Source organism: Garra rufa, chromosome 1 (genome assembly GCF_049309525.1).
Source record: "Garra rufa chromosome 1, GarRuf1.0, whole genome shotgun sequence".
NCBI classification, from domain to species: Eukaryota; Metazoa; Chordata; class Actinopteri; order Cypriniformes; family Cyprinidae; genus Garra; species Garra rufa.
In genome coordinates this window covers 42,038,255-42,162,812 of record NC_133361.1, presented here as the reverse complement: position 1 = coordinate 42,162,812, position 124,558 = coordinate 42,038,255, and the positions used below count along the sequence as shown (strand labels likewise).

General features: G+C 37.7%; 1 protein-coding gene across 1 annotated transcript; it reads left to right on the top strand.

Moving 5' to 3' along the window:
• The first annotated feature begins 5,015 nt into the window (after positions 1-5,015).
• cacng2a (calcium channel, voltage-dependent, gamma subunit 2a) lies at positions 5,016-111,460 on the top strand. The gene is made up of 4 exons (XM_073832442.1): positions 5,016-6,600; positions 72,447-72,530; positions 101,460-101,600; positions 109,395-111,460. Exons 1-4 carry the CDS (start codon positions 6,375-6,377, stop codon positions 109,937-109,939), a joined length of 996 nt encoding a protein of 331 aa, XP_073688543.1. The 5' UTR covers positions 5,016-6,374; the 3' UTR covers positions 109,940-111,460.
• The last annotated feature ends 13,098 nt before the right edge of the window (positions 111,461-124,558 follow it).

The window sequence follows — 124,558 nt, the reverse complement described above, 5'->3', positions numbered from 1 at the left end:
CATTTGTCAGGTCCCCATGAGGAAACAGGCTTATAAATCATGCACAATGAGTTTTTTTCATGAAGTAAAAGTGTGCACAATCTCCTGTGAGGGCTAGGTTTAGGTGTAGGGTAGGGTTAGGGAGATAGAAAATACGGTTTGTACAGTATAAAAACCATTACGCCTATGGAATGTCCCCATAAAACATGTAAACCCAACATGTGTGTGTGTGTGTGTGTGTGTGTGTGTGTACCTGGTATTCATCACGTTGTGGGGACCAAATGTCCCCACAAGGATAGGAATACCAGTAGATTTTGACCTTGTGGGGACATTTGTCAGGTCCCCATGAGGAAACAGGCTTATAAATCATGCACAATGAGTTTTTTTCATGAAGTAAAAGTGTGCACAATCTCCTGTGAGGGCTAGGTTTAGGTGTAGGGTAGGTGTAGGGCAATAGAAAATACGGTTTGTACAGTATAAAAACCATTACGCCTATGGAATGTCCCCATAAAACATGTAAACCCAACATGTGTGTGTGTGTGTGTGTGTGTGTGTGTGTGTGTGTGTGTGTACCTTGTTTTTGTGACATATCAGGACACAAATTGGTGTAATAACATGGGTATGACATAGGTATTACAAGGAGAGGGTGACTTATGAGGACATTGCCCATGTCCCCACTTTTCAAAAGGCTTATAAATCATACAGAATACGTTTTTTTGAGAATGTAAAGATATGCACAGTCTCCTGTGAGGGCTAGGTTTAGGTGTAGGGAAGGTGTAGGCTGATAGCAAATATCGTTTGTACAGTATAAAAACCATTACGCCTATGGAATGTCCCCATAAAACATGTAAACCCAACATGTGTGTGTGTGTGTGTGTGTGTGTGTGTGTGTGTGTGTGTGTGTGTGTGTGTGTGTGTGTGTGTGTGTGTGTGTGTGTGTGTGTGTGTGTGTGTGTGAATGGTGTTTAGTTTCTGAATGAATCCATGTTTTGAACAAATCTTGTGAACCAATTTGATTCAAAAGCCCATTAGACAATCCGCTGTTTTAACAAATCGAATGAATGACTCATAAAGACATTAACCTCCACCTGCTGGCAGATTTAGTTTCTTATTTAGAATATAATTTTATTATAAATAATAATATTCAAAAATAAAAACCTAAAAGAGATAGTTCACCCCCAAAAATTTTTATTCTGTTGTCATTTACTCACCCTCATGTCTTTTCAAACCTTTCTTTTGTGGAACATAAAAGAAGGTAGTTTGAAGACTGTTGGTAACAAAGCTGTTTTGGTTACTAATGACTTTCATTGTATGAACAAAAAATACTGAGATGTTTCTCAAATTATCTTCTTTTATGTTCCATAGTTTACCGTAGGCTGTTGCAGCCTAAATGATTATGTGTAATGAATTTTATGCTGAATCAAATAAAATATTTGTTTCTAAAGCTACTATTTGCAATGTCCACTTGCTACTTTCTCATTTAACACAATAATAGCTTTAAATAATCTTTTGTGGGTATTTTCACAGCCAGATTAGATTAATTAATCGAAATATCATGTAATTAATTACAAATTTTAGCCCTAATATTTATTGATTACTTACAAATTGTAATATGTTACTGCTTTTATATTCACTTTAACTTTTAAAAAAACATTAGTTATTTGTAATTTTTCAGTTATTCATTAAATATCATGTGGTGCGCCTGTCTGGTCATAACTTGAAACAATAATTTAATAATTTGAAAACATCTTTGAAATTACCCTAAATTTATTCAGACTTATTTTCTGCACTATTTGGTATGATTTCCAATCTTGTATAATCTTGTATACAATTGCAAAGCATTTGTATTTATATTTCCATCATAATATACAAACAAACTTTGTCCAATGATTTCCATTTTATGAAATATCATGTGGTGCGACCATCAAGAAACTACCATTTTGGGACTTTTATGTTGAAATCTGTTTAAATATATGCCAAGGACCCATGAAAGCATCAAGCAGATTTGTAACTCTCTTTCAAATTTGGAAAAATATAACCTTTTTAATTGGCTGGTATGTAGTTACCACATTTGAATATCATGTGGTATGACCTCAAAAAAAAAAAAAAAAAAAAAAAAATCAATGAACATTTTTGTTTTGAACATTTAAGTTCCATACCCCCGGTTTCACAGACAAGGCTTAAGCCTAGTTCTAGACTAAAATGTAAGTCTGGGTTGTTTCAACTTAAATAAAATTGCACTGTTTGATCTTAAAATATATCAGTGCCTTTGTTTTGTCTTAAGATGCACACCAGTAATGTTTTTTTGCAAGCATGTTTATAAAAATTACTTAATTGTCCTAATTGAACTATGGCCTAATCCTGGTTTAGCCTAAGCCCTGTCTGTGAAACCGGGCCATAGTGACATTTTGTGGGAAGCAAGCTTGTTTTGTTCAGGTGGCCAATTCTGTGCTTGTAAATTTTGACTAAATTGGTGCGACCAAATATCATGTGGTGCGACCACTGAATAGTGTTTTCTATTACAGATATATGTCCCAGATTGGCAGTTTTCGTGCTTTTATATTCAATTGACGGCATTCATGTGAGGCTGCTCTCAGCAGGTTCATGAGCACTGAACAGCCGCTAACACCGACGCAAATTTTCATATAGATGTTATCTATAGACCTTTTTCCTGAGTAAACGATGCGCGCCGCCATTACAAATTCTAAGGTCAGATTAAATGCTTTTCTGTTCCGGTCTCCATAGGAACCCATTCAAATAGCGTCCATCTGTTTTTAATGTAGCTAACATCCTCAGCTTCGTGTCATCTACACACTCAAAGTGAGGCAGTGACAAATGACGGTCATTGCGACATTGCCAAGTGATGGCGCTATGGAGCCATGTGTTTTTTAAAAACATTTTAATAGGTTTAACATTAGTTTATTAGCTCGAAATATACGATAATTTGACTAGAAACAATGCAGACCGGAAATGCAAAGCATTCTTTCAGTTAAAGGAACACTCCACTTTTTTTGGAAATGGGCTCATTTTCCAACTCCCCCTGAGTTAATAAATTGAGTTTTACCGTTTTGAAATCCATTCAGCCGTTCTCCTGTTCTGGCGATATCACTTTCATAGATCATTGAATCCTATTAGACCAGTAGCATCGCGTTCAAAAATGACTAACGAGTTTTGATATTTGTTGTATTTAAAACTTGACTCTTCTGTTTTTATATCGTGTACTAAGACCGGTGGAAATGCAAAGCTGCGAGTTTCTAGGCTGATAAGATTAGGAACTACACTCCCATTCTGGCGTAATAGTCAAGGAAGTTTTCTGCCGTAATATGGCCAAAGCAGGTGGAGTATTATCAGAAATGAGTTCCCAGCTAGTTTAGCATTTGCACATGTGCTGCGTGGTATTACTGCTCCTGCTTCAGCCTTATGGTGCTTTTCCACTACACAGTACCAGCTCGCCTCGGCTCGACTCGACTCGGCTCTGTTTGGTTTTCCACTGTGTAAAAGTTGTACCTGTACCGGCTTCCAGGTACTTTTTTTCGTACCACCTCCGGCGAGGTTCCAAACGAGCTGAGGCGAGCTGAGGCGATACTAAATGTGACTTGAAAACACAGCAGACTGCTGATTGGTCAGAGAGAATCGTCACTATTCACTGCGTCATCATTGCACGCGCCAGCAATAGTATCCAGAATAACCCCACCATTTTTAAAAAGTTTGGCCAGAGATTGCGTGACATATCCAATCCATTACATATTATGACAACTCAGAAGAATACGCCGTGGTCAAACGAGGAGGTGCAGACAGCGGGTGTGTGTCGCGTAGAAGATTACGTCACGGCAGTTTCCTGCAGCGTCGCTATATGACAAACCAGGTACTATTGTAGAGGTACAGGTACAACTTTTACACAGTGGAAAACCAAACAGAGCCGAGTCGAGTCGAGCCGAGGCGAGCTGGTACTGTGTAGTGGAAAAGCGCCATTATTTTCCTAAAGTTCCTAATCTTATCAGCCTAGAAAATTGAAGCTTTGCATTTCCACCGGTCTTAGTACACAATATAACTACAGAAGAGTCAAGTTTTAAATAGGACAAATATCGAAACTCGTTGGTCATTTTTGAACGTGATGCTATTGGTCTAATAGGATTCAATGATCTATGCTAAGCTATGCTAAAAGTGATATCGCCAGAACAGGAGAACGGCTGAATGGATTTCAAAACGGTAAAACTCAACTTATTAACTCGGGGGGAGTTGGAGAACGAGCCTATTTCCAAAAAAAGTGGAGTGTTCCTTTAAGAGTCGGACTTAATTCCGTGTTTAGGAAAAACGTCTATATGAATTAATATGAATATAAATATGTTAACAAACTGCATATTTGAAATATAAACAAGAACATTCCATCCTGAAAACCTATACACTCCGTGACCCAAAAACAGTGTTTTTTTTTTAATTATAGTGCTCTTATTAGCCAGTCAGATTCGAGAACCAGAAAGAATTGGTTTATCAAAGGCTGCAATATGCTAAAGGAGTGTGCTGACGCTTGACTGAAGTGGTAACCATAGCAACAGTACGCTTATCCAGCGCTTTTCGTCAAGATTAGTAACAGTATCACACAAAATAGTCCTATCATTATTCATATTTTTAATATGAATTTTATTTTAAAATAATTAATTAACAAAATAACAAAAATGTGTTTTAAAACGTCTTTATGATAGTTGACCATATTAGCGGTATCTTATAATGTAACGTAGGCTATTATAATGAAAAGAACTTGATTTGTCAAAAAGCTTGATTACATAATCCACATAACATTTAGTCTGAAACAACCCAGCACCCTTAGTCGGCATGTAAGTATCGATTCAAATCGACGATATTCGTCCGAAACCGTAAGTAAATATCCGTATGTTTCGCTCGGTTCAAATGAGAGTTTTAACTGCACCCATTTCTGTCGCCGCACATCCCTTCTCTGTTGTATAATTTTCTCTCTCGCTCTCGCTCTCGCTCTCTCTTTCTCTCTCTCCCTCCCTCTTTCTGAGCCACAGCACGCCTGCCTACATCCCTCACCCAAATCTTCACTAGCACACAAGCAAAGGGGACCGAAGCAGACCCGTATCCTCGTTTCCCAGCACACCACGTTCCTCATTCTCAGGTCTTTTTGTCTTTTACATGGCGCAAGGGCTCTGCAAGCGGGACGGTTCTGGGTGCGAGAAAGCCAACGCGGATTTGGATAAGCGAGCATCAGTGGCGGGTGTAGAATACAGCAGTTCCGGCGCCTCCGCCTTCTCGGTCTCCTCTAGCCGGCTCTATGACGAGTAATGGTCGGCTCGTTCTGCTGGATGCTCCCTGCTCTAACCGGATCTTCGACGGCACCATATTCAACAGCAGATTGCCATTTTCGGAAGAGACCTTCAAAGAGCTAGGAGATACATATGGAAACTGGGGATCAGAATTTTAGGAAAAAGGATATATAGTAGTGCTTTATTTTATTATTCCATTTTTGCTCATTTATGTTTCGAATTTTCTCATTCCATCGTTGACTTGATTTGTCAAATTGATGCGAGAGCGGCAGCAGCAGATTTAGATTCACCTGGACATTCTTTTCGTTGGTTTTGAACTGGACTATCCTGGCCATCCATCCATCTATCCTATATTTTTTCTGCTCCTGCACTTCAATAGAGCTTTCCCTGTCCTTTCTGTTTCTCTCTCTCTCTCTGCGTCTTTCCCCCTTGATTAGAATAGACTAGGATTTGCTTAGCCATATTAAGAGAGGACCGTGTTTGTTAAGCAGCTACGTAGGTCAACAGTTGTTGTAACACATCGAATTGTTTAGATATATTAGCCTTCCATTACTCTGTCAACGCCAGTCTCAATTCCACAATCTTCCTAAACCAGTATTTATCCTCAATTGCTAACACATCAAAATCTACGCGCCTAAATTGTCATAATTAAAAGCGAGAATTGTTCAACATTGGCTTAATTGCAGTGGCGTTTGAATGACATGCTCAGGCCATTATTAAAGGCCTCGGCAATTAATTATTATCTTTGATTAGTGGCTTTGCGGCGTGAATGTTCGTGCAAGTTTAAGCTGTAGCACTAGCTGCTGCATATCTTACCTCGTTTAGAAAAAAAGACAAGGACAAACGATTTAGGACGGCAAAATTGCTCTTTGTTGGAACAGTGCGGAAAGCGTACCGTTCCACTCCAAAAACAAGCGAAATAGCCAGAAAGGCTCACCTATTTCTTCCTTAATCGGTTCTCACCCAAACGCAACCATAAGGTTCCTACCGCATCCTCCCCCTTCCCCCTCCTTTCGCTCAAATATATCCCATTTTTTTAATTTGGTTTGGTCCCGTAAATTTTCAAATATTTATTTCCTATACATCAAAAGGAAAGGGGGTCCCCCTTTCATGGAATGCGGAAACATGGGTGTGTTTGACCGCGGAGTTCAGATGTTATTGACCACGGTGGGCGCGTTCGCTGCCTTCAGTCTCATGACCATCGCGGTGGGCACGGACTACTGGCTGTACTCGCGCGGCGTGTGTAAGATCAAGAGCAACAACGAGAACGAGACCAGCAAGAAGAACGAAGAGGTGATGACCCATTCGGGACTGTGGAGGACATGTTGCTTGGAAGGTAAGACAACTCTCTCATTCTCTCTTTTATCCACCCGATGACGTTCAGTGGTCACCCATTTGCATTAGAGGGTCCATCTCAGCATGTGCACACGTGTTCCCGTCGGTTGTTAGGGAAACGCATCTTAGGCCTGCTGCTCTCACGGTGGTTCAGCGGCGCTGCATTCAGAACCACGGACAGCGACAGCGGCGCACAATACTAAAGCTGATGCGTAAAGATCTTAAACAGGGTCTACTTTCCCAGATTATCCAAACACAATGCTATCTCTTTTAGCTAAATGTGTTGTTAATTGGTTTCTTGTTGGTCTAAGATGGCTATGCTCTAGCTCACACTCTTAAAAAGGGTGTTTTTGCAGTGATGCAATAGAACAGTGGTTCTCAACTCTGGCCTGCAAGATCTATTTTAGCTCCAACCTTGATCAAACTCACATGCCTGTAACTTTCTAGTGATCCTACAGACCTTGATTACCTTGTTCGGGTGTGTTTGATTAGGGTTGGAGATGAAATCAACAGGAAAATGGATCTTGGGGCCAGCGTTGAGAACCCCTGCCGTAGAAGAACCATTTTTGGTTCCCAAAAGAACCATCAGAGAACAGTTCCTAAAAGAACCATTTTGAAGAACATTTTAAAAATCTAAAGAACCTTTTCTGCATTTAAAAGGTTCCATGGATGTTTAAGGTTCTTCATAGAACCATTGATGCCAATAATGAACCTTTATTTTTAAGAGTGCATGACCAGCTTGGACCAGCAAATGACCATCTTAGGCCAGCTAGAAACCATCTACCACAGCTACCATCTTAAAAGATTATTTTTGGGTTCAACTAAAAATAAAAAATTATGTCATCATTTGCTCACCCTCATGTCATTCCAAATTACTTTCTTTCATCTGAGGAACACAAATTATATCTGGGGATAAAATCACTAAATCACTGTATGGATAAAAATCTTATTTTGTGTTTCACAGAAGAAAGTGAGTCAGACAGGTTTAAAAAGGACATTTAAAAAAAAAACATTCTTTTTTTTCATTCCACAAACAGGAAAAAGGTTCTTAAGATTTTTAAGAACTGTACACTGAAAGGTTTTTAGAGGAACCGAATGTGACCCTGGACCACAAAACCAGTCATAAGGGTCAAATTTTTAAAATTGGGATTTATACATTATCTGAAAGCTGAATAAATACACTTTCCATTGATGTATGGTTTGTTAAGATGGGACAATATTTGGTGCAAAAAAAATCTAAATATTAAAAAAAAAAAAAAAAAAGCTGTCCAAATGAAGGTTCTCGCAATGTATATTACTAATCAAACATTTTGATATATTTACAGTAGAAATGTCTACTAGGTACTAAATGTCTTAATGGAACATGATCTTTACTTAATATCTTAATGATTTTGGATAATTTTGATTTTTTCCGATAATTTTGACCCATACAATGTATATTTGGCTATTACTACAAATATACCTGTGCTACTTAAGATTGGTTTTGTGGTCCAGGGCCACAAAAATACTTCCTCTACAGCACTGCTGTGAAACCACCCTTTTGAAACCTTTATTTTTAAGAATGGATAAGTAAATGATGACGCAAGTTACATTTTGGGGTTAACTATATCCCTTTAAGAAGGATTTTCCCACAGGGGAAAGTTATGGATGTAAAAGCAGATAAATGCATGTGTGCACTACTGGGACTTCCACTGGGTAACACCTGGGTAAAAAAATCGCTACTCGCATGCACCGTGTTCAGAATGGCTCTGTGTAAGTCAGGTCAACATACACAGACTGTTGATTTCCTGTCATGCTTCAGTGGCTGCACTGACTGCTGACTTTGGCCTAGCAATGTCACCTTGTGAGGTCACAGAGCATAACAAATCCTCATCCTCACCAAGGCTAGGAAGAGGCCTGGGTCTCTGAGGTACACGGCCATATGCTATCTGTACAAATCCTTTGGTGCATCTAAAGCACGGGAAGATCTATAGAGGAAAATCTATGTAGCATTATATACAGCCAAATGTGTTAGATTACAAGGCATACTGACAGACTGGATGTTGATCTTAATCATCATTATGACAGCATGAGTTCTCACAGCCATATGTTGATTAAGGCAAGACGAGTGACTTTGACCACATCTTTGAGCTTGTCCCTAACAGCTGCTCTTTCATTTTATCCTTAAGGTTTGTCTGTCAAATGACCCGAAAGACTCAAGGCTTACAACCTTGATGTGTAGGAATCTCTAGGATTAAAAGGGGCTTCATGAAATGACTCTGATGAACATTTCCATGTAAAATATTTCCTAATAGCCTCTAATGCAGTGCCTCTGTGTGTCACTGGCACCACAAAATTCCACATGGTAGTCAGTCAGTTGTAATTTATGATTCATTTTAGCTCTCAGTTACACAGATATTGCAGACCGAGGTCAAATTCTTTGGAATAGCAATACGGTTTGATTCAGTTCAGCTCATAAACTGATACTCTAGCAGAATTGAAATTTGCCTTTCTGTGTGTCACAAAATAAATCCTACCCTCTTAAACAGGCAAAGTGATCACTAAACAACACACTTAAATAGCAGAACATACACTTAAATTGTTGATTACAGTCAGCTCATTTGCAAAATTAGGTGTGGGTCTATGATAGGTCTTAATTAGAAGAGGATTGTGCTGCTTGAATGTGAAGCATCTCTGTTTCTTCTGTTCTCAGTTCAGGCTCACACAGATCTCACGCTCAGACTATGACAAAAGCAATTAGCTGCAACAGTAAATAACACTTATCCCTCAACCTACACGGTTGTATCCATCAACCAGGTGCCGCCTCTCAGAGCTCGTCTTGCACTGCCATCTCATAGACTGTGTGTAGGCAGGCCGGGATGTAAATCTCAGTGGTCAGTGCAGAAGATGATTTGCTGGGGAGGAATAGATTTACAGCATGCAGGTGGGCAAGAGTGTTAGTGTAATCTGTCCCTGGAGTGCTCCAAACTGATGAGAGAGGGGAAACACCCTCACCGGACTGTCCTCAGCAATATTAGCAATGCTTCAGATATTTAACATCACATCTACTCTCACACCCACCCACGTATGAAGTACACTATATACCAATCCAGAGAATCACACCTACAAAAAGACTTGCATATCTTGGCTCAGTCAGATGCATTATAACTTACTGAGCAACAGAAAAGAACCAATGTATATTACATTATTATTAGTAATATGCATTGCTAAGAACTTCATTGGGACAACTTTAAAGGCGATTTTCTCAATATTTTGATTTTTTGCACCCTCAGATTTCAGGTTTTCAAATAGGTGTATGTCAGCCATATATCATACTATCTTAACAAAGCATACATCAATGGAAAGCTTATTTATTCAGCTTTTAGATTTCAATTGCCCCCTATGACTGGTTGTGTGGTCTAGGGTCAAATATGTGATAAGTGCCCCTATTATGGCATTTCGAATATTGCCGTTCATGCAGTGTGTAATGTATATGAGTGCTCAAAAACATTTCTTATTATTATCACTGTTGAAAACAGCTGTTCTTCTTCAAATTTTTGTGGAATACAGTTTTTCAGGATACATTAATGAATATAAAGTTCAAAAGAACAGCATTTATTTGAAATTAATGGTAATATTTTAGAATAGGGAACACATATTTTTTCCTGAACAAACGTCTTATTTGCTGATTATCAATAGTTAGTAAATTAGTTGTTAAGTTTAGGTATGGGGTAGGATTAAGGGATCTAAAATATGTGACCCTGGACAACAAAACCAGTCTTAAGTAGCACAGGTATATTTGTAGCAATCAACAAAATACACTGTATGGGTCAAAATTATAAATTTTTCTTTTATGCAAAAAATCATTAGGATATTAACTAAACATCATGTTCCATGAAGATATTTAGTAAATTTCATAGAGTAAATATATCAAAGCTTAATTTTTAATTAGTAATATGAATTGCTAAGAACTTTATTTGGCCAACTTTAAAGGTGATTTTCTCAGTATTTAGATTTTTTTGCACCCTCAGATTCCAGATTTTCAAATAGTTGTATCTCAGCCAAATATTGTTCTATCCTAACAAACCATACATACATCAATGGATGGTTATTTATTTAGCTTTCAGGTGATATATAAATCTCAATTTCAGAAAATTGACCCAGTGCAGAATAAGGGATTAATATGTGCTTTATAAGTACCAATACACAGCTAACATGCTAGTAATATGCATGGTAATAAATAACTAGTTAATAGTGAGAATTAGTCCTTAAAATAAAGTGTTACCAATTTTTTGTAGCATTGGTAATGTCACATTTTATAAATTTAATACATCATTGCTTAATAAAAGTAATACTAACTAAATATAACCAATTCCAAACTTCTGAACATTAAAATGTAAAATTCTTAAAATAACGTCAGTGTCAATAATGCTTTGAGCAAAGCTGCAAAAATAATTTATAGAGAGCCTTGTTTATAGAGAATCTTTAAGCTATTCTTGTAGCTGGCTCATGGCTAATGGCTCATTCACTCTTTATTCTTAGATATATTAGAGTTGCTTTTAGTATTTGCATTTAATTCTAATGTCAGCAGGTCTATTTTGTTCTTAATGAACTTATAATGTTTAAAAAAGTATGTTTGAACACCTTAGAGGCACACTTAAAAACATATGGATGCCATTAGATAAAAAACCAAGAGGCATATATTAAAATAAATAGCACAAGCACAAGAAAAACAGGAAGTTTCTGTTTGTTTTAAATGATAAGATAATGGACACAGACACAAATAAGGACACAATGCACACCTCTTAGAAAACAATCTGTAGAGAAATGGATGATGTAATGTCAGAAAATTACTAGTACATTTTCGGTTACGTTTACTGACATTTCCTTCAAGCCTAAAACAAACTATGCACTGGGTATTTTAAATCACAGGTAAAACACCTGTGAAATTGACTGGAAAATCATACATTACCATGAAACCAGCTGATTAAAAGTCACATTTATGGTAAGAAATGTAAAGTTACTTCGGCAATAAAGTTTGTTTGCGGATGCCACTTAATTCGACTTGTTATCTAATACAATTCATACACTTTTAAACTAGGCTTAAACGTCCAAATACTTTTAATGGCCACTGCACATTTTCAGCTTATAACTTTTTTATTTCCATCCTCAATCACAAAGCAAAGAGTGTCAAACCAGATAATTAGGCCCGAGTTTTTAAAAATAAATTTCGACACAAAAGCAAAGCACAATGCACTTGCAGTTATCGCACCTCTCAGTGAAAGATGACAGCTTGTTAAGGTCTTATTCTGGACACCCACGGAGCCATTATAGTGCCACTGCAGATTACAATGTGTCCCTATAGTGAGTGGAAGCAAATATGAATCAGCATGACATTGCATGTACACATGAACAAACTCTGCCATGATAGAACACAAGCTAGAATATAAGGTGGGCCACCATTACCGTAGTGACTCAGACCCAAGTGTACTTCAGCAGAACTACAGGTAATCTGCGTTATTAATCTTCATTACGCTAACAATGGATGTGAGGGTACAGCACAGCGAGAGCGCAGCAACAGCGCAGCAAAGTACAGTGACAAAAGAGGCACAGTTATATTCCTCGCATACCCAACACTTATCATTTCGAATCTCTGCGACAGCAACTTTCCCAAGAAGACAGATCATTCTCCCGAATGCTTTGAGTCGCTGTGAATATTTTCCGGGCCAAGGGGGGCTGCTGCTAATGAATGGACTTCCTGCGCAAGTTTTCCATTCGCATGCGGCCAAAGCGTGTGTTTGAAGAGATAACCAGCGCCATCTCAGCAGGAGGGGTGAAAAATACTCTTGCATTTTTCTCACCTCTCACTAGTTCATGCTCACAAATCTGCTCTTTGTAAACAGCCGTGTGTGAGGTCTCATGTCCGGTGTTCATCCAGGTTGACTGAACCAATGCGGCCACGTTGTTCTAGTATTTGTAAATCATATCTTGTGATCAAAATGCTCATGTGTGAGACTTTTAGGCTTAGAAAATGTCATATTTTTCTATGTTGGATATAGACTGACAAGCCGTGGGTCTTAGTCGTACCCTCCGCTGCTGTAGAGACGGATTACGCTCATAAACTGATCAGATAAGGATTACTAGCCTGGCATGGATCTGCCCAGCTAATGACCCAGGTTCAGAGTGGAATTACGCAGTATTACAACACTACTGCATGCTTCAGTTTGCTCACACAGGCTACTTGCCCCCAAAACAATCAGCCAGCTGTACACTTACCAAAGGAAAAACCCAACCATTTTTTTCTTTGGCATGCCCACCCTCTGTAACACTTCAATACTATGATCCACTTATCCTATAAACACCAGTGATGTGATGAACAGTAAGGGGAAAAAAACTGGAAGCCAGCATTTCCATTGCCAAACATCCTCTCAGGTTAACTTATAGGAGAAGAGCTGTTCATTCAATGCCTTTTCTCATCAGATGATCACTGCAGTTTTGAGGTGTCATATTTCTAGCTATATATATATTCAGCTATGACATTAAAGGGCCAAAGTGAGTATATGGTGACATTTGATAAAATGATAAATGTTATTATTGGAAGTTTACAGAAGTTAATTAGGTAGTTAAATAGCAAGGATTCATTGAATTTTTGAACAAAGTGATGGTAAATACATTTCATTGCTATAAAAATTGAAGGATCATGTGGCACTAAAGACTGCACATTCAGCTTTGCAGGAATGAATTACAGTTTAAAATATTAAAATAGACAATGACAAATTAATACATAATATAATGTATTCGTGTATGTTTAATCAAATAAATAGTGAACACTTTTTCAAAAACTTTAAAAAGAGGCAAAGTGTAAATAGCATATTTTGTTAGTGATCGTGCAAATAGCAATAGATTCTATTTACACTATATAAAAATAGTGTTTTCTGCTATTTATACTATTCCAAATAGTGAGAAATATCCTACCTGATCTCCTGATGAAAACGTACCTCTGGGAACTTTTTCGCAAGACGTGAAATACATACCAATAAGTACATATCACTGCAGTTTCCAACAGAAATGAACACTAGAGGCGGTAAAACAGTGAGCACTTGTAATCGTTTTTATACACAGTTATTATTATAGCTCCATACATTTCGCTTTCCGGAGATAACAAGCTTGCTCGGTAGCTCAGCCGACACGGAATTGGGCTTAGGATATTGAAACCTTGGGTACAAATCCTGTGAAAACATGACTCACAATGAAAGAGCTGAAAGATGAGAGATTAAAAAATAAGCTAAAACGGCATGCTTGCGATTGCGTTTTTACATCACATTCACTTTTGTTCATACTATCGGGTAGTGCAGATGGTACGTTATTTTAAAACAGAATTAGAGTTATAGCGACAAAACCAACATCACATAAAATGTACCATATGTGCATTCATCAGTTCCGGGGAAAAATACCAAACACTCTTAACGTCACCCAGTGGACAATTCACATCGAATGTGGCACGAAACATGCATGCTGGTACGTATTTCGCATTTTGCGAAAATGTTTCCACAGGTACGTTTTCGTCATGATATCAGGTTGTAATTATCTGCACCTCAGTATTATGATACTTTATAAAACATTATGCAATAATAATGTATTTATAGTGTAAATTATCTTTTTTATTAAAATTATTAAGTGATGCCGCCTTTTTGGGACACTAAAGCCCTCCCTACACATACTTTATTTTTTAACTTTAGATTATTTTCTTAATTCTTATATAAATGCCTTTCTGATGTGATATGAGATGTGAAAAGCGAGAAGAATGAGTTTGGCAAAAGGCGGATTCGAACTCGGGTCGATTGTGTCAAAAAGACTGCGCGACTTGCTTTACCAGCTACACCACTGGAGCTGTTTTTTGCTAGCCATCTTATCTTATGTTGACTAGCCCAACCACACCTCTGCCAACAAGGCGGATTTGCACTGTGTGTAAATAGCATCCTGATCTCATGACGAAAACGTACTTGGGGAACTTTATTGTAAGATGCGCAATACGTACCGCCATGTATGTTTCGTGATATATTCGATGTGAAATGTCCACTGAGTGGTGCTGAAAGAGGTTTTTTTTTTCCCCGGGAACAGATGTGTACATATAGTACGTTTTATGTGACGTTGGTTTTGTACGTGCCACCGCAGTTCTGACTTGAAATTGAATTAAGTGGTGCTATAACTCTAATGCTCCATGATGTTTTAAAATAATGTACCATCTGCACTACACCTAAACCTACTCAATAGTACATAAAAAAGCAAATGTGATGTAAAGACACAATCACAAACATGCCGTTTTGGCTTGTTTTTTTTTTGTTTTGTTTTTTTCAACTCTTTCCTCGTGAGTCATGTTTTTCACCGGATTTGTACCCAACGATTCCGCATCCTAAGTCCAATACCGTGTCAGTTTAGCTACCAAACAAGCTTGTTACATCCGGAAAGTGAAATATATGAAGCTGTAATCATAACTGTGTACGAAAACGATTACAAGTGCTTGCTCTTTTACCACCTCTAGTGTTCATTTCTGTTGGAAACTGCAGTAATATGTACTTATCAGCAGGTATTTCGTGTCATGCGAAAAAGTATGTATTCGTAAATAGACACTCCATTTAAAAATATCTTACTGACTTTTTAAATGGTAGTGTATCTTTTAAAAGGGTAGTTCCAAATTGTGAAAACATTTTATGTCCACATTATTCTAAAATTGTATGCTTTTCCAAAAAATGCACCATAAAAGCATCATAAAAGTTTCCAAATTATATGTGCACTACATTCCAAGTCTTTTGAAGCCAAATGAACAGGTTTACATTTGCATTTATCCGTTTAGCAGTTAGAAAAGTGTGGCTTGAACATTCTGCTATAAACAATCTTTTTTGAGTTCCACAGAAAAAAAGAAAGCAATATAGGTGACATAAGGGTGAGTAAATGATGACAGAACTTTCATTTTTTGGATGCACTGTCCATTTAAACAATGACAGAAGCCATTTGTTTTGAAGAATAATGATCTTATTTAGAGCTAATGTACTGGCAAGCCGGTTCTCATTTTGAACTTCTCAAATGCAGGACACGCAGTCGCAACAGCGGATCGTTTTTTTTTTTTTTTTTTTTTGCGACATCTAGACAACCTCTGCCAGAATCAGAGGACAAAATTCTCCTCTGCCGCTCAGACAGGAGGGAACATAATGAGGGTCTCAGGGGCATTATTAATATTGGATTGGGAGACGGCCCGGGTGGAATACCACTTGAATCATCCTCATTCTGATTCAGCTCTGAAAGCAGGTTGAATGTGACGGCAGTGATCAGAGTGCAACAGAACAGTCTGTTCCACATCTCATTTCTCACCGTTTCTCTTCTCTATTGCTTGCTTTCTCTCTCCTGCTTTTGCTTCTTTCTACCTGAACACTGGCAGGTGTGTGTGTAGGAGTACTCATGCTATTCTGGAACTCCTGTCTCCCCCACACAATTGACCCTCTACTGGGGATGCACATCTGCAAGAGCGAAATCCCTTTTAAGAGCTGTTCTGCATTCTCCTTCTATAACGGAAGGCTAAATGATCATAGAGCCCCTGTAATAAACTATACATGGTGTGGGGAAATTAGAAAGGATCATAAACGTAACTGTTTGACAGTCTTGTCACGGGTAGGAGGAGCAGAGTGGTGATATTCATCATTCCTCCAATCATCTTCTCCAGAGCTGCTGGCTGCCTTCATCTGGGGATTGTGAGGGATTGAATGACACAGGCTTGCTGGTTGCTTTTGGTCTTGGTGCGCTGTGTGATTTTCTGCACTTTGACCCAGGAAACAGATCAATAGAGGACACTCACAGGATTTGTGTGTGAGAACGGCCTCTATAGTATAACATCACCGATTATAGCTGATGAATGAATGCAACAGTACAGATAAGCAGAGGCAAATTACGTTAACATTTCAGCGTATAACACTTAGAGCTACAAACCATATAGTCACATCCCTTTCTGTCTTCTGTGGAACACAAAACAAGATGTTTAGCAGAGTTTTGAGACTGTTGTTTTCCATTCATTGAAAGTCAGAGAGTCAAAGAACATTATAAAATGTTCCATTTGACTTGTGCACCAAGTCTTTTAAAACCATATAGCCATTTTGTAAGTAAGAGTAAACTATACTAAAATGTCATATACTAGCATTTAAAAGTTTGTGGTCAGTAAAATTTGTAACATTTTTTTAAAGAAGTCATTTACGCTCACCAAAGCTGCATTTTTAATAAAAAAATTGGTAAAACCAGTAATATTTTGAAATACAATTTAAACGGTTTTCTATTTTCTATAAATGTAATTAATTCCTGTGATGGTAAAACTGAATTTTCAGCAGCCATTCAGCAGTCTTTGGTGTCACATGATCCTTCAGAAATCATTTTAATATGCTGATTTACTGCTCAAGAAACATTTCCAAAGTTTCCATCCAAAGTTGAGAATTTAATTTTTGTGCAAAACTGGAATACTACATACAACATTTGTGAATAAGCACTGTTTCCATCCATCAAGTCAAAGAGAACAAACTTGTAATTTCCTGATAAACTGTCAATAAATTTCATAAAAAAAGTAGGAGAAGCCATATAATAATTTTCATATCTAATAATTTACTTGCTCATTGGGAACACAGTTGTGAAAGAGAGTTCTGGGAGGCAATTATACAGAAATACTTTGACGACAGACTACCATCTGAGATTTCAGAATGACCATAACTACATTTCAGATGTTGTGCAACAAGATCGGTCCGCTGGTTAGTCAGTTATGACATCGCATTAACGTCCCATGAGTTTTTCGTTTTTCCATTACTTGTTTCTTACGCGATACTTCAAAATGAGTATAAAAACAGGGTGATAGAAACACAGCTATTGTTGAAAACAGATGTGCTGCTTATTTTGTGAAAACTGTGATGTGCTACACTTCTTTTTAGGATTTAATGAATAGAAAGTTCATCATTTATTTGAAATAGAACTTTGTAACAATTTAAAAGTCTTTACTGTTACTGTTAATCAATTAAATGCATCCTTGATTAATATAATTATTAAAGGAGTAGTTCACTTCCAGAACAAAAATGTACAGATAACGTACACACTTGCTTGTCATCTAACATGTTTGTGTCTTTCTTTCTTCAGTCATAAAGAAATTGTTTTTTGAGGAAAACATTTCAGGATTTCTCTCCATATAATAGACTTCACCACTATCGTGCCCCTGAGTATGAACTTCCAAAATGTAGTTTAAATGCAGCTTCAAGTGGCTCTAAACAATGCCAGCCAAGGACGAAGGGTCTTATCTAGCGCAATTGATCAGTTATTTTCTAAAAAAAATGACAATTTATATACTTTTTAACCTCAAACACTAGTCTTGTCTAGCTCTGCGTCAACTCTGTGTATTCCAATTCATGACAGTTAGGGTATGTCAAAAAAACTCCCATCTCATTTTCTCCTACAACTTTGAAATCGGCCCACATCGCTGTTTTACCATTTTTGTAAAGGGCGTTTGACCTCCTTTGCATGTTCACTTTGTAAACACTGGGTCTGTACTTCTGCAGCAATGTAGGGTGATTTTGAAGCTGGAGGAGAAATGAGATGGGAGTTTTTCCACATACCCTAACTGTCTTGAACCGGAATACACAGAATAAAATCTCACTGACCCTAAACTTCTGAATGGTAGTCAGTATTTAATCTACTTATAGTACTATTTTAATGCATTTAAATATACAGTCGTGACCAAAAGTTTTGAGAATTACATAAATATTGGAAATTGGAAAAGTTGCTGCTTAAGTTTTTATCATATCAATTTGCATATACTCCAGAATGTTATGAAGAGTGATCAGATGAATTGCATAGTCCTTCTTTGCCATGAAAATTAAAGTAATCCCGAAAAAAATCTTTCCACTGCATTGTTAAGAAGGCTTCAGGGCGTCCAAGAAAGTCCAGCAAGCGCCAGGATCATCTCCTAAAGAGGATTCAGCTGCGGGATCAGAGTGCCACCAGTGCAGAGCTTGCTCAGGAATGGCAGCAGGCAGGTGTGAGCGCATCTGCACCCACAGTGAGGCCAAGACTTTTGGAAGATGGCCTGGTGTCCAGAAGGGCAGCAAAGAAGCCACTTCTCTCCAAAAAAAACTTCAGGGACAGATTGATCTTCCGCAAAAAGTATGGCGAATGGACTACTGAGGACTGGGGCAAAGTCATATTCTCCGATGAAGCCTCTTTCTGATTGTTTGGGGCATCTGGAAAAAGGCTTGTCCGGTGAAGAAAAGGTGAGCGCTACCATCAGTCCTGTGTCATGCCAACAGTAAAGCATCCTGAGACCATTCATGTGTGGGGTTGCTTCTCATCCAAGGGAGTGGGCTCACTCACAATTTTGCCCAAAAACACAGCCATGAATAAAGAATGGTACCAAAACACCCTCCAACAGCAACTTCTTCCAACAACCCAACAACAGTTTGGTGAAGAACAATGCATTTTCCAGCACGATGGAGCACCGTGCCATAAGGCAAAAGTGATAACTAAGTGGCTCGGGGACCAAAACGTTGAAATTTTGGGTCCATGGCCTGGAAACTCCCCAGATCTTAAAACTTGTGGTCAATCCTCAAGAGGCGGGTGGACAAACAAAAAGCCACTAATTCTGACAAACTCCAAGAAGTGATTATGAAAGAATGGGTTGCTATCAGTCAGGATTTGGCCCAGAAGTTGATTGAGAGCATGCCCAGTTGAATTGCAGAGGTCCTGAAAAAGAAGGGCCAACACTGCAAATACTGACTCTTTGCATAACTGTCATGTAATTGTCGATAAAAGCCTTTGAAACGTATGAAGTGCTTGTAATTATATTTCAGTACATCACAGAAACAACTGAAACAAAGATCTAAAAGCAGTTTAGCAGCAAACTTTGTGAAAACTGATATTTTTGTCATTCTCAAAACTTTTGGCCACGACTGTACAGTATTCAAATATGGTGCATCAAAACACTTTTAAAATTAGACTTTGAGGTTTGAGACCAAAGGTGGACAAGAAGATATTTCTGTCTGTTCTTCACTGATCCCAACACTTCAGAAGACCTAGAATATAAATAATATAGATTACTTCAATGGGACTCTTTGTAATTGTTTAAGATTAAGAGACTTTGGTCTCCATTTACTAATTGTATGGAACAGAACATCGTGAACTTCCTGCCTAACATCTTACATGATGAAAAAAGAAACATCAAAAATGTACTTGGAACGGCATGAGGATGAGTAAATGATGGTAGGATTTCATTTTGGAGTGAACTATTCCTTCAAGAGAGACTCTGTCTACAGCACATAGTTCATTTAAAATAAAGAGTAGATTTGTTTGAAATGTTTGGTAAAGATGCAAAAGGAATTTGACTATACCGCAGCTCATTTCATTGCACCGATTACCACAAAGCTCTTTTTTTGCCTTGCAGAACTCAACATGCACATCTACACAAAGAGGTCTGTGGTAATTCAGAAATTTACTCTGTACTTGCGCATGCAGTCCCAAAATCTTTGTGATACTATTATACTAAGCAAGAGCAATTATATAGAATTGATCTCATTTCCACTGTTGTAGACTGTGCAGTCGACATTAGGACATTTCTGTGATAATGTTAAAAGGCGATCATTCATTTATTCCCCCCACACCCCCTTCTCGGATGGCCATTTTGCCGATTTAAAGCAGTGAGAGGAAATCCCGCCATAAATGCTGATTAACTCTATATCTGCTCCATTCATTTTAAGTCAAAGCGTTTTGCTGTTTTTTCCCCGATAGCGGCGGTGGAATCTGCAGCCCTCTCAGGTGTGATGAATTGGTGGTGTCCTTGGCACAGTTCATTTGCAATCCATTACAGCGCATTAGCTTTGTGTCAGAGAGGAACCCAAACACCATGCATCACTAAAGTGAGGGGATGCGATCAGATACCCCAACTTACACCCACATACCATCGACTTGCAAAGCGCATCTGAATTTCAGTTGGTCATTTATAATGTATGTTGAAATTAGGCCAAAACTGTTGAAAGGAATTGTGAAATATATAGAAAACTGAACAAAACCTTTTATAGCATTTATAGCTTAGGAAACTCACATATGCTTCATCCAAGTATCACCTTTGTGTTTGTCCTTAGGAAGTGACTGATATAATTTTTGACATACAGATAAAAGTATATATAGTATAATACGATATATAGTGTAAAGAGAGAGTATATATACAAATATATACACCACCATTCAAACATTTAGGGTCTGTAAGATTATTATTTTTTTAATATTCTTTAATGCTCACCAAGGCTGCCTTTATTTAATCAAAAATACAGTACTAAACCACAGTAAAAACAGTAATTTAACATTTGCTTTTAAATTTGTTTTCTTTATATTACATTTTCAGCAGCCATTACTTCAGTCTTCAGTGTCACACGATCCTTCGGAAATCATTCTAACATGCTGATTCATTTCTATATATGTATATATAGTGCTCAGCAGATGCTGCTATACATATACATATTATATGTGTGTGTATATATAGCATCTGCTGAGCACTAGTTTTCTCAGATTTTGTCTTGTTCATCCATCCTTCCATCCATTCATAAATATATTAAAAAAAAAAAAAATCCGCATATATACTGCTATTGCATTGAACTTATTGCTTTTTTTTCTATTTTATATATATGACCCTGGACCACAAATCATCAAGTAGCATGGGCATATTTGTAGCATTAGCCAAAAATACATTGTATGTGTCAAAATTATCGCCCAAAATTATTAGAAGTAAAGATCATGTTCCATGAAGATATTTTGTAAATTTCCTACTGTAAATATATCAAAACGTGTTTTTTTATTAGTAATATGCATTGCTAAGAACTTCATTTGGACGGTTTTAAAGGCAATTTTCTCAGTATTTAGATTTTTTTGCACCCTCAGATTCCAGATTTTCAAATAGCTGTATCTCGGCCAAATATTGTCCTATCCTAACAAACCATACATCAGTGAACATTTTGAAAAATTGACCCTTATGGGTTTTGTGATCCAGGGTCACATTTAGCATATTTTGTCTTTTGTCTTTGGGGCTGCTTTAAATTGATCAAAAATGATGATAAAGACATTTACAATATTCCAAAATATTTCTATTTCAGATAAATGCTGTTCTTCTGACCTTTCTATTCATTAAAAAAAAAACTGAAAAAATTCTACTCAGCTATTTTCAACATAATATTTAATAAACGGTTTTTGAGCAGCAAATCAGAATATTATCAGAATGATTTCTGAAAGGATCATGTGACTGGAGTAATGATGTTAAAAATTCAGCTTTGAAATCACAGGAATAAATGACATGTTCAAAAAAATTAACAAAAACTTTTGACTGCTAGTGTATATGTTTGCATGTGACAATCTCAGCATAGCATGTGACATTGAAATCTGTTTTGACACTCTAAAAGAGACACATGTGAGATTACTTGAGCCTTTTACTCAAGAGAGCAATTTAAGAAGCAGAAGACTCCATTTGCTCTCCATTTTCTCTTATTGCTGTTGAATCTCATTGCTGTCAATTGAGGAATTAATGAGCTCTTTTTTTCTATCCTATGGGTGATTCTCACCTTGGAGAAGATCATATCTTAGCACACGCTGCTTAGTGTTCGCTTCAGTCCTGATGTATTACAGGCCTCAAGTGTAATGTTTCATATAGGACAACACTCAGACAGTCCATTAAGATGTCCCTAAACATTACCGTGTGTAATGTCATGTTCATTTATTTATGATCTTATTTCGTGCCATGGGTACTCACATAATGAGCATATGTCTTCTCATTGCTTTGTGGAGGATAGACTGAGATGTTTCCACCTCTGCAGACCCACGGTTAGCACCTAGCTGGAGAGGTGCTGACAGTCACGCTCCTCGGTCCAGGCAGGAGCATACGGCCAAATCCGCCCCCTCTGCGGCTGTGTGCCTGGGGGGAGGGAGAGCCGGAGGACGGTGTATGCACAAGGAGAACTGTGGAAGAGAAGCAATAATGAAAGTGATTTTTAAAGTCACAAAAGTTGCACAGTAAGTTCTTTAGCCTCAATGAGATGACAAAGTGAGTTCCTTCCCACAAAAAAAGGAAAAATCCCAAAAGACAACATTAGCTCAATCTGTATTTTAGTTTATTAGGTACAGAGCAGCAGGGCTCATTAAGTACATTTTATTAGTTGGCTTTCATGATATGTGCATTGAGCTACACGCTGCATTTCCATGTCCCTCCTGAATCGGAAACCACATGACCATTTTAACTGCAGTTAGTTAAATTATGCGCTTGTTTAGCATGAATTACCGAAACTACAAGATGCACACTATAGTATCAGGTTTCATATAAATATATAGTCATCTTACTCCTATTTCCTTTCCTTCTCTAAGTGGGAGATCAGGTATAACAGGCCACATTGTGTCTGTATTGATTCCAGCTCTGCTAGGGACTTTCAAGACTATTGATGGGAAGTAAATTGTGCCCTGTGTCTCATTCTGATGGTACGAGTATCTCCTCCTCCTCGTTTTTTGAGTGTGTGTGTGTCCCACATTGTCTTTTTCTCTCGGGTAATAGCACCCAATTCAGTGCTGAAAATTCGCACCCAATTTTAGTAGCAATTCTCAAAGCCATTGAATGGTGGTCTACATCCAAAGGGGCCAAGCAGTGCTGTGGTTGAGCAGAGCTGCTCAGATGGCTGTGTTTACATCAGGCACCAGTGCTGGCAAAGCCTCCAGTCGCAGCAAATGGTGCTGTTGGCTAAACATACTGCTGTCAGGAGACTGCCACTGTCAACTTCATCTGGGAGAATTCAACAAGACTGGCTAGCTCAGGGAAGCCAAACTCTTGCGGTGCACTGTATATTTCGATGTTCTGCCTAAAAATCAAGCTTATACCTTTAGACTGAAGGTTTTCAGAAAAATATCCAAGTGCAGTTTGACCATACAAAACTCACCGCCATAATGAAGGGATTTAATGTTTTGGTTATTGATGGTTATTGAGTGTTTTTGCCTGTTTCCATGTGGTTGCTAATTTCTTATGGATAGGATTTTTTTTACTAGTTGTGATTGCTATGGTAGTTTGAGTAGCTTGAACACACGGCTGTAGCCAGCTATGAGGTCACCGAGGTCCGGACGTCGGACATTTTTTTATATTCAAAAATGAAATGTCAAGCTCTCTGAATGATTATTTAGCCGTTTAAACCACCTCATATCATATGAGTGTTTGCAATTCATGTTGCTGCGCGAAGCTAGCGCAGTGAACAGGGCTTGAGAGCGCGGGTGCAGCCTCCGTTTGTTGCCAGATCCACCTATTATACGTGTTTTTTTTCCCAATTTAGTGTGACACTTTGGGACGTTTATAAAGTGGAACGCTGAACGTGTTAGTAATATATTAATCTTATTTACAAAACACAAGCTTTGAACATATTTCGGATATCTTTTTCTTTCTTTTTGTAATTGCTTGTTTTTCGTAGCAATATCTGGCAACATTGTACATTCATAAAAAAAGCTTATAGACAATCTGTAACTTAATTGCTGACAGGAAGATACCACAATCGGTAAGACAAATGCAGTGATCATCATTAATATCTGAAAGAAATGTATAACACTATCAAAAACAATAGCATAATACAAATCTGTTTGTTACAGATGAAATGGGCTACTACGCCAAATAACGTTAACGTTACAGGCCAGCAGGAAGACGTCTCATGTCCTTTAGTTAACCGTAAGTCATCAAAAAACATTAATTAAAGCAGTGTTTCTCAACTGGTGGTTCGCTAAAACGTTTTGAGTGGGTCGCAGAGTGTGCAGTCAAAGAAACAACAAACGTAATTCTGTTTTTTTCTGACACTAGACTATTATTTTAAAAGACGTGCGTGAAAGCGGTTACCTCTTCTATCAGTACCTAAGAAAAACGCTTTTTCCTCATTCAGTATCTACGGTCAAATGAGATGTTGTCAAGTTTTATGTGAGTGTCATTATTCTAACGTTATTTTTATAACTTATAAAATAAAAAATCCCTCAACTAAAAAAAAAAAAACTTTCTAGTCCTGTCAGTCATACTGTGCTTGTTACGCGCACTCTTCAATTACACACGCAAATTTACCATGCTAACAGACCTTATTAGTGCATTTGTGGGTGTTATTATAGCACAATTCTTAACACCTTACTTCGGACCTCACTAATTTTCAAACCCTGGTTACGGCCTTGTTTGAACATGTCGCTTTTGTAGTATGTAGGTGTTCTGAGTGACTTTAGTGTTTATGTGGTTGCTACTATTTTCTACCTGACCTTATAACAAAGATACAAAATACGTACCAATAAGTACATATCACTGCAGTTTCCAACAGAAATGAACACTAGAGGCGGTAAAACGGCAAGCACTTGTAATCGTTTTCGTACAAAGTTAAGATTACAGCTCCAAATATTTAGCTTTCCAGGTATTACAAGCTTGCTCAGTAGCTCAGCCGGCACAGAATTGGACTTTGGATGTGGAATCCTTGGGTACGAATCTCATGAAAAACATGACTCACAATGAAAGAGCTGAAAGATGAGAGATCAAAAAACAAGCTAAAACGGCATGCTTGCGATTGCGTTTTTACATCACATTCACTTTTGTTCAAACTATCGTGTAGGTTTAGGTGTAGTGCAGATGGTACGTTATTTTAAAACTGCGATGACGTACAAAACCAACGTTGCATAAAATGCACCATATGTACGTTCATCTGTTCTGGGGGGAAAAAACGAACACTCTTTTAGCTCCACTTAGTAGACATTTCACATCGAATATGTCACGAAATGTACATGGCAGTACGTATTTCGTGTCTTGCGAAAATGTTCTCACAGCTATGTTTTCGTAATGAGATCAGGTTGGAAATTTTAGTGTTTATTGGATGTTTTTTGTCTGTTTTTATGTAGGTTCCAAGGTGTTCTAAGTGATTTTACTGTATTTCTGTATTGTTGCTAAATCTTTTTGGCCATTTTAGCAGGTTTTAATGAGTTTTCTAAAGTGTTCTCAGTGTTTTTGCATGTTTCTGTAGTGCTCTTAAAGGGATAGTTCACCCAAAAATGAAATTTACCCCATGATTTACTCAGCCTTAGGCCATCCTAGGTGTATATGCCTTTTTTCAGACGAATACAGTTATATTATATACAGTTGTATTAAAGGTGCCATAGAATGGAAAACTGAATTTACCTTGGCATAGTTAAATAATAACAGTTCAGTCCATGGACATGACATACCATGAGTCTCAAACACCATCGTTTCCTCCTTCTTAGATAAATCTAGTATTTGCAAAAGACCACCGAAAAATAGGTAAATTCCAACATAACACCGACTGTTACGAAACAGTCGGTGTTAGAGCCGAGATCGTTAATAGTTACGCCTCCAACATTTGCATCGCCCAATCATCACTAACGTCAGCACATCGTTTAAATAAGGCAAGCCACTGAAGGGACACGGTTAGCTTAATGCTAGCGCTAGCCTGTTACATTGCAATACATAGGATTTCACTTACCACATAAACAGAGAGACGACTGCGCTGATGATGGTGAATGATGGAGAAATAACTGCCTGATGATGGCGAATGATTTACAGATCCCGAGTATCACTGACGAGCAGCTCAACTTGTGTGGTAAGTATTGTGTCTCTGCATTGTAACTTTACACAGAGCACATGCATCACAGTAATCAGACTAAACTGTCCGCGATTCAAAACGGCAGATTCAACAAACCGCATATTAAAAGCGGCTAGAGCTCCTAATTAAATATATATTTTCATCCATGTGCGAGCTATTGAGCTCTGTGAAACAGCCAATCAGAGCAGAGCTCATTAATATTCATGAAGCTTCCAAATAAGGCAAAAACAGAGCCTTTTATTCTAGGGGCAAATCCTAGGGTTGTAAATGGACCTCTAAAACCATTTCTGGAGATTTTTTTGCCCTTTCCTATGCCATATACCTTCTATGTAGATATCAGAGAACAATTTAAAATATTCTCTCAATGCATTCTATGGCACCTTTAAAAAATGTCCTGGCTCTTCTAAGCTTTATAATGGCAGTGAGGCCTTCTGAAGTGAATTGATGCATACTTCTAAGAAAAATATCCATATTTATCCATATTTAAAACTTTCTAAACTGTAAACTCTACTTCCAATAAACAGTTGTACACATGTTCACGAGAAAGTGGCATTTCAGCAGAGAGAGAAAAAACAAAACACCGGTCAGGAATGAATTAGAAGTACAAAATGAGGATTTGTAAAGAACAATGATGGAGGATTTCGATATAAGCCAAGAGTAGACTGGCTTTCCTTTGCTGTAAACAAAACTTGGTTCTCGCGAGACTAGCATATTCTCTCCGGACCTACACTACACCTACATTCAAGGTCACCCGCTGGAACGCCACTATCTCGTGAATGCACATATGCCAGTTAGCGGAAGCTAGAGATTATGATTATAAAGTTTTAAATATTGATATTTTTTGTACACAATTCACTTCAGAAGGCCTTTTTTAACCCTCTGGAGCGGTGTGGAAAATGTTTTATGAGGGATGGATGCACTTCATTGGATATCAAAATCTCAACACCCATTCACTGCCATTATAAAGCTTGCAAGAGTCAGGACATTTTTTAATAAAACTCTGATTGTATTTGTCAAAAAGAAGAAAGTCGTATACACCTACGATGGCTTGAGAAAATAAGGTCTTTTTTATATATTTTTCGTACAGTTGTTAAAAACCTTTACTTGATAAATGTATTTGTTTACTCATTTATATCTTGTTCATACTTGGTAATTAAGACATAATATATTTAAATTAAAGATACATACTCAAAAAAAGCCTTAATATCTTACACAGCATTGCTTCTCTGGTCAATTAATTCTGAGATATATTTAAGTATTTTAACTGTAAAATAAGAAAAACACATTCATTAACAATAGGACTTAATTGGATAGTAAAAAGTGAGCAAAATGGAGCCTTTTTTATATTTTATAAAAGTTTATATTTTATATATGTGTATGTGTGTGTATGAAAGAGTGCATTGTAAGTCATTATAAAACTATAAGTCTGACAACATGTAATCAGGAAATATAAAGGGTGAATTGATATGAAGAACACTGATTTGAAGTCACTCTAAAAGTAGAAGCTGTTCTGAGTTTATAGCAAGAAATGATGTGCACCTGGTATCATAATTTTGCAAGCATCAAATAATTCATGTTTAAAAAAGCATTCAGTATGTACCAGGACACAAACGTTAACAGTTCACAAAACAGCTGACGAGAAGCTTCACTTCTGAAGATAACCTCAGGAACAGGTTGCACGAGATGTCAAAAGAGACTGCTGCTATCATCTCTTTGTGCTGATGTGCCCATAGATAAGTATGCGGTTTGGGTCATGGAGGATGGTGATGATGAACTTCCTGTCAGCTGTGTCATTCGTGCCCTCTACTCCCGTTTTCGTCTACCCATCTCAGATCTCTGTAATTTTTCTGAACTTGGAATAGGCCATTGTGTGTGTGCCTGTGTGTTTTTCTTAGACTAATAAGGAACTATATAAATTTTTAATGAAGAGCAGCATGGATTCTCTTAACTCTCTCAGATCGCTTTCCAGGACAAGGAGTCTCTAATCTTCACATTGCCTGTGTGTATGTTTATGCATGTGTGAATGCATTCACATGCTTAAATTTGAAGTGTGCCATAATACCAAGCGGCAACCTCCCGCTCTCTCTATTGAAATCAACACGGAAGTGTCTTAAACTGCTATTCATCGACTGGCCGCTAGAGACTGGCTGCAAAAGGGAGTCAGTCCCATTGACTCCCCATGTTAAAATGCCCAACTTTACAGTAGAAAAAAAACATGCTTACAGCCTGGTTGAAAAAGTGGTTTTAGACTATATAGCTAATTTCGCCCTTCATATCAACTGTGTGGGGGGTGAATTTTTTTATAACTCATCGTTTAAGTTATATTAAGCCGTAAAGTTCTGCATAATTAAGGGCGTGGCCTCTTGAGTGACAGGGGGATTGCCGCTGCTGTCACCACTGGCGCGATAAGTAGGCGTGGTTTCAGCACCCAGCTCCACCCATGTCCCGCCTCTTTGCCCATTTTCGATTATCCGGGAGTGACGCGCGATGACGCTATTCCAAGATGGCGACGGCGAATCCCGCCCACTATAGGCTTCAAAATCGCTCTTCAGAAACCTACAGATGACGTCTATGCATAATACTTTCTCCTATCCCTGTTCAATGTGCAGAGTCAGCTATAAGTAAGCCATTTGTATACTGATTTCCTGAAAAGTATCAACACACTGGCTCAGATGTATAGAGCACAATAGGGTATTTTTCTCCATATAGGCTTCAAAAACTTCAATAAGAAGCAAACACCACAACAACTTATGCAAAGTTTAGATGTATTTGAAATTGTAAATAAAATACAAAATTTACTGAGCACATCGCAAGAACTGACCATCCCATTGCCATTTTATTCTTGTAATGGTAAGAGTTTTCATGAATTTTCATTGTAACATCCTTGTGAAATCATTCTTATATGCTGATTTGGTGCTCAAAAAAACATTTCTTATTATTATTAACGTTGAAAACAGTTGTGATGCTTAACAATTTTATGTAAACTGTTATGCTATCATTATTTTCATGATTTTTTATTAATTAAATTTTTTTAATAATTTAATAAAGTTCAAAAGAACTGTGTTTATTTAAATTAAGAATCTTTTGCTACATTATAAATGTCTTTATTGTAACTTTTGATCAATTTAATGCATCCTTGCTGAGTAAAAGTATTAATTTAAAAAGTAAAAGTTAATGACTAAAACTTTTTTTTAACAGTAATGTATATTTGTACAATATATATTTTTTAAAAGTTTATAGCCACTTAAATACAGCATTTGCAATATGGAGATTGGTTTATTTCTGTTGCTCTGATTGGTGTATCTATAGTTAGTGTAGCACTTCCTCTCACAACTTGGTAATATAAACAAAGCTGAACCCAAACTAACTTGTTGCTTCTACTCTTGCTTAGTGATGGCACTCATAGCATCGTCTAGAATGATTTATATTTATTAATTTTCTCTATAGTGCTTTAGTGACACACCATTTAATGATTCGGTTTTGGTTGGCTAAAATGACAGTTTACTAGCCTATGTGGGCCTTAAACATTTACACTTGGAGTTGGAGAGAACATTTACAATATTTTGAAAATTTGATTTATTTTAGAATAATTAAGTCTGAACTTCCAGTACTAATTAAAGGGTTAGTTCACCCAAAAACAGTGTTGCCAAGTCCTCTGTTTTCCCGTGGAATTTGGCCACTTAAACACAGTCGCCGCGGGTTGTTTTTCATGTCCATGGGTTGAAGCGACACCATTAACGTGACATTTAGTCACTGGAATGCGAATTTTACCCAGGGGAACCCTGCCAAAAAAAAAGTGCATTTTATCAGGGGACCCCCCTCGAAACACGACTAGACTCTTTTTGGACTTGTTTTGAGTAGCAATTGAGCAGGTTTTGTTGTGAAAACTTGGCAACCCTGCCCAAAAACAAAAGTTCTGTCATTAATTACACAAATTAAGGTAACTTTGTGACCCTGCATAGTCAGCAACACAACTGACATGTTCAAGGCCCAGAAAGGTAGTGAGGACATTGATAAAACAGTCCATGTGACATCAGCGTTTCAACCGTAATTTTATTAAGCGTAAAGACCATAATGAAAAGAAAAATAATGACTTTGTTCAACAATATCTGTAGAAATTATCTACATCAGAACACCCACATGCCACACACATGCGTTGTGGTACTGTTGTAAATGCGCAGGGAGCACTAACACTATAGAGAAGACATTTTTGAAAGTCATTATTTTTGTGTGTTTGTATACAGTCAAGCCCAAAATTATTCATACCCCTGGCAAATTCTGACTTAAAGTTACTTTTATTCAACCAGCAAGTTTTTTTTTTTTTTTTTGACCGGAAATGACACAGGCTTCTCCCAAAAGATAATAAGATGATGTACAAGAGGCATCATTGTGGAAAAAAATATTTCTCAGCTTTTATTTACATTTGAACAAAAAGTGGCATGTGCAAAATTATTCATATCCGTTGCAAACTGTCACAGTCTATGGGAAAATCCAAAGTTCTATACCATTCCAAATAGTCCAAGCTGTTCTAAAGCATCCTAATTACCCTGATTCATTGGGGTTTTTCAACTAAACAGGTGAAAAACAGGAGCTCTCTGCTGTTGGTTTGTGGACAGTCATGGCTAAGACAAAGGAGCTCACTGAGGACCTGCGGCTGCGCATTGTGGCTGCTCACAAGTCAGGAAAGGGCTATAAGACCATATCTAAATGTTTTGTAGTTCCAGTGGCTACAGTGCAAAGTATTAAAAAATAGAAGACGTTCCTCACTGTGAAAAATCTCAGAGGACGTGGTCGGAAGTGACACCTGTGCTGGCCAGAGTAATTAATGACAGAATTTTGATTTTTGGGTCAACATCTAACTCGACCATACTGGTTTATTAAAACAATTGAAGTTTCTGAAAAACCTGTTTGGAAACAGTCATTATTATTTCTTCAGTGGTGCAGAATCTAGCAAAGGCTTCTGTCAATCTGTGCTGGGAGAGGAATAGGAAATCAAAGGCAGAAGTAACAGGGGTCCAGGGACACTGACCTCTGACTGTCCACAGTGCTTCTACATGCACTGCATCCCTGCTCAGTCCTGCATGAGCCTAATTAAAGCAATTAATCAGCTGAATTACGCTGAGATCACACACCGCTCCACTAGCCGTTCCCTCAGGGCCTCTAGAGTGACCAGAGCTAGCGTGGAAGCTAAAGCTAAGTGAACCACTGCTTCAGTGACATCAGGGTTTTTTGGGTTTAAAGTAATGAAGTGTTTTAAGTGAATTTTTACAAATAGAAATGCCAAGCAGTGTGGTGAAGTGCAAAGCATTAAGCTTTGAGTGACAGGCAGCCATCTTGGATTCATTTCTTTCTCTATTTCGCTCTCATATTTGCTATTCTCTCGCATACCCACAGCCGTACACATGAACACAGACACGCAACATGCTCTGAGGGTCACAGTAGCAGTGCTGGCACAACACATTCCCATCTCAATACTCGGTTTGTGTGCGCGTGTCTCTGCGTGACTTAGACATTGTGTCTCTGTGTTTGGAGGGGACCAATGGCAGATGCACTACGTCAAGCTGCTTTGTGTCACTATCAGGAAGTGATCAGATGAGAGGACAGCGTCACGAGTCACAGGCTCATAGCAACAGCAAGAAAAGGGACAGAGAGATGAGGAGTAGGAGGAGGAGGAGGGAGGAAAAGAGGGAGAGAGGGAGAAAGGGAGTGAGGAAGATAGTGTGAGAATGAATTAACACCTTTAACGGCAGCAGCCTATTAAGGCTGCAGAAAAGCAGACAGGCACGACGAAAGAGAGAGGGAGATTGAGACACAGCCTAATGAAGCAAGAAACATGCATATTGATAGTAGTGAAGAAAATTCAACGTGTTGAAATGCAGCATACGTAAGGCAGATGTGGAGTGGCTTTTTGCAATGCAAATCTATGCATGCAATGCAACAAAGAAATGGCTGAATAATCAGAGTTGTTGTTGTGTCATGTCTTTGCTGCAAAATCAGTACTTTTTTTCTTTAAAAACATTAAATTATTATACGTGACCCTGGACCACAAAACTAGTCATAAGTAGCACGGGTATATTTGCAATAGCCAACAATACATTGTATGTCAAAATGATCAATTTTTCTTTTATGCCAAAAATCACTAGGATATTAAGTAAAGATCATGTTCCATGAAGATATTTTGTACATTTCCTACTGTAAATATATCAAAACTTCATTTTTGATTTGTAATATGCATTCCTAAGAACTTGATTTGGACAATATTTTGATTCCAGATCAAAATATTCCAGATTTTTAGCTTAATTAATAAGAAGATAAATCTTAATTTTAACAAATTGACCCTTATGACTGGTTTTGTGGTCCAAGGTCACATATATTAAGATATTAAATTCTTATAAAAATAGTTCAATATTGTAATAATTTTAATAATTATAGAACAAGATAATTTTTTAATTTTTTAAGTTAAAACATTAAGGTAATGCTTTACAACAAGGTTAAATAATGTTAACAATGAGTAATACATTTGTTACAGTATTTATTAATCTGTTAACTTTGGTTCATAACATTTGACTCAGGTATGTTAAATATTATTAACAGATACAACTTTTTATTTTAATAAAGTATTAGTAAATGTCAATTAACATTAATGAAAATTAATAAATACTTTAGCAGTATTATGCGTTATATTATATGTTAACAAATGAAACCTTATTAAAATCATTGCAGTTTATGATGGTGAAAAAATATAAAATCATAATAATTGTAATATTAAAATTACTATCACAATTATTACATAAACATGACATTAAACTATTAAAAATATATACAGTTATTAGATTAAAATAGAAAAAAAACTGAGAATATATCATAATTAAAATGTAAACCACCTTAGCAAATAGTATTTTTTCGTATTTAGCATAAATCTAGCCAACTGTAGTGAGAATTATTGTTACCATTTATTAAAAAAACTATTTGCCAATTATTTTTGCAGAGTTAGTGTAGAAGATTGTATGCAATCAAAGAAATTCCATTTGCCAAAGAAGGAAAACACAGTGTGTAAATGAAATATATGTCTGGATAAAAGGAAGTAGGAGAAAGTGGATGTAGGAGAGAAAGTGAGGCAGAGGGGAGGTGGTTTGACGCATCCAGACTGCAACCATTGGCTTTTTTCTTCATTAGGGATCAGAGGAAAGAAAAAACTGCAGCGAAGCAATGCACTGAATCCTGGATGCATTCATCTCTTTCTGTCCTTCTATTCGTTCTTCACATCCATCCATGCACATCCATCTACTGTCATGACTAACGTTTACATTTCTTTGTCTCTGTCTTGTTCTTTCAGCCCCCTCTTTCTCTTTACACACTGCTTAAAGGGATAGTTCATCAAAAAATGAAAATTGTGTCATCATTTACCCACCCCCACGTCATTCCAAACTTGTATCTCTATTGCTCTATTTGAAATCTTACTGAGCTGCCTAAACAGGCCTGTAAGATAGCTTGTTTAGACCCATTTCTAAGGCAGAATCTAACGTGCGATACACATCTTTCATTTATAAACTTGTTTCTTTCAATACTAAAAAGTGTCAAACATTTTAAAGTCTAGCAACATGCTAACACCAAACTATACTGAAATCAGTTGCTATTTCTGTGGCGCGTGAGTCTGTGCCTATGTAGAGTGTTCTAAATATGTCACTTATGAGGTTCTGTGACGATTAAGGGGACATTTACACAGAACGTGGTTTGCATTTAAAAACATGATACGTGGGGCAAATGCAAAAATGCCTTGTTTTTTAAAAGTTGAAGTTCTTTTAATTTGAGAACCCTGTTTTTCAGAACGCTGTGTCCTTTGTGAGACCCTAGATATGTTTCCATCACGTTTTTGAAGTATCGCCCTTAATTCTCAAAAATGTTTTTACACTTGCTTGAGATGTTTTTTTGACTTGTGTGAAGAGTTAATGTGAATAATAAGAGATGGAAACGTGTTTGCATAATAAATTCTAACAAATTCCATCCGCAACAAAAAAAACTTTGTGCGATGGGATGGCATAACTGGACGAACCAGCGGACTGATCTTGTTGCACAGCATTTGAATTTTTATGGTCATTCTTTAAGCCCAAGCAAAATCTGCCATCAATGTGTTTGTATATAATAGCCTCCCAGAACTGACTTCCCAAACAGCAGATATCCATCTCCAAAAGAGGTGTTTGTGTTTCGTCTGCTCACTCTGAGGTGCAAGTAATTTATTATATGTGACCCTGGGCGAGAAAACCAGTCATAAGAGGCATGGGTATATTTGTAGCAATAGCCAAAACTGCATTGTATGGGTCAAAATGATTGATTTTTCTTTTACGCCAAAAATCATGAGGATATTAAGTAAAGGAAAGGAGGTGAAGTGAGGCCAAGTATGGTGACCCATACTAGGAATTTGTGCTCTGCATTTAACCCATCCAAGTGCACACACACAGTAGTGAACACACACACACACCGTGAACACACACCCGGAGCAGTGGGCAGCCATTGCTGCGGCGCCCGGGGAGCAGTTGCCTTGCTCAAGGGACTCAACTCAGTCGTGGTATTGAGGGTGGAGAGAGTGCTGGTTATTCACTCCCCCCACCTACAATCCCTGCCGGACCTGAGACTCAAACCTGCAACCTTTGTTTACAAGTCCGACTCTAACCATTAGGCCACGGCTGCCCCGTGAAGGTAAAGGTCACGTTCCGTGAATATATTTTGTAAATATCATACCATTAATACATCAAAACTTAATTTTTGATTAGTAATATGCATTGCTTAGAACTTCATTTGGACAACTTTAAAGGCGATTTTCTCAAAATTTTGATTTTTTTTTGCACCCTTAGATTCCAGATTTTGAAATAGTTGTATCTCAGGCCAAATATTGTCCTATCTTAATAAACCATATATCAGTGGAAAGCTTATTTATTCAGCTTTCAGATCATGCATATATCTCAATTTACAAAAAAAAAAAAAAATGTCTCTAGGTTACGTACGTAACCTCGGTTCCCTGAGATAGGGAACAAGACACTGCGTCCTCTAGAGGGCGCAGTGAGAGTTCCCTCGAAAGGGAACCCTTATGACTGGTTTTGGGGTCCAAGGTCACATATATGAAAATTAATGGGTTCTCCTACTTTTATTAGTGATATTTACTGCCAGTTTATCAGGAAGTAACGCTTATGTTCTCTTTGACTTTGTTGGATGTAAACAAGTGGAAACTTATTCACAAGTGTTTTATTTGATATTCTAGTTTTGCACATAAATTTGCAGCTTTGGATGGAAACCCAGCTACTGCAACAGTTATGAGAACAACGGTCAAATATGTCCATCTCGCACATGTCTGCATACTGTAGAAAAACAATAGAAGCAGTGTAGTGGAATGCAAAAACTTGTTTTATGTGAACGTCCTGTTAGAACTGAACTGCCTGTGGATAGGGATCAGGGACAGTCATAGTGATGACTTATATTTTACATTTTACTGCAGTAAATAACTTATTTTGTTTTCCTAAGAAATACAAAAGAAAAAGATATGGGTTTGGATTGACATAAAGCTGATAGAATTGTCATTTTGAGGTGAACTTTAACTTCACCGTCCACACTGTCTCCTCATACCTGTACATCTCACACACAGTCTGTCTTTTAACTTGTCCGTCATTCTCGAGTCGCTCTGTGTTCCTCTGCTTCTTTCACATACATGCACACAGACTCTGTGTGCCCCCTTGGTCGCTCTCTCTGCTCAGGAAGAGAAATCAATAGCAACAAATTAATCATTCTGCCTAAGGCAATCCAGTAGAAAGGGGGAGGGTTGGAGAGGTGTGCATGTGTATGTGTGTGTGTTGCTGAGGAAGAATTGGCGGTAGTACATGTTCTGACATTTGATTTAAGCTCTCCTTATGGCTAAACCAACATTATTTCATATTGGGGGTGGAACTGATACTGTTACCCTAACAGTGATTTTGCTTGTTGTGGTGTTTTGTTATTGAGCTCATTTTTCTTGGTCTGTTCAGATCATGTCAGTCAGCGTTATTTACAAATGCAGGAACCTGTAGGAAAGGAGATCAGGATACTTTTGCGTTTTGACGTGAAATTTTACACCTTCATGTCCCTGCCGGATTAAAAAAAAACATTAAACCAGCCTAAGTTTGTTTGCTTATCTCCCAGTTTGTCTGATCTGCTAGTTTTTAGAGGGTTTTTTTCTAACCAGGTTAGGAGATTAGTTTAAGCACACAGTCAAAACCAAAAAAATAGTCATAAGATGACATGGATTCTTACTATTTTAGTTTTCATCAGAAATCATCACAAACATCATGCATGCTTTACTATTCGTGTAGTGAACAAAACCACATCTCCGCCATTCATACATACAGAGACAAGCAGAACATGCAGGATTCTTTTTTAAACCGTCTTTTTGTGTTTTAATATTCACAAACACTTGTCCATATTTGCATTCTGCGCTATAGAGTAAGTGAGTTTTTATGAATGGACTCCGCGATCTTGTAGAACTGGCTTTCATTATTGTTATTTAAAAAATTACTAGCAAATTTAATGAGAAATCACAAAGTAACTGCAAATAAAACACTGAATAAACAATGACATTTTTTAATAAGAATAACTGAAATAGAATTTTCTCATGAAATGTACTCCATTTTTTACAGTGTAGAAATATGCACCCTTAAGGTACTATAATGAACATTTTAGTCATAAATAAGACCAGCTTAAAGCAACTAAGACCAATAAACCATCCTAGGCTTGTTGTTGGTTTTCAGAAGGGATGTCATACGAGAAAAAAAAAAGAGTATTATATAAGTATATAGCAGGTAAGGTTTGCACGACTGATATTTTTTACTAGTCATCCATAAACGAGGCTGACTAAGAGGTGGCTCAATATTTACCTTATGTAAATGACTCATCATATGCCATGCAACATCAGTGGCCTTTGCTGTTTCTGGCAAGTCTGTTAATGGAGAGTGTGTGAGTGGAGCGAATGAGATGAGAAACGGAAACACTCATATCTTCACTGCCAGATTCATTCTGCTTTCACTGTCATAAACAGAGTAAAAAGTCATATCCCACTTATAGTTTCTGTCAGCCTGTGGGCATCGCTTGATTAGTTTCAGAGCAGTTTGCAAGAATTTTGGCTTGTATGTGTATGTGAACGCTTTAACTTCTGTCCGCAGCCCACACAGTGCAGGGCGTGCTTTGTGAACTCAAAGCATCCCGGGTTCACTTTATTTACACTTCTGTGTTACTACAAACATAACAATAATATAATATAATATAAAAAGTAATTATAAGTACAATTATTATTAGCATCATCATCAATGGGTTCACACAGGAATGAAGAGGTTATGAGTTCTGTAAACTATTAATAATAGAATAGTAGCAGTAGCATGTATAATTACAAAGTTCTGTCATGAAACTCTAGATGGCGCAGTCTGATAGGTCTAACTCACTCGGACATAATGATGTCACTATCACATGGCACAGCTGATTGGTTCTCTCCTGTATCGGTAGCCAATCAGCTCACTGATCAGCATTCAAATATATGACTAGTGCTTGCTGTAGCAGTTTCAGCATGCTTCAGACCTCCACCTTCCCCAGCTCCACCTGTATAGATCTCTTACAGGGTGATTTCATATGGGTCATTTCATATTTCATGTATGTTATATGTGCAGCAGCAGTATTTCTTACATGCTCACAGCAACATGTTGTGGATGTATTGGCAGTAGCAAGTCTTGGTACTTGCTCTGCCGCAGCAGCAGTGTAGCAGATCTATTCCACCAAGATCAAATACATTAAAATTGTCATCTATTACCATGCCAATCCCTCTGAGAGTTGTCACAACGGAACTTTGTATCATCTCATTTTTGATCCCTGTGTGAACCCATCAGCTATATTTTTTTCTTGGAATACTAGATACATTAAAAATATTATTGATTTTCATGTATATATTATTTATGATATTACTAAATGAATGACATCATACTACACTCATATCTTTGAGTAGACACTGTAAGAGGCTGTTCACACAGAGTGCGTTTTTCCATTCCAATGCAGTACTTTTCCATTTTTTTTCTATGTAAATGCGCTAGACTGTTGCGCTCCTGTCTCAAGTATTTCTGCACAACTTTTACACGCAGCACCGCTTATCATTGTCAGTTTCACAACAGTGGACCAATCAGAGGACCCTGGAGGTGGGGCAACTATTGCAAGCTTTTGTTTACTCTAGCAAGTTAACACGGCAGCTGTTTGGGGGGTGGTTTTTGACGACAACATTGTGAAGGAGGCATTCTGCGCTGTGCTTTTTTGAAAACCCATTCCTGAGCGTTATGTTGCATTTTAGATCCAAAGCTTTGTTCTGTATGAACGGCCCCTAAAAAAGTTTGTAATTTTAACAACAAAACGAATACTGAGGTGAAAAACTGTTAATTGGTTAACAGTAAGATGTAATATATCTAATGGGATATTTCATTTCACGACATTTTACAGTAAAATGTGGTTAATAAATAATCTCATAATTTACAATGAAAAATCAAACTGACAATTTGATAGTTTTGCATTGAAATAAATCAGTCAATGATTGATTGATTATTGTTATTGTACATGTACATTCTGGGTTTTTATGTTATGTTATCTTAAACTGTTAGATGTTTATTGCATTATTTTAAGGTTGTTTGTTATCATGATGACATTACATGGAAAGCTTGACGTGTCTTTATCTTCACCACCTGTGTTTTAGAGAAGGTTGTCACCTAATAAAATATACTTTTTTTACTGTAAATTTAAAGTGAATGAAAATTATGTCATTAATTACTCACCCTCATGTCGTTCCAAACCCTTAAGACTTTTGTTCATCTTCAGAACCAAAATTAAGATATTTTTGATGAAGTTCGAGAGCTTTCTGATCCTGCATAGACAGCAACACAACTGACACCTTCAAGGCCCAGAAAGGTAGTAAGGATGTCATTATAATAGTCAATGGGACATCAGTGGTTCAACCGTAATGTTATAAAGCTATGAGAATACTTTTTATGCCCAAACCAGGTTCTACATCAGAACGCGATTGGGGCTAGAATATCGCTATTTTATGAAAAGATTTTGCATCACTTCTCGCCATACCTGTATCCCTTCTAGCCACAATGCCAGCTCCTGCGTCAGCATGCATCATGTTACTCTCATGAAATTACGTTAAAGACTGACCTGGAAGAGAAGTTGTTGGTAAATAAAGACATTGTTTCCTTTGCACACAAAATGTATACTCGTAGCTTAATAACATTACGGTTGAACCACTGATGACACATGGACACATCTTAATTTGTGTTCTGAAGATGAATGAAGCTCTTATGGGTTTGGAACGACATGAGGGTGAGTAATTAATGACAGAATTTTCATTTTTGGGGGAACTATCCCTTAAAGCCTGTAAACCTGTAAAGCTTAAAATGCTGCTACTGTATTTTTTTCAGTGAAGTTCTAGTAACCACAGCTGTTGTTTTTTTCACCATAAATTTCAGATTTTTTTTTTACAGTGACCACTATATATATATATATTGAGATGTATAATACTATAATCAGTGTCTGCTTTATAAGAGGAGGAATCTTCATGTGTGTCGCCGCTTCACTGGCAGTGGTCCGGTCCTTGTACATGTTCATTTATAGGATATGATGTAATTGAGCTTTTGAATTGATTGGAACTTACTAGCACATTTGTATCAGTAACAGCCTGAACTCCACGCCCATATCAGTGAGTGAATTACTACTTCAAAAGAAAAAAAAAAAAAAAAAAAGTACAGTGACTTTTGTGAATTGTGTGTATTTGAAGTGAATGTACACATACATAATTAATACACAAGCTCACACTAATGCATATGTTTTACAGGAGCCACTCTAATGACATACACAGTCATGCGATTCGAAAGGTTTCAGCAATTGCGTGTGACACACAGTTAAACTTTAAAAGCGCTGCGGTGTAAAAGTGAAAGACTGCAAATGAGCTATTCCACCTGAGAGACAGAAAAAATTACGCAGGAGGCATAAGAGCAGATGTTATTGATCCACCCCCTCAACCCAGCACCTGGTTAGCAGCGAAGCCGCCCCGCAGCCCACACGCACCACAGGCCACTGAAAGCAGTACCTGCAGCCAGCGCACAGATTCAGGGATGTTTACACACATGCACACAGGAGGTCAAGCAATGCACTCGCACATGTAACATCACACGGCTCTGACAGAGTGAAGGAAGGAGAGAAAAAATGCCCTTGGATGTTGAGAGAGTAAAAAGTTAATCTGGTTCATAATGTGATCTGTGATCTTGTGGTTTGCATATGTGCACAGATGTATCTCAGTACACTCTGATAATAGAAGTCTTTATATTGCTGAGCTAGTCTTTTGATTTCACCAACATGTGTATTGGTGATGACTGTCTTGTGTGAGTATTAACATGTCAACATCAAAATAGCAATGCACTGATATCAAAATTCTGCCAATAATAATAGCTGATATTGCAATTACATACTGCATTACCATTCAAAAGTGTGGGGTCGGGGTCTAATGTTTTGAAACATCTCTTGTGCTTGCCAAGTCTGGTTTTATTTAAACAAAAATACCGTAAAAACAGTAATATTAACAGTCAAGTATTACAATTTAAAATAAGAAATTTAAAGCATTAAAAATCTTAATGATCCCAAACTTTTGAATGGCAGTGTATATATTATACTATGTTAAATTAATGTACTTTTTAATGTATAATAAAAAATAGAAAATCCATCATTCAAATGTGTTGCTTTTTTATCAGCTGCACCTCTTCATATCATGAAAAGTGAAAATGAAAAGAGTTTACGGTTTCATCATGTCATTATGCTGTACTAAATCAAGGGCTCCTGATCTCACTCTCCTTTTTGTTATACTCTCTCCCTTCTTTCTCTTTCACACTCGCATGACGTCTTTCTTTGCCCTCTTTCCCTCTTCTCCTCTTTTTCTCTGGGTGGCTGCTTTTACAGTAATCTTTATAATCTAGGGACACAGCAACATCGATTGCCTTTGATTTGTGATCTTTTATGGACACTAATAAAGGCGGTCCAGCATATACCTGCTGCTATTAAAGGAGGCTGGAGATCTAGCTGATTTACATATGAGTAGAGTCCTCTATGTGATCCAAGGCTGGCTGTTTTAAATGCCGATTTATGGGACTCAGTAGGTGTCTGCGCTAACAGTGCACATTTTAACGATGATAGCTCAAGCTATTCCTCACCAAGATGGTGTATATCAATATTTGCGAGGGCCGCAACAGTTCCCAATGCTTCCAGCGCTGTACAGGAACGCATTCAGAGGCTGATGTTACTGAATGGTGCATTCGCTACTCAATCGGTCCTCCACTGCATGACAATCAGTGTTATTGTACTGAGATAGATAGATAGATAGATGTAAGCTTATATGGCATGTGTATTTGTAATATTAGAGTAGAGGAGCAGGTTTGATGGGCTGTGTCTCAGTGGTAGAGGAATGGCCGCTGTGAGCTAAATCAAATTAGCACCTGGTCGGTGAGGGTTCTTGGCTGGCCAGTGGCTGTGTTAATGAGAGCAGCCTAGCCTCAGTCACTCGGTGTGTTTTACAAAGCATGCGCCGCAGTGAGCCTGCACACACTCGTACACACGCTGTGCAACGGAAGTGTGAACACACCCCCTATCAACCATGTGTTTTCAGAGCTAAGAGTGTGTGTGTTTTCTCTTTGACCACCTCACATCTGCATGACAGAAAGGTAATATTACACATGTTTCTGTAGAATAAGAATAGATTGGGTTATGTGTCCTCAATAATATATTAATATTAATAATCCTCAAACATTCTGATAAGAGTTTGTGTTAAAGTGTGAAGTGTTAAACTTCAAATTAAGCCATACTGCTTAACATAGATTTTTTGTTTTGTAGATTTTATACCATTTAAGATGTAGATATATACAAACCCAGCTACTGGCTTGTTTTGACCCAGAAGGTTGGGTTGAATGTTTAATGCAACCTTCTGGGTAGTTAACTATTGCTTAAAAATCACTATATTTCTTGCTTAAAATAAACCCCAAATAGGTTGGAATTTAACATTTATTTATATGTTTAATAAATGTGACCCTGGACCACAAAACCAGTCATAAGGTTAAATTTTACAAAACTGAGATGTAAACATCACATGAAAGTTCAATAAATAAGCTTTCTATTGATATATGGTTTGATATGATAGGACAGTATTTGGCCGAGATACATCTATTTAAAATTCTGGAATCTGAGGGTTCAAAAAAATCAAAATACTGAGAAAATCACCTTTAAAGTTCTCCAAATTAAGTTCTTAACAATGCATATTACTAATCAAAAATTACATTTTGATATATTTATAGTAGGAATTTTACAAAAAATCTTCGTGGAACATGATCTTTACTTAATTTCCTAATGATTTTTGGCATAAAAGAAAAATCAATCATTTTGACCCATACCATGTATTTTTGGCTATTGCTACAAATATACCCCAGCGACTGGTTTTGTGGTCCAGGGTCACAAATAAACATCTGTGACCCTGGATCACAAAACTATTGGATTAGTTTACTTTCAGAACAAAAATTTACAGATAATGTACTCACCCCCTTGTCATCCAAGATGTCCATGTCTTTCTTTCTTCAGTCGTAAAGAAATTATGTTTTTTGAGGAAAACATTTCAGGATTTCTCTTCATATAAAGGATATGTATGGTGCCCCCTAAGTTTGAAGCTCCAAAATGCAGTTTAACAGCTTTAAATGGCTCAGCCGAGGAAGAAGGGACTTATCTAGCGAAATGATCAGATATTTTCGAAACAAAGTGACAATTATATACTTTTTTGCCTCAAATGCTTGTCTCGTCTCTGCGTTGTGCATGCGTAGTCTGTGTGATCCGGGTCAATACAGTTAGGGTATGTTGAAAAACTCCCATCTCGTTTTCTTCCCAGACTTCAAAATCGTCCTACATCGCTGCAGAAGTACCGACCCAGTGTTTACAAAGTGAACATACAAAGACGATCAAACGGCCTTTACAAAAAAAAAGCAAACAACGTTGTAGGACGATTTTGATGTTGAAGAAGATAACGAGATGGAGTTTTTCGACATACCCTAACTGTATTGACCCAGATCACACAGACTACGCATGCGCATCGCAGAGACGAGACAACACAAGCATTTGAGGTTAAAAAGTATATAAATTGTCAATTTGTTTCGAAAATAACCGATCGTTTCGCTAGATAAGTCCCTTCTTCCTCGGCTGGGATCATTTAAAGCCCTTTGAGTCTGTATTTAAACTGCATTTTGGACATTCAGACTTGGGGGCACCATACATATACACCATACATGGAGAGACATCCTGAAATGTTTTCCTCAAAAAACATAATTTCTTTACGACTGAAGAAAGAAAGACATGAACATCTTGGATGACAAGGGGGTGAATACATTATCTGTAAATTTTTGTTCTGGAAGTGAACTAATCCTTTATGTAGCATGGGTATATTTTTAGCAACAGCCAAAAATACATTGTATGGGTCAAAATGATAGATTTTTCTTTTATGCCAAAACTCAGGATATTAGGTAAAGATTTTTGATTAGTAATATGCATTGCTAAGAACTTCATTTGGACAACTGATGTGTTATCTAAAATTGTGATTTTGGACTACTGTGATTGTCTCAGAATTTTGTATTGTTTTGCATCCTCATATTCCAGATTTTCGAATAGTTGTATCTCAGCCAAATATCATCCTATCCTAACAAACCACACATCAATAGAAAGCTTATTTATTCATGTATAAATCTCAAAATATTTACCCTTATGGTTGGTTTTGTGGTCCAGAGTCACATTTGTTAATAAGTTGAATAAATAATGAAATAATAAACATTTTTTAATAGCTTATTAATAAATTTTCATTTTTTGATTATTGCTGATGCATATAGTAATCAGAGTAAATCACACATATCTTATTATTAATTTGCAATTTATTTTGGGTTCTTTTTAAGCCAGTCATTTAGTAATTTTTAAAATTAATCCAACCGCTGGGTTATAACACCCCAGTCACTGGGTTTGACTTTATTTCACCCAGTGCTAGGTTGTCATACTGAATTCCAGTTGGTCTTTTTAAAGTATAGAAGCTTGTTTTCATATCAAATTAATGAATGAATGAGTAAATAAATAGGTAATTGCAACTTATCTCACAATTCTGACTTTTTCTGGCAATTATGAGTTAATATCTCATAGTTAGAAATGTTTTACCTTGCAAAAAGGTGAGATATAAAGTCAGAGAAAAAAAATCTGAATTTTGAGATAAAAAGGCAATTACCCTCAATTACCCTTTTTAATTTATTCCATGGTGAGGTTAAAATCAGAATTCCAAATAAATAAATAAGTGCAGGGTAAGAATTAATTGCGATAATTACATCCAAAATAAAAGTTTTTGTACATATGTGTGAGTACTGTGTATGATTACACACACATGCATGTATAAATTTAAGGAAAATATTTTATGTTTATATATTAAATATAAATATATATATTAATATATATAGTAAATATTATTAATATAAATATATACATGTAAATATTTTCAAAATATATACTGTATGTGTGTCTTTATATATATATTAATCACGATTAATCCTTGCCAGCACTAAAATAAATAAATAAATAAACAAATGAAAATGTAATTGCAACTTTATATCCTTATATCTTGCCATTCTTAATTCTAAGAGTAATTCTCAGAAGTGCATGAAAAAAAAATAAGAATCGTAAGATAAAGTCTCAATTATCGTTCCCTTCCGGGAACTCGAGCCGCGTCTAGAAACGCTATGGGGAAACGCCATTGGCGGGCCGCACTCTGAATCATGTCTACAACCAATGAAATGACGGGAGTGACGTCACAGGCGCGGTGACGTCATCGACCAGGAAGTATAAAGCACGTGCGTTCGACGCCCGCGGCAGCTTTTGTCATTCAGCGAGAGCGCTCTGTGTCTGTGTCTGTCTCGGTCATACTGCTGTTTTTTCGTGCCAGTTTGCACGGCTTTTATTTGAGTAGTATGACCTTTAAAATGCAACCATGGGGGAAAGAAGTGTTACCAAACTAGGCGGTACAAGCAGCCACATAGATAGAGTAAGAACACACAGTCTATGTGTGGTCTGCTTGAGTGTAGAGCACGCAAAGTCAGCCCTCGAAAAGGCTGACTGTCCACAGTGTGAGCGTAAATAGCTCCACTGCGGGTGCTCCACGGAAGGCTCTCTTTGAGGAGGGAGCTTTCGCCAGCGTTTCCCGCGGGTCTGGCCCCGCTGCCGCGATGCGGAGCGCTTGCTGCACTCGCTGGGATCGCGGCTCGATCCATTAGAGGGACGGCAGACGGGTGTTGAAAAATACCCCATCTTCTCTCCTATCTCGTGGATCGGTAAACCTTATACTGGATAGGAAGTTCGCAATGCGGTTACTTCCCTCCAGGAAAGGTTTTCAACGCTTTCCATATCTTCCTCTGAGGAGGTCGATGTGAAGTGTGTTGTCAAAGTGTTTAACCGCCCCCCCTGATCGCCTCAGTATGATGAGCTGGTGGTTGTGCTGACTAATGCATTAAAAGCTATATAAGCAATATGAGCCGCAGAAAAGCAGACGTTATGCTTCCTGCGGACTAAGTCAGCACTTCCAAACGGAGCTTTCCTTCCTTTTCAACTAAGAAGCTAGATGATACTGCGGGTTGGACAGACGCTATCTGCTATCTGTCGCCCAGTCTAGCATCATCCTTGAAGGCTCCGTCTTTGCTTTTTAAGCCGCCTAATAAAAATTTCAGGCTTGATCAGCAAATATACACGTCTGGAGTTCTTGACGGGGAAAATAACCCCAGCCGTGTACCAGCTCCGCATCATAGAGGCTCATAATAGGAGCATTGCAGCCCGTTTCCCTCCGGTGACACCTAGAGGGCGGGATTAGCAACACTCCTGACCGGGGGCTTCCTTGACTGAGCACGGTCCGAGGATCGCGCTTCGGTCTAAAAAGCCCTTGGACCTAACGGCCCGACTTTAATAAGAATAATATATTTACATAGGGCCGATGAGGGCAGCCCCTCTCGGGGAGATTTGTGGTGCACCATAGAAAAACACGGTGACCACATCTTCTCGGGCCCTCAGGAGTTATGTCGGTGAACCCCGTCAGTATTATAGGGTGCGGCAATCTCCCGCGAACATCATTCTCTAGCTGTTCCGCCCGGAAACGTAGCGGCCCTAGGGAGTTCGCAACCCCCACGGGGGTCTTCATAGAGGCTAGTTCAGGATTATCCTGCCAGCACGCTGTTACAGGTCCCTGAACTAGTCCCTCAAATAAACCCAGAGGCCAGTCTCGAGAGACTGGTTCCCTTAGTAGATTTTCTGGCAGCGTGGAAACTACTGCCGAATGTCTCCACATGGGTCCTGCAGACTGTAGAGAAGGGTTACTGCATTCAGTTCGGCGCCAAGCCTCCACCTTCCAACGGGGTATTCCTAACTCTAGTAAACCCCGAGCAGGGTCTGGTAATCGAACAAGAAGTAGAAACTCTGTTAAGGAAGGAGGCCATCGAGGTGGTCCCTCCTCAAGACAGAGAATCCGGGGTCTACAGCCGGTACTTCATAGTTCCCAAGAAGGATGGAGGGCTCCGGCCCATTTTAGATCTCAGGCAATTGAACCGCTCAGTAAAGAAACTGAAGTTCAAAATGCTCACTATCAAGCAAATAGTGTCACAAATCAGGTCCGAGGACTGGTTTGTCACGATAGATCTAAAAGACGCATACTTTCACGTCTTCATCCTTCCTCAACACAGGAAGTTCCTCAGGTCCGCTTTCAGGGGCGAAGCTTACCAATACAGGGTACTTCCTTTCGGCCTAGCTCTCTCTCCCCGTACTTTCACAAAGTGTGTGGATGCTGCTCTGGCTCCTCTGCGACTCCAGGGCATCCGCATACTCAACTACATAGACGACTGGCTCATCCTAGCCAGCTCAGAGCAGTTAGCGGGTTCAACACCGAGGTGTCGTTCTCGCTCACATGAAAGAATTAGGGTTGAGACTCAACGCCAAGAAAAGTGTACTTTCTCCATTACAGAGGACCACTTACTTAGGCGTGGTGTGGGATTTGACCACGATGCAGGCACGAATGTCTCCTGCTCGGACCGAGTCGATCCTCACTGCAGCGAATGCGGTCAAGCTAGGCCAGTCACTCACTGTCAAACAGTTCCAAGTACTGTTAGGTCTTATGGCAGTCGCATCCATCGTGATTCCTTTTGGACTGCTGCACATGAGACCACTACAGTGGTAGCTCAAAACCAGGGGGTTCCCCCCGAGGGGAGACCCGCTCCGCAAGATCAAGGTCACGCGGCGCTGCCTACGTACCTTGGCTATGTGGAAGAAACCCTGGTTCCTCTCTCAGGGTCCAGTTCTGGGAGCTCCTTGTCGCCGCGTCACGCTAGCGACGGACGCATCCCTCACTGGTTGGGGAGCGGTCATGAGTGGCCGCTCAGCCACTGAGAGCAGTCCAGTATCTCTGGACGTGGGAGCAGACGTCCTGCTGAGGCAGGGGCCGAGGCCCGGGGAATAGATGCTTCACCCAGAAGGTACAAGAAGCAGATCTGGAGAGTGTTTGTCCAGGTTCAGTGGACCTCTTTGCGACTCAAAAGATATCGCAATGTCCCCTTTGGTACTCTCTAATGCCCCCAGTTCCTACAGGACTGGACGCTATGGTACAGATGTGGCCGAGGCCTCGTCTGTACGCCCTTTCCCCGATCGCTCTGCTCCCGGGAGTTCTGGAACAAGTGTGACCCCGAGGGGGCACACCTCATAGAGGCCGGTCTCTCAATCAAGGTTGTCGAGACCATCCCTCACTCCAGAGCTCCCCATATGAGGAAACCCTATGACCTTAAAGGAAGTGGTCGACTGCACGGTGTAACCCACACCAGTTTGACCCAGTTTACTGCCCGTTCGGTACAGTACTGGAGTCTCTGCAGTCTCACCGTCCGCAGGACTAACCCACTCCACCTGATGCAAAGCCGGTTAGTGGGCAAAACCCCCTGGTCACACGTTTCCTCCACGGTCGGGAGATCTAGGCTTCATCAGGAAGTATGAAGCATGGAGAATTCTAAGCATACAGACTCAGAAGATGGGACCTCTGGCGACTCGATAGATATCGCAAGGTTCTCTCTGGTTCTCCTTAGTGCCTCCAGGTCCGCCCGGACTGGACGCCATAGCACAGACGTGGCCGAGGCTGCGTCCAAAAGCATTCTCCCGATCGCTGTGCACCCTGGAGCCCTGGAAAGAGCATGCCGGCATCGATTCGGCTAGTCCGACCATGGTCTCGAACCTCCCCTCTCAGGCTGGGGGCGCGGTTCGCTACCCCCACATGGAGAGGTGGAAAGTTATGGCCCCTAGGGGGGCGCAACTCATAGACTCGGGTCTCTCAACCGAGGTTGTTGAGACCCTGCTCCTATCCAGAGCTCCCTCTATGAGGAAACCTTAAGTGGAACTTGTTTGCTCCATGGTGTCACGAACACCATCCAGACCAAGTTACTGCCACAGTACTAGAGTCCCCGCAAACTTACCTGTCCACAAAACCAGCTCACTCCACCCTGAGGGTGTTCGTGGCGGCTTATTGGCCTACCACGCCCCTCGTGGTGGCGTGTCGATATGGTTTCCTTGGTGGTGCACTCAGGTTGAGACCCCGAGGGGTCTCAAGCCTCTATTACCTCCATCCTTGGAGTGCGACCCATGGGAAGTATATTTGTCCAGTGTGAGCACTGGACACATGCGGCCACAAAAGAAAGCATGTGGCACGATCAGAGCTATCAGTAGATGGAGCACGGATGCCATTCCTACTACTTCCAAGCCCTCTGGTCTCCCAGCTCCATGGGGAGCCAAGACTTACTCCTACTGAGGCTGTCTGCCTCGAGAAAGCTCTGACGGCAGGTGTCCCCATTCAGGACATCTGCAACGCTGCGGGTTGGTCCTCGCCCCTGACGTTTGTCAGGTTATATGGAATTGACCTTGAAACCGCTCCAGGCTCCTTCGTCCTCTCGGTGTAGCAAAAAGCCACTAAGCCCAAAAGAAATCAGCCATCTCCCTAGCCAGGAGGAGACTTCTCAAGGCGCATTCTTTTAGTTAAAAGAAGAGAAGTTGTTACTCGCCACACCCTCCTCGTGTGCCTGAGGGCCGAGGAGTGGTTCCGGATCCTCGTGAGCCCGAGGGCCGAGGGTCACACTACTCTGCTAGTCCCCCCTGTGCTGGCCAATCCCAGACAAGGGACTGCTATTCCCCGTGGGCCTGAGGGCCGGGGACCATGTCACCTTTTGTCCGTAGAAAACTAGACAAAGGTTCTTTCTCTCAAGCCCTGGTAGGTCCACCAGGCAGAGATTTTTCAGTCCCTCTTGCTCTGGCGTATCCCCAGACAAAGGACTAAGACTCCTCGAGTGCCTGAGGGCCGAGGAGTACCTCTCACTACGGTTTATGACTCAGCAAGGCTAAGATAATTATAGTTCGGTCCCTCTTGTTCTGGCCCTCTCCAGACAACGGACTAAGACTCCTCGCGTGCCCGAGGGCCGAGGAGTGCTCCTTGCACTAACTACGTAAGCCAAGTAGAAGGTCTGCTCTTATCCTCGTGTGCTCGAGAGCCGAGGATCATACTACCCTCTTGTCCGCGGAATGCTAGACAATGGTCCATTCCCTCGCGTTCTGGCAAGTTTACCAGACCGAGTGTAATTCGGTCCCTCTGGTTTCTGGCTTTCTCCAGACCACGGATTAAGACTCCTTGTCTGCCTTCAATAAGGCCGAGGAGTGCCTCATGCTCTGGCTGGCTACCAGGCAGAGGCCCATACTGTCCTCCCCGTGTGCCCGAGGGCCGGGGATTGCAGTGCCCTGTTGTCCGCATAAGGCTAGACAAAGGCTTATCTTCTCGTGTCCTGGCGGAGCACCAGGCCGAGCCTTGAGTCCCTCTTGCTCTGGCAGAACCCCAGACAAAGGACTACCCTCTCCTCGTGAGCCCGAGGGCCGAGGAGTACCTCTCGCTCTGGCTGGCGACCAGACAGAGGCGGACCACCTGGCTGAGGTCCACTTCTCCCTCTGCACTTATCAATGTCAAGCAAAGGTTGAGAACCCTATCCTCGTGAGCCTGAGGGCCGAGGATCTTGTCACCCTCTTGTCCGTAGAATACTAGACAATGGTTTATCTTCCTCGTGTTCTGGCAAAACCACCAGACCGAGTGTAGTTCGGTCCCTCTGGTTTCTGGCTTTTTCCAGACCAAGGACTAAGACTCCTCGTCTGCCTAAGGGCCGAGGAGTGCCTCCTGCACTGGCTGGCTACCAGACAGGGGCCCATACTGTCCTCCCCGTGTGCCCGAGGGCCGGGGATTGCAGTGCCCTGTTGTCCGCACTACGCTAGACAAAGGCTTATTTTCTCGCGACCTGGCGGAGCACCAGGCCGAGCTCTTAAGTCCCTCTTGCTCTGGCAGTACTCCAGGCAACGGACTACCCTCTCCTCGTGAGCCCGAGGGCCGAGGAGCACCTCTCATTCTGGCTGGCGACCAGACAGAGGTGGACCACCTGGCTGAGGTCCATTTCTCCCTCTGCACCTATCAATGTGAAGCGAAGGTTGAGAACTTCATCCTCGTGAGCCTGAGGGCCGAGGATCCTATCACCCTCCTGTCCGTAGAACATTAGACAAGGGTTTATCTTCCCCGCGTTCTGGCAAGACTACCAGACCGGGCGTAAATTCGGTCCCTCTGGTTCTGGCTCTTCCCAGACCAAGGATTAAGACTCCTCGTCTGCCTAAGGGCCGAGGAGTGCCTCCTACACTGGCTGGCTACCAGGCGGAGGCCCATATTGCCCCCCCGTGTGCCTGAGGGCCGGGGTGCTGCAGTGTCCTCTTGTCCGCGTAAGGCTAGACAAAGGCTCATTCTCTCGTGTCCTGGCGGAGCACCAGGCCGAGCTCTTGAGTCCCTCTTGTTCTGGCGGAACCCCAGACAATGGACTACCTTCTCCTCGAGTGCCTGAGGGCCGAGGAGTACCTTGAGGTCGAGTACTCTGTCCTCGTGGGTCCAAGGACCGAGGACCCCTTTCCTACCACTTAGACAGTGGCTATTTCAGTCCCTCCTGTTCTGGCTACTCCCAGACAAAGGACTAAGACTCTGCGTGGGCCTGAGGGCCGCGGAGTACCTCTCGCTCTGGCTGGCGACCAGAGAAGCAGAGGCAGAACCCCGTGTGCCTGCGGGCCGGGGAGCACTCTCGAGGTCGAGTGCATTGTCCTCTTAGTGCGAGGACTACCTTACACCGTCTGTCCGCGGAATGCTAGACAGTGGTCATTTCGGTCCCTCTTGTTCTGGTTATTTCCCAGACAAAGGACTAAGACTCTGCGTGTGCCTGAGGGCCGCCGAGTACCTCTCGCTCTGGCTGGCGACCAGACAGAGGAAGACTACCTATCCTCGTGTGCCCGAGGGCCGAGGACCACAGGGCCTTCTTGTCCGCGGAATGCTAGACAAGGGCTCCTTTCTTTCCACCTTGTTTTTCCAGACACAGCGCAAGGTGTGGAAATTATGGGGGCGTTGGTAGTCTCGTTCCCCATAGCGTTTCTAGACGCGGCTCGAGTTCCCGGAAGGGAACGTCTCGGGTTACGTATGTAACCTTAGTTCCCTGAGGGAACGAGACGCCGCGTCTCGGACCATAATTCCCGCACCCTGCGGCGCTCGCTTCATTCCTTAAGAGCTGCCGCGGGCGTCGAACGCACGTGCTTTATACTTCCTGGTCGATGACGTCACCGCGCCTGTGACGTCACTCCCGTCATTTCATTGGTTGTAGACATGATTCAGAGTGCGGCCCGCCAATGGCGTTTCCCCATAGCGTTTCTAGACGCGGCGTCTCGTTCCCTCAGGGAACTAAGGTTACATACGTAACCCGAGACGTTTTTCTTTATTTACTCTTTTTAACCCGAGGCTTCCATATTAAAGGGATGCACTCAAAAAAGAAAATCTCATAAAGAAAACTCATAATTTAGTCAGCCTCACATCAACTATGTGTCATTCTTATGTAAAGACAGACAAACATAGATATTTTGAAAAAAAATTATAATAAATTTGGTTTTTATTTGGTCTTCTTTTGTTTCTCAAAAGAAAGTAAGTCCTACAGGTTTGGAATATGAGAGCCAGTAAATGATGCAGAAACAGATCCTAAAACAAACTACCTGAAACTATGGTATTTTTTTAAAACTCAGATTTTCATATATCTGTGTCATTGATCAAAGTGCAGATTTAAAGTTTGGTAAATGAAGGCCTACAGTCCTCGTCACATCGGTCTTTAACACAGTCAAAAATTCAAATATGTGATAAATCAGGACTTGCAAAGTGTGCTACAAAAATCATTTTCTTAATCAGCATCGGAAGCAAAGCTGCATGAGATATTTGCATGCATTTGCATAAATCTAACAAAATTAGTGTGGTTTAATCTTAAAACAAGAAAAAAAAAGCCTTCAGAGAAAGAAAAATAAACTTAGCTCAAGATTTAGTTTCAAGCGTGTATTTTGTTTTAAGGAGGTAAACAGACAGATAAAGAAAAGATTGTTTTTCTAGTGTGTATGTGGGATTAAACACCTTTCAGGTGACATGAACACAGTGTGCCGCAGCCTGATATAGATACTGAGAGAAGGAGAAAGAGAAGAGAGAGGCGAGAAAAGAACAGCACATGCAGATCTTTGACCAGCTGTTTTTAGAACGCCCTCCAGTCCCCACTGGCTGTACGCCCCATTCCTCTCCTCTCCTTTCCTCTCCATCCTCCTTTTCCTCTCTTTCCATGTGCTCATTCATATATTTGAATCCCATCACCCCTCACCTGGTTTTACTGTGCACTCTCTTTCCCATAGTCTGGTGAAGAACCACGCAAATACTCCATGCCTGCTGGCCTCTTTCCTCGTGCAAAAGTTTCTTCCTTGATGGCGCATCTTGACCTTTTCTTCTGTCTCATTCACATGTGGGTCTTGTGGCCCTTTGTTTAATGAATCTGTCCGTATCATTCATTCAGAGTTCTGCTTTGTTCTCTGCGCTTTTCTTGAAGGTGAAAAATGAATTGAGGATGACCCAAAAAAAAGTTTGCCTGGAAACTAGGATAAGAACAACTGTTGTCCTACTAGCGACACCATGTGCGGTAAATAGACAGGGTGACATCTGAAGTGTAAGCTCTTCACGGTTCCCTCTTCCCTCGTGTATATATATATATATATATATATATATATATATATATATATGTTCATGAGTAACAGGAAGGAATAAGCTGGCTTAAGAGTGACTGACCAGTGACACAGTTCACACTCCTATTTTTAAGGGCCACAAGTGACCGTCCTGGTTCTTTTGGTACCCTACATCAGATAAAAGAACTGTTTATATTTCACATGCAAGCAGACCCAGATTTAAATTCCAGCTTAAATATTATTTATATACCTAATATGATACAAAAATAAACATTTATATTACTGTTTTTATAATAATATATGTGACCCTGGACCACAAAACCAGTCTTAAGTCGCTGGGGTATATTTGTAGCAATAGCCAATAATGCATAGTATGGGTCAAAATGATTGATTTTTCTTTTATGCCAAAAATCATTAGGAAATTAAGTAAAGATCATGTTCCATGAAGATTTTTTGAAAAATTCCTACTATAAATATATCAAAATGTAATTTTTTATTAGTAATATGCATTGTTCAGAACTTAATTTGGACAACTTTAAAGGTGATTTTCTCAGTATTTAGATTTTTTGCACCCTCAGATTCCAGATTTTCAAATAGATGTATCTCAGTCAAATATTGTCCTATCCTAACAAACCATTCAATAGAAAGCTTATTTATTGAGCTTTCATATGATGTGCATATATATATATATTTTTTTTTTTTCAATATATTTACAATAATATTATAATGGAATACTAAATTATTTATGTTATACATAATATATTATTATTATTATCATTATCATTATTATTATTAAAACAACTTTAACTAACTACCAAATGATATAGTCCATTTGTTGTTGTTATTAATTTATTTAATTAAAATATTATATACATTTAATTAAATATAGCTATGATAATACAAATATTATAATGTAATACTCAATTATTTAAAATATATAAATGTATTATGTAACTTAATAACAACAACAACAAATAGACTACATAATTTGGCAATTAGTTTAATTTATATTTCATTACACACACACACACACACACACACATATATATATATATATATATATATATATATATATATAATTTCAATGATACAAATATTATAAAGTTATACTATGTATAATGTGTATGTAGTATATATTATTTATTTAAAATAAACATATATTTAATGAAAAACTTCATATATTTGGGCACATTTGGACACACTGACTTCAGTTGAATCTGCCCTTGACACTGATTCTCAACTTTCATTTGTGAGATCTTTTTTGCTTTAACCTTGCTCTAAAATCTCTACTTTTCCCACTTTGTCTTTTGCTATCTCTCATCCAATCTAGTATACTCTTCCCCTAAACATTTTTTCCATCTCTCCTTCTCTTGCCACCATTGCTTTTCCTCGTCCTCTCTTACTTTACTCGAGCATCCTGTCAGCTCTGATGACCTGGTTCTCGGTAACCGGTCTGGAGTCTTAGATTAGCTCTCCAGTGGAGGGAAAGAGTGAAGGATCATCTCTATGGCTTTGATGTGAATTTTAGCTGGGTCAGATACTCTTGACTGCAGTCCCAGAGTAGCCCGTTTTGTATTTGCTGCACAGCGGTACCAAAGGCATAACATTTTAGGAATTTATAAGCTTTGGTTCAGATAGAACATCAGCAATTCACACACTTCACACGCTGTCACCGACGTGAGGGGCAGGTGGAGACGCGAGAGAGGGGCGGGTGGGGTTAGAAACGTAGGAGAGAGAAAGCTGATGTAAGTGACATAACCGAAAAGGAAAGAGGTCATATGAGAAAGGGAAGGAAAAGAGCTTAAAATCAAGTTTGGCAGAGAAAGGAGGTCTGCCAGGGGAAGGGGGGATGGGTAGACGGAGAAAGAGGTGATACGTCTGTGTGTGTGTAGAGATAGAGAGAACACCGTGGTGATGGAGTGATAGAAAAATGACTGTGGGGTGCAGGCCTCTTTTAGCTGAGCATCAAAGCTAATGCCCAGGGATCTCTGATCCTCAAAAAGTCAACACAGATACTGACAGGATGTGTGTGTGGTGTGTGTGTTTGTATGCTTGTGTTAGCACTGCAAATCACTGTCTAAACCTTCTGAAGACGCATTTGTTTCGGAACTTAAAGGCTAACAGTTCAGGAGGAGCACGTAAGGAGCATTTAATCCAAAAGGGTTGGAAATTGCAGCCCATTTCTTCAGATCTACCAACTTTCCACGCTTACTCTTCCTGTTCTCTCTATAGTTAAATCTAGGAAGGAATTTATGAAAAACAAGCCAAACCGAACCTGTTTATAATTAATATATGAATAATATAGTAGCCCATGTAAATAAACAAAGCTTAAAAAATATTTAACATTAAAATGTTATGTGTCCTGACCTATATGTAATATAACTGTTGTACACTCTAAGAAACTGAGATGAAATATGGACACACCCAGCGACTGGGTTGTTTTATTTAACTCAACTATATGGCTGGCTTAAAATGAACCCAAAATAGGTTGGAAATCAAAAATCAGACACATACACTCTTAAAAATAAAGGTGCTTCACGATGCCATAGAAGAACCTTTTCTGTCTAAATGGTTCCATAAAGAACCTTTAACATCTTAAGAACCTTTTTCTGTTTCACAAAAGGTTCTTTGTGCGAAAGAAGGTTCTTCAAATTATAAAAAGGTAAGAAAGAGATGGCTCTTTAAAGGGGCTATATGCAACTTTTTCCCCAAAATAAACGTAACAATAGCCTTTTTATTTGACCATTTATGACTCAAACATCTCCTGATGAGCATACTGACACATTGTCAGCTCACAGTGGGTGCACCTATAAGCCTGTATCCTATTTTTCCTATTTTCTGTCGGGTCGGATTTTTCGCACGCTGTCTGCGGATGTGACGTCAAGCGCGTTCACGTTAAACGTTTCAGATCACTCTGCCACCACCGCGAGTCAGCAATTAGCCTATTATTGCAAACAAACTTAGTTTCTCAAACAATATATGTATTTGTCTGTTCTTACCTCCGTAAACATAATGTTGACTTCTTTGCAGCGGATGACTTGTGAAGTGTGTACGTACGAGCGCGCGCTGCGAGAGCGAGCAGAAAGGAAGAGCAGTTCCGTTTTTTGGCCACAGGTATCAGTCGCGAGTTTAAATTTCAGAAAATTGCATATAGCCCCTTTAACAAACCTTTGACTGAATGGTTCTTCTATGGCATCGCTTGAAGAACCCTAAAGCACCTTTATTTTTAAGAGTGTAATTACTAGAGATGTCAGCAATAATCAAAAGGTGAATGTTTATTAATAAGCCACTTAAAAATGTTTATTATTTATTTATTCAACTTATTAATAAATGTTAATTTATTGAACATATTAATAAATGTTCATTTCCAACCTTTTTGGGTTCATTTCAAGCAAGAAATATAGTGATTTTTAAGCAATAGCTGAGTTATATAGCAACTACCCAGAAGGCTGGGTTAAAGAGTAAACTCAACCGCTGGGTCAAAACAACCCATTCGCTGATTTTTGTCCATATTTCACCCAGTGCTGTGCTGTTTTTAGCCCAGCATTTTTAAGAGTGTACATTTGTCCTACCTCTGAAAACTTTACCAGAGAATAACTAAAAAGACTCATTCAAACACATTTTTATAGTTAAGGTGCACAACAAAATGAAAAGGGCAAATGACAAGTTTAACACCCTTTTACCAAGAACAGTGAAAAGATGGCCAAATATGTCTATTTGCATGCATAAATGAACAATATAGGAATACAACATGTCCTGTTTGAATGGTCTAATGTTGACAAATTAGATTGCAAACTGAATCGCTGTGATAGACATGTTCAATGATATGCAAATAAAACAAACGCTAAAGACACTTTTTGTGATGTATAGTCAACACTTTCATAATAATACAATTTAGGTGCATTCTCAGCTAATATTGATATAGAATTATTAAATCGACAGCACTAATAATTACATAAATTGTATTCATAAAAAAACTAACCTGTGTATACCACTAAACTAATGCTTCACACATGACATATATCAAAAACTGCATGCAAGATAATATGGGTAATAAACCTGATGAAAATAACAGGTCATACCTATTTAAGGTAGTTAAATTGATCAAACAGCTGAAGCTGTGTTCTGCAACCTGTTTAACTAAAGAATTAGTTTGAAAAAATCCTGGTAATTTACTCATCCCCATGTCATTCATTATGTCTTCCTTTCTTCAGTCGAAAAGAAATCAGGGATTTTTCTCCATATAGTGGACTTCAATGGGGATCAACAGGTTGAAGGTCCAAACTATAGTTTCAATGCAGTTTCAAAGGGCTCTACACGATCCCAGCCGAGGAATAAGGGTCTTATATAGTCATTTATTCATTTAGGATGAAAAACTCTCCTTCATTTCCTCAAAAATCTTACTTTCTTTTCAGCTAAAGAAAAAAAGACATGAACATCTTGGATTACATGAAGGTGACTATTCCTTTACCTAACTCTCTACAATCTTTGTCAAGGCATAACCAGGTTGATCCCAGCCCTACTGGCTGGTAATGCATGAAATCAAGCACCTATATCAAGTTGGACTATCTAATATTTAGAAGCTACACTCTTTAAAATAAAGGTACTTTAAAAGGTTCTTCACAGCGATGCCATAGAAGAACCAGTTTTGTTTCCACAAAGAATCATTCAGTCAAAGGACCTTTATATAATCTGAAGAACTTTCTTTCACCACAAAGAAGCTTTTGTGAAACAGAAAGGTACTTCAGATCTTAAGGGTTCTTTATGGAACCATTTAGACAAAAAGGTTTTTCTATGGCATCATGAAGCACTTTTATTTTTAAGAGTGTAGCTTATCAGAAGCTGGTTTTAGCTGTTTTTTACACCAGGAAAATGGCTATAGAATTTACTGAACATCCAGTTTTTGAAGCTGTTACACCTAACCTGGTATGGTCCAAAACAAACACCACCTTTACACCAATCCAGCATCATTATTTAAGGCAGGGCACATGCACACACAGACAGAGCACCTGCTGGGAATGGTGAAAGCAGAGCTCTCCTGGCGATGTACTCCAGCGCGTACCTCACCAGCAGGATTATTGAGATTAATAACCAGTGATTATTAAGATGAATACACCGATTATGTCTGTTGTGCCTTATGCTGCCACTGTCGTTAATTAAGGCCACATCGTTAGCACACCACCGGCAGATATTAACCCCATACCCATCCATCCCCATCACTGAGGGCAACAGTAACCATGGAGTGCTTGCTACACCTCGCTTTGGTTTTGGTATAAAGTCTGTGGTTATTAAGATGCAGTACCAACATTAGGGACTCTTTAGCCAAAGCAAAGAAATATTCATGTTGTTCAGTAGCTTCCCTGCTGAAAAAACTATCTTAAACCAGCCTTAATTTGTTGGGTGATCTTCCTTCCTGGGCATGCTGGTTATTCTGGTCTGTTTTAAAGGTTTTAGACAGGTTGAGGGGCAGCTAAACCTACTAAATACCAGTTTGGCAGAATAACCTCGTCTTGGCCTGTGTAGGAGACAGTGCTGGGTAGTAACTGCTTTCATTGAATCTGGATTATGTAATCAGATTCCAGACTTGTAAATAGATTATATTACATTTGAAAATACTCGCCAGACTACAGTTACTTTTTATTGATTACATAATTACATATTATGCACACAATAGCACAAAAACACAATATTGATTCTCCATAATTCAAATTCTTTTTAAATAGCCAGAAAAGTCAGAATTGCAAGAAATAAATGGGCGATTGTGAGAAAAAGTCAGAATTGCAAGATAAAAACTGGGAATTGTGAGAAAAAAGTCAGAATTGCAAGATAAAAACTGGGAATTGTGAGAAAAAAGTCAGAATTGCAAGATAAAAACTGGGAATTGTGAGAGAAAAGTCAGAATTGCAAGATAAAAACTGGGAATTGTGAGAGAAAAGTCAGAATTGCAAGATAAAAACTGGGAATTGTGAGAGAAAAGTCAGAATTGCAAGATAAAAACTGGGAATTGTGAGAGAAAAGTCAGAATTGCAAGATAAAAACTGGGAATTGTGAGAAAAAAGTCAGAATTGCAAAATAAAAACTGGGAATTGTGAGAGAAAAGTCAGAATTGCAAGATAAAAACTGGGAATTGTGAGAAAAAAGTCAGAATTGCAAAATAAAAACTGGGAATTGTGAGAGAAAAGTCAGAATTGCAAGATAAAAACTGGGAATTGTGAGAGAAAAGTCAGAATTGCAAGATAAAAACTGGGAATTGTGGGAAAAAGTCAGAATTGCCAGATAAAAACTGGGAATTGTGAGAGAAAAGTCAGAATTGCAAGATAAAAACTGGGAATTGTGGGAAAAAGTCAGAATTGCAAGATAAAAACTGGGAATTGTGAGAAAAAAGTCAGAATTGCAAGATAAAAACTGGGAATTGTGAGGGAAAAGTCAGAATTGCAAGATAAAAACTGGGAATTGTGAGAAAAAAGTCAGAATTGCAAGATAAAAACTGGGAATTGTGAGGGAAAAGTCAGAATTGCAAGATAAAAACTGGGAATTGTGAGAAAAAAGTCAGAATTGCAAGATAAAAACTGGGAATTGTGAGAAAAAAGTCAGAATTGCAAAATAAAAACTGGGAATTGTGAGAGAAAAGTCAGAATTGCAAGATAAAAACTGGGAATTGTGAGAAAAAAGTCAGAATTGCAAGATAAAAACTGGGAATTGTGAGAGAAAAGTCAGAATTGCAAGATAAAAACTGGGAATTGTGAGAAAAAAGTCAGAATTGCAAGATAAAAACTGGGAATTGTGGAAAAAAGTCAGAATTGCAAGATAAAAACTGGGAATTGTGAGAGAAAAGTCAGAATTGCAAGATAAAAACTGGGAATTGTGAGAAAAAAGTCAGAATTGCAAGATAAAAACTGGGAATTGTGAGAGAAAAGTCAGAATTGCAAGATAAACTGGGAATTGTGAGGAAAAAAGTCAGATATGCACGATAAAAACTGGGAATTGTGAGAAAAAAAGTCAGAATTGCAAGATAAAAACTGGGAATTGTGAGAAAAAAGTCAGAATTGCAAGATAAAAACTGGGAATTGTGAGAAAAAAGTCAGAATTGCAAGATAAAAACTGGGAATTGTGAGGGAAAAGTCAGAATTGCAAGATAAAAACTGGGAATTGTGAGGGAAAAGTCAGAATTGCAAAATAAAAACTGGGAATTGTGAGAGAAAAGTCAGAATTGCAAAATAAAAACTGGGAATTGTGAGAGAAAAGTCAGAATTGCAAGATAAAAACTGGGAATTGTGAGAGAAAAGTCAGAATTGCAAGATAAAAACTGGGAATTGTGAGAGAAAAGTCAGAATTGCAAGATAAAAACTGGGAATTGTGAGAAAAACGTCAGAATTGCAAAATAAAAACTGGGAATTGTGAGAGAAAAGTCAGAATTGCAAGATAAAAACTGGGAATTGTGAGAAAAAAGTCAGAATTGCAAGATAAAAAATGGGAATTGTGAGAAAAAAGTCAGAATTGCAAGATAAAAACTGGGAATTGTGAGAAAAAAGTCAGAATTGCTAGAAATAAACACGGAATTGTGAGAAAAAAAGAAACGTGAGAAATAGCCTAAACTCGGAATTGTGAGACATAAACTCAGATTTGTGAGAAAAGTCAGAATTGTGAGAAATAAACTCCCATTTGCGAGAAAAAATGTCAGAATTGCGAGATATAAACTCAGAATTGTGAGTAAAAATCGCGAAAAATAATCTCAGAATTGTGAGATAAAAACTCAGAATTGCGGGAAAAAAAGTCATAATTGCGAGAAATAACCTATGAATTTTGAGATATGACCTTGGACTTGCAAGAAAAAAGTCAGACTTGCGAGATAAAAACTCAGAATAGTGACAAAGTTTGAATTGCAAGAAATAATCTCAGAATTGTGAGAGATAAACTCGGAATTGCAAAAAAATAATCTAGTTAGATATAAACTCGGAATTGCAAGAAAAGGTCAGAATTGTGAAATATTAACTATAAAAAATTGTGAGAAAAAAATAATTGTGAATAATAATCTCAGAATTGTGAGATATAAACTCGGAATTGGGAGAAAAAGTCATAATTGCGAGAAATAACCTATGAATTGTGAGATATGAACATGGAATTGCAAGAAATAATCTCAGAATTGTGAGATAAAAACTCGGAATTGCAAGTCAGCGAGATATAAACGCAATTACCTTTTTTATTTTTAGTTTATTCCTTTATTCAGATTATATATTATATATATTTTTCCAAATATGTAGGACATGCGTTTTCTCATGTTAGGCTTAGATATCCATTTGATATAACCGTCCAATAGGCCTAAACTGTAACCATGGAAACTCAGACTAATAATGCATGGCTCACGAGGCTGCTGGTAAAGTTTTTGAAACTATTACACCCACCTGCAGCAGGCCAGTAAAAACCATGAGATGGGGTGGAGTCCGCTGGAAAAGCCAAGCTTTTCCTCTCACAGAGAAAAAAAAAATCTGGCCTACTCCTCCACCGAGCTGAACTGAGCTGATTGACACCCCCTACACACACTCACACACACACAAATAGATCAAATACATACACACACGAACCCTCTTCAGCTCTGTCTTTAACTGTGTGGGCAATAGCATTGATTTTCTCTTGAGCTGAAGGGATGACATCACTGTTAGAGGGGAGCAGCATGTGGGCGGCTCTTCTGCACGCCTGTCTTTAGTCCAGCGGACAACGATAGGACAATGGCCGCAGACGGGTCGGTGACAGGCGAGGGACTGTGTGAATATCCTTCTCTAACAAAGGAGAAAAAGAGCTGAAAGGGGTCAGTTATTGTTTTCCGACCATTAACGCATACCGTGAGTGAGAAGGGCTGCGTAGAGACACTGTCACTGACTTAATAGGGAAGGCGACTTCAGATATTTAATGAGCTGCATGAAGGGTGGAGATGAGAAGGGAGGAGGACTGCAGGAGAATGCTCCCAATTATCTTTAATAATCCCTCTGTAATCTTTCACACTGAATGGAAATTGTGCGGAAGGGAAAAGCATGGGAAGATAAAGATTACAATTAAAGTAAAAATCACATTTTTTCCATGCAGTAATCTGCCATCGTTGGGCAATGAGCTTTATGGTTTTTCTGCAGCCATTCAATTCTAAGAAGCTGAAAGGAATAAAAAGGGACAATGAAACAATGAGGACAAAGGAGTGAGGACAGCTACTGTAGCTATACATATTATGAGCTGGTTAGTGCTGGTTCAACATGTGGCAAAACTTGCTGGTAAAACTAGTTAACAAGCATGGCATTTTTAATGATACCGTTTGACTAAAAATGTCTTGCTTAAGTTAAGAAGCATACCAGATTGGGAACCAACACTTCAAAATATACAAAAAAATGACCAAAAATGGAAAATTCTTTCATTAATTACTCACCGTTTATTGTTGAATGAAGCTGTTTTTTATGTTTTTTGTTTTGTTTGTTTTTTGCACACAAAAAGTATTCAAGCTTCATAACACTAATGTCACATGGACTATTTTTAAGATGTCCTTACTACCTTTCTGGGTCGTGAACATAGTAGTTGTGTTTCTGTCTATGCAGGATCAGAAAGCTGTCCGATTTCATTAAAAATATCTTAATTTGGGTTCTGAAGATGAACAAAGGTCTTATTGGTTTGGAACGACATGAGGGTTGTTAATTAATGACAGAATTTTCATTTTTGGGTGAACAATCCCGTTAAGAAGCACACCAGGGGCCGGATTCACGAATATCTTCTTAAGAAATAAATTAAGAAATTTCTTAAGATAAATTCTAAGAAGTTCGTAAGAATGTTCTTAAGTGCAATTCTTGAAAAAATCTTAAGATATTCTCAAATATGTTCTTAAGAACATCTTAATTTCTTTCTTAAGAAAAAAAAAGATACATCTATCTGAGTGAATACATGGCTGAAGACGCATTTATAAACACTTCAACGTCTTTTTTGCGGTTTCTGCAGATTATCCTAATAATCATAAGCACGCACATTTTCGTCACGACCGTGTCTGGCGCTCGGCTTCATGTTTTTAATGCGCCGTGTTTTTGAACTGTTACTTTTAAAGGGTCTGTCTTAAGCTTTGGCGATCAGTTTATTCACTTTTGTGTTGTATTTTGTTGCCTCGTCTGAATGAACGCTTCCGTTATGTGTGTGCGCTGCTACAGCAAACGCGTCCTGCACATGCGCTAAATACGGCCAAAGATTATGTCCTATTTTTATTTATTTTTTTATTAAATCTCCCTATCTGACTCGATTTTGTCGAGTTGCTACTAAGTTTTGATGACGGCAAAAAGTAGGGTCATACACAGGCTAATCATGACAGATCATTGTTTACATTATCAGTCATTGCTGTCACTTCAGCGAACTCTTGTTCATCTCTAATAATAGTCCTAATATGTATTATTTGTAGCTAGTAGTGTTGCAATGCTTAAATATAACAGTTAATTTGAAATAACCCAATCAATTAATTAAATAATTATTACTATTTGGGATTTAAGATAAGTCTTGGGCTATCCTAACTTTAAGAAGTTATTTACGATGGTTTTTAAGAAGATTCTTTTCAAGAATTTGAATTTTCTTAATTTTTGTCTTAAGAACAATCTTAAGTAAAAAGATAAGAATATTCTTAAGATGATTTTTTTGGGAATACAAAATATTCTTAACTTTTTTCTTATTTTAAAAAATAAGAAGAAAATGGCAGTTAAGAAGAAATTTCTTCTTAAGAATGTTTCGTGAATCCGGCCCCAGGTTATACCTAGACCATACTGCTAGCAAAACTAGCAATGGCCATGTTAGCAATTACCATTTCAACAAAATATACATTTTTAAACAATCTATAAACCTTCGTTTTGAACTGAATTGAACTCAAGCTTGTTTTGAATTAAATAAGAGTAATTGAGAGAAAGGGGGAGGAAAAAGTAAAGAGATGAATAGCGAGGAGTTTCAGCAGGGAGAAATTGTCCCACTTTAACCAGCAGTAAATCCCACGCAGCACAGCCTTACAATCCAGCATTTACTCAGAGAGACGGATGAGAGAAGACCGGGGGGAAGGTGCGTAAATGCTCCAATGGCTTGAGCACAGAATGAAAACATTGCTGTAGGGAGAGTGTGCTGGAATTAACTTCACATCTCAACATCAACTGTCTTCATTAATAAAATGCTAAATCTCTCAATAAGAGGGTTCATCTCTTTTTTGACATTAAAAAATAATCTTGTTTATGTTTGTTTCCTTAGCTATAGGTACTTTTCATCGTGTGAACCCTAAAAACACGTTTTTGCACTCTCACTGGTTTAGTTTAATTTGTTCTCTAGCAGTTTCTAGTATTGGACATGAATATCAAAGCAGAATTTTCAAATATATTTTTATATAGCAAAATAATTAAATTTTTGAATTAAACTGGCTGACTTTTTTGCGATGGATGATTTCATAGCTAGCATTTTTATTATCATAAATATATAATATTTAAAAAAATTTGTGCAATTTGGGAACATTGTGGCTTGACTGGAAATCTACACAAATCTATGCAGTAAAACAACAGTTTTCACAAATTATATTTTCCCTAAAAAATGCATTCCTTCATTAATCTAATAATGTTTCTTCTCAAGACTTCAGAATTAGTACAGTAGCAAAAAAACAAAAAAACAAAAGACAAAATTGCGATTGATGCATGGAATATTTTTATTTTTGTTGTAACATTTTGCTTAGATCATTATAACTTTTATGCAATTATAATACAATATATAATTATGCAATACTTATTGTAGACTGGAAATTAATATGAATTAAGGCTAAAACTTGTCTTTGACAAGAGTAAAATAAATAGAAGAATTTCCATATATAAAATATATCTAAAACATATCAAAATAAATAGAAAATAAAACATTTTTTATATATAATATGTTTAAATAAATAAAAATAATCAAAATCAAAAAAAATTTCTTTGAATATATTTTAAAATGGAATTTATTCCTTCAGAAATCAATCTAACATTCAGATTCCCTGCTCAAAAACACTTATTACTGTTATTATGTTGAAAACAGCTGAGTAGATTTTTTTTCAGGTTTCTTTGATGAATAGAAAGTTCAGAAGAACAGCATTTATCTGAAATAGTAATGATAGATATTCATTTGTATAATTTCTTTAAAAAAAAATTACTCTGCTGTTTTAAATATTGATAATAATAATAATAAAAATTGTTTGAACAGCAAACCAGCATGATCTCTGAAGGTTAATGTGACGTGAAGTAATGATGCTAAAAATTCAGCTTTGAAATCACAGGAATCAATTACATTCTAAAATAAATTCAAATAGAAAACAATTCTTTCAAATAGTATAAATATTTCTTAGTTTTGCTGTACTTCAAATCAAATAAATGCAGACTTGGTGTGCAGAAGAGACTTCTTTAAAATAATTTTTTAAAAATCCTAACATCATAAACCTTTTGACTGGTAGTATAGAAATGAAATCATTTCTATATATAAATTACATTTAAATAATAATCAAAGTATATAGAAAAGCAATATTTTCTATATATAAAATACATCAGAAAAAGAATAAAAAATAAGTGCATGCTGACATTTTTAAGACAGTTACTGTCTGATATCAGAAATCTGATATTTTAATAAAAATCCACCTCTGGGACATAAAAGTGCATGTAGTTGAAGAAACACCCACATACATGTGATTGTACCCAAGCAGCCTCGGTTCTCAGGCAGTGTCTATGGAAACCGAATATCCACTGACGTGAACAGAGAGATATAGCTAGGAAATGGAGAACACAAGAGATGGAGGTTCATCGACTGATGGCGACTGGGAAAGCCTGGTGCGTGGGCTGATCGGGGTTTCTGCCGCACAAGCACTCATAAATTTGCTGTCTTCCCTCCATACCAAACTCTCTCTCTCTCTCTCTCTCTCTCTCTCTCTCTCTCTCTCTTTCTTTCTCTCTCTTTCTCTCTCTCTTCCCCTCATTTCTGACCCCCTCCCCTTAAGCATAATGATAATTGCATGCTTTATGAGGAACTGAAGCAGGAGGGCAGTGCATAGCTCATCTACACGTCACAAGATGGGATGGGTAGGACGACCCCTCTCAGCCATTACAGTGATTAAATAAGATGGACTCTGTCCCTATATTGGCGATGCAGATCATGGGCTTCTTCAGCCCTTGATACGGGAAGGTGAACAGATTCAACTTTGCTAGTGATAGACATTTAATTCATGACTGTAATGTCCATATCATTTTATGAAGCCTTCATGAACTTTTTGGTGATACACAAGCATCTCTGTTTGAAGGGGGCTGGAATGGAAGCTATAGGATTACAAAAGTATGGTTATGTCATCTCTCAGTTTAAACTGTTTGTTCATGAACTATAGTTCATGTTTCTCACTAAAGGAATAATGGGCGGCACATAGGGATTGGAAAGAAAAAATGAAAGCCATTCTGTCATTAACTACTCACATTGTTCCAAACCCGTAAGACTTTTGTTCATCTTCAGAACACAAATTAAGATATTTTTTTATGAAATTGAGAGCTTTCTGACCCTGCATAGACAGCAACATAACTGACAAGGTCAAGGGCCAGAAAGGTAGTAAGGACATTGTTAAAATTGTCTGTGTGACAGACAGATTTTCAAATAGTTGTATATCTCTGCCAAATATTGTCCTATCCTAACAAACCATACACCACTTGAAAGTTTATTTATCCAGCTTTCAGATACATAATGTATAAATCTCAATTGCAAAAAATTTACCCTTATGAATGGGTTTGTGGTTCAGAGTCCCATACAGTAATGGCACTGGGGGTGGCATGTGAATAAGATGCAGCATTTTTAGTTGACATTCCATGCAAAATGGTGAGACCATTTCATGAATTCGCCCATCATTGGCGAATGGTACTTCAACAGGGAAAAAAGGATTTTCTTATTAAGTATTTTCTCTACACTAAGTAAAATGACATATAATATTAAGAACTGTTTTCTTAAATGTTTAAGCTTAAAATGAGAAGAAGAAAAAAATCTGCCAAAGCAGTAAGAAAAATTAAATTAATGGAAAGGGAAGGGAAGTTTGGCATTCTTGTTTTAAGCTTAACATTTTACAGAAAACAAGATTTAATATCTTTAAATTTTGGTTCACAAAAATATCTCGATTTAAGAAATGTGTTTAGATATTTAGATAGTTTAGAATAGATATTTGGAAAACAAGCCGAAAATGCTGACAATTTTTTAAAGTGAACATTTGTCTATGTGAAATACATAAGCATAGCTAAAGTGCAGATCAAAATATTTTAAAACTCTGTCATTGATAATTACATTTTGTCTTTTCATTTATAGTTTCTCTTCTGATATTAAAGACATGCAATGTGAAGATACTAAAACAATATTATAAGATATATTTGGACACATAATGATTCCAAAAGGGTGTTTTTGCAGTGATGCAACAGAAGAACCATTTTAGGTTGCCCAAAGAACCTTTTGAAAAGTTTTTAAAAATCTAAAGAACCTTTTTCAACAATAAAGAATCTTTCATTTATTTGAAAGGTTCCTTGGATGTTCAAGGTTCTTCATGGAACCATCAATGCCGATAAAGAACTTTTAATTTTAAGAGTGTACAGTGCAGAACACTGCAGACGTGAGGACATTTGTATTTTTGAGATATATAACTGTTTACAGTATCAATACGCACTATATCTTTTTCTCTATTTCACCTCGAGGATACCTTTTCCCTTTCATTCTATGTTGGTAATCTTTGTTCAGTTCTTCCTCTCTGTCCTGTTCTTCCCTTTCATCTTCACCTTCTCTCTCTCTCCCTGTTTTCTCCCACTCCTGCTCCAGCTAATTGCTGCAGAGCTCACTGATAGAAATCAATGTGCAATGTTCGATTGTGAGCCAAAGCACAGGAAGGTGAAGCAGAGCAATGAACATCACAAATAGACAAACATACACACTCAGCACTTGCATATCTGATCCTCGGATGATTAAGAGCTGTCTCACATAGCACTGTGTTTGTGTTGGACTTGCCACAGAACCCCTGACTAAAGCCCTCTATCAATCTGACCATAACGCTATTAACTATATTTCAGCGTGCATATTATTCATTTATTGCATTAAAGTCAACCTCAAATGGCTTTGAGCTGCATAAAATGCAATAACTGACAAATCCAACAGAGTAAAAAAGACCGGTACTGCTGTAAAGATCTATCAGTGAACCTTTCAGCCTTTTTACATTGAGACTCCAGAGATGGGATAGTTTAAGAGAAAGTTCACCTGAAAATGATCATTCTGTCATTAATTACTCTGCCTTGTGTTGTTCCAAACCTGTAAGACCTTCATTCATCTTCGGAAAACAAATTAAGATATTTTTCAATAATTCCGAGAGCTTTCTGACCCTGCATAGACAGCAATGCAACTGACATGTTCAAGACCCAGAAAGGTAGTAAGGACATCACTAAAATAGTAAAACACTCAAGCATTGTTATACTCTTGTGAAAGCGTGTCGAAGACTGACACGGAAGAGAAGAAATTGTTGAATAAAGTCGTTGAACAGTTGAACCACTGATGTAACATGGACTAATTTACCGATGTCCTTACTACCTTTCTGGGTCTTGAACGTGTCAGGTGTTGTCTTTGCATGATCAGAAAGCCCTCTAATTTCATCAATAACATCTTAATGTATACTCCGAAGATGAACCAAAGTTTGGTTTACAAGGTTTGGAATGCCGTGAGGGTGAATAATTAATTACAGAATTTTCATTTTTGGGTGAACTATCCCTAAGAAAGACTGGCATCTTATTGCTCTGAAAGTCAATCATAAGTAGAATTGAAATGTCCATTTTCTGTCCCTAACCTGTTTTTTAATTAATTATATAGAATTTCAAGTATTACAACACTGCTCGTCCCTAAAGCCATGAACAGGGAGAAAGCGCTTTATTTTGAGGTCAAAAACAGGTTTTTCTACCATTTAAAATACAATAATGTATTCATAACTATCTAATATATTATATATATGGCATAATAAAATATATTATTAAATATATAAATGAAAATAGTGGTCCCCTGGAGTTGTTTCACTGGTGTTACAGTTTAACAAAAATCTTTTATTTTAAAATAAAAATCACACTTGACTTCTATCTTCCTATTTTCTGAAGATCTATGAAGAAAGGCCCATGAGAAGTCTACTGTCCCTTTTCAGTTATCAGAAACTTTCTCATTATTCTCATGATTTTATATGAAGCTTTTAGTTGAGGTCACTGGTGTGACCTACTTTATTGTTAGGTGATTTTAAAATACTAGAATACAAATGGATTAAACTACTTAATTTAGTGAGTATACCATGATTGACAACATGTGGTTTGATACCTTGCAGCAGCCATTTTGTAAAATCCATTTTTCATGAAAATTGTCACCAATGCTACTATCATTTGTAATGAAAAAAAAAAACAGAGAGAAATAGTATTTCATAAAAACATTTAAAATTGCCAAAGAAGTAAGGTAACACCAGTGATGGTACATATGATATTTAAATAATTGCACAAAAAATGTAAAAGAAAAACCAGTCACACTTTATATTAGGTGGCCTTAACTATTATGTACTTACTGTACATCAAAAATAAGTACAATGTACTTAATATGTTCACGTTGCATTGCAAAACACTTTTGCTTCTATTAAAGGAGTAGTTCACTTTCAGAACAATTTACAGATAATGTTCTCATCCCCTTGTCATCCAAGATGTTCATGTCTTTGTTTCTTCAGTTGTAAGGAAATTATGTTTTTTGAGGAAAACATTTCAGGATTGCTCTCCATATAATGGACTTCTATGGTGCCCCCGAGTTTGAACTTCCAAAATGCAGCTTCAAATGGCACTAAACGACCCCAGCCGAGGAATAAGGATCTTATCTAACAAAACGGTCGTTATTTTCTAAAAAAAAATTACAATTTATATACTTTTTAACCTCAAATTCTCGTCTTGTCTAGCTCTGGGTCTACTCTGTGTAGAGATCAAACAATATATAAATTGTAAATGTTTTTTAGAAAATAACCGATCGTTTTGCTAGATAAGACCCTTCTTCCTCGGCTGGGATCATTTAGAGCCCTTTGAAGCTGCATTTAAACTGCATTTTGGAAAAAATTCAAACTCGGGGGCACCATAGAAGTCCATTATATGGAGAAAAATTGTGAAATGTTTTTCTCAAAAAACATCATTTCTTCACGACTGAAGAAAGAAAGACATGAACATCTTGAATGACAAGGGAGTGAGTAAATTATCTGTAATTTTTTGTTCTGAAAGTGAACTACTCCTTTAAGGTGGGATATGGGTAAGGTTAGGGACAGGTTTGGTGGTATGGGTAGGTTTAAGGGTGCGCTAGGGTGTAAGGGATGGGTCAACAGTGGTAATTACAAAAATTAATTACAAATGTAATTACATATAGGGGTTTTAAAAAAGATAAGTACAATGTAAAAAACATGTATGTACACAACATGATCCCAAATGATTAATTTAAATGTAAGTACATAGGCCACCTAATGTAAAGTGGGACCGAAAAACCAGTAAGCTGTCATTTATGTGTATTCATAAAGTCAGAAAGTTAATCTAATAATGTAGTCTAAGTTTAAATGTTAGAAAAAGAAATACATTTTAAGACACCTTGCCATAGCAAAAGTGGACATGTCTGTAGAATGACCCAACTATGTATTCTGACTAAATAAATCACAATTATTTCATTGTAATTTAGTCAATGTTTTACCAGTGACCAATTTATTTTGAAGGAATCTTAAATTACTAGTAAAGGGTTTGTGATTGTGGATTATTGCGCTGCCATCAGTCAATCAGCAATGTCATGAAGTAATTTTTTAGTTTTTGCGTGATTCGTCACATGAAATATTACTTCTCAAGTGATTGCTCATGCCTGCTTAGTTCTTAGAGCAGATTTCAAATCACGCATTTTCAGCTCCAGCTAATAAGCAGCTACAGAAATGCTAACGGATAGCTTTTTCCAGGTATTACAGACCTGCTTGGTTTAACAACAGTCATTACGCTTGGCACAGAAATTGCACTCTTCACCTCTAAGTATTCTTTTAAAATGCATTATTCTATTTTCTTTAAGCAAAAGCTGTCATCTCGAAATCAAAAACGGACAGCCTAAAAAAGACCCCTAATAGACTAACCCCACGAAAGCAGAAGGTACGGCTCGCCTGCTATCTTTCTTCTCGACCTGAAAGCCTAGTGAAACAGACTGTATGGAGCAGAGAGACTAGTGTAAATCTGTCTCCGACATGAAAGCGTCTTTGATAGGCCTCTACTCTCATCTCATCTCCACAAGCATGCCACTAATGTTCTGCCTCCCAGCCAAAATATCCCCAGCAACACCTGGCACCATGAAGAAGAAAAAAAAACTGATTAAATCATTAGAGAAACACACGGGAGGACGGAAAAGAGAGAGCGGGAGATGAAGAAAGGAGAGCGGAGAGGTAACGGGGGGAGGGATGAACAACTTCATAAGCTTGGCACTGCGTTCCTGGTGCCGTGCCCGTTGTTTATGTCCACACATCAAAGGCTGCGGTAATCGCTGCTGTTTGCGGGCCCACATCTCCAGTTCACCTCGACTGGCCTGTTATACGCTACAGGCCACAGCGGTGCCCAAGGACAGGGGGTTCCTCACTGAGCAGGCCTAGAAGGGTCTTAACCTGGGTGCTAGAAAGCCAACACGCCTAATGAATGAACATTAGGAGATGAGCTTCTCATAGCACAGCGGTTGGAGCAGCTCCAGGTCTTCACCAGCTGTGCTGCTCTTGTTTACAAGTGGCCTCGCGAAAGGCCTCCACTCCGAACCGCATCCTCGGGTTCGCCTGAGCAGCCGAGACCAACCCAAGCGCATGTGTGCTGAGTCTAAACGTCTCGGAAATCATACAAAAGCTGTTACGAAGAATGTGAAAATGTGCTGTTTGAATTCGCAAACCTAACTCTGCAACTATGTTTCTCTGTTACAGGAAACTTCAAAGGATTGTGTAAGCAGATAGATCACTTTCCAGAAGACACAGATTATGAAGCAGATGCCTCAGAGTACTTCTTACGTGAGTGCCTCCTTAGCGTTTCTGTGACAGTATTCATGTTCTCACCATCTTGTTCTTTCTTGTTCAATCTGTGAGGTATTTCAAGTAGTACTAGATATGCTATTTTTGCCCAAGTGCTGAAACAAAGGGAACAAAAAATGTAACCTACATGTACAATCTTTGAAAAAAAGAAAAAGTGCAAAAGTTTGGAGAAGGTTATTACTAGGCCCACAGAACTCTGCAGAATTCCCATTATTCACAAAGCTATACATATTCTTTGCAAATTATTAAATAACGTAATATAGAAATGTGCTATATTTATGTAAAGTTTTACCTTTCAGCAATGAATGAGAATGTTGTACTATAACCACAGTCTAAAAATAGTTATTCTTTGTTGTTTTTTAATTAAAAATGTTAATCAAATATTACAATTGCATTAATAATTCAAATATAAAATATTGTAGATTCTTTCAGCAACCAATAGGATTGTGGTACTCTAACGGCTGTTTAAAAATTCTTTGCTTTCTAATTAAAAATGTAATCAATTATTAAAATGTTATTAATAATGAAAAATATGAAACATTGTGGATTATTTTAGCTCACGGTTACAAATAGGAATGACACTCTAACTACTGTTCAAATTAATAGTTATTCTTAATTTTTTAATTAAAATCAAATCAAACATTAAAATTATTATAATAATTCAAAAACCTAAATATTGATTCCATTATTCTTTATTTTGTAATGACAACTGTAATATAAATATTTGATCAATAAGATTAATTTAAATTAAAACATGAGAAATGTAAAAATTTGGTTTGTTAGGATAGGACAATATTTGGCCGAGATACAGCTATTTGAAAATCTGGAATCTTGGGGTGCAAAAAATCTAAATATTGAGATAATTGCCTTTAAAGTTGTCTAAATGAAGGTCTTAGCAATGCATATTACTAATCAAAAATTATTTTTTGATATATTTATGGTAGGAAATGTTCAAAATATCTTCATGGAACATTATGTTTATTTAATATCCTAATGATTTTTTGGCATAAAAGATAAATCGATCACTTTCACACATACAATGTATTTTTGGCTATTGCTACAAATATACCTGTGCTACTAAGACTGGTTTTGTGATCCAAGGTCACATATAACACATTTTACAATGTTTACTGTAAATTCAGAAGATTTTGCAAAAAAAATCAGTTGTGAAAATACAAAAAGCCTTAAACAAATTGAATGCAACAGAGCTGTATTTTAAGTAATCTCCTAGTCTTTACTTTGTTCCACCTATCTTTGGGTTGTCATGCTGTTCAGACGTGTAAGGATGGTCTGTTGTCTCTGCGGGAGAGTGTGAATGTTTCCTCACTCTGTTTAGACTCTCAGCAGCGGCAGACTCTCTAGCTCGTACAGTACGGCTCAACTAGGCCCGATTACAGTACACTGGCTCCCTCGTAAACACAGAGCATTGATTTCCACTCTTTTTTCGTCTGCGCAAGCAGACCCGGGAAGTGAGTGTCAAACAAGCCACATGCATCAATCCTAAACTCACAAGCAGGACTATCAGTTACTGTCATCAAAACAAGGGCCTGAATTGACCAGAAACAACATGGTAACAACCAAGAGTAATTAAAGATTCTGGAAGCGTTGTGCAGGAAAACAATTGCAGACTACTGGAGAGAAAAGGAAATTAGTCTAAGGGGTAATTTATACAGAGTAAGTCTGGTCTGTTTGTGCTGTTTTTGGACTGTTTAAAAACTTCCAAAGCTCTTTTAAAGGGAGAGTTCACCAAAAAATTAAACTACTGTCATTATTTATTCACCCTCATGTCGTTCCAAACCCGTAAGATCTTCATTCATCTTCAGAACACAAATCAAGATATTTTTTTAACCTGGAGAGGTTTCTGACCCTGCATAGACAACAACGCAACGACCACATTCAAGACCCAAAAAGGTAGTAAGAACATTGTTAAAATAGTCCATGTGACATCACATCAGTGGTTCAACCTTAATTTTACGAAGCTACGAGAATACTTTTTGTGCACAAGGAAAGCAAAAATGAATACAAAACAAAAAATTTGCATCATGATGATAATTCCTCGAATTTTTATGAAAAACATAATGTTCAAAAGTTTGGGTCAGTACGTTTTTTTTTATATATATTTAATCTTTTAAACCATGGCTGCATTTATTTAATCAAAAACACAGTAAAAAAATCATATTTTTAAATATATCAAAATATAAATTATTACTGTGATGGCAAAGCTATCAGCAGGAGCCATTACTCCATTCTTCAGTGTCACATGATCCTTCAGAAATAATTTGAATATACTGATTTTAGGGCTGCACGATTAATCGAGCGATGTTGTGAGGCGCGTTTAGTCAATGAAGCCGGTACTTTGATTAGTAGTAAATCTCCATCACGTGCGTTCAGCTGGAGCGGCAATTAATACACAGAGACGTAAATCACTGACAAGCTACGCCAAATCGCGTTCAAAATCGCATTCAATTTTGAGCGTGATTTGGCGTAGCTTGTCAGTGATTTACGCCTCTGAACGCTCCAGCTGAACGCACGTGATGGAGATTTACTACTAATCAAAGTACCGGCTTCATTGACTAAACGCACCTCACAACATCGTTCGATTAATCGTGCAGCCCTAACTGATTTGGTGGTCAAGAAATATTTCTTATTATTAATACTGAAAATAGTTGTGCAGCTTAATATTTTTGTGGAAACCATGATACGCACAGTAAAACCAAACATTATTCAGACACCAGATATAATTTTTGATATTTTTTTAGTAGTGGGTGCAGACACTATAGTTCATTTATGTAGGTGAAGACAGCAAAATAAAGTAATCGGTGACATATTATACCCAAAAATTATTCATACAGTGGTCTACCAGTAAAACTGATAAAAAAATTTGGGACCAAAAATTAGTTGAGCTGACCATGTTTTGCTTAAATGTTTTTTCTTTAATTGCTCATGCAACCTTTTTACACCACAGACTGAATAAAATTAAGCATTGCTTGATAATTTATCAACAAAGCATTGATAGTTGTGTAAATATTGTTATAATAATATTTGTTTGAATAATTTTTGGTTGATTGCAATCCATTACATACCTTTCTATCAAAGTTATCTGACATTATAAAGATGAATTTGTTCTGACACAGTTTAACTCTGAAAATGGTGAAAAATGTTGAATACATTTCAGTTTGACAGTTTCAAGACTGATTAATGAATAAAATTGAAAGGACATAATTTATATTGTGACTATTTAAAAACATCTGGATTTAATTTATCCTTGTTGAATAAAAGTATCAATGTCTTCAAAAAATCTATAAAGATAGAACTGTTTTGAATAATCCATGGTTCAAATGTATATTAAAGTAAGCTTTGTGCAGAATGTGTATGTCACATTGTAAATACAATCTTTCTGTAACAACAAAGTAAAACAGACAGCGATTAACTAAACATGGCTGTTGTGACACATTTTGCACTGTTTTTTTTTAAATGCTGTGTCAAGGAAAACACTTCATACACCTGCACTGAATGACCACTAACTGATCCAAATCAGCGTATAACACAACCTTTTCAACTGTTACTTCCTTAAAACAGCTCAGACTGTAACCTTTATCAATCATAATAATTATATGAAAGAATGTTATGTTCAGCCAGAAGTCTCACAGCTAAGGAATTAAGCTTGTCCTTCACAGCATTTGCCCATCCAGTCAGAACCGTTTAACCTACTTAACTGAACGCCCATTGGTAAGATGATGATATCAGATAAAAGACCATACAATTATCCCAGCTCAGATCCTTCTTCAGTATCGGAGCCTCATGCATCACCCCAAACAGGTGGCTGACCTGCCGTAATTGACTCTTCACTGAGCCTGTGATTATAGTTAAACAGCGCAGGTTACGCATTTATGCGGCAGCATTGACCCCATTGCGGTTCACCGTTACTTGACAATGTCATAATGATGCATTTGCTTTCTGAGCGCCCAGGCCTCAGTCTGCACGTCTGAGTCGGATCTGTCGAAGCGTGTCTCGCGCTTTGGGCTGCTAGGAGGGTGCCGAGCCGATCACATTGCGTGCAAACTCCACAGATAAAGCCTTGCCAGTGAGTCTCGGGGCTTTGAGCACTTGTGCCATCCCATATGCAGCAATGAAGACAAACCGAACAACACAAAGGCCCTGACATTGGGACTAGTCGACCAGGAGTGGACTAAATGACACCCAAGCCGAGAGTGCGTGCGAGGTCTGCGGCAGTTCTGAGTGTGTGTGCGCACGTATACGAACGCATGTGTGTTTGTCCTTTTCCTTAGCTGCAATTGGACGAATAGGCCGCAACGCTCCCAGTGGCTTGTGAATTAGGACACTCACTTCCATAAATATTTCAGCCTCTTTCTTATATAGGTCAGCTTTCTGTCTCTCTCACTTTCTCTCCTCTTCTTCCTACTTCTCTTCTCCTTGCATGTCTTATCCTCTCAGACATCTGTTCTGTAGTACTTTTGGTCACCAACTGTGGGTTAAAGTAAACTGATGGGAGATCAACGGAGTGAGCAGATACAGTGGTGGAGGTTTCAATAGGATGTCATGCATCAATAAATAATTTGATATTGTCTCATTTTTAACAGTATAAGGCAACAAACATGAGTATGAGTATAAAATAGTGGTTGTACCTAAAAGTTGTTTTGAATCCTTCAAGAGCAGTACAGTGCTGCGAGAACCGATTAGCTGAACAAGCAGCGCAACATGGGAGTGCAATATTAGCCTTGATATTTGCTTATTTGTTGTGTTGCAATACAGAATGTTTGTTAATATAGGCCTGCAAAGTGGCCTACACTACTGATCAAAAGTATGGAGTCAGTAAGACTTTTCATTGTTTTTGAATGTCTCTTATGGTTCTAAATAGAGTAATACAGTAATACAATAATGTATTAATTAATTTTAATTTTCAGCATCATTACTCCAGTCTTCAGTATCACGTGACCCTTTAGAAATCATTCTAATATACTGATTTGGAGCTCAAGAAACAATATTGTCAATGCAGAAAACAGTTAATATTTAATATTTTTTGAAAACCATTATATATTATGGATTCTTTCATAAATATAATCTTAAACAAACAGCATTTATTTAAATTAGACATTTAACAATATAAATCACCTTGATCAATTTGATATATTCATTTCTTTCTATCAAACTTTTGAATGATCGTGTATATGGTGATATTCAGTCCAAATACTGATGTTTATTCATACGGTGTGATGCAGTGCCGATATTTGATTGATGCAGTTATTGATTTAATTCATATTTGCATGGTTTATTTATTCATTTTTTAAACTTGCACTCAGCAGTTTGATTAGAAAACACAAATAAATCCACCTATATGACTTGTGAACTTACAGGAACCCTGTAGCTAAATACTTCATTTAACAGCGTGATGCAAGATCCTTTCCTCTTCCCTCTATGCCTGTTAAATTAATTCTAAATTATAGCACTTCATCATGCTATCTTATATTATAGCTTTTCTTCATTGCTTAGTGCTATGCTACACACATAGGGTGCATCTCAATCAGCTCCCTAGTTTCTGAGCTTGTATATCATGTACATGAATCCAGGCAATGGTTACAACCCTAGCTTTCTTTACTACATGACTATTTCGAACCAGGTTCGATTTTCTGCATCCGCAACAAGCATTTTGATAGGAAAGGATGACGAATATGAAAAAAAACTAAAAACACATATGAAAATTTCAGACTCAGTGTGCAATGACCTTAAAACTAATGCAGAATTTGGAAAAGAACACTACCTATTCTTACTGATTCTGCCATATTTACACTTACACTTTCATCCGAAGTGACTTAAAAATGAGAAACATCACAAGCAATCTGTCATAAGATTCAACAATATTTGCAGTACACAACACAAAAGCAGAAATAGTAAGTGTGTTATTCAGCCTGAATACATGTTAAAGTGTTTTCTATCATTTCTAATTAGACACCAACGCATGCAAGTACCCATAAAAGGTTGCCTCAGCCAATGGAGAAAAGGGAATATCTCTCTGTGGGGGAGAGCGGCATCTCATACAAAAGTCTTTTCAACAATTCACCCTCTTGCAAACATTTGGGAATCTACAGTATGCCTATAAACAAATATACAAAGAAAGGCTGGAGCTTTCAGACTAATTCCGAATAAGAGGGTTTTAGATGCACCTCATATTTATGCTAGTATAATGTGTTGTGCTTTAGCAGGCACTGTGGTTTGGATGCTCTCATCTCCACCACTGGTGAAACAGTTATGTAAGAAATCTGAGCCTCAACCGAGGAGCCACATTAGTGAAGTGACACATAAGTGATGTCATAGAGAGCGTCATACAGTTTAGTGATACACCAAAGAACTGTCGTTTCTTGAAAATACAAACCACGCTTATGAAGACACAGGGAAATTAAAACAGGTCAGCGTTCACATCTGTTCTAACACTGCACATAAAAGCGTATGTATATTCATGCCTGTATTTTTAGACTCAAACATTTGCATACACACATGCAAAATTAGTATATGGATTCATGCACATTTGATTATGAGGGAATTGCGCGCTGATTCTCAAGCACCCACAGGCACACGCTCGCAGAGAGTTATCATGAAAGAAACATCTACGACGTAGTAACAGCGCATCATCTGCATATGTATTTACAGCATGCGCAAACACACAGGCACGCACACACACATAATCGCACAGGCCCTATCAGTGGCAGGCTTCTCTGTGCTGGAGTGATCACGGGTATGCAGCCTAGGCAGTGGAATCAGGCAATTCACACATCCACACACAGTTATATAAGAGTGCTGAAGCATTCTGAAGCGCCAGTGGGTTTTTAGATCATGCCGTGTCAGAGCTGCAATCTTCCACAGAGCTACCGAGGACCAAACAGCGCTGGGAGAGGGGGAGGGGAGGACCAAAAAGCAGGAATAAAAGGGACTGAGAGAGTGAGAGAGGGAAATTTTGAGAAAGAGACCCAGCTGGTAGAAGGGACGTTTTGGAGGAGAATTCATTTCACGCCTGTATTTGTGACCCTGGACCACAAAACCAGTCATAAGGTTAAATTTGACAAAACTGAGATTTATACATCATATGAAAGCTCAATAAATAAGATTTCTATTGATGTATGGTTTATTAGGATAGGACAATATTTGACTGAGATACATCTATTTGAAATCAGAAATCTGATGCAGCAAAAAAATCAAAAAGACTGAGAAAATCACCTTTAAATTTGTCCAAATTAGGTTCTTAACAATGCATATTACAAATCAAAAATTACATTTTGATATGTTTACAGTAGGAATTTTACAAAAAATCTTCATGGAACATGAACTTTACTTAATTTCTTAATGATTTTTGGCATAAAAGAAAAATAAAAAATTTTGACCCATGCAATGTATTTTTGGCTATTGCTACAAATATACCCCAGCGACTTAAGACTGGTTTTGTGGTCCAGGGTCACATTTGTTAATTTCCTCTTTATCACTGAAATTTTGTTTTGCCTTCATCTAGCTAATGGGAGGGCACAGCATTAGCAATTGGCTTTAGCATGTTTCTGTTTAAAGTACACATTTAAAGGCATAGTTCATCCAAATATTAAAATTCAGTCATTAATTTCTCACCCTCATGTTGTTGCAAACCTGTAAGACCTTCGTTCAACTTCAGATCACAAATTGAGATATTTTTTGATGAAATCCGAGAGCCTTCTGACCCTGCATATGTAGACAGCAATGCAACTACCACGTTCAAGGCCCAGAAAGGTAGTAAGGACATCGCTAAAATAGTGCATGTGACATCAGTGGTTCAACTGTAATGTTAAGAAGCTATGAGAATGCTTTTTGTGCACAAAGAAAACTAAAATAACAACTTTATTGAAACATTTCTTCTCTTCTCTGCATCTATCCCTTTAACAAACACTAACCCTAAATAATGAGTGGCATGCCTTTTTTTGGCATGTAAAATATATGTAAAATATAATTTTTAGGCCTACCAAAGGTAACATGCAAATTGTTTATATTTACAGTCACCAAATTGGAAAAATTGGTATTTAATTCTAAACAATAGTCCTTAATAGTTTAATGTAGTCCAATAATTGTTGTAGTAACGTAATCCAATACAATCACACATTTTAGGTAATCTTTTTGATTCATTTAGATTACTTTTGCCCAAACTTGTTTATTACATTGATTTAAAGAGAATAATATTGTATCATATTGATTTTTAAAATGCAAAGAAAATATATTCTATTTGTTATTATTATAAGTGAATTAATCATCATTTTAGGTCAAGGTTTCTCAAACTAGGTTTTGTGAAGGAAGTGCCTGATGTTTGTTAATGAAAAGCAAATAATTAATAAAGTCTTAAAAATGTCAAATTAAAATAACTTGTTTTAAAATAACATCAATCAAAATAAAATATTTACTAAAAATGAAACATTTAGCTGCGTTTCATGTGGGCAGTTCAAAAAGGAAAATTTAAAAGATGAAAAAGTATTAGGGAGAATTAATCAATTATGAATAGTTTATGGCTATTGAGTGAATATATGTAATCATGTAATCAATAAAAAAGTAACTGTAATCTGAGTATTTTAAAATTATTATTAATAGTATTTTAATCACAGGTACTTAATTATTGTAAAATACATACATATACATACTAAAACGTACAAATGTTTGAGGTCAGTTAATTTTTTTTTTCACCAAGGATGCATTCATTTGATTAAAATGACAGTAAAGACTTTTACAATGTAACAAAAGATTTTCTTTTCAAATAAATGCTGTTCTTTTGAACTTCCTATTCATCAAACATCTTGAAAATACTGTATATACATCATGATTTCCACAAAATATTAAGCAGCATAGCTGTTTTCAACATTTATAGTAATACAGAATGTGTCTTGAGCAGCAAATCAGCATATTTCAATGATTTCTGAAAGATTATGTGACACTGAAGACTGGAGAAAATGATACTGAAAATTCAGCTTTGTATTAAATATAATGCAAAGCATTAATATATTTCAAAATATATTACTCCATTCATTTTAATCAAATGAATGCATCCTTGGTGAAAAAAAAATTAACTGACCTCAAACATTTGTACGTTTTAGTATGTATATGTATGTATTTTACAATAATTAAGTACCTGTAATTAAAATACTTTTTAATTGTTTAGTAGAAAACAATTACTTTACAGTTTTACAATATTTCACAATTTTAATGTTTTTTTTTCAGTATTTTTGAGCAAATAAATGCACACATCCTTCATATTAATAGTATAACAGTACACTGTGCCCTATTTTTATGGATTTTCTTTACAGTGCTGCCTTGACGAATAAGAGAATTTTTCAGAAACATTTTAAAAATATTATCAACCCCAGACTTTAGAACAGTAGTGTGTGTGTGTGTGTGTGTGTGTGTGTGTGCACACCTGGTATTCATCACGTTGTGGGGACCAAATGTCCCCACAAGGATAGGAATACCAGTAGATTTTGACCTTGTGGGGACATTTCTCGCTTATAAATCATGCACAATTAGTTTTTTTCATGAAGTAAAAGTGTGCACAATCTCCTGTGAGGGCTAGGTTTAGGTGTAGGGTAGGTGTAGGACGATAGAAAGTACGGTTTGTACAGTATAAAAACCATTACGCCTATGGAATGTCCCCATAAAACATGTAAACCCAACATGTGTGTGTGTGTGTGTGTGTGTGTGTGTGTATTCAAGTGTTCATCTCAGATACCAGATACACTGTTTCAATGTTTAAAACCCCTGACATAATCAAGGCTTTTAGATTTTTAGAATTCTATTCAAATCCACTCAAAATTCCTCAAAACATGCCTCCGCAGTTTGAATGAGATTGACACTTCTGCATTAAAATACACTTAAAAAATATTTAATTGCCTCACAACAACAGTACACTACTGAATTTCATAAAAGAGACACAAACGTTTCATGAAGAGAAAGGCTTTGTAAGTATCAGTGTTTTGTAGTTGTCATAGATAGTGTGGACTGCTGAACCTACATGTCGACTATCAGCAGGCGGTCTGGAGTATCAGTGTCTGTACGGCTCTCACCCTCACGGGCACGCGGCGTGGCCAAAACTGGCTGTGACTGGATGACCCAGACACACACACAGACGCACACATTCCGAAACACTGGCCGATAAAATCAATGAGGCTGGCCGAACAGCAACGGGTTTGCATGTGCGGAGGCTGCAGTAGGTTAGCTCAAGGCAGAGGATGGACTTGTGCGATAGTAGACGGCAATAGAAGAGGAAGACACAGTCCGGCATCACAGCGAATGGCCTGATCGCTGGGGCAAGCGGGGATTTAATGAATCCTCATTCCCTCGCCGCCTCTCGTTCAAGGGCTCTCTCTTCCAGCCACTATCTCTCTCTCATTTTCTTACTCCAAACACAACAATCCATCATAGGGCTGGCAGGGGGGATGGGGCACATGCCACTGAAGCCTGAGGCACTGGGCATAGAGCACACACACACATGCACACACACATGAGAGTCCAGGCCACTGCCTGTGTCACCTGATATGACATCGCTTAGCCTATAGAGAGGCCATGCACACATGATCATAACAGCAAAGGCCATGCTCTGCATTATTGATATATTTAGACCACAGTTGTCCTGTAGGTCATGTGAATTGCATCACTGTGTACTGTACTGGATTCCCAGCATTACCAAGACCGCAGTAGCCAATCATTGAGCTTGAGAGGGGCGAAATATAGGATGATCCTGCATATTGTGATGGAGATCAGTGGAGCCCAAATAGGTGAAGGATGTTGTAAAGGAGACTTAAATAAAGTAGGTTTAGTGAACTATTTGTAATAATATGGGTGTTTTAAGGCATTAGCAGATACGTAATGATCTCGAATGGACAGATAAATCACTTATTGTAACAGAAACAGGTAAACAGGTAATTTAATGATTTCAAGGCTAGTAATGAAAAAAAGTTGTGTGGAGCTGTAGGGCCCATTTCACACCAGCCATGTAAGCAGCGCATTATTTTCAGAGCAGAATCTATTTTGGCTGGGCTGTTCACGCTGAATTAAAGTGACAGCGTATTGTTCATGGTCAAAATAAACATGGGTTGACATGAAACAGGAGCAATTTCACCTTCAAAGCATGTAAGGAAAGTCTACTGGGTTTCACAGTCACCATAGGACTGAAAAAAAAAAAAAAAACGAAAAGGTACTATTGTACCAGTAGTTGCAAAACCTACAAAAGCATATTTAAATTATTTAAGCTACAAGTACAGCTTAAGTTGAAGACTCATATTCTCATACAAACTACACTACACAGCATGTTATGTGGTTTAACATGTTATGTGGAGTATGCCGGCGACTGTAAACAAAAGCATGTGGATTGAGGACTACACATTCAGCAGCAGTTCAGTTGTATGCAAGAAACAGCACCAGTCTGAAAGCAAAAGGTTCATTTGCTCTTTCTGCTCTGAATATGCATATGGTGTGAACTGCCCATTTATATAGGCTTTCAAATGGAAGGGGAAACTGCTTCTTATATCTTTTATTGTTATTGTAATCCACTCATTTAAAAAACATTAATTTCACCTTTAACGTTATTTTTATTAACATTGATTTAAAGGGGTCATAAACTGCCTTGTTTTATTATTTTGTACTGTTCTCTGTGGTCTGCTTATAATGATATCACAAGATTTTTACATCAAAAAACATCATAATTTACAAGTAATAGCCTATTTTCTGTCCTGTTTTGACCTCCCTTATCAGGCTACGTTTACATTAATCCGGATACATTTGAAAACGGAGTTTTCATTTTAAAACGCTCTCCGTCCACACTAGCGTTTCCAAGCGTTTTCCAAAAGTTTCTCATCCACACTGAAACGTAGGAAAACATCAAATTCGCCTTACTGCGCATGCGTAAAGCCTCCAAAATTATACAGACGTAATAAGTTTTCACGCAATTCTTCTGGCGGGATAATTTACGGAAATATCTCATTATCCACTGACGCGTCTATATCACGCTCATTCATATTTGATCTGAAAAGCAGTTGTCGTCATGTTTTGCAGGACAGCAACTGTGAGTAAATTTTCCGTCATCATTTTAGGACTGTAATTTGAAGAGTGTACAAGGTAAATCTCTTTAGCAGCAGTGTGTGAATAGCACAGGCACAATTACTGGTGTAAACATAGATATCTATTGGTACAATATGCGTCACATGACTATAAATATGCGTCATCGTTTTCAAAAGCCTCCGTTTTCACAGTCCACACTACAACGTGAAAACGGCGTTTTCTAATTTATCCACTTTGGCCGGAGTTTTTAGAAATAATCGTTTTCTGTGATAAAAACGGGGTTTTCGTGTAAATGAGAGGCCAAACCGCTGGGAAATATCTGCGTTTTCCCTTCGTGTAAACGGGGCCTCAGAGTGCTCTGTTTGAATAGCCGTGGCAGGTTGTAGACTTGGAAGTAGGGCTGGGCAATATGGAAAAAAATATATCTCGATTTTTCAGAACATTTGACCCATTCTTGTTTTTTTCTTTTTACATTGTAACTACAACATGACTCAAGAAAATTCTATTCCTAGCATTAAATATCTTTGCAGAAAAGATGCATGAACTACAACTACATCTTGTATAAACTTGTCTTATGCATATCGTGTGTTCAAGTCAAGGTAAAGCAAATTCAAAATGACTGAAGGTATAACAACCAGTAGACTATTAGTAACTATAAATTAGGGCTGCACGATAGATCGTTTCAGCATCGTCATCGCGATGTACGAATGCACGATAGTCACATCGTGGCAGTCACGATGCAGGGCAAAAAAAAAAAATTGTGTGTGTCTGATTTAAAAATGTACTTACTATATTTCTAAACTTTCTATTGACGGATCTATATTTGTCTAAAATAAAGTAATTAACTCATGTTTAAAGGTTCTTTAAAAACTACAATGCACACGTTGCTTCACCTACTTCATGCATGCAGTCTCTGAGTGTGCATGGCGAAATGAGCGCGGGACGGGAGAAAAGCGCCGAAATGGAAGATTTGGTCGCAAAAAGAAACGCAACGTCGGTCATATGGAAGTATTTTGGAAAACAGGTGCTTTGTCGGGAGTGCCTGTCAGTTGTTGCCACAACTCGCGGAAACACTACGAATTTAAGGGACCGTTCACATGTCGCGCCTAAAAACGCGTGGAAAACGCTAGGCGCGCCGCTTTCTCCTTCTTTCCAAAGCGCTCTGTAACTTGAGTGGCAGAGTGGCGTCTGCCGTTGCAAAGCAACCATGACCCGTGCTCTCCTACAGACGCTGAAATTTCAGCAAAGATAAATAAACAAAGATAAATGGATTTCCAAAACTAAAAATTGCTTGCAGTAGCTCTGCTGCTAAAAAATGTTATCCCTGTAACAGCTATGATCAGCTGTTCCTCCAACTTGGCTAAGCTTTTAATGTTTTTCGTGAAAGGAAGAAGCTGATTTCCCTTTCATCAGGGTAAAAGCAACATTCATTATTAATTTCATATTAGAGCCTTGATTTGCCTGAATTGACAGTGAATAAGGTGAGTCAAACTGTTTATGAAACTACCCAAAATAAGCTTTAAAAAGTATTTTATTTCAGGGTTTTGATTATACTGTACTTTTACATTTTTTTATTCTTTGAAAATGCTTACAAAATTACCCCAATTATTCTTGAATTATTATTTGATTTTTAAGCAGTTCAAAACAACCTGATGAACATAAATGAATTTGTACACATCGCAATATATATCGCAAGAAAAAAAAATATTGCAATGTAATTCTTTCCCAATATCGTGCAGCCCTACTATAAATGTTCTGTAAAAACAATGAACAGCAGCTTTCAGCCACCATGATGCAAACATGAAATATCACACATACAGTTCTTCACAGGTCTTTTATTTGATTGTGCTGCTTTTCCATTGTTTTTTTTTTTTTTCTATGTAAACATGGACTGATTTGACTGTTGCACTCTCTTGCAGCGTCTCATGCATAAAATGGCATTATAAAAACACAAAGTCAAGTCAAAAGAAGTTCACTCCCATCTCCTTGAATGTTTTTCCTATTCCACTGCCCACTTGCATCGTTGTGAACACAACAGTGCATTCTCTGTGAACGGTGCCTAGCGATATGAGCTTGTCACACGTGAGCGGTTAATCATGTGCACCGACATGAGGTTGCATCGTTCTTTTCTCTTAGCTGTTGTCATTGGCATACTGTCAAACTGTCAATTTCTTACGTTTGGTAATATTTCTATTTAAAAGCGCGATTCCTCAATTAAAAAAAAGTTAATTAATCATGGCAAAACATTACATTTGAATTAACTCAGAAGTAAACGCCCCCCGCTATGATTGGCTAATAGTTGTGTATGTTTGACACCCTACATCCTTCATACACGGATGTATAAATATTCAGTACATATCAAATGATCTGTAATAACAGACATAGTGACCACATAATTACAACAGTTGCAACAATACTGTCAAATACAATATTGTTGGCACAGCATCACCTTTTAGTTTAAATCTTTCTGAAAATCCTGCGTCGAATTGTGCCTTGTTTGTGAACAAAACCACTGTAAAATGAAATGAAACAAAAGGACCAATTCTTACTGACGCAGTGTGCAAATTCATTAAAAATAAAGTTGATACACTCTTTCCTAATGTTGGGATCAGAAGGAGAGCAATGCAAAGTGTTTTTCCTCAGTTTGGCACTGCACAACATCTTCTTGTATTCAGAGCCATCTTTATCGTTTGATTTCTGCATAGACCTGCGTTCGCCTCTCTCGTTATTTACACTAAATGCATGAATCAGTGGGTGGGGATAAACAGGTAGTAATGTAGAAGCAGGTGTTGATCTTTTTCTACAAAGGTGGTGTTTAACCACACTATTACATCATAAAGTGGCACGTTACACTACCTGTTGTTTTGTCCGATTGGTTTCAATATAAGCTGTTTTTAGGCTAATCAGAAAGTTTTGAGTTCCTCTTACAGGATGTTTTTATAGTACAGTGAAAATTTGGTTTCTCAGTATATGACCCTATAAGATTTTCAACGATTATATTTTTTCCTCATAGCTAACAGCTGAAGAAAATTTTAAGGAAATTCGTCCATAAAATGTAGTGTGATGAAAGGTCAGCCGTTTGTCTAAAATTACATTATTTTAAATGATTTTTAAAATTGGAGAACATTACAAATCAGAGTAAAAATCTATCTAGCAACGTGAAAGTTTAGTATACGATTAACTATATTAGTAGTAAGTCATGATGACACAGATGAGGCACAAATACCACAGTTTCCTGAAAGCGAGCATGAAGCACATTTTTATAGCATTTACTGATGGTTTTATGTATTACTGGCAGGGAGCAGTAGATTGTGGACGTGTGAGTGTGTGATAGAGTTGACTGACGTCATCATGCAGGGACTACAGATGCACATCACCTTCTGGAGCTTTTACCCTCATGTGCTGTATGGAGTGGGCCTTGCTTGTGGATTCTTGCATGCTTATAATAGAGGTACTTCTTACTTCCAAAGGGTTTTTCACTATAATTATGTTTTCTTAAGAGCAATACTCACCACTTGCTTAAAATGAACTGCAGTGTGGACTGCTTTAATGCACAAGTACTGTCAATGTGATTGTGTTGGTTCGCACTTACTCAGAAATAACTGTGACAAGAAGAGCTTAAGGTTTGTTTAGAGAAATCGCACTTTCACTGACAATATATGAATATATTCTTTGCAGTTTAAACGTAATGATTTGGCACATATCTGAGAGGAGTCAACAAGTTTTTTTTTTTTTTTTTAAGAAATTTTTTATTCAACATGGATGCATTAAATTGATCAAGAGTGACATTAAAAACTTTTACATGGTTACCAAATGTATAATTTGGTGTGGGGAGTCACATATACACATTTAATGAAAGATTTAGACTTGTACAAGCAAAAAAACAATATGCAAATGAAAAGTAGCACAGCTACATAAATATCAAAATAATATTAAAATAGACTAAGTAGACAACCTGACCCATACTATCTAAGCCTCTCTAAATGTGCAAGTAAACAAATCTTAGGTTTTTTTGAGTGTCCTGCCATTAATGTCTTAGACTATTTCATGTTAAAAATAGTCCAACTTTTCAAAACCAGTCACAAAATCCATGCCTTATATTCCCTTCTTTTGAAACCTGTCAAGATGTTATTGAATGCTAGAATGCATCTTGTGTGAACACCCCTTGAAAAACCATTCAGGTCAATTTAGGGTCAGATGAACCCAAAACCAACCTAATTATCCAGTACTGATTCATTGACTAATTTTTTAGACAACCCACAGACTAGTTGGTTTTGAAAAATATGTAATTTTGCACATTGTTAATAGGTAGATGGGTGATGATAGAACTGCAGTGTGTGTGTGCGCGCGTGTGTGTGTTTGTGGTGAGAGGGCAAGATGCTGGGGCAGGGCTAGATTAATAAGCGTTTGTAGTATTCAATCAATGAGCCTGCAAGCTAAAGCACCTGATTAGCATGACCCTGTCCTGCACATCAGCACATTCAAGCCTGTGGGAGGCTGATTAAGTGTGAATGCTAATTTTCTTCCACAATGCTGTCAATGAGTGTGAGAGAGAGAGAGAGAGAGAGAGAGAGAGAGAAAGAGAGAGAGAGAGAGGAGAGAGAGAGAGAGAGAGAGAGAGAGAGAGAGAGAGAGAGAGTGAGTGAGTGAGTGAAGCAAAGACTGAGAGCAACGGATAGAAGGAAAGTTCAAAGACAGCCACTGTCAAGATGAAAGTGTGTGCATTCATGTGAGTGTGAGAGAGCATTTCATACATGCAGCATTATAAGAGCATATCTGTGAGCTGGTTGGTTAAGTTGCACTCAAGAGATCAAGGTTTGGTTGTAGCATAGCCCAGTTAACCCCTGTGACGTATCAGAGCTTGAGGTGAATAGGAATGCTATCAAATAGATTTCTGAACTGAAAGCTAAACCTGATCCTGTACTTTGATCATTATGTGTACGTCACCCTCAAGGGTCTGCTTGAGCCAGCAGCATTTTGCCCTCCATTTAGATCACAACCGTGACCTCCCAGACAATTTCCAAAGCACTTCTCAGATCAGATCTCCCTCTCGTGTCTGCTATGGAACAAGAACCTCTGTTTACATCCTCTCATCCTTGCCAGCCATTAGCAGGGTGAGAGGTGAGAGTGCTAATTTGGCCCAGGTCACTGTTAGCTGTGTTAGCTGTGAGTTTGGGAGTGACAGGACATTCTCAATGCACTGTGCACTAAAGCGTCATTGCTGTAAGCATGAGAGCTGTTTATTTGAAAACGGGCTACTTTACAAAGGACATTTTATTGAACTATTAACAGGGTTGTGTGACATTCGGAATTGAATTGAGAGAGACTTTTATATTTGAGCTGCATTTGAATAAGGATAGCCAACATGACGCACAACTGCAACTCACATTAGAAATAAGGAAGTAAAATGAAAACGAATTAAAATTCAAAGAAACTAATGACTGTAATTTTTTACTAAAACCAAACTTTGATTGCTGGCATGACAAAGCCTTGTTTGAAAGAAAGTGTTTAAAAAGTGTTTAAAGCTGAATTGAAAGTTTGTTAGACAGATGGATAAATGGACAAACAGAGAAAGATGAATAAATGGATGGATGGATGGATGGATGGATGGATGGATGGATGGGGCGCGGACCGAAAAACAAATGGGCGGATGTAAAGACAGAGATAAATGGATAAATGGATGTGGGATGGATGGAAGGACAGACAGACAACAGATAAATGAACGAACAGAGATAGATGAATAAATAGATGGATTGGGGACTGATGGACAGACAGACAAACGGATAAATGGACAGATAGACAGACAGAAATAGATCTAAAAATGGATGGGTGCCAGATGGATAGATGGACAGGTGAATGGAGAAACATAAATGGACATATGTACAGGCAGAGATAGATGGATAAATGAATGAATGGACAGGGGACGGACAGACAAGCAGATAAATGAATGGACAGAGATAGATGAATAAATGGATGGATTGGGGACAGATGGACAGACAGACAAACGGATAAACTGACAGACAAACAGAAATAGATCGAAAATGGATGGGGGTTGGACGGATAGATGAACAGGTGAATGGAAAAACATAAATGGGCTGATGTACAGACAAAGATAGATAGATAAATAGCCAGATGGACGGGGGACAGACAGACAAACAAATAGATGAATGGATATACAAACAGAGAACTAAAGGACATGTGGATAAATGGATGGACAGAGATAGAAGGATAAATGGACAGGGGATGGACGGACAGAAAAACAAAAATGGACGGATGTACGGACAGAGATAGATGGATAAATGGAAGGGGGATGGACGAATGAATGAACCGACGGACGAGTGGATAAATGGACGGACAGAGATGATGGATAAATGGATGGGGGCTGGATGGACAGACAGACAGACAATGGATAAATGGACAGACAGAGAGAGATAGATGGATAAATGGATGGGAGATGAACAGAAGGACGGACAACAGGTAAATAGACGGACAGAGACAGATTAATAAATGGACAGGGGATGGACCGACAGACTGGAAAACGGATAAATGGACGGACAGGATGGACAGACAAGTGGATACATGAACAGATAGACGGACAGAGATAGATGGATAAATGGATGGATGGATGGATGGATGAGGGATGGACAGATAAATGGATAAATGGACAGATAGACAGACAGAGAGATGAATAAATGGACGGACGGACTGAAAAACCAAAGGACAAGTATATAATTAGAGTAAATTCCACTTCCTGTCACTTAAACTCAAATTCCAATTTAACTTCCAGTGAGGTGTGACTAATTCTAGTCACATGTCAAAACATGAATTGACCCATACCTGAGAGTTTGACTGACAGGCGATTAATCAAAACGTTGAATCTGCCATTTTGTCAGACAGACAAACCAGACAGGAGAGTAGATTAACGTCAGTGGACTAGAACTTGAAAAATGGTATGTATTGACATCTTTCTGCGGTTGAATCAAGATACCTTATGATGTTCATTCATGTTTATTTTGTGCTATAACTAGTAAAGAGGAAGAGATGATCGGCTCACACGCTGCTTAAACTGAGATGCTACAGCGATCTGTCACGGCACATTGAAGAGTCACAGAATTGTATTATTGTGTGAATTTTTAATTTGTTTCATACCTAAAGTAACCTGCTCTGTCTTGTCTTTTCGATTGTTGTCAGTTGACTCTTTGCTCCACAATGTATTTTTCACTGCGTGAGAACATGTGTATCATGAGAGTGCATGGTTTGTCGAACATAGCAATAGTAACAAAGGGCGATGCGAGGGGACAATTGAGAGAGATTTTTGTCCAACCCTGACTGTTTCAGCAGAATAACCATAATCCTTAATAATATCAGACCTATAAACAATAAAATCTGTGCAGAGATTTAAGAAGCTACTGTAAAAATATTGTAGATCTGCTAATAAATAGGTATCAAGGTATTATTTTGGACATCCACCATAGCATTACTGTGTCCATGATGTTCTATGAAATACCATAGCCTATGAACAGGATAATCATTCAGCACTGTGGTATATATATTAAATCACCATAGTATTACCTGATAGCACACAGCCCAGGCCCAGTGCTTTTTTATAAGGGTAGATTAATTTTTACAGTGACCTCTTTGAAAAAGCATAAATGAAAGAATGGACTGGTAATATAACTTAAGCAATAGCCCCGGCTGTGTGCAGCTCAGAGCCTGAGAACAGCCTCTGATAAAAGCCCCAGTTGCACCAGCACAGAGCGCTTTAATAGAATGTGGCATAACAAAAAGCACTGCTGCTTTGCTCCTCTCTTTTCCTTGCTTCAGGCTTGACTTGCCCCTGACTCCTCTTTCCTCTTTCCCTATTCCACCATGTTAATAACAACCCCGCAGGCAGTGTTTCTGCCCCTGACAGACCCTCAAACGCTACACTGGGCTTGTGTGAAAATTTCCCTGTGCTCCGTGCCAGTGTCATGCCTGGGGAGTCTGGGCATATTGCCGAAAGAGACGCGCTTACCCTGGGGCATCATTATCAGTCCAGCTCCCCAAGAAACCTCCATCCTAAAGCGTTCAGTCTACAATAGCCTCACAGTCTCAAGTATAGAGCATAGAAGACAAAAAAATTTTACATATTCATACATGCTAAAAAAAAAAAAGGCTATGCGTTTGATGACATTACAGACTGGAGCACATTTATTGATACATACACTGCCGCTCAAATTTATTCCTGTAATACACAGCTGAATTTTTTTAGCATCGTTACTCCAGTCCTCAGTGTCACATGATCCTTTAGAAATAATTCTAATATGCTGTTTTATTATCAGTGTTGAAAACAGCTGTGTTGCTCAATATTTTGTTGGAACCTGTGATATTTTTTTTCCAGGAGTTACCAAATAAAACGTTTAAAAGAACAGCATTTATTTAAAATAGAGATATTATGTAACAATATAAACTAATCATTCTTTCTTTTTTTTTAAAGAAAGTAATACTTTTATTCACCAAGGATGTGTTAAATTGGTAAAAAGTGATAGCAAAGACTTATTTTGTTAGAAAAGATTTATATTTTGTTCTTTTGAACCATTTATTCACCAAGAATCCTGAAAAAAATCTATATAAATCAATTTATTTATAGATATATATACATATATATATATATATATATATATATATATATATATATATATATATATATATATATATATTAGTGGTGGGCATAGATTAATTTTTTTAATCTAGATTAATCTAGATTAAATCTCGGAATTAATCTAGATTAATCTAGATTAAAATGGCTAATTTGAATTCTGCTGAAGGCATTCAGAATATGTGTGCTACCCAAATAATGACTAAAAGTAAGTCTTTGAGAATGGTTTTCTCAAGCCAGGTGGCGCATTAGACCAGGCGCTCATCTCCTGTTTCCAAACTGCTCAATAAAGCTGTTCTATGATAATTTGTTGATGAAAATAAATTATGTTCCATAAAATGTACTTGTGTTTACTAACTAACTAACAATGAAATTATTTTTTCTACCTATTAGATTGTTTTTTTTTTAACATCTACACCTACCCAACCCTAAACTTAGCCCTTACTGTAATAAAAAAACAGTATTATTGTTGTACAGTGTGATAAAAATATACATAAACGCATATATATCTATGGTACCCAGTGTTTCCCCTACGTTTCCAGCTTTTGGGGGGGGGGGATACATGTTACACCGTACTTTTATTTTGACAGGTTGCCGTGAAGTTTCTGTGTATACAGTATGATATGATGCGAGTTTTCTCAAATGAAACGGTAAAAGTGACACTCACAGCAGTTTTGGAGATTGAGTTTATCTGTTCATGTGAGATGCAAATGCCAAAAATTAGCGGGAGCGTCACGTGTGTTTCAGTATGCGTGTAGTAAAAGCGCATCTCCACCATTCATTCATACAGCTAGGCAAACGGAACATACCGGATTCATATTAAAACGGTCTTTTTGCATTTCAGTTTTCACATACACTAGTCCATATCGCGATTTGAATTAAGTGACAGACCAACATTTGATTTATGAATCCAAAAAACGACGAATTTACGTGGCATTTCGCGCTATAGTAGATTCGGTTTTTATGAATGGAGGACGACGCGACCCTGTCTGTGTTTTGGCGGAGGAGACGTAAACGCGCGACCATATTAGTCTGCGTTAAACTATCAAGATGAAAGTCATCATAGCTTGCGTAGTTTAGACCCAGCCCCCAACCCAAATTTGAGAATAGATTAACGGCGATATTTTTTTTATCGCCCGATAAGAGTCTCACGTTAACGCAGCACGTTAACGCCGATAACGGCCCACCACTAATATATATATATATATAAAGCAGCTCAACTGTTTCAATAACAGTAATTAATCAGCATATTAGAATTATTTTTGAAGAATTTTAAAGACACTAAAAACTGAAGTAATGGCTGATAAAAATTCAGCTTTGATTCACAGGAATAAATAATATTTAAAAAATGTTATTACATTTTTTCTGTATTTTTGATCAAGTAAATGCAGCCTTGATGAGTATATAATAATTCTTAATCTCAATTTTAAATTGTATATATATATATATATATATATATATATACACACAATTTAAAATTGAGATTAAGATTTTTAACGCTTTTGTTATTTTTCTCAATAAAGTTATAACAATTTAAAAATTCTAATATATTTTTAAATGTAATTTATTTCTGTGATGGCAAAGCTAAATCTTCAGCTTCATTACTCCAGTCTTCAGTGTTACATGATCCTTCAGAAATCATTTTAATATGCTGATTTGCTGCTCAGGAAACATTTCTTAATATTGTCAATGTTAAAAACGGTTACATTGCTTAATATATTTATGGAAACCAAAATACATTTTTCCAGGACTTGATAATAGAAAATTCAAGAACAGGATTTATTTGCATTAGAAATGTTTTGTAACAATGTAAAGTCTTAACTGTTCTTACTATTGTATTTTATTTTATTTTATTCCATATTTTTTTTATTTATTTATGGTAGTGTATATCCCAAAATTTGAAAAGAAACCAAGTTTACAAAGCATTTATGAAATCCAGCAAAATGTCAACTGCACTAGATTAAAGCTCATATCTCATTGGTCAGTCAGTTTTTTTTAATGGACTAACCAAAAAAGAAGAAAAATGGATGAATCTTTGTGCATGCTGTAGAACAGAAACCCATTGTATCTATTCAAAATCTTGTTTGCAGTGAGAATTCACCAACAAACGTTTGGTCTCTGTGTGAAAAAGCCCTCAGGCTGGTCGGTCTCCGGCTGTGATCAGTGCAGGGAGCCTGGGGAGAATTTGCTAAACTCTCTTCCTCCTCCAAAGCCTCTGCAGCCATGGATACAGCTCTGCCGTCTGATCTGAGAGGTCAAAGCCAAGGTCACAGAGTTGCGAGTGTGCCGGCTAGAGATTTTTATGAGTGAAAGCATGTCTCTACGAGCCCACATGTGTCTGCAGGGCTGATTAGGAATGTATGAAGTCTGTGTATGAGATTCACACCATTTCTAGAAACGTCCACAACCTGTCCATCTCAGCCTCTCACTGACCATATAGACATTTTACTCTAAGAACGTAGCGTATTCTGTCTACTAAAGCATGAAAATGTTAGCTAAGGCTCCTGTTCACAGTAGCTGGAAATCAACACGGCATTCTGGTCTCTGAGGACACTTCTGTCACCTTCAAGCCTGTCGTTTTAAACGCTTGTGTCAACAATCAATAGATTTAGGTTATTATCTTTTTCTTTCCCACTTTCACATCCTGCCTCACATCCTTTCCTGCCCCCTTCCCTCCTGCCTTGTGGTGTCTTTGTGAATGAGGCTGATGGATGAGAAGGAGTGGTGTGTCCTCTCAGTGCTGTGACTGGTCATGTCAATATCTCCGGGTTAATGTGAGATTGGGGAGTGTGTGTGTGTGTGTGTGTGTGTGTGTGTGTGTGTGTAGGAGAGAGAGAGAGAGAGAGAGAGAGAGAAAGAGAGAGGGAGAGAGAGTGATTTGGGAGAAGGTTGTTACAGGGCAAGAGGACCGGGGTCAGCACCCAGCACACCTTAATATTTAATCAGACCATTCCCAGCAACTCTACACCCTGCAGAGTGAGGGATGAGAAAAAGAGAGGAAGACGGGATAAAGAGAACTCGCAAGGACATCCATCTAAAAAAATCCACCTTTATTTAGTTGCAAACAGCATCTAAATTTAACCTTTCTGCCAATGACAGTGGAATAGAGAAAATTTACAGGCTATGAAATGCTAATGCTGTCAACTGATTAAAATGGTAATCAATGCAACTGGATTAATACAATAATATGCTGATGAATTCATCAAATCAATCACAGTTAATTGCAAATAGTAATATTTGCTAACCTTAGAAGCATCCAAATAAATCCAATTTAAAAGTATTACATTATTTTGGCATACAAGGCTAATCTGCAATAAATATTTCAGAGCCTTTATTTAAGAGCATTTATAATGAATATATAGTTTATACACTGCCATTATAAAGCATGGAAAAGCCAGGACATTTTTAATATCCAACTGTGAAAAAAGAAAGCCAGTCATATACAGCTAGGATGGCTTGAGGGTAAGTAAATCATGGGGTAATTCAACTATTTGCACATAATATTTAATCTTAAAATATGTAGATGTTCACTGTTGTTATTTGTATGCCTAATGTTTCAAAAACGCAAAATGTTTCTTGTCTTATCACATTCAGTTATGAATTACATAAATCATGTTTCTTCTAGCATATTTTCAATTCAAACTGATCAAATTTGAGGGAAAAAGTCCACACTGTCTTGTTTCTAGTAAAAATGTACAGATAATGTACTCACCTCCTTGTAATCCAAGATGTTCGTGGTAAGGAAATTATGTTTTTTGAGGAAAACATTTTGGGATTTCTCTCCATATAATGGATATGTATGGTGCCCCAAAGTTCGAACTTCCAAAATGCAGTTTAAATGCAGCTTCAATGGGCTCTAAATGATCCTTTTTTTTTTGTAAAGGGCATTTGATCTTCTGTATGTTCACTTTGTAAACACTGGGTCAGTACTTCTGCAGCGAGGTAGGATGATTTTTAAGTTGGGGAAGAAAACGAGATGGAAGTTTTTCAACATAACCTAACTGTGCTGACACAGATTATTACACAGACTACGCACGTGCATCGCAGAGATGAGACAAGATGTGAATTTGTGGTTAAAAAGTATATAAATTGACAATTTGTTAAGATAATAACCTAAATCGTTAAACATAAATCGTTTCACTATAGAAAACTGAATTTTGGAAGTTTAAACTTGGGGGCACCATACATATCATTATACAGAGAAAAATCCGAAAATGTTTTTCCCCCTCAAAACACTTAATTTTTAAATTAAGATGCATTTACTAAATAAGCAAAATGGTATAAGATATTTAGTTATGTTTCCAGGGGGAAAAAACTAAATTAATTGCAGTTTGCTTAAAATAAGTACAGTTATCTGCCAGTGCGGTAAGTAAAATACTATTGTTTTAAGAATATTTTACTTACCCCACTGGCAGATAATTTTACTTATTTTAAGCAAACTGCACTTAATTTAGTTTTTTCCCCCTGGAAACAAAACTAAATGTCTTATACCATTTTGCTTATTTAGTAAATGCATCTTAATGTAAGAATTTTTAGATATTTTGACTAAAAACAAGACAAAAACACTAAGATAAACTTTTTTTTTGTAGTAGTAGTTTGTAAAGCAGTTGTGAAATATTAACGGTTTAGCTACATCTATCTCCACACTGTCACCGTTGAAACTGTAGCATTGCATTGGAATATTCAACTTCTGTAAACGGTAACACTAGCCTTCTTTGATTTGATTAGCTGTGTCATACATTTTGACATTGGCGAGCTAAAATGTAACTTAAAACTTTGTAGCTTTTTGTCATCCTAACAATAAAGAGCACTGAATAATGTAGTGTAGCAGAGCAGTAATATCAAATATGACAAACAAACAAATTAGAATGGACCTTTGTAGTAGTAAAGAAAGTGATCACAAACAAATTTAGATGTACAAACGGCAATTCCTGGCCTTGTATGGTTTTACTATTGGAACATCACGGTGGGAAAAGATAGCACAAGACACTGAGAATTATTAGGGACTCGGTTAGATTGAGTGGATAGAGAGAAAAACAGAGGGAAAGAGACAGATAGGAGAGGACGGAACAAAGCGCAAGAAAATTAAAATGCCGTTCATCACTTCGAGTGAAGTCTCGTTTAGGTTTCTCAGAGAGGGAGAGAAGAACTGCGGCAAGTGCACTAGAAAAATCTCACCTTATATAACACATGCAGCAAATGAGATACGGCCATTTAGCACAGCGCATATCCAATGCATTTGCAAAGTAAAATATTCATAAATTAACAGTGTATCTATCCTAAACACTATAAGCCGTAATGCACCATGCACACTTTTCTGGTAGCTGACTTTGGCTCCCCGTGTGATTTGCAGCAGATGGCACAAGTGCAGTGGTTTTAGGGTGGAGGTGGGGGCAGGATAGTAGGGCAGATGACCTTCTCAGGCAGAACTTCAGTCCCCACTTTAGCAAGCAAGAGTTCATAGTACTGTCATGCTGTTCACACATCAGTGTTTACAGCAGAGCAGGGAGGGATAGAGAGAAAAAGTGAAAAAACTGCTGAGCTTGCAGACTAGATGGTGTGGTGAAAATTTAACTAGCCTGATGAAAGCATAACTTTGCATGTCAAGTATTTTAAAAGAGAGAGAGTGAGAGAGATACAGGAGGAGAAGTAAGAGATGAGTATGCAGTAAGAATTCAGAAAGACTAAAAGGAAAAGGACAGGAGAAAATGATGACACTAAATGTGACCCTGGACCACAAAACCAGTCCTAAGTAGCATGGGTATGTTTGTAGCAATAGCCAAAAAACATTTGGCTAAATTAACAAGTTTTCTTTTATGCCAAAAATCATTAGGATATTATGTAAAGATCATATTCCATGAAGATTTTTTGCACATTTCTAACCGTAAATATATGAAAACTTAATTTTTGATTAGTAATATGCATTGCTAAGAACATTTGTATATATTTAAATGTGATTTTCTCAATATTTCAATTTTTTGCACCCTTAGATTCCAGATTTTCAAATAGTTGTATCTCGGCAAAATACTGTCCATATCCTAACAAACCATACATCAATGCAAAGCTTATTTATTCAGATTCGTAATATCAATTTATGTTTGTTTGTTTGTTTGTTTGTTTGTTTTCAAAAAAATGTACCCTGGTTTTGACTGGTTTTATGGTCCACAGTATGTGTACAACCAGATGAATAGCCTTTCAAAGTATTCTCCACCCAGTGTATTTTTTTAAATCCCCAATAATAATAATCACTTTCTCAAATCAGGCTGTTCTGAGATTCCTGGCAAAATGACATAGTTCTGCAGAGGCCCCTCCCACGTCTGTTGACAGACACTGGCGTTTAAGCACAGACCTACCCTGAAACAGCTCAGGAAACAGCTAGGAAACTGTAGAGCATGGTGTCTTGTACAGTGCCTTGCAAAAGTATTCATTCCCCTTCATTTTCTTCACATTTTGTTTTGTTGCAGCATTATGTTAAACTGCTTTAAATTACTTTTTTTCCACATCAATCTACATCTCATACACCATAATGACAAAGCACAAAACAGGTTTGTAACAACTTTGCAAATTTATAAGAAAAGGTCTAACAGCTGAAAATGCATATCAGAGCAAAAACCAAGTCCTGAGGTCAAGATAACTGCCTGTAGAGCTCAGTGACAGACTTGCGTTGAGGCAATGATCTAGGGAAGAGTTCAGAAAAAAATCTGATGCATTGAAAGTTCACAGAAGCATGTAGCCTCCATTATCCATAATGGAAGACGATTGGAACAATTAGGACTCTAGAAAATGTCTGCCAGCCCCCATCCAAGCTGACAGAGCTTGAGAGGTGAAAAGGTGAGGCAAAGAATGGCAGATATTTGGCAAATACAGGTGTGCAAAGCTTGTCACATCATACCCAAAAAGACTTGAGGCTGTAAAGGTGCTTCAACTATGTACTGAGTTAAGGGTATGAATACTTATGCAATGTACTTATTTGGATGCAGGGTTGCCAAGTCCGCGTTTTTCCCCACAGAATTGGTCTACTTTTAAACTGTTGCCATGGGTTGATTTCCCCCAGTTATTTAAAGGTTTTAAATATTGCAGAAATTAAATTTCAATAAAAAGTAATTTTTGTTTTGTTGTGCACTGTTAAGATCTTTAGTTTTTTTTTTTATGTATATGTTGAGAATGCATAATACTCTCCCATGTCTCTTTTTGATAAGGATACCTACCATTTACTTATTATATCATAAATATAATATTAACTTTATTCACATACTAAAGGGACAGGACAGGCTACTCCTCCCAAAATGTACCAAAAAAAAGTAACACCGTGATATTACACCGTCACCGTTCAAAAGATGAAAAATACTGTGATATTAATTTTACGTCATATCGCCCACCCCTAGAAGGGGTATGAATACTTTTGCAAGGCACTGTAAGCACCAATGGCATGGGTTTGGTTCCCTGAGAAAGTATGCAAATGAATACCTTGAATGCAATGTAAGTTGCTTTTGGACAAAAGCATCTGCCTAAATATAATGTAAATATAAAATATCAGACACCTTCTAGTCACTGTGTGTTTTCATTCTGTGGGAAAGAGCAGCATTAACATTCTGCAAAATATCTCCTGTGTTCCATGGAAGAAGGAAAACCAGTCTAGAAAAACACAAGGATCAGAAAATGACAGAATTGTCATTTTTGCATGAACTGTCCCTTTAAGCTGCACAAACGTTGAGTTGAAGAACTAATTGGTGAGTTGAAGGCTTGGCAGCCTGTCCTAAAAACATTCATTAACACGTTCACTTGTCATTTCATGGCTCGAACGAAGCCAACTCTTGTTGAAGTCTCACTACGAACATATTTTGTTAAAGCGTGCGAATAGCAGCATCTGTAAACATTTCTGGTTCTGTTCAGTCATGGAGTACAAGAGTGTTTGTGTTAGGCACAAAAGAGTTTGGTGAGACTCTTGACCCAGGATTGCTCTTCCACAAGCTTTTTAAAGGGTGTGGGAGCTGTTTACTCTGCTGGCAAAGTGTTGATTGTCTGTACTCAGTGTGCTCAGAGGAGAACAGCTGCTAAAATCACCCAAAATGACAGCTTTCGTCATCCATCTAGTTCGATCTCTCACTGCCTTTTACAGAAATTCACTCAACAAGTAACAGTCTGGAATTCAAAACATCTTATTCTCATCCCAACTTCTTCTTCTCTCTCTCCATCTGTAGGAGCTGTACGAGCGTCTAGTATCTTCCCTATCCTCAGCGTCATCCTGCTCTTCATGGGCGGCCTGTGTATAGCTGCCAGCGAGTTCTACAAGTCCCGTCACAATATCATCCTCAGTGCAGGAATCCTCTTTGTGTCTGCAGGTGAGTCTATAGAATGAATCAAAGAAGAGATACAAAAGTCCATGCAAACATACGGTACACTTTTAAGACCCAGATTTGTTTGCTTGCTATACAAATAACTGGTACAACTGCATTCTACTTGCATTCTGATTTATTTTCATTTCTGAGAGGTATTTGTCCATTTAAAACTTTGTTGAGCACCTGTATGTCACTGATAAGTATCACAACCCTCTTTAGAAATACATTACACATCATGCTCACATACTACAACTCCTACAACATCTGCATATTATTTCTCACAACACGTTTTCAGTTTTCAGCGTAATGCCAGTGCAAGGACTTTTCCGTTAGCCCACTCAAGCCAGCAAATTTCAACCTGCCTGCCGTTTATTAATGTTTTTATGAATTAAAACTATATAATCTAATCTTAATCTAATCTTAATTTTCAATTTAAATGTATTTTAAATGTATACATTTTAGATGTTTTTTATGTTTTTAAAAGAAGTAAACAAATCTGTAAAAACTGTAATACTGTGAAATATTACTACGACTTAAAATGAAGTTTTTATGTTACATATTTTAAACTGTAATTTATTCCTGTGATTGCAAAGCTTAATTTTTAGCATCATTACTCCAGTCTTCAGTGTCACATGATCCTTCAGAAATCATTTTAATTTACTGATATGGTGGTAATTTCTTATTATTAGTATAAACACTGAAAAGCTGTGCTGCTTAATATTTTTGTAAAAACTGTAATACATTATTTCATAAAAATGTATTACATGCATTAAATGTATTAAAATATTAAATGTATTATAATAATAATAATACATTTGTTAAATAACAAAGTTCAAAAGAACAGCATTTAACATATAAATATTTGTAACATTATAATGTATTTACTGTTACTGCATACCTGCTGAATAAAAGGATTAAAAATATATTTTTAAAAATCTTACTGACTACACGTTTTTTAAATGCAAGGCTATATTAAATTATGCAATTAAAAAAATGCTCTTTTTTTTACACATATAATCTATTTTCATCAAAGTTTGCATTCGTAGCTGGAAGTTACACAGAAACGCTGAGATAAGTTCATAAACATTGTCAGAAAATAATGGCATACATGGAAAAACAAGACTAATTTTGTCATTGTTTGTCATGTTTAACCTCTCGTACTCATGCTAAGACAAACTATTTCAAACATATTCTAGCCAGTCAGTTTTACCAAAGGTGACAAGTTGACAATCAGAATTTGCAACTAAAAGAAAACTTGACGTTTAAAGGATTTGTTTACTCCCAAATTGAAATTTCCTGATAATTTACTCATCATGTCATTTAAGATATTTATGTCTTTTTTCTTCAGTCGCAAAGAAATGAGGGTTTTTGAGGAAAGCATTCCAGGATTTTTCTCCATATAGTGGTCTTCAATGGTGGCCAACAGGTTAAAGGTCCAATTTCCAGTTTTAATGCAGCTTCCAATGGCTCTATACAATTGTTTATGTTTTTTAAACCACAGCACTTTGAAACTACTTTGAAACTGCAATTTTGGAAGTCCACTATATGGAGAAAAATCCTGGAATGTTTTCCTCAGAAACCTTCATTTCTTTTCAATTGAAGAAAGAAAGACATAAACATCTTGGATGACATTGGGGTAAATAAATTATCAGGAAATGTTCATTCTTGAGTGAACTAATTCTTTAGGTATGGTTTAGTTTAGTCAACTGGCCTAAAACTCTCTCACACTGGCCCTCAATACTGTTTAGCAGTGCAATTTGGTAAAACAAACATTTTCTGAAACCAACAGCTTTGGCCTTAATGCCCAGATCAGCACAGTCTCACTTAGACACAAAGTCTTGCACTCGACTTTTTCGAACAAGCTGCCTCAGTGCTATACAGTAGCCAGTTAGCAAGTCGATTTCTTTTTCTCTGTCTCTCTTTGGTCCTGATTCTGTTGCTAGGCTTAGAGAGGCCGTTTGGGATTAAACTCTAAAAATATGGTGTCCCTGACACACTTTCCCAGTGATCCATCATGGTGGTTTCACTCTGTCACAGACAACTTCACCAGAGTGTGACTGAAGTCAGCCGTGAGCCACAGATCATGTTCCTGTGAGGTCACCCACTCCAGTCTCGGTTATAAGCTCACTTCTTCACTCTCATCTCCTCATTTACTTGCTCACTCTGACAAATTAAGGCACTCAGCGTTTAGTTTATGGCTAAGGGGTTAAGGATATTGTGAAACCAGCTGTGTTAACCTTACCATTTAGAGGGCAGTTACACTTTATTTTGTAAGGCATAGAGATGACAGTAAGGTTCTGTCATCCTCAGCTACATCCAGGCTCTAAAATTAACTTTTTGCCAGTCAGTAGAGAAAATGTATCAGCTGTGAATCTCTTATTTTCAACTATTATTATTTAAATGTTACATTTTTGTCTTTAAAATGGACTAATTTAGGCAATTTCATCCTGTTTCATCCACAGTGAAATGACTAAACATCAAAGACAAACTTCTAATGATAAACTTACCACTGAGGTTTAATCGGTTTCTGGCACAGAAATTGTAATGCTTCCTTAAAAAACAATTTGTATATCCTTTTTCTGTCTTAAACCATGTATTATATTGCACATCTTACATTTAAGAGTGTTTTTGCTGATTACTGCTGTTGAAAATGATCAATTATTGCCATGTTTTGGGCTGTACCAATAGGTTGGACCGGGAAAAACATTTGGGGTACTATAAACTGCCAAAAGTTATAACAAATTAAGAAGAAGAGTCAAAAAAACTGTCTGAAGAACAAAATGTGTTTATGCTTAGCTAAACTCAACCAGGATTTCCAAGAATCTTGACAACATTCATGTTTGTTCTTATCATTTCCGGTCAAGTAGGTGAAATATTAGGCTAATATCTTGCTCGTACATATCTTTACCACCTATTAACTTTAGTTTGTCAAAATATTGCGCCCTTTCCTGCTTACTAAGTCCTTCTCGATATGATTTAGCAGCTTCCACACATTTTTTACTTTGTTTAGGCATCATAAATTAGCAGAACAATGTATTCAATAGTACATTAACCGTACAATCCATGCTGATGTTTACATATGGTTGCGCATCCAGGTAACTGACCAAACCATGATGTAAGTGCAAACCCTCTGTTCAAAAACACAAACATTCATACAGACAGTAGCTTTAATAAACCTCCTGTGTAATGGTGTTTCTGAATGAAAATTCTTTTTAAGATTTTTTGTGTTATCATTCAAGTCGAACATTTGCAGGTGGTGTAACTGACAACTCAATTTGTGCCTGGGTGGAAACGTCAGAATAGCTGCTGCTCTCCCTGTAATCCTGCCTCATAGCATTAGCATTAAATAAACAGCTTTACCGAACACAGTTTATTTCTATGTCATGGGGTGGACATGCTGTCCCAGACCAAACTTCTCAAACATAAAAACCACAGGAAATATAACTGTTGAAGGAGAGTCAAACTTACCAGCTTTTAAAAATGGCACTTCTGAAGACTGAGGTCACTTCCTCATGCTCAAATAATTTAAAGGGGCAAGTCACTGTTAAAATAAGGGTAAATAAGAGGTAAATAAGTGTTTTAATTCAAAGTGTTTATTTAGTATGGCTGATCCATTTTGAATGGGAAAACTAATACACATTTAATGATAAAGTTTTGCTAGCAGTTGTACTATGACTGACTATGCCCAGGTAAATTGCATATACTATTTTTTCAAATATCTACAAAGCATTAACTGCCAACATATTAATATCATTAATATGATATGTTTTGATTAGTTTTTGAATATTACTCGTTTTTAAGCTTGCAAAATATTTAATGACAAATGTTTGTTTAGTGCATGTCATGTCATTGACCTGTAATTCACTGCACAGTAACCACTAACCTTAGTCAAGGACTTTATATTGTAGCTAAAGGATGGCACTTTTCAGCAATTTTTATAAAAGGCACATTAAAAAAATGTGAAAGCTGTCACTTAAGTGGTACCCTTTCAAGATGTATTAAAGGGATAAAATGTTGTCATCATTTACTCACCCTTGTGTCATTCCTAATCTGTTTAAAATTCTTTCTTATGCTTAAAAGAAGATATTTTGAAGAATGCTGGTAATCAAACAGTCGATGATTAAAAGGAAAGAAATACTATAGAAATCAATAGGGACTAACAACTGTTTGTTTGTTTTAAATATCTGCTTTTGTGTTCAACATAAGAAACAAACTTAAAACTTAAAGGTTTGGAAGAACATGAGGGTGAGTAAATGATGACTAACTTTTCATTTTAAGGTGAACTATCCCTTTAGTCAAGTCAAGTCACTCATTATTTATATAGTGCTTTTAACAAAACACATTGTGGCAAAACAGCTTTACAGTAGGCTATTAACCCCTTAGAGTTCCAACGTTCCACTCGCGGAAACATTTTGCATTGAGTTAAGTTTGACAGGAATGCTTAAATAGGAAAACAGTGTGTCAATAAAGCAAAAAGACAACAGTAAACACTCAATTTTCAGTTAAAGGCAGTTCATCATTGATTTCAGTCATCATCCAGCTCAGTTCAGTTTAAATAGTATACGATATCGCTGGAAATGAAGTGTCCCTAAGCAAGCCAGAGGTGACAGCGGCAAGGAACCAAAAAACCTTGGGAGAAACCAGGCTCAGTCAGGGGGCCAGTTCTCCTCTGGCCAGATGAACCAGCAATTTGTTCCATGTTGCAGCAAAGTCAGATTGTGCAGAGGAATCATCAAGTTCCCGTGGTCCTTTAATACAATATGTACCATTTAGGTACTTATATAGATACTTAGGTACTAATGTGTACCTTTAAAGGGATAGTTTATCAAAAAATGAAAATTACCAAATGATTTACTTAACTTCAAGCCAGGTGTATATGACTTTCTTCTTTCAGACAAATACAGTCAGAGTTTTATTTAAAATATCCTGGCTCTTCCAAGCTTTATAATCAGAATCAGAATCAGAATGAGCTTTATTGCCAGGTATGTTTACACATACTAGGAATTTGTTTTAGTGGCAGCAGCTCCACAGTGCAATAGAGTGACAGTGACAAGACAAGACATAGATTATAAAAAAGAACAATAATGGCAGTGAATGGCTGTTGAGATTCGATAGTCCAATGAAGTGCATCCATTCATCATAAAAAAGTGGCTCCCGGGGTTTAATAAATGCCTTCCGAAGTGAATCAAAGTGTTTGTGTAAGAAAAATATCCATATATAAAACTTTATAAACCTTCTGCCAACTTTTAGTGCACAACTTCATGAGAGAGTGGCATTCCAGCGGAAATTCTCTGACATTTTTCTTTACAAATCCTTGTTTCATACTTGTAATTCCTGACCAGTGTTTTGTTTTGCTCTCTCCTCTGCACTTCTGCGTTTGTCACCATCCGCTGGAACGCCACTCTCTTGTGAACTGTATCGTGTACGACAGTTAGCGGAAGCTAGAGATTAAGGTTTATAAAGATCCAAATATGGATATTTTTCTTACCCAAATGCATTGATTCACTTCTGGAGGCCCTCTAGAGCTGCGTGGAGTACTTTTTATGATGGATGGATGCACTTTATTGGACTTCTATTGGACTATTAAATATAAACACCTAGAGCTGGGCGATAATTCGATAACGATAATTATCATGATATAGTTTTTTTTTTCCGATAAAATGATAATGACAGTTCGATAAGCGCTCGAAAATGTTTGCGCACTATGCGTAACGCTGCGCAGGCATTTTGCAGCCTGCACTTCCGGATGCCGCACGCACTATTTAGTTTACAGACAGCAGGGCTCTTACAGTGAGACCATTTCACTCACATTTGTGACTAAAAATTAGTAAGTGCGACTGTAAAAAAATATTTAGGAGCACCATGTGCGACTGAACCGATCAGCATATTTGTGTTTGCGCTCAGCGGAGCTTCAAAGGTTTCTACGTGTTTTGCAACGTTGCTGAGTAATGTATCACAGACATATCTCACACATCCTTTCATAAATAAAGTTTAGAGAGAGTGTAAATAAGAGACTGATTGTGCAGTGAAGAGAGCGTCATTGTTTATAATAGGGCTTTGTGATATCGCGAACTAAGATAAGTGACGGCTTTTAATAATTTTTAAGGGAGTTTTTAAATGAGATATTGATCTAATACAGCAGTTAAATAAACAAGAAGTTATTATTAAGTGACTTACACTGTCTGGCTACAACACTATGCCTGATTTTGCTCTATTTCGTCGTCAATAGTCACATCTGAGCGCATCTCCATTCAAACACAGCGGTGTTTCGTTTATGAATGAAACGTGCGTATTTAAACGAATCTAGTTCACTTGCTTTATTCCCGAATGAACCATCCGTTCGAACGAATCAAAAGAATGATATGATTCAGTAATTAAATCAGTGTCTTGCCTCCACCTGCTGGCAGATCTGTTCAGTTATTTAAATCTTTAACATATCTATATTCAAAATTTTATACTTAAAACATTAATCTCAACATGAATTTATGATTTTGATTGCACTCATGTCACCTCTGAGCCTCATTAAACATATGAAAAGGTCAAAAACAAAATTCCCCTGTAAATCACTTTGAGGAGTCAAATATCACCTCGTAATAGGAAGGCAAATTTTTTAGAGTTTTGATTATTTTTTAGAATGTGCTCCTAAAATTTTGACTGTACTTCTAAATTTTTTAAGTGCTCCTAGCAAGAAAAGTAAGCGTAGAGCCCTGAGCCATTATTTTTTTATTTATATTGTCGGGCAGCTAAAATATTTTACAAAATGTGTTAAATCAGCAGCAGAAAGGGATTGGCATGCTGAAAAGATTTGTCTATTCTTATTTTTGTTGAATGATAAATATACTTAAAAATCACTTTAACTCTGCATTTAAATCATATTACAGTTCTTATTTTTTATGAAAACGTTTTATATATTCTATAAATATTAATAATATTGCATTCTATTGATGTTGATTTTACTAGTAATATTCTAATCTGTATTCTACCTCAATTGATCATTGTTTGGAAAGTATTTGTCATGTTCTGACAATAAACCATAAATAATAATTAACTGTCTGGTTTTTCTTTCATTCAGGAGTAAAAATCTGCCTTTAAAATTGATAGATATAAAGATTTGACATTTATCGTGATAATTATCGATATCGACTGATATGAAAAAAATTATCGTGATAATGTTTTTTGCCATATCGCCCAGCCCTATCAACACCCAATTGCTGCCGTTACAAAGCTTGAAAGAAGCCAGGAAATTTTTTATATAACTCCAAATTAGAGCTGCACGATAAATCACATGCGATTGTCATGCGTATCTCATCAGTAAAGCTGGTTCTGTGATTAGTAGTAAGTCTCCATCACGTGCATTCAGATGGCGCGGCATTTAAAATACAGAGCAGCAGATTACTGACGAGCTACGCAAAATGTCGTTCATAATCGCGGATGAATCGCATTCGATTTTGAACACGATATTGCATAGCTTATCAGTGATCTATGCCTCAGTGTTTTAAATGCCGCACCATCTGAATGCATGTGATGGAGATTTACTACTAATCACAGAACCGGCTTTGTTGACGAGGTGCGCATGACAATCGCACACGATTTATCCTGCAGCCGTACTGCAAATGTATTCCTAGGATGTCTTGAGGGTGAGTAAATCATAATTTTCATTTTTGGGTGAACTATCCCTTTAAGGTACTAATATACACCCTTTAGGGGCAAATAAGGTAATAAGGTGTACCTTCTGAACCTTAATCAGCATTTTAGCCATGACTATGGGGTTAAAATATCTCTCTCTCTTCCCCGCAGGCCTCAGTAACATCATTGGCATGATCGTGTACATATCAGCCAATGCAGGGGATCCCTCAAAGAGCGACTCCAAGAAGAACAGCTACTCGTATGGCTGGAGTTTCTACTTTGGTGCTTTGTCCTTTATCATGGCTGAAATGGTGGGCGTGCTGGCCGTGCACATGTTCATCGACCGGCACCGGGAGCTGCGGGCGGGCGCGCGGGCCGCAGATTACCTGCAGGGCTCGGCTATCACGCGCATCCCCAGCTACCGGTACCGCTACCGGCGCCGCTCTCGCTCCTCATCCCGCTCCACAGACCCCTCGCACTCCCGCGACGCCTCGCCGGTGGGCTTGAAGGGTTTCGGGGCTCTGCCCTCCACCGAGATCTCCATGTACACACTCACCCGCGGGGGCGACACCCTAAAGGGCGGCCACGGAACCCCCACCACCACCTACAATTCGGAGAGGGACCACAACTTCCTGCAGGTCCACAACTGCATCCAGAAGGACCTGAAAGACTCATCCCACACTAACACAGCCAACCGACGCACCACCCCCGTATGAGGCACATCCTCCCCCCGTGCAGATAGCTGGGCGAGGGAGACAGGAGCAGGGCAGAAGGGGGGCGGAGGCCCGAAATATTACAGATCAAACTTCATGTACCATGCGTTTTCACGATTTGGAGGAACCGTGAGGAATTTTACGTTTCGATCAAGGATTACACATGTATGCATGATTTTGCCATTTGCCATTGACAAAATGAGGCTGGTTTGAAATGGAGAGAGCCTATAAGAGATATGCAGAAGGGTTCTTTCGGCCCGTGAAACGGGAGCCGTAGCTTGTGGCATTGATTTGACATGTTTTTGTTAAGGAAGCATTTCACCACCCATCGGTCTACATGGATCAGCAAGCTACTGCTCCCTCATAAGTCTTCTTCCCCTCTACACTATATTCATCATATTTATTTATTTGTTCATTTGTTATTTGAATAAAAAAAAAAAACTGTGAACCACTGCAGTAAGGTATTCAGTAAGAAATAGCCCGGTCTGCAATCTCTTACAAAAGGTACAATATATATACATATAGTATATATATATATATATATGTATATATATATATATATATTAATTTTATAAATAAATGAACATAATAATCAAGACTTTTCTGAGGCAAAAAAGTCAAACCGCTGTTTGCTGGGTAATGATCTGTTGGAAAAGAGACTCTGCGTCCCTGAGCTGCGACCGTAGCCGGACGCCGGAAGAAATCACGGAGAATCTTCACTGCAAAGCTGCTGTAACACGAGACTGACAAAGACGTTCAACCTTAGACAAAATTCTATTCTTTTAAAAGAACCTTCTCATCTTTTTCTCAGTCCCTGTTTGCTTCCTTTTTTTTCTCTACTCTCGCATTCGGTCGTCATGGGAGCGAACGACAGAAAAACAAACGCAAACCCCTGCGCTGGCACGAGCGACAAAAAGGGGGTCAGAGTTCGCTGAAAGACTCCAGAAACGACTGCCAAGACGAAAAAAAGGAAGGAGGAGGGGGGAGGAAAAGAAGAGGATGCTGAACTCTAAATAATACTTGCAAGAACGCAAGCGACAAATAAAGTACGAAATATTACGAGAAACGAAGCTAAGTGACTCACGAATACAAAGATTAAATGCATGCTATAAATTTACAGCAAACCTGCTCTTGAAACTTAAGTTTTAAAGGATAATGATAATTATAAAGGGAAAAGCAATGTTAAAAAAGTTAAATATTAATGTTTTGTGTACTCTTTCTGTTTTGGTTTTTATTATTATTTTTATTATAATTAATCAATATAATAATATACTTTGGTGATAAACCAAACGAACAAATGATGACAAAACTGCTTTTTTAATTCTGAGTTGTTTCTTTGTAGCCACATGTATTTCTTTTACTCATTTCTTTTTTCTCAGAATCACACGCCTTAGTCATTTCGTATTTCTTTGGATTCATTTTCAACGTGTCGTTTTATTTGAAATGAAATCTAAAGGTGCCAAAACAGAATGATCCTAAACTTGGATGCATCAAGTCCTGATGAATAAACAGACAAACCCAAGGGGGAACAAACTCGCTGCTGCTTCTCTGTGTTTGCAAACCCTCACGCACCTGACGGAGTCTCGAGCGCCATTCAAACCAGCAGGAAAGCAGGCCGTGTTGTGAGCGAGCACGAGGCTTTCCAAATGAGTCAGACGTGAGTAAGTAACAGTAGGGAAGTGAAGTAACAGGCCACGTAATTACTCATCTGTTCCAGGCTCATCTATATGTGGGAAATGGTCTCTTAAGTATGTAATGGATCTGTTGCGTTAATAATGAGTGTGAATGATTCGGAATGTTTTGCTGTGCCCTGGTGGAGCGAACCCAAGAAAAACGGAGGGAAAAAACAAGTGCCTTGTGAGAAACAAAACACAGGTTTGTAGTAAAACATGTGACTCAAACTTGCACGCTAAAAGCATCGCTTTCATATCCGAAGACCTGCGCGTAACAGGTCCGGATTCAAGCGTAGGACAGAATCGCTTCAGAGAGATGCAAGGGGCTTGAGTTTTACTTTGAGAATTAGTTCATATAAGCAGGAATTCATGCTCAATAAGAGGATATGTCAATCTAGACAACAAGCTTTCCTGTGAGGAATGAATTTGCTCAGGCAGAGGAATTTCCGCTGCTATACATATTGGATTCATGCCTCCTTTAATATATGCCGAAATCTGACCCGCCGTCTATAAGCGACAGCCATTTTGTGAGTCTTCCCTCGACCAAGGAGGCAGAGAGAGTGCGAAATTACAACCACACACAAGCAGTGTTTTATGCCTTTTTCAGTTCTCCGAATTAAAATGCTTCCCTCATTCTCCCACTCCATGTATTCCCTCATCCATCTCCCTCCATCTTGTTGGGCCAACATGCTTGTCCTTAATTTGCCTCCCCTGCACAATCTCTCACTTTTCCCTCCCTCTGTGAATCATCTACTTGCATACTACACCCCCCTCCCCCATCCATCGCTCTCGCTGCTTTCTTTTCCTCTCGCTCTCTTTTACATCTATCCTCCTCTCCGTTACACATTCATCACTCGCTCTGTCCTTTTTCTCCTTCATCACATTCCGACGTCTCTCGCATCAACTTTCCCATTCTTCTCATCCGGCAAATCAAATTCTACCCCCCCCAGCTCCCTCTCTCCTCATTACAATATTGTGGAAAACGAGGAAAAAAAATCAACAGATTTAAACAGACAAATCAATCATCAGGTAATAGCCTCTTCGTTCCCGAGATCAAGATTACCGGCTGATGAATGAACACGCTCACTCTTTAGTTTCCTCTAAATGAGCCGCCGTCTCTCAGACTATGCAATGGCAGTACATACCGAAGCGGCATGTTTGCTGCCACTGCTCAGATTATTTCTGTGCTTTACAAATTTGTATTTAGACAGATTTTAGTTCTTAACCAGGGGGGCAGGACCCAATAGGGGGCATGAGCAAGCCTCCAAGGGGGCAGCAGAATGACTTCAAATGAATTTAACTGAAACAAAACAAGGGATAGTTCACCTAGAAATGAAAATTCTGTCATTAATTACTCACCCTCATGTCCTTCCAAACCAGTAAGACCTTCGTTAATCTTCTGGAACACAAATTAAGATATTTTTGATGAAATCTGAGAGCATGCTTTGTGGTACTCTGGTAAATGTGCGTCAAAGCCTGACATGGAAGAGAAGAAATTGTTGAATGAAGTCATTAATTTTGTTTTCAGTATTCTTCATAAAACATGGACTATATTCTCGATGTCCTTACTACCTTTCTTAGTCTTGAACGTGGTTGATTGTTTTGCTGTCTATGCAGGCTCAGAAAGCTTTTGGATTTTATCAAAAATATCATAATTTGTGTTCTGACGATGAATGATGGGCTTATAAGTTTGGAGCGACATGAGGGTGAGTAATTAATGACAGAATTTTCATTTTTGGGTGAACTATCCCTTTAAGATATTTCTAATTTATTTTTATTCATCCCCTGAATAATCTGGTAGAAATTTAGAAACTGTATTTCTTAATTGTATTCCTTGTATTCCTTCCTTATCCTTATCTATTAAAGTCATGGAGCCATCAACTATTGTTGTGGACAATTAGGGGCTTTGGAGTCCAAAAGTTTGATAACCACGTAATTCATATCTATTACAGTTTTATTACAGTCAGATATTTCACCTTAAATTCCTTACAACAAATAATGAACGAATGATGCAACTGAGATGATAAATGTAGAAAAATGAATGTGGCATTGCTTATATTAATTGAAGTATATGATAAGAAAAACAAGAAAATATGATACTTGACCAAAATATCTACATGTGACCCTGGACCACAAAAAGTCTTAAGGGTCAGCTTTCTGGAACTGAGATTTATAACATCGTCTGAAAGCTGAATAAATAAGCTAAGACAGGACAATACTTAGGCATCATACAACTATTTGAAAATCTGGAATCTGAGGGTGCAAAAAAATTATTCGAAAAATCTAAATATTGAGAAAATCACCTACAAAGTTGTCCAAATGAAGTTGTTAGCAGTGCATATTACTACTCAAAAATTGAGTTTTGATATATTTACAGTAGGAAATTTACAAAATACCTTCATGGAACATGATCTTAATATCCTAATAAATTTGGCATAACAGAAAAATTGATCATTTTGACCCAAACAATATATTTTTGGCTATTGCTACAAATATACCGATGCTACTTAAGACTGGTTTTGTGACCCAGGGACACATATAGTCTCTTTTTGAATTCACAAGTGAAACATTAAAGTGGAGCTCAGTCATTTTTGTTTGTACTGGGCTTTTGTATATTTTTCAAAAGTATACTTTTTTGGTGTATTTTTTAACAAGGACAAAAACTTACTGAGTGCACTTTTTCAAATACATCTTCTTTATGATTTTCATATCCTTTGGGATTTTACATACGCAATTCAATTATATATACTAAAAAAAGCTATAGGGGCTGAAGAAAATGAGACTATTCTGCTTAATTCGAAGTAACAATGCAGTAATTTAGAAATGCAGGCGTTGATTTGAGTGCAGGGTTTGTCAGCGTGTGTGTGTCTGTGTGTGTGTGTGTGTGTGTGTGTGTGTGTGTACCTGGTATTCATCACGTTGTGGGGACCAAATGTCCCCACAAGGATAGGAATACCAGTAGATTTTGACCTTGTGGGGACATTTCTCAGGTCCCCATGAGGAAACAGGCTTATAAATCATGCACAATGAGTTTTTTTGAGGAAGTAAAAGTGTGCACAATCTCCTGTGAGGGCTAGGTTTAGGTGTAGGGTAGGTGTAGGGCCATAGAAAGTACGGTTTGTACAGTATAAAAACCATTACGCCTATGGAATGTCCCCATAAAACATGTAAACCCAACGTGCGTGTGTGTGTGTGTGTGTGTGTGTGTGTGTGTGTGTGTGTGTGTGTGTGTGTGTGTGTGTGTGTGGACACTGGCGCTGTGGCTGAAGGCATACAGCGAGACCTACATTTCCCTCTCCAATGATCCCCTTCTGTGGCTGGGAGGCACAAACTGTCAGCCCTTAAAAACAGTATTAAAAAGAAGGAGAGAAACTCCATGTCTAAAGTGTTTGTCTTTTTTCCCTCTATACCGCCTGAAGCTGTTCGCACTTACAGAGAATTACAGAGAGTAACCAGAAGTTGTTCATTTTCAATTATCATTTTCTAATTCATGTACGGTCCACCCAATGAATGAAAACAACATTTGCAAATAAAATGCACATATGTGACCTTGGACCACAAGACCAGTTGTAAGCAGCAAATGTATATTTGTAGCAATAACCAACAATGCATTGTGTGGGTCAAAATTATCGCTTTTTCTTTTATGGCAAAAATCATTGGATATATTCAGTATTATATTTCATTATATAGTAAAGCATATTTGGCCTGTTTTTGGAGGGCTCTTAAAGAAATTGTTCACCCATCAGAATTGGCTCATCATCATGTTGCTCCAAACCTGTATGGTTTCCTTTTTTTTTAACACAAAAGAAGATGTTTTAAAGAATTTTGGAAGCCGTTTTGGTTCCCATTAACTTTCATTGTATGGACAAAAAATACAAAGTCAAGTGGGAACCAAAACAGTTTGGAACGTCATGACGGTGAGTAAATGATAGCAGATTTTTTTTTTTGGGTAGACTGTCCCAATATATCACAGGTATATTTGTAGCAATAGCCAAAAATACATTGTATGGGTCAAAGTTATCGATTTTTCTTTCATGCCAAAAATCATTAGGATATTAAGTAAAGATCATGTTCCATGAAGATATTTCCTACTATATATATCAAATATATATCAAAACGTAATTTTTGATTAGTAATACGCATTAGTAAGAACTTAATTTAGAGAAGTTTAAACTCGATTTTCTCAACATTCTGATTTATTTGCACCCTCAGAATTCAGATTTTCAAATAGTTGTATCATGGTCAAATATTGTCCTATCCTAACAAACCATACATCAATAGAAAGCTTATTCATTCAGATTCAGATTTCAATCTCAATTTCAAAATACTGACCTTTATCATAAGGTCCAGGGTTACATATGAGTCCTCTCTGCCCACATATAGAAACCATGTCAGAAAATGTCAGCACCTTGAATTTAATTTATAAAATGCTATTTGTTCATGATATTATGCAATTTATATATTTTTTTTAATTGCAAAATAGCAGCAGGAAATCTCATTTTCTCATTCATTCGTGGTTATCAAAAGCTCTCCAGCAAGAAACAACAGTGACCTTGTGACCTCCAGCAATAAAATAACTGTATAAATGAGGTTTAAATCTCCAAATATTGTCTTTGCATTGAATCTCTGTTTTGGATCCATCTCTCTCTTTCTCTTACCCGGAGTGTCAATATCTGCATCTTGCTGTGAGACATGATGTTAGGTATTAGCCCCTTGCTGTGTACCTGTCAGTGTCTGTCTACCCATCTCCAGCCTTCTCTTTCCTGCTACCTCTCCATTTGACACCTCGCTCTGTCTCTTCTCTCTCTCTCTCTATTCTTATTCCCCATCACTCTGTGTGTCTATCCACGCGTATCTGTTTCCTTTCTCTCTCTCTCTCTCTCTCTCTCTCTCTCTCTCTCTCTCTCTCTCTCTCTCTCTCTCTCTCTCTCTCCTGTTGTGGTGATCAAACGTGCCTTGTGTGTCTCTCTGCAGTGCTGTGTGATCAGAGTGGAGAGTGAGCACAAAAGAGAGAGAGCGAGAGACTGTGTGTGTGGTTGGTTTCTCAGAGACCCGAGGAACATGCTGTCCCCTTCTGGCTGGGAATACTAAAGGCACAATCCCACAGCTGCTGCCTTTGTGTCTCCAGCCCCTGACCGCACTTATATAAGCTCAGACCACAAAGCCAACTGTCCAACAAGCCTAAAATTCGGTGTATCTCTATCATCCTATCAAACAGTCAGGATGAGACGCAACACAGAGCTGTGCTGTGTCTGTTTTTGGGGGGGTATCTCCAGCCTGTGATGCTCATCTGGTATCTGACCTCAGTTGAGTTCATCTGGGTCAGTTTAGACTGAAATGAGACTCGATTAAAACAGGAAAAAGAGTGATATACTGCCTTGAACTGTAATTTAAGCTTTTTTAAGTAAGTAAATAACAGCAGAAATCCAGACAAGCTGAAACGTTTCCAAGATGCTTGAAGAAACCTACTTGCAAAGCTACAGTACTGTGAAAAGTTTTAGGCAATTGTGTAAAAATGCTGTAAAATGAGAATGCTTTAAAACAATTGCAATTTATTTATCAATTAACTTGTATTAACTAAATCAATTCAACATTTGGTGTGACCAGCCTTTGTATTTAAAACAGCTTTTGTCCTTGGTACACTTGTGCATAGTTTTACAGGAAGCTTTGCAGGTTTCTTGAAGCTTCTTGGAGAAGTTCTTCTGGATTAGTCTGTCTCGGTTTTTTCTGTTTCTTCAAAAATCTTACTGGATTATTACAATTAATGTCAAAAGGAAGGTTTGTAAATGTAAACTGACATGTCTTACTGACACACTATAACAGAACATAGAAATAACTGGCTTAAAACCATTTTTGTGAGTACAGGCCTATGGGCCATTCTACAGAATTGGTGCAAACTGCTGTCCTACAACCAAAAACACATTTAAAAAGCATTTAAGTATTCAAATCTAAGTTGTTTACTAAGATCCTTCTATCATCTATTGAAACCCACAATAATATTTAAAAGAGCATTAAGCTTAATATATATATAATCATCATTTATTCGGTACTTTCAATTGGGAGGTACCCCTAAATTTTAACTTATGAAAATAATATTGAAATATTTTTTAAATTTTAATGCATTGTTTTTTTAATAGCTTTTTGATTTTGTAAAGTTACAATACAAAAACATATTTTCTTTGTAAATTATGAATTCAACTTTGAAACAGTGTATGTTTTAGTCCACTGCCTGAGACTGATTTGAACTACACTCCTATATTTATGATCACAAAATATCAATGTGTTTCTCGCTCTCATATCTACATGGTGAGTAGATAGGCCCCATCATTTTGAGGCAAATGTGTTCAAAAGTCTGAAAATGTGTGTGTAACTTTAAGAAACGTCACTACCAAACTCCTTTTTCTGCAATTAAGCACACTTTTTTGGGTGTTATTCCATATTATTTAGTTTTTATATGTGTACAACTGTTCAGAACTACGTTAGCTAACCATGTGCTGATTAGCATCTTTGAGCTAGGCTCAAAAGTATCTAAAATTGTCACTACCAAATCAGGCACAACTTAAAAATATAACTTTGGTAGTGACAAAAAAGGAACACATAACTTTAGTACAGTTATGCAAATTTTTAGTATTTTAGTTTATGTTTTAGTAGTGTTTCAGTATGCGAGGTAAAAGTCACTACCGAAAAATGTGCAGTCACAACCCAAACATGGAATGTTTTGTCAAAAATAAAGCATATTGAAGATGTTATGACGGTGTTTGGTTCAATGTTAATTCAAACTAATGAATCCTTAACTTTGAAATCTGTATGATCAACTTTTTGCCTTTTACAAAGAAAAATTGGATTCAGAATAGAACAAATCTCATGAATCACATTTGAACTATTGTTAAAATTGTGATAGTTATTGATTTACTTCTGAAAATGTTTTAATAAAATAGTAAAAATATATTTACAAGGTAGATGTAAGAAAAATGTTAATAGGTCAGTATAACCCTTCTTATTAAATTATATATAACTGTGTTTCAGTAGTGACAAATTTGGGGAGAGGACAAATATTCCAAAACTTTCTGAAAACACAATAAAGTGTTTTCATGATGCGTCATCAGTCAGCCATATTGGCAGCGCTAAACGTAAACAATGCCACTGAACCAAACGAAACTTGCATATTTTGCAGATTATTGCTGCTGAAAATGGTAAATTATTGTCATGTTTTGGGCTGTACTAATCGGTCGAACTGGGAAAAAAACATTTGAAGTACTGTAAACTGACAAAATTTAAAACAAATCAAGTAGAAGAGTGAAAAAAGGCAACCCAGAAGGTCTGAGGAACCAGGATTTCCACGGCAAGAATCTTGACAACATTTGTGTTTGATCTGATACTCTGATAAAGTAGCTTAAATATTAAGCCCTCTCCATTTTGCTCATTTTATAACTGATTTAAAAATATAAAAATTGAGTTGCCTAAATAAGCTATATATTGCATTCAATCCAACTTCTTGTCTAGTGTGGTTTGTAGAATCTGCAGAACCTTTTTCAAACACACCAAAGCAACACATTTCTAAAAATGTAAGCCATTACCACTTTAGGAAAAAAATGTTACAAATCAGATATATTTCAGAGTAAAATGACTTTTTAAATGGTTACTCCTCAGTGAATAATAATATAATACAGTATATAGATTATTTAGGCAACTCAATTTTTATATTTTTAAATCAGTTATAAAATGAGCAAAATATGTACCAAGTCTACCCATGAGACTTTTAACATTATTCATTTAATATCTTAATTTTAGATTATAAAATGCATGTCATCTAGCCATACAGTATATATTAATTGAGAGGTAAACATGTTAACCTATTGTTTACCTTATGCCAATATCTCCGAAAAGCACATATAGACCATTTCAAGCGCTATTCGGCGGCTTAAGGAAGTGACGTCGTTGGTCCCAGGACGTTTCCGGTTAGTGATCCAGCGCATTCAAAACAATGGCGAGAAGCGCTTTATGAACAGTGGGATTGCGGTCATATATATACAAACGTCCTGCTTAAATGTCTAAAATAAAATTAGATCCTTGTCGTTCAGTGGTTGTGTGCTCCCTCTGGGGCGGTACTAACATTCTGAGACGTGTTTAACGGTAGATTTCCGCGAAACTTACCCGTGTTGCGGCAGTGAAGGAGAAGGCTGGATAACAACAAGCAACTCTAGGATATACAGCGCACATTTCGATTCAGGCAAGTAAATATCGTTTTTAATTAATCGATTTATTTGTATATCTTTAGGTTAACTCTTCAAGTATGATGCTGCATAATTTAAAGTACCATTTTGTCATTGTTTACATATGCATCTAGCTTTCGTGTGTAACGTTAATGAAAAAAGGCAAGTTTTTTATCTCTGTTTTATTGCTAAGTGTTATGTGGGTTAAATTCATATTAGTCGTCTAGTTATTTTGTCAGTTGATAAATGCAGTGAGTAACATGAAAGTACGTGAATGTCGTATTGTGTAACAGTTAACGGCAGTAGTTTACAAAACGTAATGTTTATGGTAAATATTATTTTCCATCACATAAGCTTTGGTAATGTTAATTCCAAGATGTACTGACGTATTAAGCAACAATAGCTTTATTTTTTTTATATTGTGCATTATATTAAATAATTGTTTTTCTACTTTTATCCTTATGTAGACAAAATTTATGCAGATGGTTTCTAATATCATTTGTTTCTTAGTCTAGGAAGCATTTTGATGTAAGCAGTTGTAAATATGCAGCAGGGTCACTAAATCTGACAATACAGTGTAATACTGAAATTTGTTAGCTCCCTGTAATTCCCATAGAATTGGTTAAATGTTATATACATTTTCATAATGATGGCTAATATCCTTTGTTTTGTTTTCTAGAAAGCATTCTAAACTGATGTAAACAGTTGCAGAAATACAGAAGGGTCACCAAATCTGAGAAGGCAGTGTAAGGAGAGCCATCATCTGTAGACACCCAACGACAGCTGATCATCCTGCAGTGACAAACCACATCTGACCATATCAACACCCAGATGTGATTGAGAACTTGAGTGTAGTATTCACTAATTTAGTGTAGTACTTAAAGCGACTGATGACCAGGCCAGATACAGACTGCTGCTTTTGATATTTGTTCCCCCTTGGTACTCCATTTCAGTTCAAATGTTGTTTCAGTTGTTGTTGTTTCATTTGTTAAAGCATTTTATGTTCATACAAATATTTACATATCAATACATGTGCTGGAAATAAAAACAGTTGAAAGTGAGAGAATGCTTTTTGTTTATATACAGTACTGGTCAAAAGTTTGGACAAAGTAGTTTTTTATGTTTTTGAAATAAGTATTTTATGTTTATTAACATGATTAATTATTTAAATGATTTCTATTATAAAAAATATGTTGTGCAAAGCTGAATTAGCATCAGCCTTTACATTACACCAGTATTCATTTTCACATGAATATATATATATAAAATTTGTGTGGGAGTGAACAGTAAATACGTGCATAAAAACATATGAATGCTTTATGTGTGTTTGTGTGTGCATTTATTAATCTGCAGATATACAGGTTTATGTAAAACACGTTAGCCAGCATTGAATTGCGACGATCTTGTTTATTTGTGATCACATGATGACTCGGAGCATTCATACCCTCCACTTGCACTGTTCCACAGCAACAAACTTGACCAAACTAACGTTGAACACATGTTGAAATGAATTCAACACGTAATAATAGCATCGAGCGCTTAGTTTAATAGCACACATTTAGCATTGTTTGGAACGATATGTATTGTGAAAAGTAATGTACTAATGAAAAATATTTAAACAGAAATACAGACTGACCACGCAATGCAAGTAAATTAATCACGAACAACCTCCGGATATCTTGGGAACAAAACATGAAGTAAGTTGCACTGCTTGCTTCAGACTGATGGCATCCATTGTACGAATAAATGTTCACAATATTTCCGTTCATGTGATATGCTTTTAGCAATCTCCCGTGTACACACACGCAGCATCGATTAGTTATTGAGCAGCTTTTTTACCTTAACTAGCTTTTTCGCTAGATTTTAAAAGAATGTACTCGCATTGACAGATCGGAGAAATAGCGCTACCGGAAATGTTTCAGGACCGGACATGCGCAGTAACGTTCCAACGCGCTTGTTATTGTTTACATCCTTGAAATGGTCTATAGGTTTACACTTACACATTTACACTTAAATGTAGGTTTACACTTACCCTACTACTTTTATATTAAATGGTGATAACATTGCTGCTTTAATACCATGCATTATATGATCAATGTGCAAAATGATGTAATTGTCAATCTTTTAGAAAAGCAGATCAGTGTAAGTATAGTTAAGGATGAGAACAATCCTCACTGTCTCTTGTTGCAGGCCGGGAAAGGGCGCTTTGGGTTTTACAAATGACCAATCACAGGTTGGAGGACAAAAGTCATTGCCCCGCCCTTAAAGTGTCAAAAGTCAACTCGAGGAGCGAGCACGTGTTGAGTAGTCGCGCGAGCGCTCATGTGCAGTTGTGCGCGCTAGGCAGCAGGGGCTTGCGCCAGTATTCATTTCCGCTCCTAAATACTGTTCTGCTTGCTCGCGGTGTACAAATGTGCACTCACGGGTGCACAGATGCGCTCTCGCGTTGTTATTTTCCTCTCGTGGGTCTGTTTTGCGCGCTTGCTTCATTCGCATGCTCGTGTTTTTCGTGCGTGCGACTTTTGACTCTATTTAAAGGTCCCATATTGTCAAAATCGAAATTTCCTGGCTTTTTTCATGAAAACTGAGGTCTAGGGGCTATGTAACTACCATATGAGTTTCAAAACAGTCAATCCACAGTAAACTGCACACAGCCTGCTTAAAGTAGCTGTTTCTTTTCACGAAACGCTGTGACTTCCGTACAGATGTGACCTCCGATCTACTCAGTCACCGCCTTCAGTCACCACCCACCGTCCCACCCTCCTTTAGTCAAACCCAGACAACATCGTGTCCATAACATTGCTAAGCAACAACAACACGAAAACAAGTCGAGAAAACGCTATTCAGTTGATAGATGTCGAAACTACATCATTGCACAGGCTTCCGAACAACGTGAATATAAGAGACCAGTGGCACGTCAACTTCAGCCTCTTTCACACAGCGATTCCGGTAAATACACGGATAATGTGTCCCATGATTTGTTCCTGAATTGTTTGATTTGGTTCATTCACAGTTGTTTTCTGGAATCTGTGCGTGCTTTACACACAACCCATAAAGACATGTGACGATTGGATGTGAGATGTAATGCGATGGTACGTTTCACTAAACTGAAACTAACCTGAACAAACTGTGCTTCAGCGCTGATAGTGAGGAGCTGGCTCTGCCTGATCGCCGCTTCATTCCACTTTGCACGTATTTTTTCGTCGTGAAGAGTCGCATGATAACGTGCATCATCACTACAACACTGCCTTTATGGTTCTGGCTTTTGTTCACACAGCACTCGTTCCCGCAATTTTCCAGAATCAGCGCGCATTGTGAAATGGGCATTACTAAAGCAACAGTTATGTAGCTTACTGCATTCGGTGTTTGAAAAAGAAAAAACATTAATGATCATTCTGAAATATCCTGTTGAGTATCAGCTAGTCTCACGTAGCCTGACCTTCAGACTGACAGCTGAAGGTCTGGAATTCATAGAAGCATTAATTGGCCAAGGCCCGCCCATAAGGCCGTTTGACCGACATGTCAAACAACCAATCACAGTTCGTTTCGTTCAGGGTCACGTTTGGGGGCGTGAAAATGCCCCCACAACAACAGACTGGCGTGCAACAATTCAGCTGCAGTCACTGAAATAAACAGCATTGAAAGTTAAATAAGAAGAGGGAGAACAAGCAGTAAGTCAGTAATTTGTTCGCGAACGTTGTATAACAACAATGGCGTTTGTATAAGCACCTCTTAACAAAACACAAGAGTAAATCAGTCGGCGCTTTGTTTCCCAGCGGACCGAAAATAAACGCGACACTCGCGTCAACCGGAAATCCGATCAAATTCAACTAATCAGATGACGACTTCGACATTCCTGAAGTGTTTCCAGATAAGTGTACCATATGCATCAGACGTTTAGCCAACGTTCCGTGGGCGTGACGTCTGAGGCTGAGACTAAGTATCAGCAGGCTAGGCTCTCTCTATGGCTCTGGGCTCGGCTACGATACATGACCGTAGTTACCTGTGATTGGCCTGGCTGTGCGTCACTCAGAAAACAACAGGCCAATCAGAAGAGAGGCTCATGAATATTAACTAGATGGGACAAAATCGACCTGTTTTTGTCAGAGCTCCTAAAAAAGGAGCTGTAAAAATATATTGAGATGGATTTTGGCACTTATACCGCAAATATATATTCTTAAGGACATCAACAACTAAAATAAACCTGCAGAAATGTGTACAATATGGGACCTTTAAACGCCATATATGAGCTCATGAGGGACTAACGTTACTCATGTGATAGTAAAAGAGACGTTGACAATCTAATGAATGTAAATTATGACACAACACCAACAAATTCAGCTCTCTCACTCACATAAATGGAACAGATGAACTGCCCATGGCGAATTAGTAGCTGTATCACCCATTGCTCAGCCCGATGACCAACCGTTGCCCTGCGTCCCTCTCCACATGCAGACAGACGGTGGGATGTGCTGCACCGCCATTCGCCCTCTAGTGGTTAGGTGAGAAAGCGCGTGCTGGGCCTGTCTTCTGCTCAGGAGTCTGGTGATGCTGTTGCTGGCTTTAAGAATGCTGTGTCCATAGGAACCAGCTTAGAATACTGATTCCACAGTGCAGCACTTGTGCATCAGGGCTGCAGTCAGGCAGACGCTAGCCAAGGACTGTCCACTGTCTCTACCCCATCTCTCCTCATAAAATAAAACCAATGCATGTGTATTATATTCTGCGATCATAAA

Excerpts from the sequence above, each read along its gene's own strand:
- cacng2a (XM_073832442.1), top strand. The coding sequence starts at position 6,375 with ATGGAATGCGGAAACATGGGTGTGTTTGACCGCGGAGTTCAGATGTTA. Across the intron at positions 6,601-72,446 it reads GAGGACATGTTGCTTGGAAG|GAAACTTCAAAGGATTGTGT; the intron begins GTAAGACAACTC and ends TCTCTGTTACAG. Across the intron at positions 72,531-101,459 it reads TGCCTCAGAGTACTTCTTAC|GAGCTGTACGAGCGTCTAGT; the intron begins GTGAGTGCCTCC and ends CTCCATCTGTAG.